General features: G+C 39.9%; 4 protein-coding genes and 1 long non-coding RNA gene across 9 annotated transcripts in view; 2 read left to right on the top strand and 3 right to left on the bottom strand.

Annotated features, from left to right (window-relative positions):
* The first annotated feature begins 25,689 nt into the window (after nt 1-25,689).
* On the top strand, nt 25,690-35,884 carry LOC134645248 (protein delta homolog 1). 2 transcript variants are annotated; one of them, XM_063498621.1, is made up of 7 exons: nt 25,690-25,864; nt 25,996-26,010; nt 26,327-26,406; nt 26,639-26,702; nt 27,142-27,272; nt 28,119-28,260; nt 33,672-35,884. In XM_063498621.1, exons 3-7 carry the CDS (start codon nt 26,355-26,357, stop codon nt 34,456-34,458), a joined length of 1,176 nt encoding a protein of 391 aa, XP_063354691.1. In that variant the 5' UTR covers nt 25,690-25,864; nt 25,996-26,010; nt 26,327-26,354; the 3' UTR covers nt 34,459-35,884. The 2 variants fall into 2 exon arrangements, with proteins under 2 accessions (XP_063354691.1, XP_063354693.1); XM_063498623.1 differs by having other exon boundaries at nt 25,993-26,010.
* Nucleotides 35,885-40,847: 4,963 nt separating this feature from the next.
* dio3a (iodothyronine deiodinase 3a) lies at nt 40,848-42,225 on the bottom strand. Its single transcript, XM_063500068.1, has one exon. It carries the CDS (start codon nt 42,177-42,179, stop codon nt 41,394-41,396), a length of 786 nt encoding a protein of 261 aa, XP_063356138.1. The 5' UTR covers nt 42,180-42,225; the 3' UTR covers nt 40,848-41,393.
* A 4,121-nt stretch (nt 42,226-46,346) lies between these two features.
* LOC135932117 (uncharacterized) lies at nt 46,347-71,422 on the top strand. The gene is made up of 3 exons (XR_010573284.1): nt 46,347-46,397; nt 49,072-49,142; nt 70,831-71,422. It is a non-coding gene; the product is annotated as an uncharacterized LOC135932117 (long non-coding RNA).
* Nucleotides 71,423-77,306: 5,884 nt separating this feature from the next.
* ppp2r5ca (protein phosphatase 2, regulatory subunit B', gamma a) lies at nt 77,307-103,438 on the bottom strand. Of its 4 annotated transcripts, XM_063500064.1 has the most exons (16): nt 103,118-103,438; nt 102,951-103,016; nt 101,874-102,024; nt 90,449-90,648; nt 87,708-87,818; nt 87,494-87,586; nt 87,215-87,345; nt 87,071-87,130; nt 86,723-86,831; nt 86,452-86,505; nt 86,099-86,269; nt 85,872-85,999; nt 85,376-85,477; nt 85,137-85,209; nt 83,494-83,610; nt 77,307-79,836 (listed from the first exon to the last, which is right to left on the bottom strand). In XM_063500064.1, the coding sequence occupies exons 1-16, from the start codon at nt 103,271-103,273 to the stop codon at nt 79,702-79,704; spliced, it is 1,857 nt and encodes a 618-aa protein (XP_063356134.1). In that variant the 5' UTR covers nt 103,274-103,438; the 3' UTR covers nt 77,307-79,701. The 4 variants fall into 4 exon arrangements, with proteins under 4 accessions (XP_063356134.1, XP_063356135.1, XP_063356136.1 ...); XM_063500065.1 differs by lacking the exon at nt 83,494-83,610; XM_063500066.2 differs by lacking the exons at nt 101,874-102,024; nt 102,951-103,016; nt 103,118-103,438 and adding an exon at nt 95,903-96,677.
* A 23,157-nt stretch (nt 103,439-126,595) lies between these two features.
* Nucleotides 126,596-141,443, bottom strand: part of htr1d (5-hydroxytryptamine (serotonin) receptor 1D, G protein-coupled) — a 23,633-nt gene continuing 8,785 nt past the window's right edge. The window contains exon 2 of the mRNA XM_063498082.1: nt 126,596-129,631. Coding sequence (XP_063354152.1) covers nt 127,577-128,734 — 1,158 coding nt within the window. The 5' untranslated portion in view covers nt 128,735-129,631 and the 3' untranslated portion in view covers nt 126,596-127,576. The remainder of the gene's footprint in view (nt 129,632-141,443) is intronic.

Below are 141,443 nucleotides of genomic sequence, written 5' to 3'. Positions count from 1 at the left end.
TTAGCATAATGGCTAGCACTTAAGCTATACGTGTATATAGCCAAACCACAGTTTTGAACCAGTCCTGATTCTATGATGAGCTCCTGGCCAATGAAGATCCAATACAGAGTCTATTTTAATTTGCAATGACACATAAAATGGTCCATCTTGCCAAGTATTTATTGAAAGTGACTGCCAATTCTAAGCTAGGATAGCCTGCTCACTGATTGTTATTTCTAGTGAACAGAAACTGGCTGCAATTCACTTAGAACATGATAGTTGGCAATGAACTCAAGGAAATTGAATTTAAAAATTATTGATACTTATAGACAAACTAACAATACCACAAACCACATTTCTTAATAGCACCTTTTTTTTTCCTTTTTTTTTTTTTAACCTTTTTGGATATTTACAGCAGATTTTTTAGGATGTAGCCAAAACAAACAAAAAAAAAAAACTTTCAATATGTGTATAAGAAGCAGCTAGTTGTAAGATAGTTGCTGCTACAAATGATCTGCTGCTTCTTAATAAGAAAAATCAAAATGGGGAAATGCTGTAAAGTTAGTTCTGGTGCTGTAATGAACCTGAGAGTTACTACAAATCTAAAAATATAACAAAGAACTATCATTTCTACTTAAACCTAATCAATGTAATGAAATACTCCTTAGATAAACAAATAAATAAATATTACCACAAATCTTACACTTTTCGGGCCATGTCTTCACAGAGATTTATTTATTAAAAGAATAACAGTGTAAAAGTGGAAGTTCAGAAGGTCTCAAAGCTTTTTCTTCTTTACAAAGATACAAGAATCTTCTTGCATCATATCTGATGAAATGTTGATATTAAAAGTTCCTCGGGGTGCAGCTTCTCTTTTGTTTGTTTGTTTGTTGTTATTTTGCTCTTTGCTGCTTTTTTTTTGGTGGTTTTTAATGGTTTTTTGATCTGGTTTAAGTTACCCTGTGGTACATGGTGATGAAAAGCAATTTTCTGAAGTGAAAGATTATGAGATATAAGTGAAAAATTTAAGGATGGAATCCTGAAGACACATAAAGGGGTCTAAAAATATATATAATATTATAGTATGGGATGGTTTGGTAACAACTGGTCAATAATGTTATGCTTTGGACTACCTTGTATAGGTATATCAATACATTTTAGAAGGAAATGTATGTTAGGTCAACTACATTTATTTAGTTGATCTCAAAATAAGGGTTTAAAATATGTATTGTAATAGATTTAACAGCTTTGATTAAAAACAGAAACAGTATGTTAGACTGATGTGAAACATAAACTAAAATATTGTTTTATTTTCATTGTTATTATTTGCACATCTTTATCACCGTTAAGAAGTACATTGGTATTCTGACTCCATATTTTCTTAAAAATATGGCGTGCAGTACCTTCAGACACATCGTACTGAGGTCAAATGGACTTTGCAGAGAATTTCTCCTCAGCAGTGACCTTCAGCTCAGTCTGAGCAGTTCCATTCAAATAACTAATAACAAATTATTAGCCTTAAGTCTACATGTTGAAATTGTGTCTGGAAGCTTGGAAGCCATCTTTATTCACGCGTGAATCTGTTACTATGTACAGGAGTAAGTTTCACAGATGGAAGAGAAGAAAGCAGATGGACTTAATGAGCAGGCAAGCTTTGAAGGGAGCAGGTGGGTGGGTGTTGGGGGGTGGGGGGCAGGCAGACAGAGGGAGATGGAGGAATCTGATGGCTTTATGGTTTTTCTGATGTAGTGTATGTTTTCGCAACTACAATTTGGGGTATCAATGCATCTCTCAGTTACCATGACTACAGCAGAGCCTCTCTGTTCATATAAAGGATGGCGACTGATGTGCAGCCACGCAGGGACCAATTATCTCTGTCTGAATTAGCGAACCCTGAACGCTCTCCTATGCGCGTACGGGGGGATACACCTAAATTGAAGTTCCTAAGTTGTAATTGTCCAGATTAGGAGAACATTTCTGGAATGATAATGCCAGGAATAATACATGGAGGATAATAATTTGAGAAAGAAGGTTTGAGTCACTCTCCCTCATTACAGTTTGAATAGTATGTTAATTGTTCCTGTTATTATTAAAGTTTGTCTGATGAGGTTAAATATGTGAGGAACTCATTATCGGTCAAGTTGTTCTGGATTTTCATTTACATAACTTCTTGGAAAATTGTTTATAACATGAAATCTTAACCCATACATACTGTTGACATTTCATGCCCTCACAATATGGTCCAGCCCAAGAAAGCCAAACTATGAAATACAGAACTACTTAGAATTTATAATTAGCAAAGCTGACATGAATAAATGGATTATTAAACCATAGTTTATTAATAGTTTAAATTAGGACAACACTGCTTTATCATAAAAATGTTCATAACTACCAATCAATGGAATCTGTGCACTCATAGCAATGATTGGAAATGTTGCAAGTGTCATGTACTTGCATTTATGTAAAGCTTTTCTTATCTTACTGACCACTGTGAGTACTTTTAACTAGCCACATTTTAAGCATGCATCCATGCCTTATCATTACTTCACTCTTTGGAGATTCCCCCATGGTCCTTTAAAGACCAGCAGGTGTCTGTCGTCTAGAGCACAGGTGTCGAACTCCAGGCCTCGATGGCCGGTGTCCTGCAGGTTTTAGATGTGTCCTTGATCCAACACAGCTGATACAAATTGCTAAATTACCTCCTCAACATGTCTTGAAGTTCTCCAGAGGCCTGGTAATGAACTAATGATGTGATTCAGGTGTGTTAAACCAGGGTGAGATCTAAAACCTGCAGGACACCGGCCCTCGAGGCCAAGAGTTCGACACCCCTGCTCTAGAGTAACCTGGGTAAACGTGATCGGACCACAGACAGTTCACGTTACATTGTCTAGATCACCCTTGAACTAGACAATGTAACGTGAAATTTCCCAGTACTTTCCCAACTACCCCCCACCCTTGAAATTGTAGCACTTGTACAACAATATAGTATTTTTTAAAAACTCAGATCTCTTTTTTTGATTTTTGTTTTGTATTTTGTGTCACTTTTTGTCAAGTTATCAAATAACAGCCAAAAAGAATTTAGCATATTTTTATTTTATTGCCATTGAATGTCAAAATAGGTCAAATTTGACACAAAATGGTATTAAAGGGTTAAAGTCTTATACTCATTTCATTATCAATGTTTCAATTTATGCTAAACCACACACATTATGCTAATTGTTATGTACTGGACTATACCATACCAGTTGTGCAATCATTTTGTAAGGTAGGTCAAAAAAACATTAAAGAGACCCCCCCCCCCAAAATAAACACTGATTTTTGTACATTTTAACTTCAAAGAGGTGTCAAATATTTTCTGTTCCTAATAAATGTAGGGTTTTTTTTACCCCCTTTGAAAAAAAGGAAAAAATGGTTTTACTATAGTAAGATTGTGTTATCTGTTCATATCACTGCTCTTTACAACACAGGACAAAGTTCCTACTGAGAAAATCAACCTTCATCAATGCTTTTTAAACACTGGGTGGTGCAACATAATGCAGAACAAACTGAAGGAGTCATAGGGATGTCTGTGTAATTATCTCGATGGGCATTTTATTGAAATTACATGTCTTGTTGAGGCAGCTGGGCTATAAAAAGCAGCTGGAACCATGAGGCTAATTTAGAAGAGCGGTTTCAGTGTCTCTTTCAGGAAAATTTCCACAGATCTTGGACATTTGCCTGCATGTTTGTACCTCTTAGGACAAGAAAAGAACTGCTAGAATATCTGAAAACGAAAAAAGCATGCAGCTTTAGTTTAGTTGCTCTTCTTTTCCGTTGCTCAGTGTATGATGCTGAGAAACTTGGTTCCTTTATTAACAATTAAACTGCTGTAGAAATAATAAAAGCAAATCTTTACTCAAATTCAATTAAAATGAGCTCCAAGAGAATTGTGACTGTATAACTGTATGCATAGTTTTTTTTAATCGACTGTATGCATTAGCAAAGCCAGAAATCTTTGCAGTTTTCAGTCTGAGCAGTAAATATGCATTGCAAGGATCATCCTCAGAGGACAGCTGTACTTTGAGCTGAATGCTAATGTAACACGCAAAGACTGCATAAGAGAAGCGAAGGTGAAGGTCTGAAAATAGAATCCAGTGTAAAATTGCCTCAAACTTGCATCCTTTATTATGGCTAGTAGTGCCAGCTTGACTGGCTCCAAAAAGAAACTATATTGTACTGTACAGACGTCTGTGCTAGGGGAAGAAAATTACCCTGTTTCTTACTTGATTTATTGCCTCGGTAAACATTTTTTCTCTTGAGTTCATGAGCCAAATTGCTTTTTCAAGTCTTCTTCAAAACGACATGATGTTCATTTTATAAATTAAAATAGTCCAATCGTTCTTCTATAAAATCATTAATAAGTGATATTATTGTCTTAAGGGTTAGCGTGCACCCACCATGCTGTGTGGCCAAGGCACAAATTAAATTTAAAAAAATTATTCTCATATATGAACAAAAATAGAAAAAAAAAATCAGACGTGGAAAAACTTCCCAGGATGGTTAAATCCATCACTATTTCTTGAAGGTTGCATCTTGAAGGACATTCAAAGCATTTCTTTGGCTCTTGGCTGCTTTTTATTGCCTTCTCTGTCAAGACGATCCCCATTGATTTCATAATGTTGATTTTCGAGCTCTGGGGAGGCCAGTCCACGAGTAGTAGTGTGCCACTGTGTGTTTTTCTATCTTGATAGGCTTTTACTGCATTGGCGGTGTGCTGGGGATCATCGTCATGCTGAACAATGAAGTTGTTTCCCAATCAAAGCTTTCGTAGATCAAAATCTGATGATACTTTTCTGTGTTCATATTTCCATCAACTTTAACACCACTGGTGGAATTGCAGCTCCAAACCATGAGAGAGCCTCCACTGAGTTTTACAGACAGCTGTAGACGCTCACTGTTGTACCACAATTGCAAAACAACTCGAAACAAATATTTCAACTTTAGATTCATGACTACATAAGACATGTTGCCACAGATTTTCAGTCCAGTTAGAGTCCAGCCCTTTCGCCCTGTTTCCCTTAAAAATTACTTCTTTGATTAAGACCATTTGTTCAAGAAGCTTTGGCAGATAGTAGATGGATTAACTGAAGGGCCAGACACATCTCTCAGGTCCTATGTCAGGTCTTTGCTAGATTTTCCCTGTTTCTTAAGGACATGACTTTCAGATACTGCTGTACATATGTGGTAGATAGCTATTATTTAAACTGTCCTCTAAAATGAGTACAAGGACTAGACTAAAAATAAGTGGAAAAAGCAGCAGATGTGAATAGAAGAACTTTCTCTGTCTTCTTTGGACATTGAAAAGTCTAAAAAACTATTGCCCAAGACCACTTTTATAAAATCACAGGAAAGTCTGGCTCTTCAGAACAAGAATATAAAGAAAGATTTCTGCACAGTACTGTATATGTGTGAAAGTATCTCACCTGTCTCCCCACTCTACACCAAAAAATATTAAACCAAAAATCACACACATCCAGTGGGCATAAAGGAAAGGGGATACATTTATTTTAAGCTTCATTTTAAAATCAGACCCGCAGACAAAAACTCCATCCTTCTGCTTTCTCACATTTCGAGGGTGATGGATCAGCCGCACACATTAAATTTAAAGAGTGAAAACGTGTGAGCTTCATCCTGTGTGCACCCTCACACCCACGCACGTCTGTATTGCATGTGTCAATTATTTTCAGAAATGTTAACATGAAGAAGGCAGGGTGATTTTTGGCAGTGTTAGTATTAATCTAATAATAGTTTTGATGCAATAATAGAAAACAGGGCAAAAACAGCCTATTGACCATCACTTTGACCTTTGTTGATCTTAGCACCCAGGCTGATGGCAATTTCCTCAGTTTATGTGCTTGCATAAGCCAGAGTGCAGAATAAATGAAATCTGTGACCTGAAGGAGACATGAACACATATCAAACAACTGCTTCTATAGTTCTTGAGACACTTTAGAAAAAGATAAAAATGTCAAAGTCATGGTGGTTGTGAAAAAAAAAAGGACTCGGGAGATCATAGAAGTTCAAAGTAAAAATCTACCTCAGGAGAATAAATGAATATGTGTAAAAGATTTCAAACTGGATCATATAACAGCCATGAAATACACTAAAATAAAAGCTAAACAGCGTCTAAATGTTAACCAACATCTAAATCATTTAATTTCACTTCGCCCCATTAAGTTTAGTCCGTCTTGCTTTTGGCATTTACATTTTAAATGGAAGGTGAAGCAATTTCATTTCATGGTAAATCTTCAATGTTTCCACACTTTCCACATTTGTGTGTTCAGGCTTGGTTTGTAATGGCTGATAACTGCGCATCCTGCTGTGAAACTGACAGCCTAGATGTATGATGTGGAACAGGTCAACATCAGAGGATTAAAAGGTGGGAAACACTGCATATGAGCTCATCAGACCACAGCCCCCAGCTGAGCTTTGATGGTTGAGCTTAAAGATGCGTTGATAGAGAGGGTGCAGCCTCACTTGGCTGAGCTGCTGTCAAACCTTCCTGAAAGCCAGGGGAAGAAGCTGCCATGATTTCCCTCTACAGCCCCCACCGTTCCCTGCCTTCTTTTTGACAGCAGCAATGGGAGTGATGAGAGTCTGTTACGAGTCAATGGAGAAACTCAGGAAACCCTTTCTTGCTGTTATATTACAGGGCATGTGCAGGGCTAGATGTGCCAGATAAATACAAGCACCATAGCCCTGACACAGCTCATGGCAGTTGGGTTAACCCCCTGCAGATTCTCCCCTGCATTTGATATTAACAGAAACACAGAGAACAGAGTTGATGTACTGGAGTGGAGTGTTTCTTGCTCAAAGACTAGTTTGTGGAACCAGGAATTAACCGCATTTGAAGGCCTTTCCCTTAACTTTGATGAAATGGAGAACTCTAACCTTTGTTTGAAAAGGTACTAAGACACCCTACCATCACACAAACTGAGGCTTTAAAGAGTAAAGAAAGGAAGAACATTTGTAAGGCCCCTTTTACAGGTAGGAAATCCTGCACAGAGAGGCAGGAGGTGGGAGCCATTTGCCAATAGCCACAGAAACTGGTAACAATGATACTACCTCAAAAAAGAAAGGTTGAATAGCAGCAGCCATTCTGCTACAACAACAAAAAGGCTGTCAGCTTAGTGGACAGGTGGCAAAATGTCAAGTGTACAGTGACCAAGAAGTTTTCTACCAATTTTTCTCCCATCCCTTTGTAGAAATATCTGCTACAATCTAAGATCGCCTTTAATAATGGAGTGGTGTGTTAAGCACAGCCTTTATAAGTATGCAACCCTCCCTTCTGCATGGATAAAGCTAAGCTGCTTCACTAAAGCTTGAACTCTTTGGAGAAGAGCTTTCATGAGCTATCTTATAGCTATATTCTAGATCAAAGCACTGAAATGGGAGGAACATCAGTGAAGATTGAAGACATATATTTCTCCGCACTCCCTGTGGATTACAGTTCGCATGAGGTGCTACAGCTGCAAAGCAATCACATCGTCTCAGTGACAATCACACAAAATAAAACACCAGCAGTGAGGTGCTGCATGTGGAAATAATTGGAAGCCGTGTTTCAGCTGCAGCAATTTTCCTCAGGGAGTAGGAATCTTTGGAAGGAGTCAGTATATTTCCACTGAATTCCAGAGAACCCTTTTTATCCCCTGCAACGTACCTGTTTTTGCGGATGGGGGGTAGTTCAAAATGGGAAGGAGTTGGGAAAGTAGTGGGAAATTTTTGTGGTTGGATCAGTACTCACAGCATTTCTGTCAGGTCATCTCAGGATTTCACCATGTCTGCAAACCTGGCCCGATTCAGCAAGCGAGCAAAGAAGAGAGCAAGAGAAGAAAAAGTAGTTTTTTGCTACTCGAAAGCTAAAGGCTTTTTTTCATGACTGTTTTTCCAAAGATACAACACTGAAGAAAGCTAATGCATTGTTGGATCTTCTGTGAAAAGCACAGAATTGCATGCTTCATCCTTTTCACTGTGGCTTCTCTGCTCTGTGTGTGTTTGTGTGTCTGTACTGTAGCTCAGCCCAGCTTGTCAAACAGAGACACAGTCCTTCATCTCAGAAGAGAAGAAAGATGTAGTCAGTTGATCGTGCTGTGTAAGGACAGCCCTGGCTTTCCCCAGGTTAGTGGACTAATTTGTCTCATCTTCACAGGTCTTTACTACAGAGGAAAGGCAGACACACAGTGGATGGAGGGAAGCTTTATGTTCCTTGAGGTAAGCTCTCGGGACTAAAAGTTCTGAACACTTTGGCTGAAAATGCAGCTTTAGCAAAAGTTACCTATGAATACATTTAGACTGTGACTGTAGATATTTGCAATGCATTGCTTTCAGGAGTGCTTTCAAGTCCTTGAATATGGTATCTAAGAGAGGTATTCACTGATGGCAAAATAAGTAATTTTAACAATTTCTAGACTTTCCAGGGCAAGTTAACACTCAGAATTAAATCACATGTGTCTGCTCTAACAAATCACTCTTTTTTTGGATGATCAAAGACTGGGCATGAGATGATTCACGAGGCTTCTACTTACAGGGATGTGAATTTATAAAACTTTAGCAAATTTCAAAGACATTAAATCCATGTAAATTAATTGTATGCTGTGTGGTCAAATTTTTTTTTTTAGGTATTTTTAGGTATTTCATATTTTTTTTTATTGTGATCAGTGTTGGGGCATTACTCCAAAAAAGTAATGTATTACATATATTGCATAGGACACTTAAAAGTAATGCAGTACAGTACTTAATTACAGTTTCTCTGTACAATGACCTAAAATGCATTGTCTGATAATTACCATTTAACATTACAAACCTATTGGCTACAGTCCCACACACCAACACAAGTCCCTATCCTAATGAGAACACATATATAAGCTTTCTATTAGTATTTAGGTACAAAAACAGCTGACAACACAAAGCAAAGGTGAAAACCGGCACAAAGACACTTCAAAGCAACCACCACAATGATTTTACTTTAGAGACATTAACAAGTAGAAACCAGGGCTGCAACCTGACTGCTCATCAGTTTGTTGCCTGTTAAAGTTCAGGGTCTGGCTGCTGAGCTGGGGTCAGCACTCACTCAGCTTTAACATCACTCTGTGTTGTTGGCTAGCTTAGCGTTAGCATGCTATCTGTGCAGATGCTTGCAAAGAGCTGAAGTTGTGTTAGCAGCATTATGTGGTTGTTTCTGTCTGGATTTAGTTTGCTCTTCCTTCCTTTTGTGCAATTAAAAAAAGTAATGTCGATATCCATGCTTTAGACTGCCCCACTTCCTCCTACAACACATGAACTGAAATCAGCTGATTGTAGTGCAAGCTAACCGACAAGCACAATAATCAGACTAACAATTTCAAGGAATTGACCTATTGGGAACCAAACCATCCCTACTTCTACTTTATTGCTTCTTCCAGTAGTTTCCACACAATCACCAGCTTATTGTACAAACACAGAGGCTTTTAAGGGATGGAGCAAGGGCATACAGAATGGCGTTTTTGCCCTGAGGAGATAGGGCTTGTGTGTGGGCAAGTTATAATGAGCAAATTCTTTCATGAACAAGAAAACTTCACATCCCTTGTCATCACACTGTATCACACTGGACAGATGTATAACTGCTTAGTAAACATTTTGTAGGTTAACCTCCAAGAATATTTATGATTTCACTAATCTATGATTGGGTTTTGACTGTCACTATTTAGTTAGAAAGATATCACACAACAATGTATATGTAAACCTAATTTTGGTCCCCAAAGTTTTAACACCTTTTCCCTTTACACAGGCTTAATTATCTTTGGTTCTCTATACAGTTGTTGGGGCTGACAAGGAGTTCTTGGCACATAAAGATGGCTGTTTCTAAGCAACAGAGTGAAACGGTTTAAACTTTACAGGGATTATAATTAGATACCCTGTCAATCAAACCATCTTTTCAGTCTAGTCACAACACAACCAGTCAAGATGACAAAGGAAATGACATGCTCAGTGGAGATCATTATCATTTTCTACTTTGGCACTAAACTCTCCGTCTTTCATCTCTGATTGTGATGCATAAAAAGACAATCACATCACATGTAGTATAGTATATAATTATGCCATAATTGTAGGATTTCAGTTTAAAGTAGCATGGGGCTTCAGGCAGGAAGTTACCTGTTTTACTACTGTTTTTCCTGCTTTTATTTTATAGTAATAAACACAAGTCTTAAACCATCTCTTATTTCTTTATATTTTTCCTTCCAAGGAAACAGATTTTCTTGTAATTTTTAAATTAGTCTCGAGCAATAGTCCTCAAGGCATTCTAAGTTTATCTTTGGATGTTGGCTGCTTTGTGTCTCATTTTCAGTTGTTTGTAAAGCCACTTAGCACTGCAGAGTCTAAACAGGAATCCACTTAACACTGAATCAAGCATAAAAAGGCACCTAACCTAAGAGATGAACCGGTGTTGTGTCTACACAACCTTGCCTTACACATAAGGCAACGCAATAAAAAATAGAATAAAATCATATCCAGGCATTTTGTGCAAAAACACACAATTTGTTCAGTTTCTTTAGCTGAATCTATGGTACAACAGTAAAGTGTCTACAACTGTCTATTATGATTTGGGGCTTTATTTCAGCCAGTGGTGTTGAGGATCTTCTCAAAATTAATGAAATTATGAATGGAGAAAAAAATGAAAGAAGAAAAAAAGTCAGATTTTGATCCACCATTCAAAGCATCTGATTGGCAACGCCTTTATTTTTTAGCATGGTGGGATCCCAAACACACTGACATTGAACTAAACGTATACCTGGACAGAAAAACAGCAGAGAGCAGAATATAAGGCAGCCAACATCCAAAGAAGAGCTCTGAAATATACCTGGAAAACTGTTCCTGAAGACTGATTAAAGAAATTATAAGAAGAATAATTAAATATTGACTTTCAGTCTCATTAGAGCTGTACAAATGTTGTTGCCTTATGTACTGTATTTCTATGTATATCCCATTTTTCTTGCAAAATATGAAGAAATTGAATAAAGACTTTCCCACGGTAGAATAAGATTGATTTAAGTCATCGGCCTTGGTTGCCTTGGTTGTCAAACTGTTTAGGTCATGCTATTTAGCAGCAGCACAAAATTACACAATGATTTGTTCTCAGATGTTTTTTTCTATCTATCAAAGCAGACTTCTCATTACTGGCAAATACATCTGGTCTCAAAGAATGCAACAACAACTTCACTAATGATTAAAAAAACTTGTAAACCAGTTCAAAAAGAATCATTATAAATATAACCCCCCAACCTCTGAGTGGAAACATAACTAACACTAGTTAAAAATGTGCATTTTGTGGCCCTAAATGACTTTGCACATGAAAATCTTGAGAACTCCTGCTGTAAAGGATTAAGAAATGCTTTAAAATCAAAACTATCACTGTTACAAGAGTTTTGTTCCCTTTAGTTGCAAACAAGGCAAACTGCAAACAACGTAATGTGCTTTTCATCCCACGTTTGATATGATACAGATATATTAAAAATATGACAGTGTGTGATTCTCTTGCTTTATAATACCAGTACTGAGGAAACGTTCAAAGGCCGCTCAGCGGGATGTACTGCCATAGATATGCACCGCTTGCTGTGAGGAAAACACGATTTCAGAGTAAAAAACAAAGATCAGCAAGCTCATTGTTCACCTGTTGCATTTTTTTTCTTTTTGTGCATTTGTGTGAATCACAAATCAGCTCCTTCTGTACCGATGAGACCGTGCTGGAGTGGCTGCTGTAATGATCAGAAAATGAAGAGAACATTTGGGTTTATAAAAGTGCCTTTTTTGCTTTCCAAAATAAGACATTTGGAAAAGAGGGCTTCTTCATTGCAAGATCACTGCCGACATGAACATAAAACCTAGCTGAAGCAACTGCCCACATTATCAATCAATCAATCTTAGTTTTTTTTGCCTGTAGAGCACAGAAGCCATGAAAACTGAAGTGGACATATGACATAATGGGCAACAAAAATATAAGAATTAACAACTGCAAAGTCTTTTGTTAAACACGATGATATAAAGTGTGATTAGTGACACATGTAGGTGTCCCAAAGAAACCTGCCAGATTGCTGGCAGTCGCTGTGAAGTCGATTTCTAGAGCCCCAATCACACAAGGCCTAGACACTGGTCAGTGACCCCTTGGTCACCACAGTCACTAGGGGAAAGTGTTTATTCTGAAACTGGTTGGGGAGTGGTTGCTGAAGGTTGCTGGCGGTTGCTGTCGCTAATGTCAAACTGGTTGCAAACCCCTCTGAATTGCACTGTTTGCCAACAGATTGCCGTGGTCACCCCTAGTTTGCATGGAAGACATTAATTTTTCTGCAGACAATTGCACACTTGTCAAGCAGTAGAGAAACAATGACAAGTGTGTCACAAACTCAAAACTGAGAATGTTCACCTTCAAAGCAAACGTTGGAGCCTTACACAGTATAAAAAATGGATGTAGCAACTGCGACGTCATCCATGGGTTTCTGAAGTCCTGTCTTGAAGCCTGGAGATCAGCATTCAGTAGGGACAGCAAAGAGGGGTGGGTCTGAATGTCAAACCACTTAGTCTTTGGGTAATGACTTATTGATAGCTTTTGAGCATGCTAAAGATAATACTCAAGTATAAAACATGGTATGATCGAGATTTACTAAATTGACTTTTTATGCAATATGACCCAAAATGGATGACTGAGCCCGTAAACTCAGCAGAAAAATATCTGCCGAGGTCAAGAAAGCTGTTTGTTTACAGACTTCTACAGGATCAGAAATCTTGGCTTATTTTTTCTAGCTTTGGACATGTTTTATACTGTGTATGGCTGCATCAGTAAGGCACAACAACAAGTATGGGCAACTGCAGCAATCAGCTAATGATTAAAGCAATCTTAAGGAGGGTTTTGGTTTCATCTAGGGACAGCCAGAAACCTCCCACAACCACTCACTGTGCGCAAAGTTGCTGATCGAACTCTAGGTCTGTGACTTAGGCCTAGCTAGATATTAATTATGAGCTATTTTTTAATTTTCAAAGTCTGGTCTAAATGGGCATTAATTTAAATGAGGAAGGAACTCAACATATCTTTAAATCGTTTCATTTTAGATCTTCAAACTGACTATCAAAATATTTTAAAAAATAATCAAAAATAATCAGAAAAGTAATCAGCAACTACTCTGATAATTGTTCATTTGTTATTTTCTAACTGTCTGTCCTTGGAACTTGACATGTCAGGAAAGGATTGAGGAAATTTGGCAAACTTGGGCTCAAAGATGAATTGTTTACATTTTGTTGGTCACTGCGACCAAATGTTGTTCTTAGTAGTATGAAGGCAGTGTGCTAGGAGGGAATTTCATTACATCTGGCACAAACAACAACTCCGTCCTCACAAAACACATTTTTGGACATTACTTATTCATGTGGTAATTATGTAAAAAAGAAAGCCTGATAGGATAAAATGCTGAAGTGATTATATTTCAGATGCAAGGCCAAAGGTCATCTTCCATGTGGCATCAAAATGGTCAACAAAAAATATCTTTCTGGTGATTATTCAGCACCATACCTCAGGAACAGAAGGGGAGATTGTGGCCATATTTCCCATTTAGTTGGATACTAAATTCCTGGCACTGACCTCAGGTGCCCACCTTGAATCTGCAATGATTTTATACATCTCTCCCTGCTTACAGCAATCATGAATCAGCCAGATAAGATACAGTGTTACTCGTGAAACATAAATACACATAATACTTTTCATTACATGACTTTGGAGACATGGTGAATATATTTGATGATGGATGTTGAAGCTGCTGTCAGCAGCAAAAAAGAAAAACCACAGATAATGTAGTGAAGGAGGACATCAAGGGGTTTATATTACAGAAGAGGATGCAAAGAATAGGGTGGGATGGAGGCAGATGATTTGGGGTGGCGACCCCTAATGAGAGCAGCAAAAAGAAGACTTTAAAGTCATCATAACATCCGTTATACAAGTCTAGACAGCCACAGAGGTAACCTGAGACTTGACTGATCCAACAATAAGTTGTGCAATTCATGTCTCATAAGAACTTCAAGATTTTTGAGGCTTAGTCTTCTTTTTATTAATAAAATAACTGTCAGAATGCATGAACGAAAAATGACTCATGCTGCAGCCCTACTGTGGATTTAGAAATGTCATATATTGTCATAAGAGGAGTAGCATTATAAGAATAAATAATTAATACAATATATATTTATAATTTTACATGCAATGTTCAGGAAAATTACAGGGAGAGGTGTACTTGTTTATTCTGTTCACACCTTGTTTTCCCTGTCACACAGTATTGCCACACTGAAAGTTAGTTTTCCTTCTCTGCACTGTTGCCCCCGATTGTGGAGTTTTAGCCAGGGGATTTGTCACATCAGTTCATAGGGTCTGACCAAACAGCACTAAACAAGCTTTATGCTTTAACTGCAACCGCTCTGTTTCCTCGCCGCTGCCTGTCCCAATTCATGCCTTTCTTTTCATCACCCTCATCTCTCCATCAACATCACTTCCCTTTGCAGTGTTTTTGGAACATCCGCGTCCTCGTCTAGCTAATTCTCACCTCCCTTTCAGTTTCCGTCTTTTCATCAGGTCCATTTTTGGCCTTCTATCGCTCCTTTTATTCTGAGCAGAAGTGGAAAAAATGTTGAGTGAAAGAAAACCAGAGAGAGAGACAGCCAGTAACAAAAACAGAACAAGCTGAGCAAGGTCAGACTGTACCGTTGCTGTTAAGAATCTCTTCTTCTTTATCTGTTCTTTTCAGTTCAGTCTTGTTTTTACATTGAGTTTGAAATTGAGTAACACTGGGTTTGAAATGTATGTATAAGCCTGAGATTCACTCTGCTTTTTACCCCTCTTGTGTAAACCTGCACAAACCCTTCTTAATTACAGCATTCTCGCTCCTGTGTGTTATGTGCTATTTTCTGCACAGTGATTAATGGCGTTGAAGCTGCATGCAATCCTGCATTTTTGCACTTTAAAAGATAACACCTCCTTTGTCTTACACAGATATTTTCCTGCTGCATCATAGGAGATCAACCAGTAAATTTAGGCTCATCATGTTGGTCACAGCTGGAAGAGCACTGACATGTGCATTGTCTTGGTCCAGCCTGTGTATGGAAGAAAATGATGGGATAATTTCAGGAAGGTCACGACAGCGATCTTTAGACGTCAGTGAACCGGAGCCTTTTTGGTGTAAAACTGCCTGAACAGGAAATTATCTCATTCATATGTCTGCCGTGGCTTTGGCAGAGTAAGCGCCTAAAACATGAACTACAACCAATAAAAGCCAAAATGCTTGAGGCAAAAGTCCTTTTCTGAAAAAAATGTTTTATATATGGTGGCTTGATCTGGGAGGTTGAGTTTCTCCCCTTGCCCTGGCCTCTTTTTCAGCAGTGACTGTGCCTGTGAATAATTCATAGTGAGGGACTCTAGTGAGTGAGAGCGTGCAGAGAGGCAATATCAACACTGTCTTAACCTTGGGCTGGCAGCCACAGGTTTCTGTTGAGGTGAGATTCAATTAGACGAGGAGAGTAGTGTCTTATCCTTCACTTTATTTCCTCCTCACTGCAGCTCGCTGGAGCACAGAAAGCTAAAGAGGTTCATAGAACTGGCAAATGCTTGATAATATATAATGAGGAAGTTTAGAAAATCATTACATTATTAAAAGCGACATGTAAATGTGGACTCGTGTAGATAATTTACAGTATGATTGATTTAACCGCAGGCTTTGCTATAATATTAAAGACAGTGTTAATTATCATTCTGACCAGAGTGAAATATGTGAATTCTTCCATACAATGATTAGCGCAGAAGAAAAATGAAAGAAAAAAAAAAGTACTTAGCCTCAGGCAAAAATTATTACTGTTTCAAAATTACATTTTGGTCAAATTAGGATTTAAAACTTCTTATAATTTTTTAAAAGCGGTCTTGAGCACTACTTTTTTTTTTTTGCTTTCTGAAGGTCTTTCAGAGTTTTTCTTTGGAGACTGGTTGCTTTTCCACTCATTTTCAGTCCAGTCTGTTTACCTTACTATTTTCAGAGGAATTCATTTATTTTTGAATTTATAAATCATTCAAGCATAAAAAGGCACCAAATTCAAGGGATGAACCAGTGATGTGTCTACACATAACAGACAACTTAGCAAAGAACCAATTTTAAATTATCTTTAGGCACTGTTGCAAAAACACATAATTTCCCATTTCTTCAGTTTATCTAGGGAAAATGCCCCCCCAGCATTTGCACCAACAAGGTGGTTCCCAAAGAGCTATTAGCCAACACCTGGGCATATGTCAACATGATGTGCAGTGTGCCATTAAGAAATCTGAGGAAACTTGACAAATGGAGAATGAAAGATGAAGTGGCTGGTTTACACAAACTATTTACACAGATGAACAGTGACAGTCTGAAAGTCATGTTCTAGAGAAATAGGAAAGAACCCAGAAAGACCTGATACAGGAGCTGAGAGATGCATCTGGATCTTTGTTTGATCCACCTACTATTCAGTAAACCATCATCAGAAATGTTCTCAGTGAAAGACTGGCTGTCAAGAAGCCATTTTTAAGAAAGGGAAAAAGAGAGAAAAGTCAGAGATATACCAGATCACACAAGAACTGGACTGAATATTAGTAGCAACAGGTCTAATGAATCCAAATTATATGATGAATTCAAGTGCGATAGCTTTGGTTGAAACTGTCATTAATATGTACGGGGGAGGTCAGAAGAGAGGTACAACAGTAGAGGTAGAGGCTGAACAGCGAGTGTGTGCAGCCAACTGTAAAACATGGTGGAGGCTCGGTTATGTTTGGGACTGCATTTCTTCTTGGGAATGTAAAAAAATAAGATTTTGATTCAATATTCAGTACCATCTGGAAACGGTCTAATCTGCAACATCTTCATTTTTCAGCATGACAGTGATCCCATACACTGTCAATGCAGTATGATTGGTTAGAAAAACACACAATAGAACACCATCAGTCATGGATTGGCCTCCCCAAAGCCTGGACCTCAACATTATTGAAACAATGTGGGATCATCTTGGCAGAGAACAATAAAAGGCTAAAGGTGGTCGAACTAAATATTGACTTTCAAGCTTATTCAAATTGAAGAAACAGTCTTTTTCTTATATAATGTTTTTAATGTATGTTATCAATTACCTGGCTTAAGACTTTTGCACAGCACTTTAAAAATTGTAATGTTTCAAAAGGCAGAATGAATTTAACAGTCCGATAAATAATAAGGATTTTGACAACCTCGGGACATTTTTCATCTCTTTTATTCAGTTCTTGTTCATATTCTTTAATTTGTTCTTATAATTTTGGGAGATGTGGTTATATGCCATCTTACTAAAAGTAATATACCCCATTCACCTTAAGAATTAGAAACTGAGCATTTCTTTTCAGAGGTTAAAATATAAAACTACAGACTGAAAAGTAATTAGAAGTTTTTCCCCAGTAAAACCACAGTGTGAGACTTAGTCTGAAGAAAGCTTCAGCTCTCAGGAGAGACTTGGGAAACAGAGAAGTGACAGGCATTGATGAGAAACCCTTTTGGACTCCTGCTGATCATTATGATCAATTTGTGCCAAGAGCAACTAAAACGTGGTACCTTACTGATTACTGATTGCACTTTAAGGCACCCATAATTAGACTTCAAACTGAAGGGACATAAAAGACTGGGTTGTTTTGTGTCCTCTGTTGTGTATGCATTGTGGTAGAAAGGTTTGGGTCCTATTTGCTCAGATTAGATGGCAGTCTTTCAGATTTTCTTTTTTCAGTTGTTTCAGGCCTAATGAGACAAATAAGAAGGATCTTGAAATTTGTCTCAATGGTTGAACTTAGTTTTTGGCAACAGCTTGTGATTTTAGAGTCATGAAAAGCTCTGAATGCCTTCATTTTATGTTATGGTTTTTCTTCAGCATCCCTCCTGGTGACTTTATTGAGGCTGTTACCCAGGAGGGATCAGGATGAGTGGCAGCTGCTTGGCCTTGAACTTGATCAGGTAACAGTGAGCAGTGCAGTAAACACATTGCTGTACATGTCTTTTTGCAAGGCAAAATAAGAACTACAATAAATCATTGTGCCTTTAAATATACATAGCTTCATATGCCCAAGGCTTCTTCTGCCAGCATTATGGATTTTGTCAGGAAGAAAATCTTTATTTAATAGTCTGTGTTAGAAAATGTGTCAGATTATTTGAGATGAGTCACACAGGGGAGAGGCTGAAGAGATTCAATAGGTGCTGCTCTTTAGGTATCATAGGAAACTATTGTTGTGTTAGCTCAGATCTTTTCCTCTGTCTGCCTGCTTTCCTCCCACTCCACTCTCTATGTGTGCCGAAGAAAAGGATGCTGGTTACTAATGGATAGAAGCAGAAGACGAGATCTCTGTGTGTGTGTGTGTGTGTGTGTGGGTGTGTGTGTGTGTACTATAACAACCACATTAATCTCTATATGTGGCACGTGAATAGACTTCACTTTTCTAAACCAAAAGCACAACTAGGGGCTTTCCAGCTAGAAGGAGTTGAGTTATTGCATCCAGAGGCATAAAAAGCTTTAATATATTCACCAATAAAGAAAGCGATGTTGACCTGCTGCCATGCATGAATAGTAAAATGGAGGATGAGTCAATATTTGCAGTGAAGAGTTGATGGTTTCAGTCAGTGAGCATTGTGGGCTATTTAACTGTTCTGTCTGTCAGTTCTGGTATTTGTTTACCCTGGTGCCTGCGGCTATCAACTCTCATCAGCACCTGCACAATTTTGCTTTCTGTCACGTGTCACAGATTGGTCTTCCAAAACATTCAAACAGGCAATGTTTAACCTTCAATCACCTTGTGACGAGCACCTCAATATGGAGTGAGTTTTATGCTTTTAGAAACACAGGCTTAAGAAATAAATGAGCAAATGTGAGCTGTCTAAAAAAAATGTCAGAATAGCTTTTTAACCCTGGAGAACCCATGGGGTCAAATTTGACCCCATGGTTTCCCTAGAAAACCAATGGGGTCGGCTCTGACCCCATGGGTTCTCCAGGGTTAAACACATCATGTAGCAAACTCATTGCAAAGTTACTGAGGATTTAAACCAGACGGACCAATTAGCAGCAAAGCTGAAAGTGATGAAAGAACTGACTCTCTGTGCTCGAGCATGCTCAGGGAATCAGTTTGTTAACTTGGAGCCAGTGAAGCATTAAATCACTGCTAACACAACATCGGTTTGTGTTGTGGCTCAGTGCGTTCACTTTTTACTTCAGAGCTCAAGCGGAGCAGTACAACAGCAGCTTTCTTCATTAAAGATTTGCACTTTAATAACCCCTCTGTGTCTGGGCCATTTTTGGTTGTCGCACATTACTTTTCTTTCAGGCTAGAAAGGTGTTATACTTGTTATATCTTGATGATGCAAGGCCACGGCAAGGTGCGACACGCCTCGAAAGATAGCATCATTCTCTCGTTACCATGGTGACAAGACAGCAATAACTAGTACCAGGAGCAGGTGGCAACAAGTCATTCCTCTCCAATTGCTGTTTTCCCCTCATTCTCTTGCTCCTCTCTGGTGCCTCAATCTTCGTCCTCTGCTGCTCTCTCTTCTTGTAAACTCATCCTTCTGGTCCATCAGGATCTTCCACAGCCTTAATGTTTGATAATGAGAGGCTTCTGTTGCTATGGAGATAATGGTAACACTAATTAATTTAGTTAACATCTCTACACACTGGCTCACTTCTGAGCAGATGGCAAATTCCAAAAATATCCTTGCTAAGTTTCGGCCTCCTGCAGACCACAGTTGGTGTTTATGGGTTTATAATATGTCAGATAACTGCTGTTTATGTAGCCACAACAATTTGTTGCATCGATGCATCAATACAGGGATGCTGTTACGTAATTCTAGCATGCAAGAAATATGTAGACCAGTGTTTAAAGGTTCTCGTTCTGGCTTATGTGGCTGGAAGTTAAATAATGCAGCATGCTACTTTGTTGCATCTCATGCACTGAAATCGCTTGATGGACTGAATTTAGTGAACATGGTATATCTGAAATGTATGAGGGTTCTTTAAGAAAAAGACTGGAGACTAAGGGAAATATTGCAAAAAATTCAAGATAGTTGGCTTTCCAGTTGGGGTTGAATGAACAGTGTGATGAGAGAGGCTGAAAAGAGAAATGAGAAAAGCTTTCACTTTATATATATATATGTACAAAAAAAAGTCTAATCACACTCCTTTCTGCAGAGAGGAAAGTTGATGTAACACTGGTGCAAGACAGTTGTATGAAGAATGCACATTATGTGCCTCAGGAATAGTGGACGATTGAGTAAGATGGAGGCAGCCTAACCATTAAGATGACGATTAATGAGTCTAGCTTAAAGGGGAGTCAGGAAGAAGGAAGGAATATCTTTTAAGCCATCCTGTAGGATCCTTGCAACTAATATATAACAGGTAAATGACCCCCTGCCTTTAAACAACCATTGATTTGTCAGAGAACAGTTTTTGGATGGTTTTCAATATCATCAACTCTATCAGTTTGCTATCGCTTGACTCTTTAATATCTGATTTATGAAACTCCTATTAAAGCTAGATGGTTTCTGTAACCTTTTTCCTATTTGAAATTCTGGGGTAGGTTTTGCACATGCTTAAAAGCAAAAACTGAAAGTGTTTGAAGTTCTGCCAACACTCCCAAGGGCGAGGCTATAGAGCAGTTAGCCCGTGTAGTGCCAGGAAAATGCACGGTGTGCTGCCAGTCAGCGGGAGACAGATCGTCTCTACATCACCTTTCATGTAATTGGTACATTTGAAAAAGAGAAATGCACTCTCCATTTCCACCAGCTACCTCAGATTCCTGCAGGGGCACTCTGCAAAAAGTATATTTTTTCCTCCTTGGTTCGCTGAGAAAAAATAAAGCAATGAAGTACACCTGGACCATGGTGTGTTAAAATGTACAGTGTTGCAGGTTGTGAGGCTTATGCAAGTTTTGACAATATATAGGCACAAAGGGGTAATCTATGCATTGCTCTATATATCAAAGCTTTTTATTTCTCCACACTAATTGCACAGGTTGCCGGGACATTTTCAGATACTGTTGTTCCTAAAACTACAAGACTCCTTAAATTAATTTGATATTTATCTGACAAAATAAACATCAGATCTCATACTGCTGAAGCCACACCTGCACAGGTAGTTGGCAGCATTTAACTTCTTTAAAGTGCACTAAAGCAACAGTGACTTGGAGTCTTATTTGGGTTGCTGAAAATGATATATGATGTCTGAAAACATGCAATAAAATAAAAAGGACACACTGAATGTCATTTGGTGGTACAAGCAGTTTTATGGAGCTGTGGTGTTTTGAACCCATGAGTACCGCAGCACTTGCTGAGCTACCTAAGGGCTTCATTGAGGGAGATACAAGATTCCCAAGTTTATCTAGCGGCACCCATGCAGAAAAGAGAAGAAAAGAAATGAGGTGCCAAGCCACTGAGGTGAGCGTCTGATTTTTATCTTTCACCTTTTGCCTTGCCAATCCAATTAAATAAGCCACTCATCCCCAGAGGCAGATGCAGGTCGCTCCTTTGTGAGTCATTACTGTGGTATATGGGGAAGTTTGGAAGGCAGAGAAGAGAATTAGCCAAGTTATCACACACATATCTAATCACTCCCCCGCCAGCCTGCCATACAGTGACAAGTTGGCTGAAACTGTCATAATGACAGAGTCCAGCAAACATGGAGCATTAAAAAAACACAAAAAACATAACAGAAACCTGAAAACTAGAAACCGACTTGAAATGAAAACACATTATGTATCAAATACTTGCACTCTAATTTCCTGATGTGACAAGGTGCTGCATAATCTGCAGTTCAATTGGTTCATCGTGTACACAGAGTTATTTTAGTGTCAATACAGACGTTATGATATTATGGAAAATTTAATTATAACGTCTCTAATATTAGTAAAATTGTCATTTTGTAGCAATATCCAAACAAGAATAGCACCTGTTCATTATACCTTTAGGCATTTGGTTTAATCAATACAAAGAAACTAAATGGAAACATTTAATTTTGCATTTTTGAGCCTTGATTTAGAATTATTAAATATAAAACAGCACAGATATTTCCGATTAGCTAACGCTCCTGCTCTAAACACAGAATACTGCATTTTTATACTCAAACAAATGACATGTTTTAGCATATAAGCTGTGATTAATTTCAGCATTATACTATGGTAATAGTGTGTTAATATGCAACAACAACTAAACTTACATTACCTTATTATTGCGATGTTACTAACACATCAGTGTGACTAGGTTAGAAATGTTTATTTCCAAATATCACACAGAAACGACCATTTAATTGCTCAAGGGTTACCATATACTACTAAGTGGTTTGTAAATTTTAGTCTAATAGCACCAACCTAAAAACCAAGGTTGGCTATTACTTGGTTATTGGTTTGTTAATAATATAGTAATTCATTTTTATTACATAGTCATTGCCTCATTATTTTTTATCTCACTATTACCAAGCATATAGCACCATTATGGTGTCATTTATTTGTAGTTTCTAAGTAAAAATGTACATCCCTCGCATTTCCTCCACTCAGTTTTCATTATTACTTGTTGTATGTTTACACCATCACTTACAGGCTGTAATCCAACAGGGGACCAGATGTTATATTAAGAAGTAATATTACATCATTTACATGTTAAGAACAACTATGTATGTGTATGCACTATATACTATATGTAAAAGATCAATATATAGTATATAGAATGGCAGGTCTACTGTAGTGCAATAGGTTTGTAATTGAGCTCACTTGACTCCCACCTGGTTGGTTCTTCAGCCTAATGATCCATTATGTCAAAAGAGCCACCTGAAAGACATCAGACAAGAAAGAAGTGGGCATCCACAGCATGTGTTATTACCCAGGCAACTGTGTTTAGAGTTTATAATTCAACATTCATTTCTTTCAAAGTGTGCCATCTGAGAGTTTGAATGAAAAGATCTGTATCAAAACCTGAACGAGGACTTCTTTAATCAGATTTTAGACTCTGTTGATGGACTTTTCTTCATTTTGTGTCTGCGTGCTGAGAATTCAGATTAAATCATTTCGGCCTTGAGTGGATTTTAAATTAAATGATCTACACTCGCTCTAAACTGTGCTGCTCTGACATGTAATAATTCCTCATCTATGTGGTGTGGAGACGGGAAAGCTCTCAGTGTGGGACTAAACTTCACGGAGATTAGAAATAAGACCCTCATATTACGTGGCTCATGAAAAATACTCTTTTCCCTGTAGATACATAATTATTAGAATTAAGACTTGACTGCAGTGAAATTCAAACTTTCCCTGTCCAAACACAGACTAGGACTACACTTCGGATATCAAGATGAATTATTAAAGACGGGAGCTATAAAAAGCCACAGAAACCAGAAAATATTAAGCTTTTTAAAATACCTTTGACATATTTTTGTACGAGCATGTTAGCATGCTAATGTTAGCATATAACAGAAAACACCATCCTGCAAACGTCTAAATCACAGAGCACACATTCGGATCCTCAGATCCATAATGTCTAATCTTAACTTAGAGCACCCAGGAGCAGATCAGATACCAGATGAGATCAGGGTTGGGGAAAAAAAAAACCTCGAAATCAATGGAAAACTCCTTCACTTTAATAAAGCACGTACAAGCCCGAGACATTTCATTAGAAGTGGTAACTGATGTGAATCTGGTTGGCAGATGTTTTGAAGGAAATCGCACCTCCGCTGTAATGTTAACCTGGCCTCGTTGGAGGTTTGAAAATAAACACAGCATCTGAACTGAAGCGTGGGATATGAGACTGGAGACCTCTCACAGATTCTATCAGATGTGAGGAGAGTTATCAATTTCTTCATCACACTTACCTGTGTCAGAGTGCTGTTTGCAGTATGATTATGTCCTTGTTTCAGGATTGATTGGGTGTAAGAAGAAAAGACAGATTACCATCATCCAATTATGAAACATAGACGTCTTGCTTATTTGCATTCATGTATGTATCTCTTGTGCTTTCATTGTCTAGACACAAACCCACACATATTTGAAACCAGAAACATCTGCTCAAGATTATATTTTTATTAAAAAAAAAGAAAAAAAGATGGCTTTCCCCTTGTTGTTAGTCATTTTTGGTTTCTTTTTCTTCATTTTATCCTGAACAGGATACTGGTTGCATCTCATAGCCTACTTGTGCATGTAGAGAGATAAACACTGAAGATAATTAGAAAGACAGAGTTGTAGAATACCCCTGATGCTTCCTTGGCCACCATTTTCAAGACCTTTATTACTTATCTAATAATCTCTGAGAGAGGTGAAACTCATAATTAGGCCCTCAGACTAAGTCATATACTGCACGGGAAGGAAAATACCATTCACTGCCCTTGGGAAGGATAAGGGAAGATTATGGACAGCAATAAGTGGACTAAGAATAGAACGGCACATTATTATGTATGACAGGTAGGCGCTGTGTATGGAAAGTCAATCAATATAATTTGAAAATGGGGAAAGGGTTCCTCCCTTAGGCAGCATAAAAGGAGGAGAATAACTAAGCACATTTTCTCAATACTGCACTTAACTACAAATTTGAAGTACTTTGGTGAATATTTCTCTTTTATCATGCTTTACCGCATATCCCAAGTTCTTATAGGGATAATGATTGACACACACACACACACACACACACACCTATCTATCTATCTAGATTTTTTCCATATTATTTCCATATTTCTTTAAGATACGTGAAAATTTATGACATTGAACTTCTGTTCTTCCTACAGTGCAATTTTTTTGAAGTTTGGATAAACTGTAGTGCAATATTCTTCCATCAGTGTCCTCTGGCTTGCTTTCAAAATACGTTGTGACTGAATGTTTGCTTTTTATCTCGTTTGCATTGTGTGTTTTTCTTTGTATGTGAGGTTGATATTCAGACCTGGTGAAATGAAAATAACAACATTTATTCTTGTTCTTACATTTTTTTTCCTTCTGTGCAGTAGAAATTTCACAATGTGTTGTTCCTTCATATTATTTGGCTAAAAGTAATGTTCAGCCCAAATGTCATAAGGAGTTCCGTATAAAAGCTCTTGCAATAAATGCTTTATTATATTTAGCAAAATAAATCTGTGGTTAACACGAGTATTAATATTAAATCAGTCGACTATAATAAAAATAATAATTAACACCAAAATTGGACATTTCAGATATACCCTTACTTTTAATATTTCAAATACACGATCTAGTTATGTACCTAAGCCTTAACTGTTATCATTTTCTCCTTGTCTGTGGGGCTCGTGCGTAATGGATACCTTTGAGAGAAGACGTATATACTTCAGGTGTGTCCAATTTCCAAAAATAAAGATGAAGAATCATGTGTACAAGAATCATGTGTCTCCATCACCATTGAATAATTTATTATTGCGTGAAAAAAAACCCCAAACAAGAAATCCGTAGACATCGGTTCGTTTGTTTTCTTTCTTGTTTTCTTCCTTTGTTTTAAATGAATCGCAGAGACCTCATTCATCGCTTGACATAAAGTTATGCATTTGCAAACTAAAGTCAGCCAGCTAATGTGACTACTGTACAACTATTGCACTTCTCTCCCACGGGGTCAGATTGGTGCACGCATTCTCCCTCAGAAGGTGGGAGGAGCGTGCAGCACTGGGACGCTGCACGATGCAGCAGTCCCGTCAAAACCTTCAGGTCCACCTTCGGCAGCCAGACCACGAGTACACCTGTGGTATCACTTTCATTAGCAGGTTGCTTGGATTAAAGGAAAGAAAGCAGAAAAAAGCAAACCAGTGAAATATGGTCGAAGTCACTTGGGAGCAGAACGACTGGGCGACATAGGTAAGGCAGTTCATTTAAGTCAGAGGTTGTTTTTTTTTTTTATTTAAAAAAAAAAGATGAAGATTGTGTTTAAATGAATGTCTTTTCTCATTTTCTGCGTGCTCGTGCGTAATGGATACCTTTGGGAGAAGACGCATACGGTTCAGGTGCGTCAGTTTCCAAAAATAAACAGGAAAACAGTAAATCACCCCCAAATATATATATGCATATGCATTTATATTTATATTTAAAGTCAAGCTCAGTGTATTTAAAAAAAAATCTCGTACAGATATATTTTTAAAACTAAAAATCTAAAGCGCTATGTAGATCTTTTTGTGTAGGATCCTCTTAATTGTGAACGAATCTTAATGTGGTTTTCTTTTTTCAAAAATCAACTTTTAACTAGTGTCCTTTTTCTAGATGGAAGATGTCGCTTCTCCACGAAGCGAGAGCTCTTTATATCAGCTGCTTTGTATTTTGCAGGACAAAAGGGGTCTTCCTCGAAATTACGATGCATCTCACAGTGGTGGTCTTAATTCTCTCCGTGACAAGCATCGTCAAAGGTAATCTTAGATTTCGATCAGTCGGCCGAGACAGCTGACAGCGACACAAAGAGATTTGAGTCAGTTCATGAAAAAAGAAAAAAGAAACAACCCCAACTCTTTTTCTCCGTGCGTGGAAATAGAAGTACCAGGGATTAATATTTGATTGTTGTGAATCTCTCGTGTGTGTTTTTTTATTTTTTTTTATTTTGTGATGCCAACATGCTGATGTCCCTTTCTTCCTTTCTCAAAGGTTGGGAATGCAGCGCAGGGTGCAGCACAGAAAATGGGTTTTGTGAGAAGCCAGGGAAGTGCAGGTACTGAACAGACCTCAGATTTCTGTGTAGATTCTATTTTACCTCAGGAGAAGCAAATGGCTTTTGGAGAAATACAATAACAATCCAGCCAAGTGAATCTCTTTTTTGGCGCTTGTATTATGTGTAAGTCAGCTGCCAAGTCTGTTCTTTGTTTAAACAGTAAAAAGCATTGTTATCCTGACAGATAATTTAAAAGGTTTCCTCATGTTTTTGTTTCTGGCAAAACCTTCTGAATCTACTCTTTAGCCAAAATGATTGTACCCTGTTGCTGTGGGTATTTAGAAAGATTAACCAAATACATCAATCGTAAATCACAGCATTTGATGTCACTTTAATTGTAAAAACATGCAGATAATATCAGACCAAGAGCAGGACTGCGAAGCTCATTGGGTGGTGTATTAATAGTTCAGATTTAATGCCTTCATTTAACCTCATTCAGGTGCAAACCAGGGTGGCAAGGAGACAACTGTGACCACTGTGTGCCCTTCCCTGGCTGTCTGCACGGCACATGTGAGAAGGCATGGCAGTGTATCTGCGAGGAGGGCTGGGTGGGCAGCCTGTGTGACCAAGGTAAGTGTCATTAGGCTCCCCAGGCACTCCTATCTCAATCTGCCCCCAATACTGATATACCAGAGGTCAGGGTGAGTCACAGAGCTCTAGGGATACATGGGTCCACAGAGATCAGACTGGTCTCTATAATATAGTTAACTGTATTTTTCCCAAGAGCATAGTCAGAGCATAAATAATCTGACTATGGAAATCTGCCAACAAGGAAAGCTGAAACCCCTAATAAAACTGCCAACATCCTCATGATAAACTACCTTCCCCTCCACTTGTGCCATTGAATAACGCATGCATTATTAATTTATGAAAATACCCCGATGAAAATGTTATTGTTAAAGTCACATTAACATTTAATTAGATGCCCTATTTTATTTTAAGGATTTTGATTATAATCATAGTATCTATAGTGGCCATTATTACACAAAAGGACTTGGAGACCCTGGAGCAAAGGAAGAAACAAAGGAAGAAACAAAGGAAGAAACAAAGGAAGAAACAAAGGAAGAAGAAGAAGAAGAAGAAGAAGAAGAAGAAGAAGAAGAAGAAGAAGAAGAAGAAGAAGAAGAAGAAGAATTTTTTTCTGGCTTCCAGCTCAGTGTGACCTCTTTATCAGCACGCATAGTGCATCTTTTATTCCATTGGAGCATATGAGCCACTTGCCTGTATAACGCAGTTGGTTATGTTCTCAGTTTTGTTCTTGGTGACAAGATGCTGTGGTGGGGAGTGTAGTGTGAGAGTGGAAACAAAGACGAGAGGAAAAATCAGCCACAGAGACACAGGGAGAGAGAGAGAACCCACAAGATCTAAAAACAGCATGCTTATTAGTATTTTTTTTCCTTTCTCTTTTTACCACAGATATTCGCTTGTGTTCATCCAGGCCTTGTGCTATTAATGCCACTTGCATAGAGACCGGAGAGGGACGATACCTGTGTGTCTGCCCCCCTGGCTTCTCTGGAGAAAACTGCCACCTGAGGAGAGGACTTTGTCTTACAAATGGGTACAAAAATCTTTTATTTGAGTTCATAAGCAGGGGAATACTTATTTTCAGTCTTATCCCCTATGGTCCCTCAGATATTTTATGGTTATTTTTTCCTAATTGCTCTATTGCTATTTAGTATACGTGCAGGTAGGTATATCAGCCCTCAGACTATACTATACAATGTACAATATTATACAATAGAGCAACAAATCGTAAACATAACATAACAGTCACACCTTTTTACCTCCTCAGCTGTAAAAGGGTGATGGGATATTAATATCACAACACTGGCTGGGTAGGTGAACATGTCAACTCTAGAACGAGGCGACGTAGGATTTTCAAATTCATACCACAGGTGCATCTAGTAGGAGCCTGAGGGGTAGCACCGGCGGCTGCCAGTATTTTTATATCTGTCAGAAGTGTCATGGGAACGGGTGTGTAGTGAACAGAGTGTGGCTCTAGATGCAGGACTCAGCAGATTGTCGTAACTCAAAATCACAGCTTCGTTTTAACGCTGACAAAAGGGCAAAAGAAACAAAAAACACAAACTGAGCTAAGCAGGAATAAACTGACTTGAGGCTACACAGGCAGACAACGAGTCACACACCATGAGGGAGGCAGTGACAACGAATAGAGGGAGATGCAGACAATATATGCAGAATAAGGAATTAAGGCAGAGTGGAAACACCTGGGGGAACACAGCTGAATAGAATCTAACTGACGAGATGGGAGATGCAAAACATGACGCGGATGAGATGAAGGACTGTCAAGATAAAACAGGAAGTGATAAACAGAGAGACCGGGACTAACTTGACAGAACAAACAGGGAAACCAGACAACAATGGAGACAAAACACTGAGGGACCAGAGAGACACGGGGACATGACTGGGAAAACAGAAAGGAAAAATAGAGAAACCTAAAAATCCCCAAACTTAAAAGCCCTAATCCAAAACTCAGGAACCGTGACAAAAAGTGGCTTATTTGCAAACACTGGCTGTATATAATAGATCATCATAACCTTTTTGAAGCCTTGCCTTGAGCTTTTGGTTATTGCCAGCTTGTTTTTTTGAAACCAAGCAAGAGGTGGAACAAACTGCACACTCATACATTAAATGACTTGTCAATCAAAAGAGAGCCACAGACTAAAGCTTGCACTGATTTATCATCAGTTCCACTTTAAATGGGAACATAATGTACAACTTAAAGTTTATGCTGGACTAAATAACACTTGAAAATATTGATTAACACTATGAATCCATAAGAAAAGTATTTACTCAGGGCCATGAATAAAGTCAGTCCTTGACTTATATGCTATCAGAGCACTTCTTCCAATCAGAGCAACTGGCCCTTTTGAAGATTAGAGATAATGCATATTGTGTTGGCTTAAGTTTAAGCTCTAGATGCTATGCCCATCTTTATTATCAAATCTCCTTGTCCACTAACTTTAAACTGTGTTGGTCGCTAACACGGTCAGCCATGAAGTAAACTGCAGCCAAAGACCCCAGTGTCACATTCATACCATGCTTTGTACTCATCTGATCTTTGTTGTTTTATTGCATGATGGAATCACACTTTACTTTCATCCAGCAATTGTAAAACACTGCAATGTGTAATATGATGAGGCTCACTTAGCCAAAACAAACACAAAATATGGCTTTGGGCAAACAATTTCCCTTCATGTCAAATCCAAGACAGCTCGGATGTATAAAGAAAGAATTTCAGTAAATTTGTAGCCCTGCAGCTATGTTTATTGTGCTCCTCCCTATAGTAGCTGACTGTGTGTACCAGGGCAGCATCATAAGCTGCATCCCACTTCAGAGGCTTCATCCTTTAAAGTCAAACTTTCAAGATCAAATACACCATAATCGCTTGTCACATTTCAGATACTCCATCACTCAGAATGTGACCAGTAATCCGCTCGTCCTTTGGCAGCTGGAGAACACAACTGATGCGCACTTAACATCCGTCTGTATCAAAGATGAATTTCAAGGCCTTTGGCAGATCGTTCATAAATATCATATTACCATAGCACAAGGGTCATCACTCGTTGATATGATTGTTCCAAAAGCCTAAATATTTGGACAGTTACATTTTGATCCTTTGTTGTGCGCTCTTCAGCACCATAAATTTAAAATAAAACAACTGATCTGATTCATTAATCTCTTAAGTCTGAGCTTTCATTTCGATTTATTTCACTGTCTGTGAGTGTGTGTTGTCTCACTGTTAGTCCAGGCACAACAGAGCTCACGCGTGGCTCCCAGCTGATTGCGAGTTGACTTTTAGATTTAGGTGGAGTTGAATGTCAATATACAAAGCGAAGAGGCGGGGGTCAAAAAGATAACAGCAGCAAAGCAGGCATCTACCATAGAGATATCAGTGGTTCTCCAAAATCAGTTGGACAACAGGTGTGCACGAAAATGCACAGGCTGGAAATCATTTGCATAATGATGAAATCCGTGACTGCTTTCATGACAGCTGGCTGTACCGAAGCCCTGGGAGAGCATCGCCAGGAAAATTTTAGAGCATCTACTCATGTCTGTCGGGGGCCTCATTACCTGAAAAAATAGTATATTAAATAACTGTTGTAAACCGACTCTCAAAGTCAATCAGAGTTTTGTCATTTTTAATGTAATATCCAATATTATTGATATATAAGATTCATACTAGTCTACCCAGCAACTTCTGATTGGAAAATAGGCTGCAAAGAGCCCTGCCATGTTAACACAAAACTTAAATTTGAACTTAGAGATAAGTTTCTCAGGTTAATCACATCTATTTGCTTTTACCACTACTTAAGCCGTTAGAGTCACATTCCTAAAAATGTTCCACTTTTCCTGGCTTATGAGCAACATTTGAGTATTAATTTGGTCAGCCGTTCAATGGTAGGTGATGCTTTTAAACACAAACCCTGCCTGGACATTTGAGATAATGTCTACAACAAAAAAGAGCCTTGCATCCCGTGCGTGCACACAGATGGATTACAGACAGAATTGGTCCCTGAAGGAATCTTCCTCCTGCCTGTCAAATGAATATAAAAGACTCTCTGGGGATTCAGCTGTCTGACACAGCCCTCCACACTCTGAACCACAGCATGTATTTTCCTCTGTCAGACAGCCTTGTTGTTGACTTGAAATACACCTAAAATTCAATAGCCTACATAACATCGATAGAGAATTGTCAACTCTCCTCTTATTTTCAAAAATAATTACCCATCCATTCATTTTCTTAATCGCTTATCCAATCCAGCCTTGGATAAGCTCCTCGCAGGTTGGGAGGCATCACTGTGCTGCCCTCAGCAGCAAATCCATCTCCACATCTTATGTCATACAGCTAAGTGCATTGCTTGGACTTCTCTCAGTGGTTAATAATGCTGTGTTAATTGATGCTATTTATATCTGTCTGCACATTAAAACACATAAATTCAATCCAGTATATAACACCATTTCACAATAACATTGACTGCAGGCATTTTTGTTGTTAGGTTCTAATACCCTCCAGTATTAGAAACACCCACAGTAAGGCAGTTCCCTATGAGCAAGCACTTGGTGACAGAGGGAAGGAAGAACTCGCTTTTTACTGCAAGAGACCTTCAAAATCAGGCTGAGGGAGCGACAGCCATCTGCAGTGACTGGTTTGAGGGATGAGGAGCAAGATAAAATAAAGACACAGAGGGCACAGGGAGATACAGACAAAACACAAGATTGCAGGGATATAGATGGAAATTGCATGTTCGATCCTTAACACTCATTCATCTCCTGTCACCCTCATATCCAGGATTATTTTTTTGGCTTTGTTTCTGGTTAAAAAATAATCATTTAATCCCAGTTCCAACAGTGAGACAACTGAACCTTGACTTGTATTCTGGGGGAATTAATCTCAATTAGAAACCCTGCACGAGGTTTCATTAATCAGCTCCTCTGCGAGGCACCAGAGGCTTCTAAAAAAGTATGGCGCTATTATTCTTTTGACTCACTGAGGCACAGTGTTAGAGACTTGTGTAATTACATGAAATACTCCTACAGATATTGATTACTTTTTATCCCAGGTTCTCATCATGCACTTTGTGAAGCATGGTTACATCGATCAGATCTGCTGCTTATACGGCTGCGAGAAGATTAGCAGATGCAGCGCTGAGGCGTCATCATGCTACTCGTACAGATTTTTAATTTGCACAAAATAAGCCATTAGTGCTGAGAGAAATGACCGAAATCAATATCACAGTATTAATAAGCATTACGTGCAGTAGCAATTACAAGTTTTGACTTTGATTCATTCAGTAATTTTGCAGTTGTTTCTCAGTTTCAGCCTTTCGTTTGTGAAGGTCTGGTGCTTTTTTGTCTAAATTGTCTAATAAACTATGTGTTTTTGTAAAAAGACAGGAGCTTGGTCAAAATAAGCAGTTTCATAAGGTGTATTGGGTATTTATCAATACAGCCTCATCTTTGCCCTTTTATTTTCCTGAAGAACAAGAAAATAATCATGAGTATAATCCCCAGATTAATAAATAAATAATTGCTAGTAGCTGTTCATATTCATCACAGTGTTAGAGTCATTACTCAAAAAAAGTAATGTATTATACATTTCTCATTTCTTCAAAAACAAGTTATAAAACTTTCCTACTCTCTAGAAAGTAATTAGCTTGACTACTAGTTACATTACCTCTGTATTTATCTGCCATATTTGTCTTAAATCCACAGAAATGTGCATATCTGGAAATGCTGTGATCAACTCTATCATTTTCATCCTGCACAAACTGAGGTCAGGCAATTGTTGTGCAATTGTGCACGACAGAGCAGGACGGAAGCAAGGAAATGTTTGATAAGGAACTGTATTGTTATTTAGAAATGTAGTTAACACATAAAGCGCAACACAGCAGACAACAGCAGTTTTCTTACTTTGAATTTCATGTTTGTCGGAAGGAGCTGTTGCGTTTAACACTAATTTTGCTCATTGTTAATTATACTTTACTTGAACTAAACTCAAATGCCCAGCTTTGCAATGTTAACAGGCTAGTACAAAAACTACCTTCATATTATTGTCTTACAGCCTGATGCCCAGTAAAGTAACACTAATAATCAACTAAAGTTGCCTATTTTTTTCCTTAAATGAAAGGACAACCATGTGTGTACAACAAATGTTTATTCCAGCTTTATGATAACTCATATTTCTGCTAATTCAGTGAGATTTTTTTGTAGCTTTAAGATTAGAGGAATTTTCTCCCCTGTTGAGGAATATTGATTCCTTTATTATTCCTGTAAATTTGCCATTAACATCTCTACCTTGAAATCAACACGTATGATTAAACCAATTTCCCCCTGCTTATTGCTGTTTTATAACCACAGGCTAAAGCATGCACTGTACTGCTCTAAATTTATGTAAATCACAGGACACTCTGTTTTCCTTTATGTCCCTTATGTCCTGTCCTCCAGCTCTCCTTGCCAGAACGGAGGCACATGTATGGATGCCGAGGGCTCAGCAGCCTTTTCTTCCTGCTTATGTCCCCCTGGATTTTCCGGAGACTTCTGTGAGATCGGCATTGACAGCTGCCAGCCTAACCCTTGCCTCAGCGGTGGCAACTGTACAAACCATGGCCTGACTTTCACATGTGTCTGTCCACACGGCTTCACTGGTTTCACTTGTAATGACACCACCAGCCTCTCTCCCTGCGCCGGGCGGCCCTGTGCCAACGAGGGCACCTGTGTCGGTCAACCTGATGGAACCTTCCGGTGCATTTGCCAGAAATGGTTTACAGGTCCCACATGCTCCCTGCAGCACAGACCAAGAAACAGATCCAAGCCGGTTGCTGCCAAGCCTGTGGACAGAGTGTTTGCTCTGACTCCACAGCACTACTCCCTCCCCGCTCATGCCTTCCACAAATTGCTTAGACCACCTGAGAGAGATCTGCTCAAGATCACCCTGAAGGAGACGGTTCACTCGTCCGGTGTCCTTGTTACGCATGGTCAGCTTGTCTGCTTCAGCTTGCTAGCACTGCTCACCTGCCTGGTCATCTTGGGCACTACAGGCATTGTGTTTTTTGGCCGCTGTGAGACGTGGCTGGCGAATGCCAAGTACAGCCAGCTTGTCCGGCAGCAAAGGGAGCACCTGCTGAGAGAAGCTGGCAGCACGAGCCAGGAAGAGGCGGAACACTCGGTAAACATCATCCTGCCGGAGAAGATTAGACTCACCAGCTTTGGGAGGCACTACACCTCCATCTGATAAAATCATCTCGTCCTCACCCACACTCCCCCTGGAAGAAGTCGAATGTGAATGTGTAAAAATAGCAGCGATTAAAAAGCTATGACTGTCGTGCAGTTGTGTTTAAAGTGTGTATAAGCGAGAGCTGGTGGGCTATCCCGGTACATGTTTGAATGTAAAGTCTGCTGGACCAAATGGATATACATGACGCTGGTTTGTAAATGTATTTTTAATCCAAAATTACCATTAAAATGTATAATTATGTGAAACATGTTCTCTCACATAGCATGTTGTTAAAAATATGTCATTGCGTGGCCTCTTTTTATTTTACTTATTTTTCATGAGTTGATCTAATTAGGAAGTGGGGTTAATTAAGAAAATGAAAAATATATTTGAATTCACAATAGTCAGTACAAAGTGACTGAGCTACTGACTTTTAGTTTGTACTTTAATGAGCACCATCAGAGCTGCAATCTCTCATTTCAAAGATAAGCAAATAAGACGTCATCGTTTATTGTAGCCCAAACCTTCTTCATACAGCATGTTGTGAATTTCCAGTTTCTTTATAAATGCAAAAATACATATTGTGAGTGTTTTCAGCGCAAATAACACGTGGCTATAGATCGTGTTACATGCCACCCAAACAGCTGTGCAAATCCTGCAGGGATGAACTCTACAGAAAAGGTTGTTTTTAATGTAATAAATGTATTTCAGATGTCTAAAAGGGTAATTTACTTTTTCATATACCACACAGCTGCTACCCACTGTATCATATCAGACGTTGATTTGAAAGGTAAGTATAGATGTCGAGTCTGATATAATGACATTATTTGTTTTGCTAACTCGTTTTCACCTATTTATATCAATGATTAATCCCTGATTGTTCTAAAACTCGTGTTCCATTGAGCTTTTATAAGATTTTCCACTAGTGCTTCTTACTGTCGGTGTTAATATGCATCAGTGAGCCCTGAAATTGATACTGCAACACCTGTTTAAGTGTTATTAGTTTGCTTCATGCATGAGGTGGCCACCCACTCTGAATGGAGGAAGCGTGATTGCCATGAAAACCTAATATGTGTCAAAATATGGAAAATACATGTCTGTTACACAGGAAATATGCAGACAGATTTGAATAGTATTGTGTGTAAAGCATTAAATCCATTAACTCCTGATATGAGGATTGCTGGGATTTCAAGGTTGGAGATTCTGTCTCTTTCTCAGTAAGTCCCCTTCAGCCTCCTTATTCTTTATCATAACTCTCTAATTGGCTGGTTATCTACATTTCATTTTCTGACATGCATAAGTAAAATATAATGATGTACAAGTGGTTTATCTAGCGGGAGGTTGCAATTACAGTCATTTAGGACTTGTATTATTCTGAGATAATTCACTGTTGTACTTTGAAAACGTTTGGTTGTCTATCGCTTTTAATAAAATATGTCACAATGTGTCCACCTAACTAAAATGCTTGCAGTGTCACATGGTTGTACACAAAGGTGACTTTAGTCTTGTATTTGATTTGATCTCCACCTTAGTCGGTCATTGGTCCTGATTTTATTGCTTTTAGCTGCTGTTTTCTTCACACAACAGACACAATTGGAGACAAGATCAGATCCTCCCCAAGGCTCATACAGTGCATCAGCTGTTTAACAGTGCAAAGTCCAACCGATACACATGCTGTGAGTGCACCACCACCACCACCACCTGTTCTAAAAATCATGCAAACATCTGCTCTCCTGCTCTGATTTCCTTCGTAAATTTCTCCCCAAGGCCGTCTTGATGGTTCTCAGCAGAGTGATAATAAAGGCTGTGTCCACACTCCTCCACTGGCTGTAAAGGTTTCAGATAACAGTCTGTGTCTCCATCTTCTGGTACAGTTATACATTACTCCTCTACAGCACCATTCCAGACAGCCATGTCAAATCTGGCAGGTCAACCCCTCGTAAAAGCCTAAAATGTTCTACAAATAGTAATAAAGATGTTTTTATAAGTTCTTTTTTATGATACATTGTTTCTCTGTTAGATCTTTGGATTCAATCATGTGTTTGCTATTTTTTATACTATCAACCATGGCTGGAAAAGATAGCAAGTGCAGTGTATGTTGGAGACTGTAGCGAAGGACAGTAAACAGGACAAAGACTGTTTCAAATTGTTTCAGTCAAATTGTGTGTTTATGTGCCCGGTTAGGTTAAGGTGAAATGACAGTTTCTTCAAACTGTGTGCCAATGAGAATGATAAAACACTACTGTTCTCAATAGTTAGTAGTAGAGTAGTAGATCCTGCCACTCTTGTTTCATGTCGAGTTCATTTTGACTTAATTTTGATATAATAGTGTAACTCTCAATTTGCATTTATTACCATTTTAAAGAATAGAAGCAGAACAGATGGCAGGAAAGTGCCAGGCTGAAGTGATTGTAGTGACTAGAAGCTTGTTATGTTCACAACCCTTTCCAAGTTACAACCTCTCAAACTTGCTGTTTGATCCACCGTGTGTACATTTCAGACTGTAAACTATAAACAGTGTATATAAAACTATAAACAGCGTATAACCAGATGTAGTTTTCCTAATCTAATGTCTGCAATTCAATCCAGTTTTATTCATATAACATACATTTACAACAAGACTCATCAAGGAGATTTATATTATAAAATAAAGACCCTATAATATTAGAATAATCAAGAATCAGACTACTCCTTAGAGCAAGCACTTTGTGGCAGTGGGAAGAAAAAACTGATTTTTAACAGGAAGAAACCTCCAGCAGAACCAGCTACTGACTAAGGGTGGGGGGAGATTGAACAATAGTGATGTATAAATACAAGAAGAGTGAAAAAAGAAAGGCTTTGCATGATGGGAAGGCACAGAAACCTAAGCTTACTGCAGCATAACTAAGTATAACATGCTAACAATGAGGTCATTAAGATATGACGAGGCCCGACTACTCATGATTTTGTAGGTGAGGAGAAATTGTGAATTTGACAGGTGCAACAAAACCAAGAGCAGGGAGTGTGCAGATGTTTATCGAGCACTTCTACATTCCTAAATTGTCCCCAGAAAAGGCCAAAATAGGTGCGTAAGTGAAAACACTTGTATAGTGGAGAATAATTGTGCACACGCTTTAACATCTAAATATTTAAAACAGTTTCCTCTACCTGCCGTCGTGGGCCCGAGACATGGCAAATTTCCTTTGCACATTAAAAGCTCATCACATAGAACTTTATTATAACATCTAAAGAATCCAGCACTAAACATTCAATTAAAGCGTTGTTCATTGCAATATCAGAATAATAAACACATCGTCAGTTCTTCAAGTAGGACTGACGTTTCTTTAACAATATAGTCGGAGGCTTTCTGTTTTCTTGAATCGAAAGTGTGTGTTTTCCATTAAGGCTCTCCGACATCAAAATAAGAGTTCAGCTGTGTTCCACTCACTGTGCTTCAGTCTGATGCAGCTCTAAAAAAAAGCTATGCAGTCACCAAGTATGGCCACAGGGTGTCATCCATCTAAAAGAAGAAAGAGGAAAGGCTATAGCCACAAGCTGGACACCGATTGCAGCATTTCAATGCACTGAGAACGCTGCATTTTGCTTTCATCGGTTAATTATAAGTTATACACAGTTTTTATACATCTGGAAACAAGACAGCTGCCACTATATCATTTAAATCTATACAAAACCATTATTTTTTAAATGTTTTGCTTGATTAGTATTTTAATATTTCCTATATATAATATATATTTGTAATGTATGGAAACTGCATACATGGTAAGATTGTAAAAATATGCAGGTGATGTTTTCCAGCTTCCATTCTGCTGCTCTTCTTCTGCACAATAATGCAAGCCATCACAAGACTCGGGGGTGAGTGCTGCCTGTCCCACATAACAGATCATTTTCCACTTTGCTGCCAGGCCATTTCAGTTCACCATTGGGGTGACAATCAGTGTTTTTTCCCAGTTACATCCAGCCATTTTTCACTGCTGACTGAGCTTCATTGGAAAATGTTTCAGGGACTCCTGCTGTGTTCCTGCATATCCCTGATCTGACACACACACACACACACACACACACGCGCACACAAACACACACACACACACACACACACACACACACACACACACACACACACACACACACACACACACAAAACCTATCCTTAAACAGCAAATCAAAATATCTTTTAGCATCTGTACTGCAAAAACACAAAACGAGTTCATATGTTAATAATGCAACACTTCTTATTTCCAAATAGTGCCTCTATTTGTGTGTTTCACTTCAGAATTTGGATTTCTTTTTTACCGTTATAAACTAGATGGTTTAAAAGATGGTTAAGTAGTAACACGCTAGTTTCCCTGAAACCTTTTTGTGTGTGCTGAGGCCCCCCTGGCTCCCCACCACCAGACATTCATTTGTGGAGTTATGACCCTGGGGAGAGAGGGGCCCTCACCTTCAAAGCTGACCAGGGAAGCAGAAAAAACACCTCAGCAGACCCATTCTGCTCCCTTCAAGTCATAAAACAAAACAGAGCAGCAAAAGTTAAATCTCACCCTTCAGCCTGAGACCCTTAACCCTTTGTTCCCGTCTGCCTCTCCGCAGAGAGATGAGACTCAACATCCATGGAAAATCACACATGGAAAGAATCCAAATCTAAAGCATTCCAGTTGGGGTCTCTTTTCAGGGGTGCACACTGGATACACTGAAAGTTATATTTCACTCAGGCAGGTACCCCTCTGTCAGCTGTCAGCTCCGCATAAATACTGTGTGTTTGTGTGTTAAATGTGTTCCAGATGAGCCGTAAAGTCGGGTCACTGGTAAGCCCCTGTAGTCAGACCAGCAACATGTTCTTTAACGGTGCTGGACTTAATTCTCCTCTCTGTTACTCTGGCGCCAAATGTTTTGGGCTTGTGAGTTCCTAAAACAAAATGATGTCTGCTATAAACTATTGCCAGGTCAACCAAGGTGGGTTCCGTTTTATCTGTGCAATATTTATGCTCTTCTGATGTTCAACAACATTTTTTTTAGTACATTTCATTATTATGGGGGACTAATGTGGGGTGAGTGCGTCAATTGGCTGCAGAAGCTGAGTGTCTAATCCTGGGACCACAGACACTGAAAAAGGCCTGGTGGCCAGATACTTTAAACTGCAAGGGCATTATCTGTTTTACTGTCGTGTGTTGGATATAAGAGAAATCAGAGCGATGTAGTTTTCCTGAACCATAACAAAAGCCTCCTTTCGTTTCCATCAACTCCACCCACTTATCTCACAGACCAAGTGATATTTAGAGCAAAGTCTGATTCATTTCAAAGCCGTGATTCGTAAGAACCGTTTCCTGACAAAGGAAAAAAAAATACCCACTTTGACAACAAAGAGCATCCTTGTGTCGTCAATACATTTAAATTTCTAAAAGCTTGTTGTGTTGTGTTTACAGTGATTTATGCCCTGGTTGTGACTTTGCCTCCTTGCTGGAGGTAAGGACTCTATATCCCACAGCTGACTATGAATAATAGCCACACAGGGAACCAAATCATCTGACAAGATGTTGCTCCATATAAGGGCTGTGTCAGAGTTATTATCTGGTTTCCTGAGTCATCCGTGTCCAAGCCATTGCCCACTGTTGTGTCTTCACTGCGTCGTGACCTGTGTCTGAAGCATTGGAAGTGCTCTTTCTTCAATTTTATACTTTTTACGCTGCACGGCTGAATTAAATTACATTAGATCATTACAAATCATTATGCATGTTTTTAGACCGGGTGATGGCACGGCATTGATATTCAGTATTAGCTGCAGACGTCTGACGTTTTGAAGGACTCTGCATTCACTGTGTTCTGCTGTGGGATTGGTTTGCTAACCCTGAAAACATTAGTGTGTTTAGACCCTTGCAGGTGGAAGTATCACTTAGCATAACAGGATAAACTCTGATGATCCTCATTTAATTGTAAGAGGTCAAAGGTTTAGGAAGGTGGGGGTGTGGAGAACAATGGATTTTTTTTCTCTCTCTCTTCTTTTCCTAGAGCCATCCCACCATAACCAACTATATAGTTTAAGTGGTTGACCACTAATTACAGATGCAATATTTCACCCTTTTTGCAAAGACAAAACTTGTTTGCAGCAGATGGCTGATTTTAGAGAAAAAAATATTTAAATTGATTCAATTAAAACAAAATTACCGTTATGCTCTTGAGAAAGCTTTAAACTAAAACATCTTTCATATAAGCAATCGTCTTTCACTTCCACGAGACCGAATGGCAGTTAAATCTGTACACGCATGCTTCATTGTAAAAACAAAATATAAAGCCACACACACACGCGTGCGCGCGCATGCCATAACCCTGGCTTGCATGCAGGCACCAATAATTTAACTTGTCCACTTTAAGTATTGTGCTTACAACAAATAAATAAACAAAAAGGCCCGACAGAAGGAGTAAACCAAAGAATTTATTGGATACAATAAAATACCATCCATAAAACGGAACATTTACAAAGTCTTTTTGCGCCACGCAAGGCAGAGAGAACCATCTTCACTCTGCTCACTAGTATGGAAAACATCAATATCGGTTCTCTGGATTTATCCCATTTAAAAACCGAACTTCATAACAATACTGGTGAGCAAAGTGATGCGCACATCTCTAAGTCCCGAGTGGGGGGAAAAAAAATCATAGAGGCGCATTTCCACGCGGAGAAAAGAGAACGTATACAGACATATACAAAGTGCATGTGTTCGGCACCAAAGTCCAAACAAACTAACCTTTTGTAGGTGGGTCCTAAGAGGATGTATAGATGTCCAGTATTAAAGGAAGGAGGACACCCTATACAGCACCTTTCTTTAATTCAGTCCCTTATGAAAAAATAAATACACTTAAACCATTAATGAAAATCTATCTAAGGGTAGTTACAATACTGAAAAAATGCAGCATATGTTGTTTTATTTTTAAGTAGCAGCTCTAAAAGTGTGAAAATTAATCTACACGTGTATAACTTGGTTATTGGATCTTTCCAGCCCGTCTCTATATCGATTCAGCCAGTCTCTGAGCTCTGAGATCCGATACCCCTCAGGTCCTCTGCCACCCTGGTAAACTATCTTTCCCTCCTGCAGGATATAAAGTCTGTCAAAATAGGCTCCGTATGCCGCGTTGGAGGAGTTTTCCATGCTGTCAACCACGACCAGGCAGCCGGGCACTTCCAGGTGCATCAGCTGCGCAGCGTTCAGCCTGTCCTCCAGACACCGGTGTTTGGGGATCTGATATGGCGCGTCGGTGCTCATCCAGCCGTCGGAGGGGTGTGCTTCCTCGATGTATACAACTAAAGAGTCTGCTATGTCTGCATTCTCCCTCACAACCTCCTGGAAAGCCTTCAGACGTGCCATGAACGGTGGTCAGGTGCAGCTGCCAAAGTTGAGGATAAGCGGTCTCTTGTCCTGTGCGTAGTCGAGGATTCGGCTGCGCCGCTGATCCTCCAGCTGGACAACTTCGGTGTTGGGCGCTACCTGTCCAAGACGCGCTGCTTTCAGGAAGTCCAGCTTGTGTCCGTGCCAGACTGCCTTAAGGGACTCAAGGCTGAAGAGCCGATTGGAGTCCGATATGCACAGAGGAGGATCAATGGCATCGCCCTCCTGCTCCTTCATCCTGAAGAACACTCTTTTTCTTATGCATAAAAAGTCAAGCAGCCAAAACATGACAGCTGCCACCAAAAAACGAGGCAACAGGACTAAACAAACTATTGCATTTTTAATAGTTTTAAAAGTATTCATTATCACCTCTAATAACAACCCGATTTGTCTAGCGTTATGCCACGATCTTGTGGGTTGAAGTTGGGTTACTTGCAACTTCCCCTCTTTTTATAGCACTGGCAGATTTGAATGAATCACACCCCGCCTCCAAACCGGGGTCGAGGCCTCACATGGCGGGGATTACCTTCTGTCAATTCCGCAGCTTGTAGTCACAGCCAAAAGCCAACAGTGCTGGATAGGGTGCACCAAAGCGCTGCGTTATGGGCAGTCTCTCATATATAATTTGTTTCTGTTTTTAATCATCAGAATGTCAAAAGAGATGTTAAAAGCAAGTCTGGCTGCATAAAGTTAGGTACAACTGTGGGAGAAATATAAGGATATGGAAAATCATTAATGTGACATTGGGGGGGAAAAAGCAGTTACATTTGAGGACATTTTTATCATAAGAAATCTGAGCTTAAAAGTCTGACCTCTGGAAAAAACAAAAACAAATGTTTTTTTTAAAAAACAAACACATTTAAAAAAAAAAAAAAAAAGCTTTTAATTCCCACAATTCTTAACTTAAAGTCAGAAGAAAAACAAAGTCAAACTAGTAACACATTCCTGCTGTGAATTGTGAGGTCTTACATTTCAAATCACTCTCAGCAAAAAAAATTTTTTCATGCGTCCCAAATCCTTTTCTTCTGTCCTCCATCACAACACAAGTGGACACATCTGTTTGTTGAGTAAAAGGGTCCCAGTGCTCCTCACCTCACTCAGACGTCTCCAAAAATCTGAACGTGGAACACCTTTGGTTTGTTTTGATTTCTTTTTGTTGGTTTTTGTTTTGATTTTTTTCTTTCCTGGTGTAAGGACTGAGGTCTCCACTGTTTTTGTGCCAGTTGTCTGATACAAAAAACAAAAATATCTACCACATGTAAAAAGACTGTTCGGCATTGTCGGGCGGACTGTACCGAACACAAAACAAGATTAGGCAGGCCATGTGCACACTGTCTGTTAAACGCAGACAGCCAATAATGGCCTAGTTCAATGTAGACTTCAGACTGTCTAAACTACATCACAATTTTTAATACTCATAATCAGATAACAACATTTTAGAAAAAAAGTCATTTAGTTAAAAAGATAACATACACTGACATCATTTCTGAAAAAGAAAATACACTTTTTTTGAGCCTGAGATAATCAGATGGGCATGGCTGACTGAACTCAAAAAATGAAATGCCATCGATACAGAAAATAAAACTCACTGATTCACTGCTTTGCCTGCAACACCCTCTTACATCACACCATGCATGCTTTATACCAATCACCTCCAAATTTCATTGATATTCCATTTATCCTGTTGTATTGTCAGACCACATGGTTGAGCAAAGCTGGTAGGCAATCATCAAGAGGGGAAAACCACTGAGCGCAACACAGAGGATAGGATGGTTTAAGCTTCATTTGTACTCTATTGAATCTTTACACAGCTTAGATTGTGGCCTCTACAACCAGCTGATGTCGTTTTAGGGCTAGGCTGTGTTTAGTTTCTTCATGTGCTTCCAACAATGGCATGTTAAGATAGGGGGACCATGCTGGAGTTATCTATTGAATCTATGCACAGACTGAAAGATAAAATGCCGTAGGTCTACACTGGTCATTCGTGTAGCATTGTGAACAGGCAAGATACAGTTACAGCCTATTACGTCTTATATTTTGTTTCAGAGGTTTTATTCTAATCAGTGTACTGATTTTGCAATGCCTGTTCCCAAGAAGAACAATCACAGATGTTGTTTTACTGAAGAGGTGCTCATCAGACTTTGGTTTAGGGTTTCTGTCCCGCCTAGAGCTTAGCTAGGCGCCAGTTAGCTATTTTTTGGTCTATACAGACTCAATTCATATGACAATAAAGGTTCAAATAATGAATAGTTATGGTGTTGGAATTCGCACCTCATCTTGTCTGATTATCAAATCATCACACTAAACAGCTTAAGTCTGCCACACATGCACAAAACAAATTTAAAAAACAGCTGCAGGTAGAAACTGAGGCTACAAAGCTACAAGCTCACCTGCTGATCACTGTGTTTGTTACCTGCTGAAAATCAACCTTTGGCTGCTTGAATGAACTCAGCATGCACTCAGCTTCAGGTTCTTTGCTGCTAGCTTAGTGTTAGCACATTGTCTTTGCAGATGCTTGGAAAAAGTTGATGTCATGTTAGCAGCAATGCAGACTTGTCTCTGGCCTTTGTGTAATTTGCATGTTGCCATCATGTTTTTGTCCTTTTCTTTAATATAACTGAAAGTCATGTTCATATTTTTACTAGTGAAATTCTGCAGATGCTCTCTCCCGCCACGGGAATTAAGTTCACTGACAGGAGCACAACGATGCAGGGAAAGGGCACCTCTTTTTGTTATCCACACATCATACAAGTAGTTGAAAGACTAATGGAAATTAAATAAGTAATTTCAGTAACTGTAATGTGATTACTGAATTTCAGCACAGAAAAATGTAATGTGACTACTTCTCTACATCATCTACTAACCTGCAACCTATCCTGTTTCTAACACTGCAGTGGAGACAGTTTCCTACCCTCGAGTGTTTTGACTCCTTGATTTCATCACCCTGTTGTTGCTGTCATCTGTCTGCCAGATATCGCGATCTCATCAACCTTACAACGTGTTGCACAGACCCACTGTCTGTGTCTCTAAGCTGTATACCGGAATATCAATAAACACCCCATTAAAGCAAACACTGGAACAAGACTTTGGGTGATTTCTTCAACAATACATCCAAAATCCTTCCAAACCTTCTCACCACAGCTGTTAGAGACTTTCACAAAAATAAACCTTTAGAAGAAGCCTTAGAAATTGAGAGACAAATTATAAAGAATACAATTTAAAGAAGGTATCAGAAACTTTTAAAAGACTTTTAATAAAGTGGCATTCTCACCGGGGAAGGACAATAAAACACCAGTGAGATTTCACCCATCGAAATAAACAGCCACACGAGCAACACGTATATAAAAAAAGACACCAACTCGTTTCCAGAGGGAAGGATGATACTACGACTAAAGGCAGGTTCTCGGAGTAATGTTGCATGTTATGGATTTTTTTAAAAACCCAAACAGCCTGTGGATTAGGCTAAAGCAGAGCTGACACATCGGACAGTTAACTTAAGACACTAGATGTATAGCTTCTGTCAAAACCACAAGCAAACAGTTAATGGTTATGAAAATACAAGTTGGTTAGAATGTTTTAGAAGTGTCATATTTTCCTTTAGATCCTGTCTAGTTTGATTATCAGGAAACACTGCAGCATAAGATTGTCAAATGATATAATCAGTTCATAAGTTTGTACAAACTTCTTTCACATTCTGGCAATAAAAAACAGAATTTTCTTTACAGTAGTTACTATATGTTTTGTACCATGTATGTGTTGAATGTGTTTTCAAATTCTTATTTAAAATTTCTAAAGGTATGAGTAGGAACAGAATCACCACGAGAAGTCTTGTGCATGTTTTATTTCCTTCGCAATTTGAAGCATCCCAGGTGAAGATGTAGTAATATTTTGCATGTGTTATGTGACAACTGGGAATAAAATAAAAATATCTTCTCACGGGAAGTAATGCTTCATTTGTTGCATCAACGCTAAAGCAAATGTGCAAATTAAGCAACTCCGGAAAGAAAGCAGTAACTTTCATTTCTTCTAGTATGTATGCTGCTAATGACATGGGAATTTTTATGGAATGACAAAGAAAAATGATTTGAACCCAACTTACACCTTAATAAAAGCAACAGAATTACATCATTTTAAGCCAGAGATTCTCACCCCCTCTGATGCAGAGCAGATATTATTACACATGAGATGATTAGACATAGGAAGCACATATATCCTCATCAGATCCATGTCCATTAATCCGTGGGATCAATGTTAATGACTCAGTAACCGACCGTGCTTTTCGAAGGGTGTTCTGTTTAAAATCTTTTTGTGCTCCACAGGGATTTAACATCTGGTCATACATATTAGCCATTGTAGACTAAAATTTACCGGCCATTTACCGGTCTGGTGTGCTTATTTAACAAAAGCATTCCTGGTCTAGAGATCACATGGTATATCGGTTAAGCCCTAATCTCCTGTTACGGTAAATCCGTGTCATATATGACTGCAAGACGTCTGTAAACCACACAAGTAAAGATGTCATTTGTCTGTGGGTCACAGTCATTCTGATGAGTCAGACAGCAGATGGAGGGAAGAGAAACTGTAAGTTGATATCGCTGTCCAATTTTTGTGTGTGTGTGTGTGCGGTTCATCAGCTTAACAAAAGGATTTTTCTCAAGATCATATATCAGTTATTATGTAATCCGACAGAGACACGTATGCGTTTTTCAGAAATCCTCAAACCATTTTGCTAAGATTGTGTATCTGTGTTTTGACTCCACAGTCAGTCATCACTTTATCATGACAATTACAATGTTTAGCTTTGTTCAAACTGTTTCAGGCAGGTGTTGATGGTGAGGTTTCATGATGCTATTTACACCAATCAGCCACAAAATTAAAACCACCGACAGCAGAAGTAAATAACATTGATCATCACGTTGCATCTCATAAATGCAATACTCAGCTGGGAATATTTGGATCCTGGGATCCGTGTGGACGTTATTTACTGGTACCACCCACCTAAATATTGTTGCGAATCAAATGCGCACCCCCAAGGCAATGGCAGCCCCTGACAGCAGGGACCACCAGCAGCAGAGCAACATGTCCCACCGCAATACTAAAACTTCCCAACAGTGGTTTGAGGTACTCAACAAACAAGCAAGAAGCATGACCTGACCCCACATCAGGTCACAAAATTTTATTATTATTATTATTATTATCGATTGAGCACCTGCAGGATGCACTAGAAGAGCCTAAACCCCAGAGAAGCCTTTCGACAGTCCGCAGGATTCAAAAGCTTCACTGCCAATGTCTCAGTGCCAAATGCCACAAGAGTCCCTGCAGAGGATTCATTCTGATGCGTAAATGGGTCCGAGTTGTTTCTGAGACATGTGTGGGAACCACACAATATTAGACAGGCTGTTTTAATGTTGAAGATACAATAAATACCATCTTAATATATTTTAACATCAAACATTTTAACCTTTATGAATACAGGATTTATTGTCAGGCTGTAGTATTAGACTAATTTTATTTCATTTGGTATGTTGTCTTATTTTGGCCTCCTTTTTCCTTTTTCTATCTGACTTTGTTTCTTTGGAAAATTTAAACTCACTAAATACTAGTATGTGTTACTGTATCTACATATTTTCTGCATCATGCTTTTTCCTTAAATATTAAACACCACTTGATCTAACACCTAAAACTAAATTTTTCTTAAGCTTAAGTATAACCAGCTTAATTTTTGGCATCTTAATTTGTTTGATTATAGGCTGAGCAAAAACAACCAATTCAATGACCTGAACAAAGGCAGACATTTCAAAAAATTAATAACAGCAAACATCAGCGTTGTTAATGTAATCGTAACATTATCGATAGCGTGTTGTACCTACAAATCAAATCCTGTTAGATGTGTTTATAAGTATTCAAATATGCGTGGAGAGCGGCATCTGATCAGACTTCATATTGCGCAGACCTGATGTTTGACTTAAAGAGAATAAATGGGATGTTTGCTTATAATGTGCCTGGTATGTTTCACTGTTACAAGAGATGCATGTGATGACAGGCTGTTTCTTTATTGGGCGTCTCATTTAGACTGGGAAGCAGAAACATGACTGTAATGAATTCAGCAGCTGACTCACCATTCCTCAATCTGCCGTTCTCTTTTTTGGGAGACATTTTAACATATCTGCCGTCCTTTAATCCTCCAGCTCTTTCACTTCGGAGCCGTTTTTTCCCTCCGCCAACCTTCCTACTCCTTCCCCCTTTGCTTCCTCCCCACGCTGAAACTGTATTAACACTCTATTATCTAAACCTTCTTTACTTTCTCACAGCGCGAAAACAGAAGTGTGCTGGTGGAAAAAAGGCTCACCTACTGTGCCTAAATTTGCTTTGAGGAATTACTCTTTTGTTCTTGCTGCTGAAAACCAGAGATGTATTCTAACCTACTTACTTTTACCTCCTATAAACTTTGCTGGATTCTTGGCAGTGGTTCCAGGTTCATCTGAGGACAATGCAGATCTGGGAAAACAGCCCTTTTTCTGCTGCTTACTTGTTGAGATGGCGAAACTCCAGAAACCACAACTGATGGAATATCATAAAGACTAACCCACAAAACAGATTTATGATAAGTTTCAATGCTTGCTCCTTCTCTTTCAAGTCACTGATATCTCTCTCTCATTGCACTGAATTGAATAGAGGATAAAAAATCTACCTCTTCCCCATCCTCTGCTTCACCTTCCCTGACCCCGTCTAAATCAAAGAGAACTAGTGTTCACGCTCAACTTGAATGAACTGCTGTTGCTTGTCCCATGGGCTGTTTGTATCTCAGCAACTGGCGAGCCAATGAGGAGTGAACCAACGTGTTATAATAATCCGTTTCATCTTGCTGGTCACATCGCTCACGAGACGATTCAAGTAGTCCTTCAGTTTAAGCACGCCAGAAAAAGAAGTCTTTGAAGAAACAGCGTTTTAACAATTTACCTTCTTTCTTTCTTTCTTTCTTTTTTCTAAACCTACTTTTACCTTTTCTGAAAGAATAAGAAATGCTTGATGTTTTTGAAATCCTCGTCTTCTGTGAGACTGTCAAGGTGTCACCGATACTGTCACTCTATACAGTCTTTAACTTTGATGGCATTGTGATGTCTCTACAGTATACCTTTAGGGTCTGTGCTAGTGTTTCAAAAATACAACCTGTTGAAGTTTAGATGGTTTAGCTGATATTAGTTTCTGTCTCTCTTTGTCTGGCGTTAAACAAAACAACGCATTTCCACGCCAGATCTCAAGAGAAGTGCTGACACCTGAGCTGCTGTGGGCATTGTCTGTGGATAGAGGACAACATTTCATCAGGTAAACGATTTGATAACTCCATTAGAAAGCAGCTAGTTTGAGCAAATGAAATTACACTTGTGGATTTAAACTGCGAGGAGGAAAAAAAGACAAAAAATATATAAGAAGCGGCACAAAAGAAGGAGCCGTTAGGGCTGCTGTGTTGACGTCGTAAATTTAAATGCAGTGGAAAGTCAATGAAAAGGTGAGAACTTACTGATGCATATTTGCACAGAGTGGTGCGAGCTGAGGCTAAGACAAGATTTGGAACTATTTTTCAGCTTTTTGCTCACTGGGGGGCAGTTAAAGCTCCACAGATGAAAGAATAAAGAAGCAAAACAGCAGAAAGAACAGCAGTGTCGGAGCCTGTGCTGAACACACTCTAGACATACAGTCATTTACATTTCGTACATTTACTGCTCAGGGCAAATATGGCCAGACTGCATGGCGCGTTCGGCATGCAAATCTTCTCGACTGAAACAAGGTGAAAACGTGCTCCGTGCTTGTCTGAACACACCGTAACGCGCACTGCCTGCAGGTGGCACAAGTGCCAGAAGTGCAGGAACTTTCGCTTTCTCCACCAATAGATGGTGCACGTCTGAATGGTGCAGTCCTGCAATTTTAAAGCCAATTTCATTTTCTTTTCATGTGCAGCTCGAGTAGTTCTGCAGTTGCGGCTGCAGTTGAATGAGTCTATACTTGGCCTAGATTTGGCCAGTTTACGTCACTACCTCTGCCCGTCTGTGTTGCAGCATCACAAGTCTACACTTATTTTCATATCCTCATAACAGTCCACTTTCAGCACAACATTTAAAAAGTAAGCCTAAATGTATGTTTATCTTCTGTAATATTTCTTGGGGGGAGTGGTGAAAAAAGTGCTTCTGATTGACCTACTTAACAAAGGTTTTATTACAATTTACTTTTCATTTGTAGCAAAATCCTTTTACTGTGTGTTAATATAGTTTCAAAGCTATTTACAAAAAACCTTGAGAGCAACTTTGCTTGTTTCTCACAGATATTTTATCTGTAGTCTGAGGGGTTTCTGGCAGGTCTCCACACAGGCTAGAGTCTTTAGTGTTCTCTGGCCTTATTTGCACTCTCCGAGTAATGATGATGGTGTGCATGTCGCACGATGTCCTCATGTGGCTTCTTTCACTGCTGTTTGAGCTTATTAGTGAGTTCCCGTCTGTGCACTATAACACTGATGCCAGTCCTCAGGACAGATGGTGGCAAGACAGGGTGAGTGAGAAAACCTCTGACATACACTCCCGCTCTCTCTCTGTCTCTCTTTCTCTGTCTCGATGTCTCTCGCCCCCTGAGGCGCACTCACAGCTGCTGTAAACAATTTTCTTTATGTTCTCTTGTGTGATGTCAGTCCATTTATGAATTGTTATTTTTGATGAAATGGGATCAGATGTTTCTTTTTTGAAAATCAGCCTTGTACGACATTTTGGTGCAGTACAAAGCATTTAGTGTGTTTTCACAGTTTGGGAAAGAACGGTGAATCCTGGTTTTCAGTGATCCATCCACAAACAAGGTGTCCTTTCAGTTTTAAATAAGCCAGAATTAGCTGCGTTTGAAGAGTGGAAAAGGTTAATGCGAGGTTTATGTGTTTACCAAAAACCAAATCCCTGGAGAATCAAAGCACTGCTGTCCTCATAAGGTCATTGTGCACTCAACAGTGTTTAATAGGATGTGTTTTCTGCCCTGAGTTGTCTCTGCGGGATACCGCTAAAGCAGTGGGACAAACATCAACTGGCAGCATTTGTGATGCTGGACAGGAAGGTGAAGCAAAACACTGATGGCTGAGATTTTCAGGCAAGCTGAGGGCAGAGTAGGTTAACGAACTGAGGCGCAGACATTAACTGGGATGACCTGTGAAACGTGATTGTGCATGGAGGTTTTACCTATTTACTTAATTATTCCCCCCCCCAGGTAATTTAAACAGTTTAAAATCGTTTACTCAACATTATCCTGTTTTGTGAAAAACAGTCAAATTGCTTTTCTTACATTATTTTTAGTAGTTAAAATTCTGTCATTTAATGATCCAGTTAAATCTGAAATATAAGTCTTTCATTTTCTCACTCATCTCCATCACATCAGGATCAGTTTTCTGTAGACTTTAGGAGACGTTCACCTTTTGATTTTATAGCTCAAGCCACAAACTTACGAATCTCTTCGTATGCATGAAATCACTGAACCAACAATTCCTCCCTCTTTTAAAGGTAGTCATGTTTAAATCACTATTATAACTATTATTTCACAGATTTCTCCCCCAGTGTGAAACAAGTTAATTTTAGTTAAATGCAGTGTTGGGCAAAAGTAATTAATTACTTGAAAAGTAACTACTGCGTTACTTTAAAAAAATGTTTAATCCTCTGGGCTCCAGGGTATAATTGGCCATTTTTAGCTACTTTTGATTTTCCCTCTACATTTCACCTTTAAAAACTATTTACTTTGCCTTGTTTGGTATCATTGTTTTCAGCACAACCTCACGTGTCTGAAATTACAGTTATGTTTTCATTTTGACATACTGTATTAACAGAATTGATCTAAAATCAGACAAAAAACATAAAATCCGAGTAGAAAAAGCTATATTTTTTACTGTAACAACCACAAACATGTTCATTCACAACTTTAAATGCAAATATAAATTGTCAATTTTAACATCATATGCACAAGTTTTGCAAACAAAGTTATTTGCAGCCATTTACCTTTTACCCTTTTTTAAATAACCATTTCAAACTATTTACATAACAATCAGCTGTTCTGCATTCAATAAGATGCCACACAAATTATTTGTGCCACTCCAAATAATTTCTGTCCACTATAAAGGAGAACATCACAGCCTGATACCTGCAGGTCTGACAGCAGCAGGTGTATCACTCCTGTTTTTTACCTGGAGACAGCAGTCACCTTATTGTTCTGACACACAACACAAAACTATCCACAACACTACACACTAACTGCACAAGACAACACATTAACTACACACTCCAAACACGCTAAACGTCACAAATCTCTCACATCTCAAAACTCGCTCTCTCTTTTTCTGCTCTTTCTTTCTCTCTCTCTCCTCCTAAAACTTCCCCTTCTTCCTAAACAACCAAATGTCATGTTACTATATAACTTTTTGATTGGTCGACATGGTGCATTTTTCCACCAACACGAAAGGGCTGTTTTTTGGGGGGTTTTGGTCACAGGCAGAGAGTGCTTGCTAGCGCTGTCCTTAGACAGTAAACGTGACGAAACTATTGAGGAAAAAACACAGGTATATCTTGTTTATCGTGACTCTGGTTTTACGTGGCCTATCAACACAATTTAAAAACTGGTATATATCACCTTGTTGCTTTGTCATCTTGAAGTGGCCATGTGATTGGCTTACCACGACTACTTTATTCTTCCTCGGTCAAACAGCCGCACTCATGCGATTGTTTTGCCCCCTAGCTACAGGTGTTGTGCCAAAAAGTGATCGTCTGCCAGGAAGTGATTGCCGTCCGCGGGAGCGTGCGCAGCTGCTTAAAGCTGTAGCGCCCAGATTACTTACCTGCGGTAAGCTGAACACAGCTTCAACCGTCTGTTTGTTGAAAAATAGTAACGCGACCGCATTTTCCTGTTAGTAACGTCGTTGTAACGATAGAAATAGTAATTAGTCAGATTACTCGTTACTGAAAAAAGTAACACCGTTACTTGTAATGCCGTTATTCCCATCACTGGTCAAATGTAACTAGGAAAGCTACATAAAACCACAAAGGGCTCTGTTTGTCTCTTTTGTGCACGTCCAGACACATACCGCTATTTTATGTCCCAGAGGCATGGCGTTTTTGCACTCTGGAGGACCTGCTGTGAGGACTTTATTGAAGATTTTGAGTTTTTTAGTTATTTTTTTCAAATGTTTCTGAATTTATTAAGTAAGCACTTCATTGTCATGTATTCTTTTGCTCCTAATGGGCCTCTTTGAAACCAAAAACAGTGCTTTCAGCACTGAGCTAAACTTTTTTCCCTAACTTGATGTTGTCCTTGCATTCAGTGGAACTGGGCATCTTTTTTTTATTAGACTTTGACTTGTTAGTTTGTGGGCACGACACAAGTCAGCAGACTTCAGTTAATGATGAAATGCTGTGTAGCTTCACATTTACTGCTGTCTCAGCTTGTAGGCTGGCCATTTTTGACTGGCTGTGAATATTATATGCTGTAAATTAAGCAGAAAAACTCAATTTGTGAAACTATTTTAACTACGTAGGCTTTTTGTCAAAGAGATCTGTGGCAACGTCGGGGAGAGATTGTGTGGCTGTATATGTAGAAATTAAACAACTGAATTGATCCAGTTGTACAATACAAATTGTTTGAATTAAACATAATTTAAGAACAATAAATGTGAGTTATATGAGAAAATTTGAAAATAAGTGAGCTAAAAGATTACTGTCATTATTTAGATGAATTTCTTTCATTCACAGTAGAATAATATGTTCTGCTGCTTTACATTCTCCAACTGTACTAAGAAAAGAAATCGAGTCATAAAAAATCTGTGATTTTCACAGCTGACTTTTTTTTTACGGTGTGAAAATACACTGCTAAAAAATTTAAACAGAGGCTAAAGCTGTAGTCTGTATGACTAATACGATGTCAAAAGCACATCTTAGTTCAAGCGTAAGCAAAATACAATTGAGTAAATAAATAAAACATGCGAGTTTACTTTCTGAACATCTTCTCTGCAAAACATTTTTTAGTGAAATATGCCCCTGATTGTTTTTGTGCTCTGCGTGAATTGTCGGCGGCCGTTCCAAAAATAATATTTCATCAGAAATGCAGAGTACTATAACATGACTGTGTGTCATCGGGGGGAGGTGTGCTTCAAATGTTTGACAGGCGATTAAAGTCTTACAAATATTTGTAATTCTCTGTCAGACTCTGTTCTCTGTTTTTCTTCTGAAGCTGATCAAAATAAGTGTGTTCAACAACAAAATGGGATAATTTACTGAGTCCAGCTGTGTTTGAATTGTCAGATCGCAGGTGTTTCATTCATATGTATTTATGCGCGGTGTGGACCGAGAGAAACTGTTTCCCCCACTTATTTCAAAAGATTTCATGCTCTTTTTAAAGGCTATAAAATAAAGCCAGTCTTTTAAAGGATTTTCACATTACAGACTGTTGTTGCACATTCCTTCATTCGCCGTCATCCGCAGCTCTGAACTGCTTTTTTTCCCCTTCCTCTTTTTTCACACCATCTCCCTTCCATCTGTCTCGTTTTCCTTATTTTCCCTTCTCTCTCACCAATCTGCAACTACACCTCCTCCCTTCCCCGTAACCCTCCTCTCCTCTTTATTATTGCCTTGGCTTTGTAAGACCCCCTGGTGGATCCTGGCATCACACTCCCATTTCAAAGGAATGAAAATGCAGCACTGGTCTGTGCCATCGGTTTGCTCTGCTCCCCCTTTCATCTGCCTGGACATATTAAGACAAGAAGTGCGAAGCTCTGCAGCAGCTCCCACATGAATCAGTCTGAACCCCCCAGTGGGAACGTGTGCTGGTCATTTCAGGTCCCGTTTCAGACCGCAGAAAGAGACCGAGCGATTAAGTTAGAGCGAGTATGAGAGACAAGGTGACTGAGAAACCGCAAGTGACGCCAGTGATTTTTTTGAGGGCACTGTGTTTGCAGTGCATTTGTTGCTTTAGTGGCCTTGTTTTCTCAGGACACTCTGTGCCATAATCAGGTGTATGTGACTCACCACTTGAGAAAAGAAGAGGCAAGGGACATCCAAGCATTCATGCATAACATACAGGAAAAGTAACACAGAGGGAGTAGAAAGTTCAGGCCTGTTTGACACAGTTTTCTAGGATTTCTATCCTGAGCTCTGCCTGTGTTTGGTTTTAGGGAACGATGCACTTTTACTTAAGCTCAGGAAAAGATTGTACTTGTAGGTAAATGCTGATTGCGTCACTGCATATTTTTTTTTGTATTACACCAAGACAATAAACTTTTCTCTAACTCAATGAAAGAGTGGATACGAATAAGGGTGCCCTCAGCTAATCTTAGGTAGCTCCCTAAATATTTAAAAGGGCAGAATGAATAAGAACCAGCGCCTGTATCAGCCAAAATACAAAATGCAAAATAAATAGAGCAATGCAGTTTAAGACTCTGGGCAACATGGGAGATCATTTTGTTTCGCATTATGTATTGTAATCATGCAAAGGGCGAGGTGTTTTGGATAAGGGCTTTGGAGCAATAAAGTGGAGGTTAAAGAGATTTGAAAGGAGAGATAACTGGGAAAGAAACAAGCAAAGAGTGCACAAAAAGATGCCTGTATAGGCTGAAGGGAAGGTAGCCAACAGTGCTTAAAAAGCCCAGAGAAAATTAGCATGGCGAAGAAAGTGTCATTATACACAGTTAATTAAGACTGTGCCTGTATGCTGTTCAGTCGCATACAATGAAGAGTCAAAGATAGACACGCTACTTAGGTGCATTTTAAATACCATCATGCATCAGATTAAAGAGGCTCTGAAAAACCTTTACCATTAAAAGCAACCATAATAGAATAAATAAAAACTTGCCACAGTCTGATTCTTTGAGATTGTTTTTCTCCTGAGCACGAACTGTCATTGTTGAAATAACCAGCCCTTACAAAAATGTAGATTTAGGTCATTCTAAAAGGGATTTCTAAGAAATTTCACATGCCCGTAGCTGATGTGCACCAGGTGTCCATCAATCAGCTACGGCACATCGGTACATCAGTAAGCTACAGTGCATAAGTCTGGGTTACTCTCTCTCTCTCTCTCTCACACACACACAGACACACACACACACACACACACACACACACACACACACACAGAGCTTGGCATTCTTGTGCTTTTTCCAAGTTTTCAGTGCTGGTAGAGACTGTTTACAGTGAAGATGCGCAAGTTGAAGTAAGGCTAAGTTGTCTTCTCCGTTTCAGTAACATAAATCTGTGTGCTTTCTCCTTGCCATGATTGCCACTCTCTCAAACAGTGAATTTAATCTTTTAAGCAGAAGGATTTGATTTCACTGTAAGCAAGCAGCCTTACTTCCCCAATATATCTCATGCTGCTACAATATACTGTACAGTGTATACAGTAGGTAGATTCTCCCTAACCCTTGTCCAGCCCATGTTTTTAAAGATACACCCAAAGGGAAATGACAAAAAATTCAGTATTTTATCAACTGTATATAAATTCATAACAATTATTTCTTCAGCAAGACTTCACAAGAGAAAAAAAATACTTTTGCAAACATGAGTTTCTGTCTGGAAAAAGCTGTTGTTAATGTCCTTTTCCTCCCACACGGGGCTGAGAAACTTTTTGTTCAAATCACCATACCCATCATACGGTGGCATTACATAAGAAGCCCGCAAAGAGTCCACTTTCAATTTATGGTTCCATATTTAATGTGTTTGTGGGGGAAGTGAGAGGTTTTTCAAGGAGTAAACACCTACCTACGTAGCACCCAATGTGTTAGAGCCGTCTGGAAGGAGGGAAAAGGCCATAAGGAAACATGCAAACTCAGACGTTTTAAACAAACGAAACTACTGAACAATTTAGACTCCGCAAATTCATCTCTATTTACAATCAAACAGAGTTTTTATCATTTAAACCGCTTAGGTCAGATTCCAGCGTCACATTTACTTACACTGACCTGCAGTGTGAACTTATAGCTCAGTTATTTAAAAATAATGTGTAAGCTTAAATCAGGTCTGGCCCTCCACAACATGTGGCCCCTTGGGAAAATTGATTGCACATCCATGTCTGAGACATTCCCACTCGTGGTATATTTCTACAGTAGACCGTGAGTTGCTGTTGTGTTCCGGCGTCTCAATCTCACTATCCCATTTCAGCACATCTGCTCTACAAGTATTTTGCCCCAAGCACACCGACTATATGTGTAAAACAAAACAGCTATACTTTTCAAATGAGGTTTTAAAGAATAACAGAGTGGGTAATATAAGGTCATTAACCCAAAATGTGCCCTGGCAAACTTCTGATGAGAACAAGATAATAGAAAAACCAGATTTGACCACATTCACGCCTGGTATTAAAGAACTATTTGAGTCTACATCTAAGAGTGATCGGTAAGTAGTTAGGCCAGCCAGACCTCCAGAGGTGGTTTGGCTCACAGTGTGATCAGATCTGTCTGCCAGGTGTAATTTAATGCAATGCAATTCAGTGTGTTTCTTACATTTTTAACCGAGTAAGTAAGTAGATCGGTCATAACTCATTCTCATGTGTGTTTGTGTGTTTTAAAAAAAATCCCCACATACCATAATTTTTTTTCCCATAGTGATGGTGACACAGCTGTGGCAACAAATTACTTTTCATTGTTTCTGTTTTTTTCTTCTGCAAAAGAGTCATAAAACCTGAGATCTAATGCCCCAAACTGAAAGAAAATACAGGCTATACAATGTCAACTGTAGTGACTAGCGCGGCCTACATTTACCCCCTCTGCTCTGGGCATTGTCACTGACACATTTTACAAGGTTTGGGGGTTTTTGTGGCATCTATTCATTAAGAGATTGTTTTTTGGAATATGTAGGAATTTCTGTGACAACTTGCGCGGTGAACAGTAAATGGCAGGTTAAAGACATTTCTGGCACTTCAAACTGAACGCTGACACAAATGAGACGATTCTTTGAGAATCAGTTTGCTTGTAACAAACCACAAACAAATGAAAAGCAGCAGCTGCGTTTTAAGATCTTTATACACAAAGTACAAATGTAGAAAACAACAACACTTGCCTCTTAATCCAGTCTTAGTTCAGTTTAGTATGCTATCTCAGCACCATTTTCTTGATTTGCTGGATGTGAAACACTCATGCTGCACTTTGTGGTGAAAACTGAGACGCGTAATGAGAGCGCTATTAATTGCTGTTTATTCCACTATCTAATGTGTTTGTTGTAAGCAACACTTGGCTTACAAGATAACTGATGAGCACTCAAAACGCTGTTTTTCATAAGATACTCTTCTGTGTTTTTGTCACTGGCGAATGTAGCACTCGTCCTAACTTGATAAAGATGTGTCGCAGTAAAATGATAGCTCAATTAGCAAAGCTGTCAACCTCAAAGTGATTTCGAGCACTGTACTAGGAGTGAAGTTTATCACTCTGAGTCTTGGCTAAGTAACTCTGTGTGTTTTCCCACACGCACTGGAACCCTGACCTTTCCTAGACAGGCCTGGCAAGCCTGGCACATGGCCGATGCGGTCGGCCATTGATTGATCTTTAATCCGCTAGCTTTCCTAGAGCAAAGTTTTTGGGATGTCCGATTACACCAGTGTGAAAACAGCGCAGGATGCACTTCATGGTTGATGAACTAACAGGGTCCTGCTTCATGTATGCTCAAAGTGAGAAAGAAGCGTCACTGAAAGAAGCATTTATGAGCTAGTTTTGAGTTTATTTTGCTTAAAAAAGTTGGAATGAAACAACGCTTGTTTTAAGACATTTCTCACTCATCTAAAGTCTAGATTTCTTTTCTTATTTTAAGAAATTTTACCCTGTGTTATCATCTTACTACGCTGGCAGATTATTTCACTTGATTATAGTCTGGATCTTCGCAAATTTTTCTTCTTATATTTAGACTGCAGATTTTTTCCAGTCATCAAGACCAAATGCAATAGTGTGAATACTTTGAAAGCAGGCTACTTCCCATTGTGTAACTTTAGGCACTCTGCTGACATTGTCTGGAAAATGGCTTTAAATATTTGCTTTAATTGTCCAATTTTTCTTAAGTGAACAATGTAGCACACCATGCTAATCTTGCTATGATACATCAACAGTTAAAACCTTCATTAAATAACAATAGCAAAAGCTGGGTCATTGCTTTTTGTGGTTCTGATGGCTGTGGTGATGAAGACAGCTGTCCACCAAGTTGCAGGGGTTGCAGACTCCAATATGTCACTTATGGCAGGTGATTGCTAATTGTAAAAGGAGCTACAGGCAGTAAAGGCAGACCATTTGCAATTTTATTTCAACAAAACACATGATTTCCTTCTTAGGGCACAATCGCACTAACATCATTAAGAGTGGTCAGACCAGACCATAAAATGAACACAATACAAATTCCAGCATATATAAACAGACATAGTGACAAATGGAACAATGCACTAAATTGGAGTATGCAAAAAACAAAACAAAAAAGGAGCAATGAGACAGCTGGGGTAACAGATCACTTTATACCATAAAGTCACTAAAGGACGATGGTAATTATTACTGGTACTGAGACATAGACATATTTATTCATAGGGCAAAAGCAGTCTATATAACATTACCATTTAGATTCTTACACAGTACAGCCGAGCCTTTTGTTGATAGATCCAAGAACTTCTCTGATCAAAGTCTTTAAGTTTATGGACAGATGGTGGAGAAACACTCTCCTTGCCATCCCATGCTGTTCATAAAGAACATCTGGACCACATTCAGGTCACTCCTAAATATTTACACAGCCAGGCTACAAACCACCGATGAGAAATATACACATCCTCTGTGTAACTATAGGTGCAAAGGATTATTTTGATTTTGCTGGTAGGTTAAAAAGCCATGGGGTAAAAGAAAAAATCCTGTTATTGTACTGTTATTCTTGTGGTGGACTTTATTCAGCAGGAGTGTGAAGATATAATAAAGCTAGAGCTATGCAAGAACCAGTCACTCAGATTTTACACTGCGACGCAATGCAGTATTTTTTGTTTTTCCGTCTTTCAGTTTCCCTGGTTGCCACAGAAATAAAGCTCCTTTTTTTTCTACACCCTTGTCATTGCTGCACTTTTCATTAGGAATTAGATAACTGGATAGCTTTGAATGTCATTTATGCATGGGCATGCATACGTATTTATTTGTCTGTGTGTGCATCTGCATCTGCATATGTGTGCTTATCTCCTGATTAACGCTTTTAGTATCTCTTCCTTTGAATTCCAAATAGCATTCTTCTTATATATATTTAGACTTGACATGAGTCCAACTTGACACAGTCACATCTCAGATCTAACTTGTTGACATGCTGAGAGCAGGCGGGTGGCAATGGAGCAAAGCAAAGCTAATGCTGAGCAGAAAGAGAGAAAGAAAGGAAGAGAGAGTGAGAGAGAGGCTACGCAGCAGCAGGACTCAGCTGTGTGTTTGCCGTTTTATCCACCCCAAAGTTCAGACGAGGACAGACTCGTACACTCGCTGCCTTGAGATTAGCCAGGTTTTTTTTTTTTTTTTTTGCGGGGGGGAGGCAGCAGACATGAGAAAGGACTGAACTTCAACCATATAAAATGAATCCTATCTCTAAAAATAGGCATTTTTTACCCTTTTTATGTGACGATGCACAAGCAAACTATTTAATCTGGGTCATGTTTTTTTTCGACCATCTCAGCCCTCAATGTATTAACAGTTTATAGTGAATATAGCATAGGGGGACATTTAAGGCTAATCGAGGATCAGGGGAGGATCACATGTTGAGTTACACATCAGACCGGGCTGAAGAAGAAGTAGACATTCATCTGAGACAGAGATGCTTCTCCGTGGTAATTCAGTTGACACATAAATGGCTATAAGGCTATAGGCCTAGGGAAAGGATGGCCCAAACATAATGAGAAGCATGTAAGTGAGCTTAATGAGAAGCAGAGCGTATGTGGAGGGTACGTGCTCGGCATGTGTGAGAGCCAGCATATTTGTTAACTTGCTTATGTTAGACCTTGCTCTCTTCCCACAGATTAGCCTCTCAGTTTTCTTTGTGTTTATCAGATGATGCTCAAAGAGCACTTAATTTTCTCATTAATGTTGTCTTAAATGTTGGAGTTTGATGCAAATTGACAGAGAAAATTGCACATTCTGTGTCCTGGCCTATGCACTCTGTTGTTTTTCTTGCATTTACTGTGAACTATTCCCTGAGGTTTCCATAAACTATGCAGTGAGGCCCTCTTTCTATAGCCTACAATATGAAGCTTTCCAAGAATCTGGGGGGCTGTTAACCTAAAACAGCTTTCCCTTGCCAGAAAAAAAGAACTTTTGAATGTCAGCCCAACAGCTTGCCCTTGAAGAGATGGAGTGAATGAGAGACCATGGTTGATTTTCACATTAGCCAAAATGTTCAGGTTTGCATTTGTGAGGTGAGTTTAAAAAACAACAAGACAGCCAGTGTGCACAGCTACAGTTACTTGCACAAATTCAAAGCTTTCTTGTACAACTTAATTGCTGTAAAAGACAGGAAGAGCAAGTAAATACCTCTAGATACTTAGTCACAGGGATCATTTTTGGTACAAAAAGCTGGATGGACCTTTTTCTTTCACTTTTAGTGTTTACTTGTGCAACATAAGGCTCTTTCATCAGGATTTACGGGAAAATTTCTTTTAAATGTCTGGCTCGTGACTAATTGTTCTCAATGTCTGGGATAAGGTTTTCGTGAAAACAGGCATGCTTTTGTGATGTGCTGTTGCATCAGAGTTGTCTCAACTTACACTGTGGAAGAAGTCATGCATTTCCAGTAGAGACGTGAGACAAAGATACTGTTACTGGAAGAATCGGCAAGTGGTTAACAAATGCAGTGACTCAGTTCAGCTATAACAACACTGGTTCCGGTATAACACTATGGTTGCTTAAGAGTCAACCTGGTATTAGTTTTCTTTGACTCCAAGTTACTGAATTTGCATAAATTCTTCCAAAATTGATTTAAGTTATTTTGGCAGCTGCAAGTGAAAAAAAAGAGGTTGTGGATTTGTTGATTTTGCAACTACTTTTTATAAGAAAGAAACAAAGATCATAACAATCAAGTGTTTACCTGACTATGAGACTCAGCCCACACATGTCATATACAAGGTGTGAATAAAAAGTTTACAAGAACAACAAAAAAACTCTAATTTAAATCTGACTATCTCCCCTTCAAGGCCATCTTCTCTGTTATGTCCAGACAGCTTCCAGTTCGGCTACATGGAGCGCTAACTTCTAGAGGGCTTAAACGTGAAACATTAGCTTCTCTTTAAACCAAATCATTTTTGAGTCGATTTCCACCTGCAACCTGTCAATTTTCATCACATAAGGAGAAACTGACCAGGAACATTTTTTCGATATTCACCATGTGCACCATAAACACAACAGTAAAACTGTCAATGTGGACTTTTCCTGTAATGTCCTGATCCATCTGAGGGACAATATTTAGCAAGATGCTAACGTGTATATTGCTAACGTGTGCAGGCACAGAGCGTACTGCATATGCCATCTTTGGTTTGCAATCTTTGGTTGCCACCTGCTCTATTTGGCCCAAATTGCCTGTCGAAAACAAAAATCAAGCTTAAAGTTTTCTGTGGTGACAGAGTGGAGAAGATCCAGCATTACAAGTATGAGGGGACATAACAGGACTTCTAAAAATAGCAGACAATGCAGTCACACTGTATATGGGATGGTAGGAGATCAGCAAAATTTAAATCTGACCAGGTTTTTTCATTGTAAGAGGCGCACCCCAGAATTGTTTGATCACACTTTATGTGAAGGTTAATGAAAGTCAAGGGTCGTGGTTGTATCATATGCAGAAGTGCACCATAGACAAAAATTTGACTTCCTGAACATCTATTCATAATCACCTGGGGCATGCCATATGGGCTGACAAGTCAGCCAGGCCTGCTTAACGAAATTAATGAAAGCATCCACCTTGATGACAAATCTAAATAATGTATAAAATGCACATCAACCTCTAGGATTGAAGAAAGAAATGCCTTTTTCTAACTAAACATAATCATGTAATCTTGTCAACATCCCAAAAAGCAAAACAAAAAAAACCCCAAAAGATGTTAACATAATAGAACTCTAGGTTTCAAAGCCTACAGTGTGTAACTAAAATGGAACAAAAAGATGTGTGTGTCTACAGGGCTGTTATTATATTTTACAATTAATTTGCTGTCATGTAACTTGTTAAAGGCTCCACCACTACATCTGCCAGTTGTCCGTGTATGAAAACTGCATGCAGTTCACAAAACGAGCTCTGGATCATTTCAGAAGTGAGAAAAAGAGAAAAAAGAATCACTTCCAGCACCTGTTGCACAGGCTCCACTTTGTTTCAGCCCCAGCTAAAAGAGGTGAGATCAGGAAATTTATGGGATGACTTCATGATGCTGAGCTTCTCTGTTTAGATTGTGTGTAAAAGGGAGAAATACGGTTATAAACAAAATGACAGACCATCAGACAACTTGAGTAAGCCACTGATGCACACTTGCATTTTAATATCACTTTTTCAGTGATCAGGGGCCGGCAGTAAACATAAAAAATTACCATCATCAAAACCTCAAAGAAACAAAACTCTGTGTGGTCCATCTCTCCACCAATTTATTGCAGTCTAGCACAGCAACATCAGCGGCACACATCAAAATAGAAAACTCATAGTTAACCTACCAAGTTATGCTAAGAGCTAACAATCTAGCATAAATGTTCCTGTCCATGTGCTTACTGAAGCCTGGGTTCAAAGCAAGGGCTTAATGTAATTCTCTAGCACAACAGGATTTGTATTAGTTCGAAAAGGGTCAGTGGGGTTAAGAGCTGCTAAGTAGTAGTGTTTAAATCCTTCCTAAGCTCAGCCACCACAATGCAGGGCCCCCCACACTCTTCTGGACTTGTTTCACCTCAGGGTGTGGTTTAGACAACTGGAGAGGCAAAGGGGACAGTTATGGAAAAACAGATATGCAAGTCAGTTATTTCCTCCCGGATTTGTAGACAGACATTTCCCACATGTCCCAAAACCAGTAAGTGTGGTTGGTTTGGTTTTGGTGCACTGGTTTTGACTTAATTGTTTAGTCAAGCTTGTTTACTAGAGCTCCAGTTTGGAAGGGTCATCTCGGGTTATACGCACACTCTTGGGGCTTAAATGCTTGGCTCATGTGACTTATCTATGCACTGATTGTCACTGATAACTGGTAGGACTCTCATCACCACCCTTCTGGATCTTCTTTTCCCTTACAACGGTTGAGATTTGCGTGGTTTTTATTATCATAATAGAAGTATGCACACATTCAAATGAACAACCCTCATACAAGTATCAACACTGAATCATCAGACGTTTGTTGGGTCTGCCCTTAAAAACTGATACCTTGTGCCACATTGCAAAGCTCACGTTTGCCGTAATTAAGGACAGATTAACGTGAGATGCAGATTTTATTAGACTGCGACACTAGGCATTACAGGCCAAATCACCAGGGTCAGGAGGATTGTGACCTGCTTACAGATCAGGTCAGTGGACTAGGCATCCAGGGAATCGCTTAACAACATGACATAGTGCCCCATTATTACCTTCACAACAGCAGGAGATGAAACAGAAACATTCAGTGGTATGGTTGATAAATAACTCCTAAAAAAATGGAACTTTTAACTTGAACGTTACATTAATGTTGAAATCATCTGAGATTGGGCAAGGATGGGATTATCAACCAGTTGTGCTTTTTGATCAAACAACTTTGTCCAGAGAGAATTACCACGAAAGGGATTGCTGTGAAGTTTTGTGATGATATGTTAACCACAATATCGCGATGCTTGTGAGGCTAAGGACTCATAAACTCAAGGCAGTTAGACAGGTATGCGTAGAATGAGTCAAATCTGAAATGTCCTCTCATCTGGCGCCATCCTAAGGTCACACTTTACAATGTGTTACCCTACTAATGGAAGGTTCAGTGTGTCATCAATTTACTAATAATGACAGGGTACATCTCCAGTTCTGCGTGTTGCTGTCAGGCGGGGTAATGAAGGCATGAGAATTACAGGTTGCGAAGCTACCGCTAAGATGCCATGTAAAGATGTCGACCTTTACTTGTCAGTGACATTTATACAACCAGCTGTAATTAAATGTTAGAAACATGTTTGAGGGGTCCATCTGCAGACAGAACACCTGTTGGTTCAAAAGACGTTTTCAGAATCCTGGTCTAAACTGCATCCACTGTGGTGGTGATTGTTCATCCGGTGCAGATTTACCTCGGATGAACCAGCATTTGGCTGCAGATAGACGTGGGCGAGAGGGAGAGAGAGAAAGAGAGACAGAGTGTAGGAGAGAGACTGAGAGGAAAAAAAGAGTGAGTGTCAGAGAGGAAGAGAGCGAGAACAGTGTGAGCAATCTGAGGAGACTAAGCAGGAGGTTGATTTATAATTAGAGTGAATGTCGGCTCGATACCCCTGCTGTTTGGGTGATGGCGCGGCTGCGTAGAGAGGCAGCTTGGCTCCTGTGAACTTGATTTAAATTCTGAAGCACCAAACATCACCCAGCATTTACGGACAGTCTTGCATGTCTAAGGCTTTAACTTTTGGGTGTCCTATCTTGGTTATGCCAGTCATGGGATCAATAAAAACAGACACTAAGATATAACCTCAGATTGGTGTTACATATGCTCAAATAAGTCAAAGTTTTAGAAATGATAAGGATACAGTAAAAGGACACCATATGGTTGGGTATAATGAAAATAAGAGGAAAAAGTATTTAAGTGGTCGTTGAAAAGATGTGCAAGTTACTCAAAATACTTAAAAGTGGGGCAGTTAAAACAAAGTTTGTGAGGCAACTCTTATCTATGACTAGTGTCAAAATTTAAAACCATAATTTGTTTTTAAAGTCAGAACAAAATGTCTAGAAAATAGTCATTAGAATCACTCACACATTCTTCTTGTCTAATGTTGAATCAACAGATCTTTAAGTGAATTCAGAATTCAATCATATTCATGACGACTTATCAATAGAGTTAAACAGCAAGTGCTTAGCATTAAGTTAAGTGGAGCCATTGAACCCCCACACATGAAGATGAGCACGGAAATACATAACCTGGCCACAAAATTCAAACTCAATGTGAACTTCTGACTCAGTGTGCCACCTCTGTTTGATAATGAGAGACGCTACAATGGAAAAGCCACTGGACACACCATCATAAAAATTCAGCTAACAAGGATGTTGTTTTGCACAGTTGTCCTTTCTCACATATAGCACACAGCAGGAAGTAGTCTGTTTTAGACACTACTGGGAATACTTTGTGTGGGTTAGGTGTGGGAGCTGCCTGGAGCGTGCAGGAGGCAGCAAACAGGAAGCCTGCTAGTTAATGGTCAGTGCACAGAAAATCAGATGATCTGTTCTTACACGGCACAATCCACCATCACAGAGACTTTATACTAGTGAGTAGCAGGTTAACTTACTGGCTAATGTCTGGTCTGACTATGTTGGTGTGTGGCATGTGTGACAAGAGTTTATATAAAATAGACGGACCAAGAGAGTTAATTCAAAATCAACTATAACACATGAAAACCTACAATTTCTTCACATTTTCTTCTTCTAAACTGCTGCATAGACAGCAAGACTGCTAAGATAATGAACCAATGCTGATGTTGTTATCAGCTTCATGCAGTTTATACATAAGGTATCAATGTTTGCACCAGATGATGGCGTGGATATTAAATGAGCACACCAGGATACGCTTTATAAGTATGCAGGTATTGGCTTGCACCGTCATCTTCAACATCTGTCTAAGAAGAGAAAGCCGAATTTTATTGGGACTTTACTGGCAGTTGTGCTCATTAATTTGACATAAACATACGAAACACAAATGACTACATGTTATGTTTTAGCAGGTTTTCTGTCATGTGTTCTCAGAGTCTGTATACCACCCAAGAGGCTTGTTTGTCTGTTAAATGTTGCTTTTTTTCTTTTCTAAAGAACTTCCAGTGATAGTTAAGTGGTCATAATAGGTTTCTGTATGTTGATGTTTGCGTTGCTGCAGGATTTCAACTTTTAAAACACTGGAAATATACGTTCTCTGTCATTATGGATATGGGAGATTATTGCCAACTTTCTAGCAATTACAGAAACGAATGATCTGTGCTGTTTTCCCTTTAAACCCCTGCCTCTTCAAAGAGGAATATAGACATCTAATAACTATACACAAGACTAAAAAAGATAGTTAAAGATGACTAAAGTTTTCATCCTTCCCATCACCAGGTGCCTTGAATCTGACTCAAATCTCCAAGATATTTGGCTCATAAAAGAAAATGGTACCCTTTCTCACCTAATAAAAGACATAAATGAACCCACATCCTCAGGTTATGGAAGGGCATCTAAATAACTGAATGACTCCGACGTTCACTTCAGCTTCCCCAGCCAAACCTAAATGTAGGATGTGGATGTATATAATTCTACAAACATGGTCATTACAGAAGTGTCAGTATGAACTGCTTACCTTTTCATCAACGTGATAATTATAGCTCAGCCCATTAACCTCCCGTAATCAAGACATATACATGAAGCAGTATGCATTTACATTGTATGTCTTCAGATGTTCGCCACAGATGCCTTGTAAAATTTGCGAGCTTTCATATGATTACAGATTGAAGCAGGCTTGATCAGTAGCTTTCAAATATGTTGTCCATTACCATTCTGTTTCATCTCTGACTGGAAAGTGATGGAGGAGATGTGTGAGACATGGGATGAGAACACAACATGTGCAGCAAGTCCAACATGTTAACCATATGGACGAATCAGCGGGAGACGTAAATGCAGAAGAAGAAAAAAATGTCAGAAAGGCAGCTTACGTACAGGAGGAGTGTGTTATAAACAGACACTGTTTTTTTTCCTCCATCACTGCTGCATTCAGCTTTTATATTTGAAAGAAAAAAATCTGTTGTGATACAACATTATTGTAATTATTTAACTCAGAATTAGTTGCATGGGAATGAAATCCGAGTCGCTGACAATATAGAAGTCATTTGAAGGTAACACGAGGCTACAGCAGAGCAAAATTTCCCAGGGATTCAGCGACCTGTGATTTTAGAATGACTGTAACTTTATAATGGAAATGATTTGATTTTAACAGTGTTTCAACTGCCATCATTATGTATTTTTTACGTTTTTTTGTCTTTATGAAAATTTCTGCATGATGCACCTTAGGTGTGAATGAATGTGAATATCTGCTGCATAACGAGCTAAGGTGGTTGCTGCTGAGGAATTCATTCATCTTTCTCTCATTTCAGCAGGCCACACCTGCCACACCTGCGGTTCTTTGCTTGTCAGTCTGAAGGAGTGTGGCGGGGCGAGCTGCCATTTATTTTGAGTTGTTTTTCACCTGTTCGTGTTAGATAGAGAGCTAAGCTGTCGTATTTTCGTTTGTTTCTTTGGGTTATGTTGTTAGGCTATAGTTGTCATTCGTTTTAACAAGTTGTTCTGTGGCTGCTTGAGACTTCGGGACTTTCATGTTCTGTCTCCTTAAATGAGTCAACAGAACAGTCATTAGGAAATTGTATGTAATGTAAATAGATAAGATCACTACTTTGGCTTTAACATGCCTGTACTGGATTCTGGATTACTGAATCTGTTCTTTCAGTTTATGTTATGCTACATGATCCCAGGATCATACAAGGACATAATACATTGTCACTATTATAACAGATTATTCAGTAAAGCCACTGTTGGACGTAATCACTTTGTTAAACACACTATAATAGCGAATCTCAGTTTTCCGTCAGAACTCACTAATTTGGATGGAGTTAACTCAAGGTCAAAAAATCAGTGAAACATAATAGTTTGGTAAGATGATAAATTATCCTGGTGAAAGCACCTGTTATACTAAAACCATAAAGGAATGGTCATTGTTAACTACTATGCTCACGCTCTGGTATTTGGACAATATACAAGTGCCACTAAAGATCTCACAGTGTGTCACAAAAGCATTGCACTCTATTACAACACCAGCAGCTGCCGGTTAAGCCAAGGTTTCATGTTGTTTGCACCAAATTCTGACCCTATCATCTGAGTTCCACAGCATAAATTAGACCAAGTAAAATTTGTAATGTTACATTTTTACTTTGTCAAATTTTGTGTGATTTTGTCCCCACTTACCAGAAGGGTGTGGTCTTCTGTTGCTCAACCCCGCCTGCTTTAAAGTTTTTGACATCCTCTGCATTTAGAGATGTTATCTTAAAAATGACAATCTTTTATTTATAAAGAATATATAGAATTACAGAATCAAATCTGCCATGTTCAAAGTCTTTGAACATAAACTTAGCTAACTTTTAACTATGTTCAGTTGAACAGGTTTAAGGACAAACACTAATGTAACTGTTGAGCCATTTAAAATACACACTTGTGGATCTACCTGCCTTGACAGTAGATTCTCCAGTGCAACAAATCAAATATCATATAGCTCATAAATAAAAAGGAGATGTGTAAGCTAAATAAAATCTAGTTAGCGTTGGCCAAACAATGCTTAATCTACACCACTGTGAATGTAGTATGAGTGTTGTGGCTCTCCTGGGATTTTACCCCTGCAGTTTCTCCCCCAAAAATGTTGTAAACAACAATCAATCAACCCAATACGGCTTTGAGATGTGTTTATCAGAGAAAATTGTTTGTCAGTGCACAACAATATACAAGATTGTATAAATTTTAAATGCGGATTCTTTTAATCGGTGACTGTTTGTTTGCATAACTGTTAACTGAAATGTTTTCTTTTTATGTGCTTTGCTATAAAATGAGGAAAGTATAACGCGCTTATTCAGTTAGATCTGAAAACAAAGCAATTATATAAATTGGCTTCTGAAGAATTTTCTGTTCATTTCTCAAGAAAATCCAATGATAATTCAGCTCTGGTGATATATCACAATTAAACACTAATCACAGTTTTTTTTAAAATTTCTTTTAATGTTTTAATGTTTGGTTTTTATATAAGAAAAAGTATTAAACAAGGACAAGGTTGAATGCATAAAAAACTCCAAATGTATACGTTAACAAGGATCCAGTCTACATTTTGTCAAGAACACATAATAAACACAGTATTATACTTCTGTAATATTGTTTGCAATGCTAAAATAATAGCAGAAAATTTTAACTGTTAACAATTACAACTAGTTTTCTTAATCTTGATTATCTGGATAATCTTTTAACAGCTGCAGAAAAAAAGGATGTAAGAAGATGTCAGTCACATAAATTCAGTGCACATCTCAGCAGCAATTTGGCAGCTGCCAAATTCTGCAACTAGAACTGAAATGTGGTTCTTAGAAATGTATGAAGAGGTCTGCTTTGGTGTTATACTCTTTAACTGCTTTTAGATGACCAGTAAAGTGGTATATTGCTGGGAAGTAACTATGACAGCTTTAACAGCCGCACTCTTCAGTAGCCCATATAGCATTTCTGGTGTAAAATAGTAGATAATGTCTTTATCCTGTGGGTCAGTCTTTCCCACTGGGTTTGTTCTGTCTACACAGTGTGGAGAAAGTGTTGAATCCTTTGTGGTAAATGCTGTCTCTTAAAGACTTTTTTAGATACTCTGATATATTATTTGGTAGAAGCTTGTATATGAGCCATTCTCCAACTCCAAATCATTACCATGTACACTAAAACACACAGTATTGTCCTGACTCGCTATCAGCATTAAATTAAATTACCTTAATTCTGTGATTTTCGTGCCAGTAAATATCGTGAAACCTGTCTAGATTTCCGGACTTCCTGCAGGGGATACCCAGGCATGTTTATCTCTTGTTTTCATACCTTTACATAAGTATTTGAAGATAATGAAATGGAAAAGATCACTTAAAAAATGAAGAATAAGCTCATCTTATTTCCCAGAAAGTGTGTGAGAGATGGGGATAAGAGAGTCTCGGAAACACCTGATTAGATTACCCTTCCAGACTGTGTTGAGGCTTCAGGCTGTGACTTCCATCCCGCCATTCACCTCAGCTGCACTCTCCTCCCTCTCTCGTCTTTCTCTTCCTCCCTTCATCCAGGTGCTCCAGTACCTGCAGAGTAACAACTCCCCCTGTAGGATTAAGCCAGGAAAATCTTTGAGCTATCTGCAATTACTGGCTGCAGTTCATCGAGGCTTCACTGAGGCTTTTGAGGTAAGTAAAATGCTGCCGTGCATGTTTTCCGTGGATTAGTATTCAATTTTCTTTCATTTGTCACGAATTAAGTCATCATGACGGTATTTTAAGGGTTATTCATTAATAAACATTCCAATATTACAGCTTATTTGTGACATGACATTCAAATAATTTCAAGGTTTTCCTATCCACTTGAAATCCTGCATTTCTAATCAAGTCAAAATTCGACATGAGCATAATTTTTCTTCTCTCTGCTTCATTCATACGTTTTATTTTTTCTTTGTTTTTGTTTGTTTGTTTTTATTTATGCAAGCTGTCTGATACTTATGTGGGTCATCAAATGTGAAAGATCTATGTCAACTCAAAACATAATGACATGTAGATGAGATGTTATTGATCCCACGCTGGGGAAATGTACTGGTTACATCAGCTCAAAGCAAGAAAAATCGAAAAAGAATAAAAAAAAAACTGGTATCATGTGTGTCTGTGTGTGTACAGTATTGTATTGCTTTGCATTACACATGTTCAGAGAAATGTAGAGCACCAGATTATGGTACAGTGCATTATTGTAAGCCCCAGCGATAGCCTGGCAACATGTACAGGGTGTCCCCTGTTTCTCACCCTATGGTAGCTGGGATAGGCTCCAGCTCTCCCTGCAATCCTGATAAGGATAAGCAGAAGAGAATAAATGGATGGACTGATGGCATTATTTTAATATTTGTTTATTCACCCCCACAGCACTGTACCTTGTTTTTGAACCTTTTCTCGCTCCTGTAAAACATTTCAGCTTCACTGATATTTGGAGATTTTAGGACGAATCCCGATACGCAGCCTCACACATGCAAACATGTCATCTGCATAATAGCTTTTATGTCTTCCTTTCACCTTTGAAACAAGCAAACATAAAAGAGTGCATATGAATTGTTATAGCTTGAATATGCTAATTTAAGTAAAAAGAAAAAAGTGTCTCATCCCCAAGAGACAAGCAGAAGAAGATCCGTGGATATGACACTCTGTGGGTGGCTCCTATACAGTAGATATTCTATATTAGAAAAAAAAAGTGTTGTTTACGCCAAAAAAGCATGCATAATAGCTTAAACTGTAAGCCTGGAGTTCCTGGCAAACAAGAAAGGGACTGAAAAAGAAAATTATACATACTAACGAGGCACAAAATATGCGCATGGCAACTTGTGGCTTGAGAAAGAAATCATAACCAGCACTTCAGATCCCCTACAGTGTGTTTCCTGTCATAAGGTATTAGAAATATGTGCTTGTTTAAATGTACGGTATTCCCTTTAAGCTTTGCATTTTTTCCCTATGTGCCTTTTTTCCCTATGTGCCTTTTTTCCCTATGTGTAAATGCCACATATATGTAGTAAATGCTACATATATGTGGCATTTACTTAACACTTTATCTTACATCAAATGGATTTTAATATCACTTCTTCCGTGTGGATAAAATAATAAAGAAATAGCTTTACTTTAAAAAGACGCATACCGGTCCACACACAATAGTAAGTAAATGTAACTTTTGTCTGTGAGCTGGCTTCGGTTGTTTCTGGCAGGCTGTGATATTCCAGATGGTGGCGAGTTTCCCTTCCAGCAGTCTGTCAGGCTTGGCTCCGAGCCACCTGTGAGTAAGGTAGGGGCAGGTGAGGACAGCTTGGCAGGAAAACACACTGCGATACACAATCCCAGGAGATGCTGTGGGATTTGACAGAGGAGCCTGGTTTATGACCAGGATCAGTAAGAATTAATTTCAGCATTGGCTTTATTCCTACAATACATTTTACAAACAAGACTATCAGTTAGTGCAATGTTAAATTCCTTGAAAATATAAAGCAGTATTCCAGCATTTTCCAGGCTCCTTTTGTGAAGGTGTTCTGCTGCTTTTTGACTTCAATTTGGTTTTCAGTTTTCTCGATTTTCATACTCTACTCTGTACTCATTTTCTACATTTATAGTCTGTACAAGGACTGGACCTAGAGGATTATAATCCCTATGGGCGAGTCTATGGAATGTTGGTCAAGTTAGAAATATAAACAGAGAAACCAAATGTGATGACATATAAAAAGTATTGTGTTTCTAGCATATAATGTTGGGGACCGTCAGTAAAACATCTTTGTCTTTAAGAAATTGATCAGTGATTGCACTTAAGGGGACTTGGGGACTCTTACAAGGAGGGTAAAATGTACAAATCCCCTCATAATCCTGACATCTGTTTCTAAATGCTTACTACTTTTGTATTCCTACATGCCATTTAACCTTTTTGCATTCTAAAACCTTTCAACCTAAAACACTTCAGAGGTAAGTGATGTTTTTTTGGTACATGGTCCCTTTCTGTTACCATTCCTACAAAATTATCTTTTTCGTCATGGTCCCCAGACCCCACTTTGAGAGCTGGTGATATAAGCAAACCCTCGATGATCCCGCTCAATAAGCCCCGAGAAAAGAAGCAGGCTGACACCCAGACTGCAGGTTTTCATCAGGTCACAGTTAATATGCAGAATCATTCGCAGAAATTGCGCCGATAATCCTTCATTATAACTGCAGTCACAGTACATTAAGGCGTTCTGCTTAGAAGTGTTTGGCAGCTGCACTACAACAACTGATTCTCCGGGCCAAATAAGGGCATCAGAGAAACACTAAAGCTCTCATATTTATTTCGCTTTTTTACAGTTTGATGTTGACATGTGACAATTTAGATCTTCGCATTTCGGCTCGTGACCGCGTATCATCTGGATGTAATTGTAATCTTGCTGTTTTGGCTTAAATCTTCAATTTCCTGCAGTCTCCATCGGACGTAAAATAGGATTACAAGCAGCCGTGGGATGCTTTTATGTTTCAGCGTGTATTTTTATGTACAAAACCTGAACATATAAGAAATATATTACATCTGTAATCTAACCTACCCTCATGTTTGTTTTAGCATTATCTGCTTTTGTATCTTTTATATTATACTGTATAATATATTATACTGTCTACAGCTTTTACTGCTGCCTACTTGGTCACAAGTCCCTTGGAAATATGCTTAGCTGGTCTCATCTCATCAAATCTGGGCTAAACTGATTGGATAAAATGGAATACTGGTGGTTACCTTTAATAATAAAATGCAATACAATAATGCAGACATATGTATTGCAATGTGATGTTTATGTTTTACATTTGTCATACTTTTATTGTTGGACATGGGAAGCATTTATATCGCAGAGCTTGTAAAAGTGTGCCTGTGGGTCTTTGCAACCACGACAGAATTACGTTAAACATACTATGAGAAGATGTAAACTGTCCAAGTCGATTGTTTTGATAAGTTTTAATGTAATAAAAATCCAATTTTACCCTATTATCCAATTATTCTTGAGGTGCTGCAGTAATATAAACTGTGCATGACTGTGATCACGACCCATCAGATTGTAATCATATAAATACATCAGTCACACAGAGATGACACACATAGGATCATGATTATGTACCGATGGTTTTAGTGCTGCATCCTCAACAAGTAAAATGCTGAAGTACAATCAGCGCCCTGTTCGCTCTCTACCTAACTTACCTTCTTTTAATGAAGTTAGTCTGAGTTTACAACATTGGACCCTCAGGCCAACTTTGTACTTCAGGGTTATTTTCATCAGTGGTGTCAGCTCAGGACAAGGCAGCAGATCTTTCCAGAAATGTCTCTGGGGAACAACCAATGTCTATTTTCCCTGAAATCATCCTCTTCCGAAAAACAAACAGACTTGTTTACACTTGGCCTTCCGCTCACCAATCCTTTGTGACTTCATCTTCACCTTTAGTAAGATCAAGATTTAATACTCTTTCTGCAAAGGGAGATAAGCTACTACAGCCAACTGTTACAGGAAGACAATGACATCAAAAACAAAACACTCATTACTAACAGGAAGTTTTCCAGAAAGCACGTGCAGTAATAAAAAAAAGAGTGAGTCTCTATTTTCTCTCTCTATCTCTCCAAGTGAAGAGAATTTGCAGACACACACACACACATACATACACACCACTTTCTCAAATCCAATCTGTTCAGTGCGGAAGCATGAAGTCACTACACTGAATAACTGCATAACTAAAACTGGCAGATGAAATAAGATATAAATAATGAAATAAATCACATGTTGACTGTTTCTGCAAAATTTGCTTGATTTTTAGTTACAGAATTTCCAGTTAAATTTCGAGTATTAACCTACTTTTACACAATACATTGTTTTTTATTTTAATATTGTTTTGATCCTCCATGCTACACTTCATGAACCATGACTGTATATTAAGGCCAGTGGGATTTTAATGCCTGCAATGATGATTATACACTGTAGTATATATTTATATTCTAGTACACTGTAAACTTTCCTTACTAATAATATAGACAAATTTCTCTTATATTCTTAAGTGTACATAACTTATACATTCTATATCCTAGAAGTGATTATTCTATTCTATTCTCTTCTATTCTGTTCTGTTCTATTAACAAAGATATTCATTTATTACTGTTTGATGTGATGCCACATATATTTAAGTAAAACACAAGTATGATATCTACTTAATATAAATAGAAAACATTTAAAACTTGCCACCTAAATATGATAAATTCTCACAATCTTGGGTATTCATTTAGAGTGCTGTAAAAACTCACCCCTCATTTCTTTATGATATCATATTTTACCTGGGAAATGCAGTGATTTATTGGAATATGTGTAAACAAATATGGAAATATAGCAGATAAGATACAATACCAGATGGTATCAACGGTGGATCAAAATCCGATACGTTTCTTTTTATGACCCCATCAAATTTGGGAATAACACCAACACCACTGGCTGAAAGGGAGCCACAGATCATGACAGTCTCCACAGTGTTTTACAGATGGCTGTAGACACTCATTGCTTTACCTCTCTCCTGACCTCCACCATGATTTGAACTGTTGTCACTGGTTTTTCAGTCCAGTTCTGGTATAAACTGGCCTTTGTATAATTCAGCCTTTTCTCCCTGCTTCGCTTCTTGATAGCTATCCTTTCACTGATGATTTTTGATGAGGCTTTAGTTAACATTACTAGTACTAGTCTATATACTGTAGTTTTTTTTTAGGCCTGCCACTTCTTGTTTTGTCCTCAATATGTCCAGTTTCCTTCATTTTTTAATGACATACTGCACATCGTGCTGAAATATCCAAAGTTTTCAGCTAATAGCTTTTTGGAAATCACGTTATTGGTGGAAAAAAATAAAATTCACGCCTGTCAGACTTTTATCGTTGGCATTTTTGTTTTTTGTTTCAGCTAAAGAAATTGGAAATTGGAACAAAATATGTGCGTTTGCAACACAGCCAACTGGCAAGGAAAAACAAACAATCTCCACATAATCAAGTCAGATAATATATTGGCTCTATATTGGTTTTTATATTGGAAAATAACAAAAACATCAATAATAATAATAATGATAATAATGACAAACACTGATTGCAAACATGTTTCACAAAAAGCACTGATAAATTCGTCGTATCGCGGTGCTGCTGGTGCTTGAAGCAAGACCGACATTTTCTTTGCAATGTGTGTGTGAGGGATTGATTATGAAAATTTTCCATTTGGTTGAGATGTGAATGATATTGGCTTTTATTTACTGCGAATGCATCCAGACAGTCTGGATGGCCTGCACATCTGCATCAGTGCTGAGATGCTTATAGTTTTAAGTGGTACTGCAGATGTTTCTGTGCATCTTCTAAGACTACAGCAAGCGATTTTCAGAGATCTGCCTCCCCCTTGTGGCCAAAACAACGCACTGCCAGAGGTTTTACTTGCCTGTTGACGTTAAAATTTAATCAAGATGTTTTAAGTTGAAGCTGGCTGTAATTTCTCTGTTTCTCACGGATTTGTATCATTTATTTGTACGTGATTATTTGTCCCTTTTTGCTTTTAAATAGAACATGCAGGAAAATTAAAGCCAGCTATATGCCATTTGACACAAACCTATGCATGTAAAATATGTATTTTTATGCCAAAAAAGTATTCAATATATATTATTATGTTATATAAAACAGTTATCCAAATTGTGCCTTTAGTTATATTTTGTATTACCTCAGATTTATCCTCATTTCAGTTTATAGTAACAGATATTTAAGCTGATGAATCTGGTGTTTGGAAGTGTATCCCTGTGTGGCACACTATTATAATCTGTATAGATTTACATGCATGATTGTAAATTTGTAAAAAAGAACAAATAACCCATGACCCTGATTAATCAATGATAAGTTTTTTGTGAGCCGATACTCTCTATCGCTGCTGTGGTAAATGTGCATATCACGTGTACTTCATTCAAGACGTCTGGATAGTAAAGTCAGAATGGATGCATGGTTGAAAATATATATTCAAATAATCTCTTTATTCATTTGAATTTTTACACCACTAAAGACAGGGATAGGTTCACACAATGGGCATGGATATTTTTCAGTTATTTGATGGAGGAGGAAACTTTTAATAATAAAAATAAGAGCCATTTCCTAAATTCTCATGATGCTGAAAGTACAGCCAAAAAGAGGAGCAATAAGACGGTATGTGCCAGATTGACTTCTTTCACTTGCTATTGATGTTTTATTCTGTACAGAGGGACAATTTGTACAAAATTAATCTAGATATATATAACACTACATGAAACAAGGTAAATTATATATACAATATTAAATGAAGCATATAGTACAGGTCACATACAAAAAGGACACTTTAAGTTATGTTTTGGAAATAATATGTTAAAATTAAAAGATCTGAGAAGATCCTGCAGAAAGAGAACAAGCCACCGAATCGTTTTTAAATCATCTCTTCTCGTCACGGTCGACTTGTTTTTCAGCACTAAAAGGAAACCTCCGACCTCTGACTCAAACTCATTAAAATTCATTAAAACATCTCTCCCAGCAAGCAGGACTGTTTCATAAACAGAAATCAGTTTGGTGAATGGCATTCCTCCAGGGTAAAAGGTACATGTTTAACATGGTAGTTTTAATTTACATCTTTTTGCATTCAAGCAAATACAGTATTAATACAGTTAACAAGCCAAGTCACAATGTCAGTTTATTTTCAGCATCTGGTATTTTTGCGGCCGTTTCACGCCGGCGTGTTTCAGCGCGGAGCAATCCGAACGGCCGGAAAAAAGAAAGAAAAAAAAAAAATCCAAAACCTGACACACTATTAACCTCCAGAGACAATACAAAGAAATACAACACATCAAATATGAAGACCTCTAGCAGACCTTGGTTTAAACAATGGTACTGACTGGAAAATATTTCCTAAACTTTAAAAATCTTCCTCGCTGAGAAGGACACAATTTATAAAACCTACAAACTAGAAAAGTGAAAGTAGGACTGGTAGCAAAAAAAACATGCTACGTCTTTACATTTGGTAACTCTCGTGGTAGGGCTTTAAAAATCAAAACAAACAAACAAAAAAATCGGAATAACTTCTGTTCGATAATAAACCAATTCCATATTTAATTCTTGGAGGATATTAAACCAACTTATTCAATAAACATAATGAGCAAATGTTCTGAGTAATGCTAAAAACCAACAAGTTGAGTTTGCAGGTGTAAATTCTCTATTCAACGCAGGAAAAACTCACCCTCTATTGCATTCCCCTTTACATTTTCCCCATTTATTTTATATAAATATATTCATACCCTATCTTACATCATCACGTGAATGCACCATGCTCTGCATTTTGTAGTCAGCAGGCACCTGTTACATGTGACTAAGAGCTTACAACACCTTGCTACAACCAATTCCAACAACATAGGCAGCAAATACACAATTTTCATGCAGTACCATTGTTTGAACTGTAGGCTTTACCATGGTCTGTTTTTTTGTTTTGCTTTTGTTTTGTTTTTTAAATATTGCCAATGAATGTCAGGTAGCAAGCATACAAAAGAACGGCATATGGCACAAAACAATAAATGAAAAGTGTCAAGATGTCCACAGGACAACTAAGTCTTTACTATCCATCTTTTCGGGAGATTGCAAGGCTAAGGACAGGCCTCAGTTTGGTCTTAAGTGGAAAAAGAAACCAAAACAACAACAACAACTAAAAAAAACCAAACAAACAAACCCCAAAACACCAGTGACTGGAAACAACGTCAGGTGTCCCTGTTAAAGTCACAGATACAAACATGAATCGAACAGAACACAACAGTCTTGGCACTGACAAGATGCGTGTTACAGCAAAAATAAAGAAAACATACAACAGGTAACAGAAAGTTGCGTCTTCTATCTGAACCAATCGGGTCTGTTTTTGTTCCCTTTGAAAGAAAACAAAGAAAAGACCAAGAGACGATCCTTAGACGTTTAGTCAGGCAGTTCCTAATTTTCCATATCCATCCATTGTGAACACATTTGTAAGAAGGAATGAAGAACCTGTTGTGCTGTCTGTACTCTCAGGTTCCACATTTACAGTGAGCGCACCGTGACGTGAGAGGAGAATGGAAGGTGAACAAATGAGGAAAATGACGAGAAAATACGGGTCTAAAAGTCACACACATATACTACTACTCCTCTTCAAATAAAGGAAAAAAAACCTGAGAAAGCAGAAATTGGAGGGAGGTGGATACAGGTTTTCTGTGCTGGAGCAGCAGGAATAAGGAAAACTAAATATTCTGGGGGAGGGGACTGACGGGAGGGGATGGAAAGCCCAGCTTGGATCGCCAGTGTAACTCTGGCACCCGGGCATAAAAGATGTCCATGGCTGTAGAGTGTAGGAGGGTTAGTTGAACCAAGAGCCAGCAGATGGTGGGACCCTAGAGTCCATCGTGGGTGGTCAACATGTCTTCAGCTCTGCGGTGGGACTCCAAGGCTTTTGTGGTGTAGATATCCTGAGGCAACTCCGATTTGCGTCGCATCATGGGTCGCTCTTTCCGCTGCTCATGCTGCAACTGTTCGAATAACAGAAAAGAACAAGAGGCGAAAAGTTGGGCTCATTTTTATTTTCAGGGTTATTAATTAATCTTCAGAATGGCGACAGATATCATGATCCAACAAGTTACAAACTACACAATAGCTGAGTTAAGGTTTAATGCAATATACTTTATACAGTTCTTAGTCATTTGCATAATACTGAACTCTAAACTACCATCACAACACACAAAAAGAAGCATGGACACACGCACACACACAAAAAGTGGTTTTCCAGTAGTCCATTGTAGCTAATAATAACAATAATACCCCAATTCCAAAATGTTGGGATGCTGGGGAAAATGTAAATAAAAACAATGTAATGTTGCTAATCTCACATTTCACTCACAGTAGAGTATAGAAAACATATCAAATGGAAAAAAAGTATAATGCTAAGAAAAAAATGTGACTTGTTTGTTTTTAATTTGATGGCAGCAGCACATCTCAAAAAGTTGGGAGGGCAACAAAAGGCTAGAAACTTGGTGGTACTTCAGAAGAAACAGCTGGAGGAACATTTAGCAGCTAATTGGGTTAATTGGCAACAGATCAGTAACATGACTGGGCATTAAAAAAAAGCATCTAACAGAAAGGGTTGTTTTTTGGGTTTTTTTTTTTAGAAATAAAGATGGGCACATCTGCAAAAAACTGCATCTACAAATTGTGAACAATCTCAGGATAATTCTCCTCGTTGTAAAATTGTGAAGACTTTGGAGATCTCATCATTTATAGTGTATACCAGGGGTCGGCAACCCTGGGCACGCGTGCCACAGTTGGCACGCGAAGGGTTAACTGATGGCACGACCATAGCTGGACTGGCCATCGGCCATACGCAAAGGCCCGGTGATTTTTCGTTTTTATGGGCCGATGATTTTTTTTTTTTAGTAACGGTATAAACAATGAAAGATGGTGGTTTGGCCAGATGCTGGCAGATGTGTAAAAATAACTCAGTTGTTCGGTGGTGGCTTTGGCGGAGCTGCCACAAGAGGCCAGGTGGATGAGGGAAAGGAGAGACAGGAGGAGCAGAGACCCGAGGCGGCCGCCGGTCCGAGTGTCAGGTGAACTGAACTTCAGGTAAGAAGTTATGACCTGCAGTCTATCTGGGTCAGATATAAACCAAGTTTAGGTGGAGTTTATTTTCATTGTGCTGACTTTTTACAGTCCGTTACAATAACTCGTACTGCATACTAGCTAGCATGACGGAGTTTCTATACAGCTGGGTGGGTGCTATGATGTTACTGATAGTGAACTTTATTTTATTCATAAGGTTAGTTAGTAGAGTTGCCAACCGTCCCGTAAAAAATGGAATTGTCCTGCATTCAGAGAAAATATCACGCGTTTCGTGTTGAGCTGAAAAGGAACACAGTTTGTCCCGGACTTCAGCTAGGATGAAAAAAGACACAAAGCTGGAGTTATTCTGCATCTTTACACTGTCAGCTGCCTCTTCTTCTCTCATTCAATCATGAAACTGATGAATGATCAGCTGATCGGTATTTCTGACGCAAGTCCAGTCTCTCGTTTGTTTATCGCCCACTTTGTGCCAGAAAGAGGAAACCAGCGGAGGTCGCGCTAAACAACAGCAGCGCGTTTAAGCTTGATCAGCTGTTGTTAGAATGTATTTAATATTAATTTCTAGTATCAGCTGATGTTTGCTGGAGCCACAGCTGTAAAGCTGCTGGCCATGGTGTCGGTTTGGATATCTGGGGAGAGTAAACATGAAGATGAAACCAGGAGATGTCCTTAAAGAATCATCAGAGCTGAACAGGTGATGGAGAAACAGGTTTACCTTTTAGGTGACATGAATGAGTTGAAGGGAAGTTATGAACTGTTTCTGAGAGACAAATAACACCAGGATCCTTTTCTAAGTAGCTGACAGCTGGTAACTGTGCAGGGGCGGGTCTAGCAAAGTTTTGCCAGGGGGCCAGGTAGGGCATTAACAGGGAAAGGGGGGCACAAAGAAATACTTTTCTTTCTTATTCTCATTTAAAATGTCTAGCTTTTAACAAATACACTCCAAATCTTACAACCAAAGTTTTTATCTGACGTAAAATGTTTAGAAATCATACATATACCAACAAGACAGTGTACATCACTGTCACAACAGCGTCTGTTTTCATTCAAAGGCTTTATGGATTTTCCTGTAATACCTGGTGGGCCGGTCTCTAGTCAAAATGCCCGGGCCAATTTTTTGTCCCAGTCCAGCCCTGGGCACGACACGCAGTGAATTAATCTGAGAGGGTGCATTAAAAAAAATAAATGGCCGGGCCAGCGGTGCACATCGCAAATCAGCTCACATAGACACATTAGTTGCACCGCTTCTTAATGGCGGTATCTTAGCTAACAACCCCAACTACCAGATTCAACTTGTACTTGGCTAAAAATCACTTAGCCTACTGGTGAGAGGGACGTTGCTAGCTGTCAGTTTTTTCAAGCGATGTTGAAATTTCCACGTTCTTACACTTCAAATGCTTCAGTAATATAGAGCGTTATTAAATTTATTGCTAATGCAATTATATGGCACATTGACTTCTGAGGAAATTTTAGGTGGCACTCGTCATCAAAAAGGTTGCCTACCCCTGGTGTATACCATCAAAAGATTCACAGAATCTGAAGAAATCTCTGTGTGCGAGGGACATGTCTGAAGATCAACACTGGATGCCTGGGATCTTATGACCCCTCAAGCAGCACTTCGTTAAAAACAAACATGACCCTGCCATGAAAATCAGTGCATGAGCTCAGGGACACTTCTACAATTCACCGTCTGTGAACACAGTTCTCCGTGCCAGCCGCAAATGTAGATTAAAGCTTTATCATGCGAAGAAGCCATATGTGAACATGGTCAAGAAAAACTATGGTCTTCTCTGGGCCAAAGCAGAAAACTGCTCTATGGTCAGACGGATCGAAATGTGACATTCTTTTTAGAGAACAGCTTGCACATCTGAAAAGGCAACCTCAATGTTAAAGGAGCAACAAGCGGTCAGATTCAGAATGTGTCTTTCAGTAAAGGCCTTGCATATTTCAGCAAGACAATGTTAAACCACATACTGCATTCGAATACAACCGCAGCTCATAGTAGAAGCTGAACTGGCCTGCCTGCAGTCCAAACGTTTCACCAACTGAAAACATTTGGTGCACCATGAAACAAAAAGACAAACACAAAAAAAAGGAAAAGACAAAAAAGACCCAGGACAGTAGCTGGAATCCTATAAGACACAAGAATGGGACAACATTCCTCTCCTGAAAGTCCATTAACGGGGTCGCCTCAGTTCCCGAACATTTACAGACAGCTTTTAGAAAAAAAAAAGAAAAAAAGAGGGGCTACAGAGTGGTAAACATGGCCCTCTCCCAACTGTCTGAGATGAATGATGTCTACCATCAAATTCAAAACAAGTTCTTTTTTTCTTAACATTATATATTTCTTGAGTGTAAATACTTAATATTTTCTGTGCTCTACCGCAAATAAAATATGGGTTTATCTGCATTTTAAAGTTTCCCAACTTTTATGGAATTGGGGTTGCAATAATAATAATAATAATAATAATAATAATAATAATGAATAAAACTGCTATCTGTAGCTAGTTGTTTTTAAAGTATTGGGTAATTTTAAGGGAAAAAAGAGACAGAGAGAAAGTCAGGTTTACCTGAGTTGCGCCCTCCTCAACTGTCTTTTTTAACCTCTGAACATCTTCTATCAAAGGGACATCCGTCTCCATTGCTACAGGACTATTGAGGTCAGAGGAATGAACATAGATAGAGAACTATGATGAAAAAAAGAAACAAAAAGAATGGAGAAAAGACTTTCAGTTGCATGCAAAAAAGAATTAATCCAAAAGTCAGTGAATGATTTAAAAAAGGAACAAGAGTGTGTCGGAATCAAAATGATTGAAAACATTAAGTAATGATTTTAGAAATTTGAGTTTTTACTAAGGAAATATAAAAAATATTGTATCAGATTTAAAAATTAAAAAAAATATATATATTTGATTGTGCCTCCACAATGAAGCCAAGTTGAGCTCTTTGGGGTGGAAATGTTACGTTTTTGCTTTTGCTGAGTGTATCTGGGAAATATACTCATTCATATTAATACCAGCTCTCATGGCTATGTTGTAAATAAGCTACAACTAGCAGGTGCTTGTAGCAACTAGCTTAGCATGAAACCGCTAGCCAGTCTTGTGCTAAGCTAATGTAATCAGATGCGAGTTTTAGTTCCCAGCTTAGTCTAAAGGTATAAAAGTGATATCAATTTTTACACTTGAATGCTGAAATATTCCTTTAATGACGCCTAGCAACGAAACACCATCGTATTTCATGCTGATTTTAGTTTTAAAGAAATTATTTTGGATTCCTAACACCAAATTTTTAGCCCAATTAAAATGACTCCCCTTCTCTCGTAGAAGGATAGAAATTCCCAATTCAACCATTCACCACAACTACACACACTGTTCCTCAAAGATCTTTCCACTGTTACTAGTGGTATTACTAGGGAGGGAAAAATGAATCTCTAAGCTAGGGTTTAAACAAATACCACTAAACAAAACCTCAACAGGAAAGAACAGAAAGGAAACTACAATTCAGCAACACAATTTTACACACAGGACATGCAGAAAACACACCTGGACCCAAGTATTTGGACAGTTTTACACATTTTCAGTTTTTCCTTTAGGCTCTGTGTTTCGGTAATGACATCACAGACGGTAAAATAAATTCCAATGAATTGGCTTAATTGGAGTGTGTATGCACTAGTACAGAAAGAACTTTGTGTTTGACTGTTTTAAAACAGTCCATTCACTCAATCAAAACCATTATTTTTACAAAAATGATGAATCCATCCTCTATCAGACTGATGCCATTTAACTGACTCATCAGACTGCAATCATCTTTAGCTGTTTGCTTCTGTATATCCTGCAAAATAAGGAAAATTCGACTATCACACACATACATACATCTGCATTCACCATGCAGCATTCACTACACATATCCAAGCTGTGTCAGAATCACCACCACATTTGGTGCTAGGGGTTTAAAAGGACAACCTGGCCTTAGTTCTTTATGAGGAAAACATATGTAGCATTTGTTTTTAAGCCATATTATGCATTTTGACTTCAGTTGCATATTATGAGACTGAATCTGGTACTTTAATGCAGTATTTATCAGTCACTTCAGCACAGAGACTATCTGTCCAAACAGTTAGAGTCAGGAGCGCATATCATATAGTTTGACACACAAACAGACTCACAAACAGTTAAGAAGGGATTGTGCTTAAATAACTTCACATACTGCTCACCTGTGGATTTGATTTGGCGAGGTTCTCAATCTTGAGCCAAGCCTCTTCGCGTTCTTTTGACTTTGCCTTTTCCCTGTTTAACAAAGCACCAACCCTCCTGTCACTAATCGGTTCCAATCCTCTGATTAATGTGAAATCCAACACAACAACGCATCTGCAGCATTAAGGCTTACTGTAATTATGCCCCACTTCAGCATCGCTTTAAAAGACTGAAAGGAAGATGAGACTTTGATGCTTACTTGTTTTTCTCAGCCCTGTACTGCTGTGTGCAATCATCAAAGAGCTTTTGATTCATCTCCATGAAAAGCTTCAGAGCGTTGTAGATGAGGCCGTGGATGGTCCTATGAACACAAGGAAAAGGTATTGAGAGTCAAATAAGAGCAGCAGCATTTGTGTAAAGGTCACTTTTGCCCTGGGGGATCAAACCTAAAATTATTACCACAGACTGACTTAAAATTTAAAACATACATTTTAAACAGGTGGCATTAAATGAAGCATATTGACAGAATGAGTGCAAACATGTATAGGGATTACGCCCCCTTTAAGCCAGTTTTAATTTGAGTCTAGAGTGATGTCAATAGAGTTGAGATATGAAAGTTCAGCAGATGAAAAGTAACTGAGAGAAATATGTGAACTACTGTGCCAGGCATCGTGTCAGATTGATGTTATGTGTAATCAAAAGTACACACAGAACCATCTCCACACCAGATGTGCTGGTGTGGAGATGCAGCTTACTTGTTCCAGTGGGTTTTTGAGTTGCGGTACAAAGCGGGGAACATAATTGGCAGAATCTTTGCTGCGTTGTCGCTGATCAGGCTCATGATGTACTCGTTGTTCCAGTAGTACAGAGCTCTCTCGGCCACCTAAAGAGAACATATACAGTGTTTATTTAGGAGTCACAGCCACTACAACTTAAGCACTTCTTTGCAGGGTTGTGAAAATTGTGATTATCCATCCGGTACCTGGAAGTGGGGGCTTGAAACACATTTGGCCAGCTGTCTGAAGAGAGGCTCTTGCACCTTAACAAACTCAGAGGGCTCAATAACATCCAAGATCTCCTCCAGCTCATTGAGGAACATCACTTCCTTGGGGCTGTGAGTCTTTGGCCAGTACTTTAGTAGAGCCATTACCACCTAAATAACCAATCAGGAAGAATAAACAGACAGCAGCTTTGAGCTTAAAAATAAGGAAAATACACTGAATGAAAAACAAGGCGTCACAGTGTAAAAATCAAACAGGCGCATAAATTACAAAGTTTCGACAAACAGCATAAAGCTAAATGAGAACTACCCTAGCATGTTTTTATTAGACATACCGGCTCAGTTAGAGTGCTGTCCTTCTCCAAAAACTGCACCACGCAGTAGGCCAGCTGCAATTCACAAACAAATACATTCATTGGACAGTCAAAGTATCTGAACCTATGCACAAGCAAATTAAAAGGAAAGGGGACACGAGACGACTGGCTGAGACATGTAGTGACTGAATGACCTGCTGCTCTCATGAAAAGAGGAGTCTCTACACAAATCGTGTAAGGACAAGAAAATATGTATACATAAATATTTTTAAAAAAAGCTTGTATGGCTTACCTGTGGATGGTAGACACTGAGTGATTTGACTTTGTGCAGAGGCAATAAAACCTTCAACAGGAAAATCTTGTGCTCTTCTTTTAGTGGTAAGGCAAATCCATTGATTATGCTGTCAAAGAGAAAAGAAAAGAAGAAAAACCCATTAAAGAATCATTAGAACATCTAAAACACTGTCTGGCATGATGCAACAGCTTGTGAAGAACTTACAGCCTTCATATTCAGAAAGCTTTTACATTTAGTTTAATGTGTTTTGTACTAAAATAAAAAACAACAACTCAGATTTCATAATAAGCACAAGGACACTTTGTGCTTATTATGAAAGCCAAAGCTCGCACACCAGCGCCATACCTTCCAAGTATTTCCAGTAGTTCAGCTATACCGTTATGGTGCTCTGTCTCATAGATAAACCTGTAAGAACAAGTTCAGACTTGTTCAGTAGCAATAAACAAACTCTTGATAAAGGAGCATTTAGCTTATCCAAAATGAACTCACCTATAAAAAATGTTATTGATCTGTTTTCTGATGTATGCTCTCAGCCCCAGGAACTTTCCATAGATCCTGTGGAGGGTGGTCTTGAGAAAGTCTCTCTCTCTGGGATCCTCACTGTCGAATAGTTCTAGGAGCTTTGACAGATGGAAAGTGAAATGTTAATATTATTATTATTTATTTTGCTTTTCAAACTTTTTAGTTACTACCATTTTCTTGATTTATTTTTAACCACATAATAGATTTTCAGAGTTCCGTGAAAAAAATATTAGGCCCTCTTCTTACCTGCATAACAAACTTCTGGTCGATGTATTTCTTCGCTATGTTTGGCTGGAAGTCAGGCGATTCTAAAAACCTAAGGAAAAATTCATAGACGAGCTGCAACAGACAAAAGCAGAATATATGCAAGCACATTATAATCAATCTCCGAGTGTCTTCTAGGTTAGAAATAAACGTTTTTCGACTTGTGTGCAGAAAACTGAATGAATAAAAGGTCAACCTGGAGGTGAGGCCATGCAGCTTCAAGTGTTGGCTCATCCTCTTCAGGATCAAACTCTGCTCCAGTTGGGTTGGATGATGGAGGCAACGTTCGAAACATATTCACAGCAAACTGAAACAAGTAAAAAAGAAAACGATAGCTTACTGTAAGTGTTTATGTTTACTGTAAATGACTGCATGTAATTTAAGCAGACTTCCATTCGTTGTTTTGTTTGGGAACGATATGAACTACAACTTTAAGATATTAAAGAGATATATTTGACATAAAATATTGCCTACCGTTAAACTAAACATAGTTATAAAAGATATTTCAAATAAATAAAAAAGAAAAAAAGACTGATTGACCATAAAATATGTTTTCTTTCTAGGGTAATTGTAGCTTTGTCCTTGTAATTGGGCTCCAAGGGTTTAGCCCACAATAATCCAAGTATCTTGTGTTTCTGGTCTCTCACAGTGTCAACTGACTCCCCTGTGGGCTTCTTCCCCACAAGGCAGATCATGGGACAGTGCAGGTGGCCTACTAAAACACTGAGTGCCTTGTTTGAAAAGACAGGCTACAAGGTAGATAGACTGTCTGCGCTGTGCTGTGCTGCACTTCAACCAATAACCAAGGGCATTTTCTTCATTTTAGAATGAAAAAGAGAAAAAAAGAAGAAAAGAACGAAAGCCACAAATAAAAAGAGGACACTGCATTTTATGTAATAATTGTACAGTCTGCATTTTGTTCAACCTCTATATGCATTTCTGAACATTACAGGTAATCTTTTCAAAATGGGCAAATAGCTATAAAAAGATGCAATTTAAAGGTCACATTGTGTGCTGGTTAATAATATAGAAATGCAAACACAACTGCTGCACAACTATGAAAAAAAAACGTATCAGTTGTCCTCTCTCGTAAAGACTGATAGTTTCAGGTAACTCATGAAACAACTGAGCTTTATTCTCTCAAACATCAAGCGAGTGTAAAACTCAAATATTCTCTGTTTTGTTTTTATGCTCCATTTAACCGAGTTAAATGCTTTATTGTTGACGTGAACAGATGAATGCAACTGGATACAATAATTCACAATTATACTGTTTCCATCATAAACAATTTAATTTAAATTCATATTTATCATAAAACACTGACAATTTAAAAGGGCCTTCATTCAGACAAATGAGCTAGCTGGCAGTGGTGTTTCCATGTTGTGTTCAGCTCTTTCATGTACATCAAAGAATGAGGACTTAATGAGCAGTGTTATGGCCCGTCTAGGGGTGGCCAGACCACAACATAAGAGTGATCCATCCTCGTCAGACCACAAGCAGCCACATCACACAATTGGTAAAGTTCGATAATGATTTATTTACAATATGTTGATTCGTTATTAAACCAAATGATAGCAACTTGCCTCCCCAACTAAGAAAAACATGAGAAAACTATAATCAAACAAAAAGGCAGTCCACCCCTACACACACCTGTGTAAGGCGAACAGCACTGGGCAAGTGACAAAAGGTCTGCTGGTTGGGATGAGCCTAGGATGAAACCACTTAATGTTGTGGTCTGGCCACCCCTAGACGGGCCATAACATAATTGGGGGCTCGTCCGGGAGTTGAACCCGGGACCTCTCACATTGTACACTATGAACTAATAAACGGTTAATTTAACCGATATTGGATGCAAGTCAAATAGACATTAGACCACCAACCCGCCTGTGGAAATAAGGAAAAGGTTACAAATGATGGCCGATTACTGGTGAATACATTAACCCTGTAATGTAACCACGTACAATGCAGATCTTTACATGTTACATTTTGCTTTCAGGAGGAAGTGGATTGCGTAAACGAACACGTAGGTTGCGTGTTTGGTGTAATGCTATCAAGCAACAGTTGTTGTCTGCGGTGGCGTGATGTGCAATAACATTTCTGGGCAGGCGAATCTCAGGATGTGGTGGATTAGCATGGAATCGAATACGTGTGGTGCTCACTTACTTATTGATGAATTAGTGCTCCTGTCATAACAATCTTGTTTTACTTTATTTCTTTTTTTAAAGGTTAAGCTGCTGCCGCAAAAAATGAGAAGGCCATTCTTTCATTACTTCCCAAACAAACCGCTGTAGCTCCTGAAAATATAAAATGCATCCCTCTGTGTGCCAAGAGAAAGTCCTCTGCTGGAAAAGACCCCTTTTAATGTAAGAGCTTTCATGTGCCTTTTCTCTCTCATTCCCAGTGGCTTTAACCTACTTCATTCTTTTAGAAAAAAAGTCATACAAGTGACGAGAAGAGATTTTCTTGTTTAGAAAAGGCTTACACATCAGTAATGCAAAGTTAATACTAGAAGAAAGCAAAAACTCAAATTTACGCCTTCAACTTAGGATGCTTTCTTTATATATATTTTATAGTGTTAAAAAGCCTCACATTGCTCGTTTTTCCTTAGTCATCAGTAAAAAAACAAAACAAAAGAAAAAAACCTTTCAGTTTCCTGTCTGGAAAAATAAATACTGAAAGAAGCCTCAGTAAAAAACATTTGAAACCTGGATGAAAAAAAAAAAAAAAAAAAAAAAAAAAGGCCAACCATGATGTACTACACAAACGCTCCACTGAAATCTTATTGGAAACATTAGCAGAGACACTGCTGGGCAATCCATGCTCAGCTCTCTCAAATCGCCTCTGTTGTGCAACAACAACGTATCAATATTTTTAGCCCACGTTTCTGCCTCATCTTTAGCATTAAGGACAAACCTAACTCCCTTCAGCTCTACTGACCATGTGAACCACCTCCGGGTAGATGGGCTCTGTGATGACGTTCCTGTTGTGGGTAATGTACTCCACCATTTCGCTTAGAGCCGCCCGCTTCACTTCCTTCCATTTCAGGTCACTCAGTGGGTCAGACAGGAAGTCAAAAAGAACGCAGCACTGTCGCAGCTTCTGGATGAAGAGCTTCTCCTGTTCCGCAGGGGCCACATCTAAAGAAACATGGAGAGGGGAGGAAAAAATTAGGTGGGTGAAGAAAAGGCGGAGGGAGAAGAGTCTTGGGACAACTGAACGAGTGTTGAAGGCTGAACAGTGGTGATGAAATAAAGTGGTTGAGAATATAGAAGAAAGGAGACGTATGAGGGTGAGTGAGGGGGTCACAAGAGAAAGGAAGGGAGGCGGTTTATCTGTCAAGGATGACAGCTAAAACTGCAACATGTAAAATGGCAACAAAGTGAAGAGTAGCAAATGAGTCACGAAGACTGAGGGCGCTGAGAGAAAGACTAAGATGGTTAGGCTAACAGAGCAGAGCAGAAAAGACAGGATGGAGGATAGAGGGAGAAGGATTTGGGAACTAGGTGAACGGTCACACTCTAACCATTTCACACACACTGAGAGATGTCTAAAGGAACCTTAGCTAGTCATTACATTTGTCCATGGTGGTTTGAGGACTCTCTGTTTTGCTTTGATTCCAGCTGAGCTCAAGAGCACAGGCTTACAAACAAACAACCTTTGCCAAAGTGCACACTTCACACATGAAAACCCAAGGAGGAAATAACCATTTTCAGTGCTACCTGCTCATGGGGTGCAGTAATAACACATAGTGACACCATAATTATGTAGTTACTTGACACAACTTTGATGTAGCCTGTTTCTCTTCCTCTTTTATGATGTTTAATGTTACCTTTGAAAGTCAGAACTGAAGAAAAGTCTTCACAAAACCCCAATGCCAACAGAAACCAGCTGCTTATCCAAAAACCATAAATGCAGACCAAAATTCTGAAAACAGAACTGTAATTTTTTAAATATTGTAGGCATCTACAGTAGCAATAAATAAATAAATAGATAAAATAAACATACCTAGTTACTAAAACTTACAGTGGTATTAGATATTCATTTGCAACCTTACTGATGCCAATAGTGGCATCTTTGCTTCCTCCAGCTGACATACAGCAATGCTGCAGTCAGGGAGGCACAAAGCTCCACCCCCACTAGCAGCTGAACACTGAATATTAGCACAACTGGGTGAAGCATCTTAAAGACCGACAGCCTAGGCTCTAAAAGCTTCCATTTCAACAACACTTAAGTACTAAACATTATCGGGGTGGTGGATACATTAAAATTAGCCATTTAACTATTAGCTATTACTCACATGAGCTGCCTCTATCATTAAGGACGCGACTAGTGGCTATGGCTAATAATAAAGTGATCTTTTATTACTGTTGAAGCTAGGCAGCAAACATTATCGGTGCTGCCCATGTGCAACACTAATAAATAAATGTTAAATAACAGCAAAAAATAATTATTTGTCTAAAATGTGGTTTGTCTCCCATAAGTCCTTTTTAAAAAAATTTGGCCTCTTAATTTAGTCTTTTTTTGTAACCCCATGTGGCATCACAAATAGTATTTTTTGAGTATGAAGTTTAATGCAGTCTAATTTAATATACACGATGAGCAACTTGCAGTAACACAGTCCTCTGTTCAAACCCAAGATCCCTGATCTGTCTTTTCTATGTGGCGTTTTCGTATTCCTTCCCTGCTTGTGTGGTTGTTTCTGGAGCTCTTTTTTCCTGATCATCAGAAACATGATAGGTTAAATGTTGTTGTTGAAGTGAACTTGAACAAGAAGTCGGGGATTCATAAATGTGACTTAACATTATTTAAGTGTGCAAATTTTTCAACAAACAAATAAATGCACCTTAAAATACCCCCATGCCCCCAAAATACACCATATATGCTGACAATCCTAAAAAAACAATAACAATCACTCCAGTGCAGCAAAACTGCCCCTGTGCCACATAGTTACTAATCAGTAAAGGTGAAGCCTTGACTGAGGGCTGGCACTTAGACTTGGATGCGGCCTGCACTGGAGGAGGCTGATGATGCTATGGGTGACTAGAGGTACATCATATATATGCACAGCAAAAACTAAAGGGGTTGGTGTGTGTGTGTGTGTGTGTGGGGGGGGGGGGGGGGGGGGGTGGGTGTTCCCATTTGTCTTCCATGAGTGTACTGCAACTTGTGGGCTTAGAGCTTACTATTACTAAGATAAGCAAATTAGGTTGTGAGGCAAATTATGATTTATGAATTTAGCAGAGGACTAAAATGAGAAGGTGTGCATATGCACCAACCAGCTACCAGCTGATAACACTAAACTGAGCACTGCAAACTGGTTACTTGAAATCAACATATAATCATATTATTCTGAGATTAATTAATTCCATCTGGTCTCATTATGTTTTTCCATCTTGTTTTAATTACAATTCAATTAATTAGCAAATAAACAAACAAGCAGGCAATCATTGCGACTCGATAGACACTTATGAGGAAACAGCTAAACATATTCAGCCTTGCCCTACTTTTACTGAACCTACACAAAGAGCGACAAAGTCAACAGCACACTATAGAGGATGGTGCACATGCACGCGCGCACACAAAGCCTGTGTGTGTCACATTCTTGCAAACAGGCAGATTCTAGGTAAGAAGAGAGATCTCCTATTCAGACATAATGGAGACTTGGCTCGGACACACACAAATACACACACACACATCTGCAGTGTCAGTTTCAAGTTGGCCAATTTATCTTGATGACAGTAACAGATTGGGAATTCCAGAGGAGAGGGCAAGTGTGTGCACAGCCATTATCAGCCACTTCCATAAAGATTTGACAGTCGATGGGGTTGTCGATGGAAAACACAAGGAGTGAGACAGAGCTTCATCCAAGATATACATCTTTTTTCATTATCCCGTCAAAAGCAGGTGAGAACCATTTCCCAAAGTTGACACAGCGTTTTTTTAGAAAAAGGCCTGTAGACTAAACTCCCAATCTGAGATAAGTGGAACTGTAAGAAGGCTTAAATTAACATTTATTATCTTTTTAAGCACCAAAGTCCTTAAGTAAACCATTTCTATCTATAGCCTATAAGAACTGTGTTGTAACATATTTGGTAATTGGACCTGCAGGACACAAAGCTGTCCTGGGATGAGTTGCCATGCATTGCATCCTTGACCATACCAGGCTTGTGGCACTCCTATTACATAAGCCTGTCTGTCTGTCTATGCTGTAAAGTTTCTGTGCACTCCTAATGTACAATCCACGTTGTTGTGTAACACATAAAAAGGCCCAGTGTTGTGGTCTCAAAAATGATGTTAACCATAGTGTGACTTCTATTAATATAACTCATAGAAGCCTTAGGTGGGAAGAAGCATGTGCATGAACACACAAGCCCAAGCATCATGTCTTGTGGAGAACAGAGAAAGATTTATCTTAATACCCCTCTATTCAATCCAAGATAATAAATAAGTGGGAGTCACATTGGAACCATAGTCAATACGGTTTCCTCTGTAAATGGGTCAAATGAACAGCTGCTAGTCTGAAGCCGGGACGGGTTTGGCAATCTGCCTTATTGACGGTACGATATGATCAATGTAAACACTGACCAATTACTATTTACAGCACCACAGAAAGAAACTGTGTCATAGGTTTGACAGTGTAGGAGGAGCCAGTTTGGCCACTTTCTACCATTTCAACAAATTTGAATGGGTTGTAGGCAACACCTAAAAATACATCCATGATATAGATGCTGTCAAGTGCAGCACCCGGATGAAGGTCCCTTTTATTGTTTGGTAACAGTTAAAAGATATGCATCATTGACACCCTTGAGACACATTTATAGCTGGAGCTTCCACTGTGACTAATAATGGCGAGGAGTGCGTCTCAGTGCTTGCTGTTTAAATAATGTCTGACGAAACAGACAAGGAGGCAAATAAAGTTTCACATATAAACTTAGCTTTGAATCGAGCACCATGTTCATGTTTTCAGAATATTTGGGAGACAAAATGTATCACCACACATTTCATTTGTTTACTTTGGGCTTATTTTTCACAAACTAAGCACATAAACCCACATTTCTGTCAAAGTACTGGTGGAGTGCGTAATTTACCACTGTACAGCTAACTGTGTCAAACAAGTATAGTGTGAATGCATTTCCTCTGCTAACAATACTTGTAGTGTAGTGCGTGGAAGGCTCAGTTAATCTCCTAAGACTAAGCAAACATAGATGCAAGTCTTCAAGTCTATCCCCGAGATGAGTCACCATATTCCGGTATGCATTTACACACCTATACAAGTGTACATACGTTTTTTGTTTAGTAACAGAATAAGTATCTCACAAAAAATGCAAGAGGAAGAACTGCAATTAGCCTGATTCATTCATATGCCAAGCATGAATGGCAATCAGTTTCAGCTGGATCGGGATTAAATTTGCAAAGGCTGGGATAAGAGATGTTTGATCTGAACACGGCTGGAACGATGGACTCACAAAGAGAGGAAACAGAATGAGAAAGAGAGCCCGATTGTACCACAACACTGTTGTCATTCAAGGCATTTGCCTCTGTGGCTCAATAGAGAGTAATCAATAATTGCCTAAGGCTTCATCTAACGCTGGGCTGCACCCGGAGTACAGTGGTAACAGGCTGGCCCTTTCAGACATGACTGAGTACATTGTACAGGCATTAAGAGGCAGAGTCCGATGTTGTAATCCTAAAATATTGCTGCTATGCTCTGACAAAAATGGCTGGGTCACAGTGTTTTGCTTACAAGACGTGCACCCGTGAGATTCCTTCTGCTTTGAATTTCTTGTTTTGAGCAAAAGGTTGCCTTTAAGCATGCCACTGGCAAGCCGGTAACAAGGGAAAAGGGTGGGGGAGCTGGAGAAAGGGGTTGCAGCCTGCTGCAGAGCAGTGACTGCCTATAGCCCACTCACTATAAGATGACAAAATACACTAGGCCAGTTAAGAGTCACCGAGAAGGTGAAGCCATCATACAATAGCTGACTTCCACTTATCTCTTCCTTACGGACAGCGATTACCAGCTACACAACAAACCCAGAAATACACAATTACATCCAAACACAAGAAAAACTAAAGAAGAGACCCTTCCCTAGGCTATGACCTCACTTCCTTTGACATCACTAGCTTGGCGGGGGGATGGGCAGCTAGCTACTAAAACCAGATTTTTTTATGTAGCTCCCGGATCTCACGGCTAACCACCGAAACATTAAAAAGCAACGACTGCTTCTCCGAGAAAACCGCTCGCTTTCTAAAACTAAGACGCAATAAGCGTACACTAAACGGCTGACTAGCCAAGCCAGTGAAGGGGAACAGGAGCGCAGCAACACACATCTCTCTCTCGCTATTCTTAATTTCCATAGGATAATACAGGAAGAATAATTTGTCCTTACATACCTCTGAAGTGCACAAGAGCCACCGGCTGAAACGGCCCATTGGAATTGGGTGCATCCACAACCATCCTGTCTCCAGATTTATTGCATGTCAACATCTAAACCTCAACCAGGAAGGCGATTCCACTCAGGGCGAGAGGCCAGCCTCCATTTTAGCACAAAAGCAGATCAGAAAATGAAGCTCTGTGCCGCTGGAGGGAACTGGCTAGTTAGTGACGTAAACAGCGAAGGAGCCAGCTGATTGGCTGAGCCCATGTTGCTCTGGATCAATCGAGACGAGGACTGCTTCGAGAGAAGGGAGATGATTGGATGAGAGCTTGCATAGGCGGTGGGTCATACGTCGGATTGTTTTTTTTGTTTTTTTTGTTTTGGTTTAGCTCCTCCTTTCCACTCACTGGTCTCCTGTGACGCTCTGCAAGGCAGGCCCTGCTACAGATCTTAGATCAGATTGACTTGAATCTTTTCTACAGTTCAGCCATTAGCAGGGGGTTCGGCATAATCTGACTTAGGATAAGCAGCTGGAAATAACTTACTCTGAGAGAGAGAGAGAGGCCCTGGCTCAATCTTCAAAGTCTTTCATTGTTTCCTCCTGTCATTTCTCCTTGGTTCTTTATCAAAGGGAGCTGGAGAAGAGGGTCAGATGGGGGCTAAAGTCTCTGGATTCAATGAGCAACACAGACAAGCGGAAACCACATGAGAACTGAGACCTGGACGGCTCAGGGTTGAAACAACAGTGGTCTCCAGCAAGAAGAGCCACAGAGTGGAGGCATTGCACACGAGATGAAAGACCCATTAATAGCATGCAAAACAATGTGAAATTAAATAAATATAAATAAAATGAAGCTACAATAAAATTTAGTTGGTACCTGACATACTTTGTGAAAGTGCCTTATGAATCGCACACTGTTCTGAGCAATGGCAGGACATACTGCATTATGTTGTGAGTGATGCCGGTGTTCTTAGTACAATCAGCTGTAAGCAGGAAATGAAAGCGAGAACACAGAAAATTAAATGCATAGAGACACAGAATAGAAACTCCAAACAGCAGTGGTTTCCTGTCTCACAATTTACCTGATCAGACAAATGTTAAAGTTAATTAGAAATATGAGATAAATACTACATATCTGAGTATGCCATGTCCTACATTAATCTGTAAAATGTAGTAGTCGGCTATGCTTATTTCTTCAGTTACTGTTAATAACGTGACAAATGTTTTTGCTTGTGAATAATTACTTTGGGAATGTTTACTCCAGCACAAGTAACTCTTGAAGACACTGAATGATTAATCTGCATTTCATCTTTACATAATGAAGAGGCTGTCCTGCTTTTCATGTGATTTATCAGAGGACACAGTGAAACCACATTCACACCACAAGACAGACCAGGCTTTTCATAACAGAAAGGGCTTCACAAAGCCATTTTCACAGTCATTTAAAAACAAAGGGACCGTGCTGTGTTGCAACAATGGACACAGTCAGACAATTAATTGGAATTTAATGAAGAGTCCAACAAAAAGGCCAAGATGTACAGTATGTTCCAGCTATCCTGAATCTCTTATTAGTCAGTGTTCGTCCCATCCTGATGCCACTTAAAGAATGTTGGACACGTTCAAATAATTTACAAATCACAATTAAGCAAACATAGAAGAAAATGCATTTGCTCTAAAGAAATTTGATGCACAAAAAATGTTTTATTTAAAATACATGTATATTTTGCTTCCAAGGAGAGAGACTTTGTTATTTTTACAATGGTCTTGAAAAATAGTTCTTCAGGCATTTTGAAGGTCTTTCAAAGTTTTTTCAAAGGACCATTTTCAAAGGACTGGTCATGTTTTTTCACTAAGCCACTTAGCACTGACGTATGAATCATTCAAGCATAAAAAAGACCCTAACGCAAGGGATGAAAAAGAGTTGTGCCTACACATAACAGACAACTTAGCAAAACACCCTGCTTTGGCATATCTCGCAAGGCTGTGCAATGTGTCCTTAAAAAAATTGAGGAAACTGAATAAATGGATCACAGAAGCAAAATAACAGGCTTAAAAACTGTCTACAGTAGATGAAGCAAAGGCCAGACACAAGATGCTATAAATGCATCTGGTTCTTTAGTTGATCCATTTACTGTTCTCTAAAGCTTGATCAGAAATGGTCTTAGTGGAAGAGTGGCTGTCAATAAACCATTCTTAAGGAAAAGAACGAGGAGAAAAGGCCAAGGTACACCAAATTACACAAGAACTGGACTCAAAATTAGTGGCAACAGGTCTGATGCAGTGATGAAATTTGACATTTTTGGTTCAAATTATTGTTAGTATGCATTCAGGCTTTGTCATGGTTTGGGGCTGCATGTCAGCCAGTGATGTTGGAAGCGTCTGAGTGGCAACAGTCTAATTTCTTAATCTGACAAACACACTCAGTGCAGTAAAAGCACACCTGGATAGAAAAACACACGATGGTACATCATCAGTCATGAACTGTCCTCCTCAGAGCCTGAACCTTAACATTAATGAAGCAGTGTGGGATCATCTTGGCAGAGAACAGAACAAAAGGCAGCCAACATTCAAAGAAGAGCTTTGAACGTCCTTCAAGAAGCCTGCAGAACAATTCCTGAAGACTACTTTAAGAAATGACAAGAAAGCTGCCTAAGAGAGTTCAGGCTGTGTTGAAGAATAAAGGTGGTCACACCAAATATTCACTTTCAAGCTTATTAGAATTGTACAAACTAAGTTTTTGCCTTATGTACTGAAATTCCATGTATGTTTGCATATATTTCAATCTATCGCGACACCTTTTTCTCATTTTTCTAGCAAAATATATCCCTCAAGACCTTTGCACGACACTGTATATTGCTTCACTTATAACTGAAAAATAAATGTCTTCATTATTTTAATTAGAACATATTTCTCTTGGCAAGTACTTTCTGCATTAGCAGGTACAACAGTAAATTTACTTTGGGTTCTCTGCACCTCATTAAAGTGTGAATTAAAACTCATTGAAAAGAAGCACCCAGTGACACAGAGGAACATATTAAGCAATTAAAGCAAAGGCAGAGGAGAGGCAGGCCAAGTGTATTGCAGTTCTTATTCTTGTTGTTCTCTCTCAGGGGCCAAAGCCTCTCCAAGAGGTGCCATTACATTCCACAGCCATGACAACGGGAACCAGTATTTACTGAAAGCTGCCACTTACTTCTTACAAATTGGACATACTCAAAAGCTTCAAATACCACTGTTACTCTATGAGAAATACTTCTGGTTTCTGACATCTAGTGTATTAGTTCACTGTTAAAAACTCCCACTCAAAATCCACAGCACAATTTATCCTATTAACATGTCTGAGTGGTCAATTATACATTATGCCTCCCCGCTAAGGCCTCCACTGTTGTACAAAAGTGTTAAAAACACAACAGTAAGCCATATTGTTGCACTTGGTGCCATACATACAAAAATTGTCTTTTACTCAACAGATATACTATTTATACCTATTTAGAGTCACAAGTCCAGTGAAGTCATACAAAAAGTAATTAATTTGTTGAAAAATAAATCTATTTGAATAATGCTACTTGTCTTATTCTCAATATACAGTCAGCCATAGGGCAGTAAGGCTTGAGATTATGCAAGAATTCAATGACAAATCTCAACATTACAGCTCCCAAAATAACAGCTCTTCCATTTTCAGTCAAAAGGTGGCAGCACAGACTGGACCATCTGTGCAAGAGGCTTCTGAAACACAAAGCTACTACTAAATGTTTTACTAACACCTGGAGCAACTTGCTGTTTACTCGTCTTCATTAAACATGCAACGTTGTCCTACTGACAAGATTTTGTCCATCGCACCAAATGAGACCATGTGAACCCACGGTCGCGCTCCATGTAAGAAAGAAACAGATAAAAACTTTCATATATGCAGCAGATCTAACACATGCACGACCTTTGTAGACTTGTAACATGTTTTACTTTTCATTACTCTCAACAGCATACACACATGAACAAATACATAGAGGACAAAAGTAGTTTTGTCTGTAGTTTGTAGCTGTCTATTTTTATGTATTTAAATCCTGTGTGATTTTATTGGGATTCAGTGTAATCTTGGGGCATATCTCATACTACATTAATATAGAAGAAAACATTTAAATACTTTCCAATAAGAGTGAAGAATATTAACCTAACCTCGGCTAAGCTCCTGCATGTTGTCCTAATGAAAGACCTTCACAGTGAGCTCCTGCTCAGAGTAAGTAAGTAACTAATACAGTGTGTGGGTGGTACTCACTTATCTTTTTCATTCATTGATTAATAACTTGGTTTAAAAAATCTGCAATGAAAATGTGAACAATAAAATTCACAATCAAGTTCATGTAAGTCAGGGTGTAACATGTACATATATGTTTTAGCATTTCCATTAATATTCACGTTAACATTTAAAGCTCTTCATAGTCTCTGCCATGTATATGTCACTGATCTGGTTTTCATGAGCAGGTTTATTTGCAAGAACTCTCATTAAATCTCAGAAACGTGGGTGTTCGGCCATTTCTTTGAGCTACATAGAACTCTCTACCTCCTCACATTCATGCGCTGGACTCATTGATATAATTTAAGACTGCTCTTCAAACTTTTTAAACAAGTTTATTCACTTTGATTGAAGCCATAGCCATATTTGCCTTAGCCATATTCTCTTTGTTTTATTTAATTTATTTATGATACAACTTTAAATACTACTTTTAACTAACTGCTAAGCTATGCTCTGTCACGGTATATTTCAGGTTTGCTGTTTTAATTGTATAATCCCATTAAATGTATTCTTCTATTATTATTATTATTATTATTATTATTATTATCATCATTATTAAAAAAAAACTCCCAATACATGTCCAACATGTATCCAGTGCTATTAATATGACTTATGTAATTTTCACAGTCATCAGACAGCTTTATTGATTTGCAGCCATCAGATCACCTCACTGCAGGGGTCAAGAGAACATTCAGTAACAGAAACACCAAGCTAATTATTACTTTTCAAATTATCATTAGACAAACAGCCACACTCTGCCAACCATGTGCGTGTCTCACTCCACCTCACAAGCTGTCTGTGCTGCACGCCTCTATTGTTCCTTTGTAGTGTCACCCACCTCATCCAGGTATGAGAACAAAGCATAGCTGGGTATAGTTTACAGGAAACCACTTAGGCCAAATCCTGTCTGTAATGTGGGGTGTAAAGAAAGAAGCCATGAAAGATTGATGCAAATGTTCAAACCTCAACCTAATTCAGAGTCAGCATCCGTGCAGTATGTACCAACTGAATCAGTCAATACTGTAAATTGACAAACTGACAGTGGAACATAGTTGCTTTAATTACAGGTGTCTGTTTGAAGGTTTGTTTAATATTAATACTAAACTGACACTGAAACAAGTATAAATCTCCCATCGCAGTTATCCACATGGCTTGGCCAGGCTGTGTTATAACATTAGCTTATGCAACATTGTTTATCTGACATGATTAACATTACGGGCCATGCTCAAGCTTACGTTAAATGTTTGATTTGGAGTTTTCTTTTTTTTATTGTTATCCAGTGGCCCAGATTCAAAGATTCTTTCAGTCCATTCGTTCAGTGTTATCTTACATGAGCCCTCCACGGTGGGTAATATCTGTTTCTTCCAGGTACGACTGCAGATACAGCTGATTGCACATCATTTGCATTACAGATAAAGCTGATGGGCAGTCTGCTTAGATATAAATTATGTAGTGAGACCTCAAGGTTAAAAAGATGGTTATGAGGATCCACCAAGGCTATGAATTGTTAATATGATTCCCTTCATCCATAATGGCCAAACGTGCAATCTAAGATAAAGGTCAGCTTGTGTTTTCCAGAAGAAGTGTAGCTTATCTCTGCATATAAGCGAATTGTAGTTGAGCTGCATTTGTAGAAGACAGGAAGAAAAGAAAGACAGCTCCTTTTTGGGATACTGTATACTGAAGGAGGCATACCGGCTAGCTCGGGTAGCTTCTGTAGTTCTCTGTTAGCACTGAGGGGGAAAGAAGAAGTGCTGAACCTCTTCTCCCTCCTGACGGCCGATTGTGACCCTGGCTGCTTTACTCTCATCAGCTGAGTTGCAGGAGGCACTTTCTTATTGGAGCCCTGCAGAAACAAGAGTCATAGAGGAAGGGCTCTTGTTACTAGAGCAAGGTAGGGCAAGGTAGTTCCTGCCCCGAAGGAAATGGCACAGGAATTATTTTTCTCAAGTGTCACTGCAGAGTCCAAGGGAGGGGGAGGGGGAGTAGAAGGGGAGAGGGTGTTGCAGTTAAGGCTCAAGTTCCTTTCTGAATCAGATCGGGCGATTCTCAATTAAGCAACCTGATCACAGCCGATGGTGTGCTGTACTGCATCTGCTGACAGAGATTGTGATGGACCTCAGTGGATAGAATAATTGAACATAGATGGAAAGGATACAGCTGTCAATGGGAACACACAGCAGGTCCAGGAGTCAATCAATCAGATCTTTTCCGAACTCCACTCAACATCACCGATGTACAAATGACAAGGACAAAAATAGCCACGACAATGGCTGGTATTACATGCAGAAGTCAAACAGGGCACAGTGGGGGTAAAAATAGGGATTGAATGCAAGCATTTTCCAAAGAAAATAAAGTCATAAGATCATGCCACAGGTCACATGAGTAGGTTTGCCTGAATTTCACGAGGACAAAAAGCCATTATACTTGAAGAACAAAAATGCAACGCTCACAGAAAGCAGTAAAAGCAGTTGTAGTCAAGGTAGCATTATAATATGTGCTCATGATGCATATGATATGCATGACGTCTGAAAACTCATAAATCAACAGAAAACCTCCTCTCTTTCACCTGTTAATGCTGGTAAAGCATTTGAACACAATTAATACAAAGAACTGCATAAATAAACAATAAGTAAAAGTATCAGAGAAAATAAAAGTTTTGGCCTACAGACATTAGATCCATGTAGTAACAAATGCTCAGTAACCTTAACTTTAGTACTTATAGTTCAATGCAGATCCTCGCTGGACAGTGAGAAGTTTAAAAATACTTACGTCCTGGTCACCTGCAGGCCCATTTTTACTCCCAGATTTCTTGGATCTTCCAGATTTGGAGGAGTCCTAAAGAGTGAGCAAGGGAATTAATAAAAAAAAAGAAGAAGAAATAAATAAGCAGATACATGAATACAAATATTCAGCATTCCTATCCAAGTCCACTTTACCTTTTCTTTTTTGCTCTTGTGAGGCATACTGACATGGGAATCCCCAGTGTCAGCAGTGAAAGTGTGGCCACACACTGTCAGCAGGCTCCTGGTTAAAACACGTCTGCTCGTATACACTAATAATGAGGCTTCCACGACTGACCATTCAAACACCATGTGACTAAGTCGGAGCCGCAAGCAGTCATCCTATTTCTACGGCGGCTGCACAGCACTACTCACCCTTTGTAGAGATGTAGTTAACAACTGAAACAAATACGGTTTATGTCCGCTGTCAACACCCAACTTACTCTGGTCATAGCTGCACTTTCCAGCCCTAAACGAGTGATGTGTCTCCGGTGTCGCTTGTAAAAGTGGACCACCGCCACAAGAGGGCAGGGCTGTACATGGAAAACCGGAGGTAGCTCTGTGTGTGTGTGTGTGTGTGTGTGTGTGTGTGTGTGTGTGTGTGTGTGTGTGTGTGTGTGTGTGTGTGTGTGTGTGTGTGTGTGTGTGTGACGAGTTCAACCATCTCCTAAACGGGGGCAGTCATGCTCTGTCAGTGTCCCGGGACGGCCTGCAAGGCACCCACTTAGCTGAAGCTTTGACAACTTTTAAAAGTTATGTAACAACAGATATTTTGCAAATATGACCGCCAGAGGGGGACTGGACTCCTAACTTTTCCCCTCAGATTGGAGAAGAATTGGCTCAACAGTCTTTAGTATCTGCTTATCGACTTAATTTCCTCCTGCAGGCTCATATTCTGTGCTTTTTTTAGTAGACATAATAATGAAGATTATTGGCTATAAACTATAAATATTGGCCGACAAGCTCTTTAAGTCAGCTGGCTAAAGTTGCTGTAGGATCCAGTCAGTACAATCGCTTGCTTTGGAAAACAGCATATAACAAATAAAAAAAATTAAGCGCACTTGTTTCTTCAATTTATGCCCACAATGCAACATCATTCCTGCAAATCCTCAGGACTTAAGGTGTGACACCTTTAAATGAAAGAAAATACTAATTGGATTTGGCTAACTAGTACTTTAGTTTTTTTTTTTTTAATCTTGTATTTTTCCATTTTTTTACACTTAAATCATGAATGCAAAGTTTGAACACTATGTTTTATTGTAACTGAGCTTCTGAATCAATAAGCCAACTGAGTAATAACAAAATGTAAAAAATAAATAAACTTTTACAATTATTATTAAAATTTCACAGCCTCGTTGCAAATTTCAAGTATTTTTAAACTTTAGCTTAAATGGGGTCTCAAAGACAAATCGTCACATCTATAAATATATAAAAACACCAATTTAAGTTTTTCAGCCAACAGAAAACTGTGTCTATTTAATCATGTTTGATACAACTTTCCCTCCTCCTTACCTGAGCTATCTTCAGTAATTGTATGAATGGAATTAACTAATTCTTTTTGCATATAACTGTTTAATTAACTAGCTGTCCTTGGTTGATTATCCCCTTGTTTTTATCCCCATTTAACTTGCTACGTTGTTGTAATAGGCGTTTTTGTCCATAGGGTGGCAGTGGTGCATCCTTTTGAACTTTGTGTAACGTTCATTCCTGGTAAAATGTATTTGCCCCAAAGCAGGTGTTAATAAGAAGATCAATATAAAATTTGAACCGAGGACAAACTCTTTCATCCGTGAGTGTTCTGTTGTGTGTAGAAAATTCAGCAATATTTATGTAACCCTGACAACCCAAACACCAATTACTAAGTGTAAACTTGTAGTAAAAATTAATTAAGCCAACCTCTGGGAGATTAGGCTTCTTGTTTTATTATTTTCATTCCCCGTCTCTGTAAACCTTATAAACTCCTACTTAAACCAGAGCGAGGATACAGTTCACCTCTCTTGACACCTGCCTTTTTTTTGGCAAATACAGTGAGCACAGCGTTTTATCCTGACTGATTGGCGAAGAGAGTGCAGATTGACATGAGTAATAAATGCATGTGTGGGCTACAAACAGAGTAGGATTGTTTTCTATTCTGGTTGTTGATGCGGCACACTGGCGTGTATTGATTAGGTTGTGAGAGTGTTCTGTTCTCTGAATCATTGTGTTTCCATCTCCCTCCCTCTCTGTCCATGGTCAGAGTTTCTTCATCATCGCAGTGTTATTACACGATGATACGGCTCCCTTCATTTCCTGTCTCACCAACAGCAATGCAACAACATAAGGGGAAAAAGGGTCTGCTTTTTTTGCCTGGGTGCTTGGGTGGATGAATGTGCATGAGAAAGCACAATCTGTCCTCTCCTCCCAAAGAAAGATAATACGTGGAGTAGTTTTTTATAGGCAGTGCTTGTAATGACGAATTATCGGGAGTTTAAGGGGTGATTTTTTTCTCCATTTTAAACTTCCCAGTAATCTCTTCCTGTTTATCGACTTAAAACTTAGCCTCACTCTTCTCTGCTCTCTTTTCCATACTCTTCATTAGACAGCTCTTTGTGAGATCCCCCTGATGTAAATTATTTAATTATTTGCTACAGCCACTGAACCTATTATACGGAGAGCTATGTAGCACAGTCAGTGAAGTGAGAGTTACCATAACACCAGGTTTTTTGTAAGAAAACTGTCCTGGAAAAAGAGGCTAATTAGGGGGCTGATCAACAAAAAGCTTGTTTATTTTTCCAGGAGAGGGAACAGAATGACAGGAGAGAGAAATGGGCCGCTTGTTATAATAGAAGAAGATTGCTTGAAAGGACAAAAGCGAATCGGTAGGTAGAAATGGCTTGGTTGACTGTAATCATTGTGCTTTATCACAGGTGCACGATCTCCATTGATAACACACAAATGTGTATTGATTATGCCACACAAGCTGGGACTCATATGCTGGTCTGTTTACTTGCTTTCACCATGAAAGGGAACTGTGATTGTTCAGCAGGTTGATTAAGTGGGTAATTTATTTCATTTGGAATGAATCAGAATTAGTTTTGTGATCCTGTAAGTGCAACCAACAGCTCACAATTTCCCCTTTCACAGCAGGTTGAGTGCCTCAAACCAAAACCTGAATTCTCTTCTTAATGTTGTAAAAAAGTGTCCAGTTAACTCATATAATAGACAGAGTTTAATAACTAATGATTAAATGCAAAATGGTTACAACTTCATGGTTCACTTTTATACCCTCATCCAGCCCTAACTATAAGTTCCATCAAAAAGGAAAGTTTTATGTATAATCTTAAAATTAGTGAGTCTGTCTCCTAAATCCAAACTGGGAGCTGGTTCCACTGGAAGAGGGGCCTGAAACGTCCCATTCTACTTTTGTAAACTCTAAGAACCATAAGCAAACCTGCAGTCAGAGAGGTGTTGGGATAATAAGCTGTCTTTAATATATGGTGTGCCCTAATTATTTGAGATTTAGCATGAGAGGAGAAGGGTTTCAAATTGAATTCTTAATTTAACTGGAAGTCAGTCAAGAAAAACTAATATGGGTGAAACATGCTCTCTCTTTCTAATCCCTGTTAGTATTTGTACTGCGGCATTTTGGATCAACTGAAGGTTTTACTAGAAAGTCTTTAGTTGATCCTTTACTAAAAAGCTTAAAAGGAAAGACAGTAGTTATGGCAAAACGATAATGTGTAAACCAGAGTATTGCATCGGGGCATACTTATGCTTAGTATGATGCAGCACTCTCACACCATGAATAGTGGTAGCACCCTGCTGCCTTCAGTTTGCTTCAGCAGATGACTGGCTTGATGATTTTGAAAAAACAACATGTACCACCTGCTTCTGCAGCATCCTCCTCCGGGATTCAACTTTCTGGTTTCTTCAAGGTGACCTTTAACTCTTTTCACCTGTAGCTATTCTCCGCAGTCACTTTGTTGTTTCGTGCCATCTCCACTTGGTCTCAACTCATATTCTGCAGGCTATGGCTCATGCTGCGCCAGCGTCGACCTTTTTTCCTTTCCCGTGGGTTTTGGAGAGCTCTCCAGATAGCTTTTCCCTGGACTTTACCCTTTGCGTTTGTGTTTCTGCCTGATATCTGTCTTTTACAGAGATTTTATACTCTACAGTTTTTATCAGCCAGCCTGAAAAGTTCACATAACATATTTTGGTTGATTTTATATCTAAAAAAATGTAGCTTTAACAAACAAACAACGTGATAATAATAATACTGATGCTCACATTGATACAAAAATCAAAAGTCATGACCTTTCATGTGATGATAGTAGAAGCCATAGTAGCTATGGACGTACACTATCAGTCTATTAAATGTGTAAAGGTTAATACACTGGCTAGTGTATATATAGTGTAGAAATATTGGGTTTATTTAGCCATAGTCTATGCTACACAGCAGCAGTAGTTGTATGTGTCAAATATATTCCAGCTACGTTACCTCTCGATGGGAGGACTGCACGACCATATTCATATTTTTGATACTATTAATGCAAGGGAAGAATGCAGCTGATTCCATCCATCCATTCTCTTACTACATTATACTGTATGTAATTTAAAAAAGAAGAAGAAAGATTAAATTCCATTTTATTTACATAGCACCAAGTCACCAAAAAAGTCACCTCAAGGCACATTATATTGCAAGACCCTACAATAATAGAAATCCCAATACTCCCATGACCCCCTTGACTGTGAATTCGGTGACAGCGGGAACGAAAAACTCGTTTTAACAGGAAGAAACCTCAGAAAGAAGTAGACTCAGGTAGGGAGCAGCCATCTGCTGTAACCAGCTAGGGTTGAGGGGAGGCAGACAGAGTTTAAAAATAACTAATGATTAAATGCAAAGTGGTTATTGCAGCAAAATACTATCACACAAGACCAGAGGCACTTTTCTTTCTTTCTTTCTTTCTTTCTTTCTTTCTTTCTTTCTTTCTTTCTTTTTGCTTTTTTTTTTGCTTGTTGCACTGTCCATGTGGTGCACAGTGCAACAAGGTTTCCTACTTTATTGCAGAATCTCCTTGTCAGTTTAATGGAAAGACGAGTACCTACATTTCCAAAAGCATCACCATTTGAATTGCTAAGTAAATCACATACAGTAATACTGTTATACTACCCAAGCATTGTACCTTCTTTCATGTGTTTGTGACTTGCTATCGCTTCTAAAAGGGGCGGTCAGTTTGTAGCCACAGCTGTCATCTCAATGTTACGTTCACACAGACACTGACACTGTCAATCTTTGTTTGCAAGAGATACGAGATAGTTTTGTTCAACAGTTTACGTTCCTGCTGTCCCGAGTCATTTCTCCCACTGCTTCAGCGAAAGAAGAGAGCGCTGCTCTCCACTGGGATGAAAACTGCCAGTTCTTCAACCCCACGGTGGACATCAAGAATAAAGTTGAATTCCCTTTCGTTATGCAGATCAGTCCTTTCTTTTATTTTTTTTTTTTGCCTCTGGCTCCCTTTATCTGTTAAAACAAAAAAAATTGGAAAAGAAAGACTCATCAAAAAGGCTGTAACAGCTGCAGCTGTCAGTGCCATAAAATGAGAAATAGAAAGAAAGAGCAAAAAGGCGATGGCTCAGAGCAAAGACAGGAAGAACATTTTAATCAAATTCAACTGCTAAGACTTAACATAAAAGCTTTTCTATCTTCTTCTCATGACAGTCAATTGATTGTTTGGCACTCTTGAAACAGTTCAGTGTTTTCTTACGTGTATGTGACATTACTTGTTTACTTACATGGAGGAAAGTACTGGGTCACATACACATTACACATACAGGAGCAGCTTGGCCGTGGAAACATGCCATGAAGCTTTTAGCAGCTGATGTTAATGCCAGAGGAGATCTGGACCAATACAGACTTTCACACACTATGTGTCATGATGACTAGGGTGGACTCAAGCGCAGGACTCAGAACTGTGCAGACAGAACAGGGTTTATTTACAGCACCAGGTGGAATATTTACATACGTACAGTGAGAGGGAGAAAAGGGGTCCAGGGATTCCGGGGGTAGCTCATTAAATAAATGTTTGCATCGTCATGACATATGTTCACGTCTCCATAATTTACTATGCATAAACACCATTCACTGTCACAATATATCATGTTAGTACCTGAAAAAAAATAATCTGCCGCTCTGAACTAGGTAGCTAGCATTAGCTAAGTTTCTCCCTCCTGCTGGCTAAATTTATGATCCCTTCCTTTCACGCTGATTTCGGGTTGTGGAGCCACAATTGGCTTTATGAAATGTCCCCACTTTTGCTATCATACACTGATGTTTCTATTTTAAATATGAATTTAGTTTAATTTGGGTGAAGCACAGTGTTCTAAACTTCCTTAAAAACATTCATATTGCTCTTCTCCAGGGACTATTAGTCATATCTCTTTAAATTCCATCATCAGAAATGTAAACAATGACAAGATTTGAAGTTTCGGGCATTGTTCCACTTTCCTTCAAGTGTTTAATTTGAAATAAAACGATGCTTTCATGGTTTCAGTACACACTAGTACCGAGAGCAACGCACGAGCGTGCAAATTAAAAGAGACAGCTAACATTTAGCCTAACCCTGATTCTTTGAAAAATGCACACAGCAGACTTTAAGAGAACAGCAGCAAATCAAATATGCTCCAGTCAAGTAGTGCAAGTCTGCTTTGAGTAATTTCCTTAGAGAGAGCTTGTGATGGTTTATCTGTGGCTGCTGTGTTGGTGGGAAATGTGGACTTGTTGAAGGTTGTGTTACCATAGAAACAAAACAGGATAAAGGACAAGACAGGATGCCTTGCATATTTCCCCTTGAATGTTGCCTTTGAATGTTTTGTGATCCTAAACACCTTGTAAAATATTATTCCAGCTTGGATCGACTTTAGCATTTATAATTGTCTCATTTCGTTACTTGACTTTTAGATTTAATGGTACCTTGACAAATGAGTGGGGAAACGTGTGGTTCATGATAGTGGCTTTTAAGAAAGCCTCAATTCTCTGGAGTTTCTATCTTGCTTTCATACCCCATATTTCATTAGAGATAAAGCTCGAGTGAAAAGCATGCTTCTGAAATGAAATACCACTGTCTCATTCAGTGAGTCAGTGGCTCCTCTGACTCCTCTCTTCTGCACCGCTGACTCTCTCAGAGCGACTTTGCTTTCCCGTTTTCCTCTATCCTATTCACATTTCTTCATCCTATCTCCTCCTCACACTATCCTCTGCATTCTCTCTCAGCCTCTGCCCCGTCCTCTCTGCTTGGGAGTTACTCAGGTCAGAAAATGAGCCAGCTGCCCAGGCTATAATCTGGGGAATACAGGCAGCTGAAGACCAAGACAGAGGTTGACAGAAAGGCCAGCTTTTCCTGGTTGATAAAAGGCTGTGCTCATGCCTCAAGTCAGATACCATCCAACCTGACCTATAAATGTGCTTGACCGTTAGAAAGAGAAATGCATCTTCATATCTAGAGAGGCTCTATCGCCCAGAATGTGAAGTTCAGAATCACTTTGTAGAAGTAGAAATTTAAATTTGACTTTAAGACTCCGACCGACAGAAGAGATAATGCTGTATATTGGTTATTTTGAGGTTAACAAAATTCACCAATAACAGGAGAATAATAGGAAGCCTTTTTACATCAATCATCTGTCTGCAAATAAACAGCTCTTTGAATGGGTAATTGCATAATTGTACATTACTTTATGTGTGGGTGTTGTGGATCGCTAATGAGGGTTTTGTTAATTCATGCTTAAAACCTTTTATCACTGCAGTGAAATTTTTTTGTGGGAGTTTTCCACCTAGGCCGTGAGCACAGATTCGGGAATGTAAAATGTGATTCTTGCAAGGTATGGATTCACTTAATTAGCCTTTAATGGAGTATTTCAAAATATGCAGAGAAAAAAAAATAGTTTTCTTTTGTCATTCTGCACTAATTAGTCCCTCAGTTACTTTGCAGGCAATACAGCAAGTATGGAAATTACTTACCATTTTATCTCGCTCCATGGTTGCATGGCAGCACTGTACAAAGACTGGAAATTAGGATGATTTTTTTTTCTGTCAAAGTTAGGCAGAGAGGCAGTTCTTGGAGGATTTGTGTGCCCTTTAGGTAGCGCAATGATCTGATAAGTGTGTGTGTTTTGTGTGTGTGCGTGCGCGTGCGTGTGTGTGCAATTTGGCTGCAAAAATGGTCAGGACTGTTCAGAATATTTCTTCCTGAGATGTCTTGTGTGCATGCTTTAAAGTTGGAAGAAAAGAAGATTTTCTGGAATAATAACGTCCAATAAATTCATTATTTCTACCTCAGTTATTTGAATTACTCATTTTTACTAGTAGCAGGTGTTTATAGGAATGGAAATTTTGGCCTGTCAGTATGCTACATTTATGTAGCATGCTTCAAATATATCTGCATGACATGGTAAGTAGCAAATAAAAGAATGTAAATATGATATCTTCTAGGATATCTTCTTCTGAAAACAAAGCCTAAGGGAATAATGAATTTCCATTGATAACTGCTGCTGCCTGAGGTCTGAAAAAGAGGACATTTTTATTCCAGGATGAGTTTTCCGGAGGAGCAGCACCAGCGATGAAGTATTTATTGGAGCTGTCACTGGCCAGCGTAGGAGGATCACTGCGGTTGGGTTGTCCACTCAGCACTGCAGTTGCAGGCATTATGTCCTATTATAATTAAATGAGAGCTGAAACTATAGCAGCTATTAGCAAAGACAGACATAATAGAGGCTATTTATCTATAATAATGCCAAAAGCCATATATTTTTGGAGTGATCATTAATATCAGTATTTATTAATATGAATTTCTATAGGTGAAGCTTTTTTCATATGAATATCAGAGATTCAACCGCTCTGTACAGACATCATCTAATATTGGCTCTGAATAATACATGCTATTATGAGGATTATTGCTTTTGGTTGTCGCAAAATCTTTCTTTGTATGTATAAGGAGACCCAGTCTAAGACTGACAACACCAGATTAGTGAAGCTATTTGTTAAGTGTGTATGTATACAGTTTCATCTATGAGCAGAAAAGAAATCACTTTCTCAATCTTTGTTCAGACAAAAGTTTAAAAATGAGCATGTTTGCAGACTTATAAATAAATTTGATTTCCATGCTTCATGCTGTTTAGGTTCACCCGTGGTTCATCTGCTCTAAACTAGGTAGATAATCTTGAACAGACAACCCTTGTGTTGTGTGTGTGTCTGTATATATGTGTGTCATTCCCGACTTCCCTTCACCCTTCCACTTTCTCTCTCTACTCCTCTCACCTTAAAACCCAGCATTTTCTCTGCCAGGAACTCCTCATTGTGATTAACATTGTTGGGAGTAGAAGCCTACACACTGTCACTGGAGAATTTTTTGTATTTCCTTAAGTGCATCAATCCTTCACTGTGTGTTTGTATCTGTGACCTGTATTCAGTATTAGTTTCCTTTGCTGTTGTTATGGTAGCTGACATTACTGTCTGGCATTGCCGTCACTGCGTAAACAGGTGGGTAGATTTAAAAAGGGGGTTTATAAGGTTAATGTGTACTTCCTTGGTGACTGTCCAATTCCTTCATGAAAGGCTTTACCTGCCATGTGTTTGTTAATTGCTAAAACCTCAGTGACCAAAATGTTACAGTGACCTTTAGTCACCTTTAATATCATGACCTTTTCCTGTCCTGCATCTCAGAATCATCCAGTGGAGAGAATATCAAAGGTTAATTGTGGAATGACAATGTAAACCTGCAAGGTCCACATTAGCCTATCCACTACAACTTAAAGGTAGGTAGATTTTGGATATCTCCATTCTGAAAATCACAAAGGGAATTTTTTTTTATCATTGAGATAGCAACAGAAATAATTTTTCTTAAAGTCTGTGAATTGCCAATACTTAAAATGCCATTACACAACTGCATGTGTAATTGCTGACATTAGGGACAATATTTCACTGGAGCTCATTTTTTCTGTAAGGTGTATGTCACGCTCCTGGGTCATTTGACCCAGCATTTTAAGTTTTAATATATTTTGATGTTTATGGTTTATGTTTAAGTTCATTAGCTTATCTAAGTTCATTTCTATTTTGCCTATGTTGCACTGTTATAGTTCATTGTTTATTAGATTCACCTTGTGTCTTCATGCCTGTGTTTAAGTCTCCCTTCATGTGTGTCATGTCTGCATCTCATTATGTTTCCTGTTTTATTTTGAAGAGGTCTGGTGTCCCATGTTCATTGTGTTTAGTTTCACTTCCCTTGTGGCATCATTATGTTCATTCTAATCATCTGTTTCCCCATGTGTTTCCACTTCCCCTCATCATCTCCTGTGTGCATTTAGGCTGTATCCCAATTCAGGGTCTGCAGCCTTAAAGTACACAGCCTTAACGGTCCACAAGGGCCGCGTACTCAAAGACCGCTAAGGCCGGAAGTGCGAGGCTTGTGAAATGGGACAGTCTAGCCTCCGTTGTGCTGCCCAGGTTGCCTAGCAACCATGATACTAACAGCTGGAAACGTTTCATACAGCTTTGTTTGACAGAAATGAAGGAGAAAATCTTTTGTTCATTTGGTTGTTTGTTTCTACATGAGCTTTGATGTGATAAGTATCTGAGGCTGAGACCACGGGACTGTAAAATCATGATTATTGGGCTTCATTTCTGTACTGAACAGTCATTTTAAGATTAGCTAGTAAATAACAACTACCTAATGTTGTTCATGAGACTAAAGTCATCTTACTTTGGTAATGTAAATATAATACGGCCAATATTAAAGTTATTATTTCAATCATTATTAGTTATTACAGCAGTGAATGAACTCTGTTTCAAATACTGAGCTTCAGTAAAGATTCAAGCTGCATTTATTTATATTTCCTGTCACCTTAAATCTTCACTCAAAGACAGGTTCCTTTGACACTGTATATATAAATGTATTATATATAATAGACAAATATTATTCTTTCATTATGTTGGGATTACTAAATTTCTCTCAGTGCTTACTTTAAATATCCATGAAATCATCACATTCTCTTTAAGATTAAGGTTGACTATTGAACGGCGTATATTTTAAAGTAAAGGCTTTAAAACCAAGTTAGTACAAACGTCACTAATGTCACATAACTTTTTCGACATGTGGCCAACAGTAATATTTTAATGTTCTTTGTTATTAAACATTTGCACAAAAATAAGTGACATAATATTCAGTACTTACTTTTAAAAGTTTACTCTTCGGGTGCCCCTCTTCTGCTGTTTTTTTTTCGGCAAAATTATCCACACCACCGCCGCGCTATGCATTCTGGGATATGTTGGGCCACGAAGTCTACACCGCCACATCCTTAAAATTCAGGGAAATGAAGGACGCATTTGAGGGCCGCATTTCGAGCAGCCTTTGAATTGGGACAGCCTTCGTCGCTTCGCTGTGACGTAATCGGCCTTAAAATGCAGCCTTTAAGGCTGCAGACCCTGAATTGGGATACAGCCTTAGTCTGTGTATTTTCATTCCTTCCTGGTCAGGTTGTCTGTTGAGTTCTCATCATGTTTCTATGCCTCCAGTTTTTTCCAGGTTTTTCCATGTTCAAGGTTTTGTTCTTTGTCTATTGTGTTTAGCATTTAGTTTTTCCCAGTGTGCATCTGCCTTTTGTTTTGTACCTTTTCCTAGCCACAAATAAATGGCTTGTCTTTTGTTAAATTATAGTTTTGTTCCAAGTGTCTGCGTTTGGGTCCTCTTCCTCCTTCCACACAGTCTGCCAGTGCAAACCGTGACAGTGTAGACACAACACTGGCTCATTCCTGGAGTTTAGTTAGTGCTTTTTTTAAGCTTGAAAGATTTGTAGGTTGGTGTTAAGCAGCTTAACAGACAACAAATATTTTTCTGAAAATGGTTAGGTGCGGAGACTGAACTGAAAATGAGTAAAAAAGCAGCCAAAGTCCAAAGAAAAAGCCTGGAGAACTACTCAACACAACTTAAATGACAAAAATGCCTGGCTTTTTTGAAGCTTAAGACGTTTGCACAGTTTTTTCACTGTTACACCCCAGTTCTTTATACGCTAATCCTGCTTTAAAGAATTATCATCATCATGAGACTTTTTGTAACTCTGAAAACCCTTCAGGACCGGAGAATGAATTGCTGTATCACAGATCTTTGGAAAGCAGTACAAAGAAGTAACAGATCTTCAAAAAGCTCTATGAAGGTGTGCTTACTGAAAATTTACTCAAAGATTTGTAGCGTTTGTAGAATCCACATCAAAGGATAAGTGGTCTCAACTGATTGCAAATCCTGGCTTTCTGGGCGTAGAAAATATCAGGTAGTATCACAAATGGAATTTGATAGATGAAGCCTCTTAGCTGAATACACACACAGAAACACTCAGAATATTGCCGTTGTGTAACAGCACCCCGAGGATGCTATGTGTATATGTTTTATAAGTGGTGTTAATAGCATCGTTTGTTGTTAATTTCAAAAGAAGTTAGGCACTTATTACAATTGTTCTTTTTATCCAGCACTCACGAGAGATTTAAGAGCGTTTGTGGCATTCAGTAATTTTCTCATTTTAAGGCTGGTCATGCTTTTGTGCAGTGTGCCTGTCTCCACAGGGAGAAAAACAATTGAAGCGCACAACTAAGACAAGCTTAATGCAAGATTAATAGTTTATCCTTATGGTGGTTTGCACTATGCTAAGTATCAGTCTGTGTTTTGCTTATACTCTATTTATGTACCAGCTTTCAGTGAGACGGGATGCTGGGACATAAAGACAACGACTGGCTTTAGAAGGCAATCCAATTAAATAAAAAAAACAACAAACAAACTAAGAAAACCATTTTAACGAAAGTCAAATTCTATACATGGTTGAGTTTTGGATGTCATACCATAACCATGGCATTTTGTTGTATCCAGAACACCAACAGTATCTTATTGTAAAAAACTGATCTTGTACAATTGTACAGCTCAAAGATAAGAGAGGGAGAGGGTTTTTGTTCACTTTTTGTACTGATTTTCCCATTTTTGAATTTAGCCCCTTCAGCTATTTATCATGTTTTTGGCCCATCTGCCGTACACCGGTGTTTCCTCTGTGCCCATTTTCGTGCTTGGTTAACCTTCAGTCTGTGCAGTTTCTTGTGGATTCAGCAAATCGTGATTTCCCCCTACTCCCTGATTTTAACTCTTTGTGTACTCTTTATATGAATTTGAAAGTCTCATTTGGTGTTGTATGGTAAACTGGGTGGCTGGCATAACTGCCACCAGATAACGTACAGTGCTGATGCCAATACCTGACAATGCAATCATGTCTCATCACTTGAAAAAACTCCAAGAATAACTTACCTGTGCCATATGGCAGAGTTCTGCAGAAATGTGTCTGAAGCTCATACATGTTTTAAAGAAATATTTTTATACACGCCTGCTGTTCTGTCTTCATACATTAAACATGAATTCTCAGCTCGGGTAAAAAAATAAAATAAAAAAATCTGTAGGTATGTCTCTGTGCACGTACAAGAGAGAAGGAATAGAACAAGATAATCTCTGAAACAATCCATTCACATTACTTATTCATTTGTAGTTTGAATATTTCTACACGAAAAGCACGAGTATACACAAGTGACTCTAATCTCAGTCGACTTAGTTTATCACTTTTTATAAAGCTATGATTCAAGGTTCACAGATTCCTGGTGGTTGGGGAATGCATTCAATCTACAGACTGATTGCTTCAGTTTATGATGTGATTGCAGTGCTTTGATTCTTGAACAATTCATGTTAAATCGTTCAGTGACTTAAATGTTTGTTTTGGTCTAAAAGAAGATTGCTTCTTTTATTCTAGTATAGCTGTTGTATCACCATAATTAATTTAATGTCAGCTTGCTTGTTGTGGTATTACTACTCCATTGTGTGATTGTGTGTGTGTGTGTGTGTGTGTGTGTGTGTGTGTGTGTGTGTGTGTGTGTGTGTGTATGTATGTATGTATGTATGTATGTATGTGTGTGTGTGTGTGTGTGTGTAAAGACCTGCAAAGACTTTTTGTCATGGACCGGCTGTGTGGCAGGCAGGGAGTGGACCCAAACGCAAGCTCGCGGAGACAGGAATGAACTCAAAACGCAGCTTTATTGCTGGACAGGAAGACCATACAAACTAAACTGGAAACTAAACATATTGCACGGGGAAACACACGGCCATGTATGAGGGAGAACGCGACACAGAACTGAGGGAGACGCAGACCTAAATACACAGAGGGTTAACGAGGGGAGTGGGAGCACACGAGGAACACAGGTGACACTGATAATCATAACAAGACGAGGCAGGAGTAAACGCAACACTGACGGGAGACTGTCAAAGTAAAACAGGAAGTACAGAGGTTCAGACAGGAGGAGAGAGAGCACGGGGAGAGCACAGACATAACGGGCTGGGGAAAACATGGAATAAAACACAAGGAGAGACGAGGGCTCACAGATACACAGAGGGGCACACAGGGGGTAAGAGTAACCAGGGGGAAAACACATGACAACGTAACAGAGCAGGAACCATGGCCTAAATACAGAACATACTAAAAATACAAGAACCAAAAATGCTGGGCCAACACGGCCCAGGATCATGACATCACCCCCCCCTCAAGGGCTGGCCCCTGACAGCCGAAACCCAAGAAAAAAAACAAAACAACCCACCCAGGGTGGGAGGCGGGGGACCAGGACGGAGGGAACGAAAACCAAACAAAACACAAGGAGCAGGGGACCAAAACTGAGTCCACAAATACACAAAACGGGTCAAAACAGGGAAGCAAAGTCCAAAAAGGGCAGAAGGTCAACTCGGGGGCGACAGCACAAAAGTTCAGTTCAGCTGTTCCGGGGGACGGCCATGTGAAACGCGGCAGTGGCAGCAGAACGGGTCCGGAGGCCAGCCGCGTGGAAGACGGCGGCGATAGCAGAGCGGGTCCGGAGGCCGGCCGCGTGGAAGACGGCGGCGGCAGCAGAGCGGGTCCGGAGGCCGGCCGCGTGGAAGACGGCGGCGACGTGGACACAGTTCCGGGGGCCGACCGTGTGGACGGCAACGTTGCGGGACACAGTTCCGGGGGCCGACCGTGTGGACGGCAACGTTGCGGGAACAGTTCAGGGGGCCGGCCTCGACGGCGGTGACATCTGGCTGGTGGCCCGGAAAGGGACCGGCGATTCCCAGGTGCAGAGGCCGGACCAGGCGTAGCAGAAGCTGGAGCAGAAGCCGAGGCCGGACCAGGCGTAGCAGAAGCTGGAGCCGAAGCAGAGGCCGGACCAGGCGTAGCAGAAGCTGGAGCCGAAGCAGAGGCCGGACCAGGCGCGGGCGAAGCTGGAGCCGATGCAGAGGCCGGACCAGGCGCGGGCGAAGCTGGAGCCGATGCAGAGGCCGGACCAGGCGCGGGCGAAGCTGGAGCCGATGCAGAGGCCGGACCAGGCGCGGGCGAAGCTGGAGCCGATGCAGAGGCCGGACCAGGCGCGGGCGAAGCTGGAGCCGATGCAGAGGCCGGACCAGGCGCGGGCGAAGCTGGAGCCGATGCAGAGGCCGGACCAGGCGCGGGCGAAGCTGGAGCCGATGCAGAGGCCGGACCAGGCGCGGGCGAAGCTGGAGCCGATGCAGAGGCCGGACCAGGCGCGGGCGAAGCTGGAGCCGATGCAGAGGCCGGACCAGGCGCGGGCGAAGCTGGAGCCGATGCAGAGGCCGGACCAGGCGCGGGCGAAGCTGGAGCCGATGCAGAGGCCGGACCAGGCGCGGGCGAAGCTGGAGCCGATGCAGAGGCCGGACCAGGCGCGGGCGAAGCTGGAGCCGATGCAGAGGCCGGACCAGGCGCGGGCGAAGCTGGAGCCGATGCAGAGGCCGGACCAGGCGCGGGCGAAGCTGGAGCCGATGCAGAGGCCGGACCAGGCGCGGGCGAAGCTGGAGCCGATGCAGAGGCCGGACCAGGCGCGGGCGAAGCTGGAGCCGATGCAGAGGCCGGACCAGGCGCGGGCGAAGCTGGAGCCGATGCAGAGGCCGGACCAGGCGCGGGCGAAGCTGGAGCCGATGCAGAGGCCGGACCAGGCGCGGGCGAAGCTGGAGCCGATGCAGAGGCCGGACCAGGCGCGGGCGAAGCTGGAGCCGATGCAGAGGCCGGACCAGGCGCGGGCGAAGCTGGAGCCGATGCAGAGGCCGGACCAGGCGCGGGCGAAGCTGGAGCCGATGCAGAGGCCGGACCAGGCGCGGGCGAAGCTGGAGCCGATGCAGAGGCCGGACCAGGCGCGGGCGAAGCTGGAGCCGATGCAGAGGCCGGACCAGGCGCGGGCGAAGCTGGAGCCGATGCAGAGGCCGGACCAGGCGCGGGCGAAGCTGGAGCCGATGCAGAGGCCGGACCAGGCGCGGGCGAAGCTGGAGCCGATGCAGGGGCCGGACCAGGCGCGGGCGAAGCTGGAGCCGATGCAGAGGCCGGACCAGGCGCGGGCGAAGCTGGAGCCGATGCAGGGGCCGGACCAGGCGCGGGCGAAGCTGGAGCCGATGCAGGGGCCGGGCCAGGCGCGGGCGAAGCTGGAGCCGATGCAGGGGCCGGGCCAGGCGCGGGCGAAGCTGGAGCCGATGCAGGGGCCGGGCCAGGCGCGGGCGAAGCTGGAGCCGATGCAGGGGCCGGGCCAGGCGCGGGTGAAGCAGATGTGGAGGCCAGGCCAGGCGGAGCAGAAGCTGACTTGGACCCTCCAGCGGAGACGAGGAGGTGCTGGCCGGGCTGACCAGAGCCGCCAGCGGAGACGAGGAGGTGCTGGCCGGGCTGACCTGAGCCGCCAGCGGAGACGAGGAGGTGCTGGCCGGGCTGACCTGAGCCGCCAGCGGAGACGAGGAAGTGCTGGCCGGGCTGACCTGAGCCGCCAGCGGAGACGAGGAGCGGCTGGAAAGGTTCTCCTGAACCCCCAGCGGAGACGAGGAGGTGCTGGCCGGGCTGACCAGAGCCGCCAGCGGAGACGAGGAGCGGCTGGAAAGGTTCTCCTGAACCCCCAGCGGAGACGAGGAGGTGCTGGCCGGGCTGACCAGAGCCGCCAGCGGAGACGAGGAGCGGCTGGAGAGGTTCTCCTGAACCCCCAGCGGAGACGAGGAGGTGCTGGCCGGGCTGACCAGAGCCGCCAGCGGAGACGAGGAGCGGCTGGAGAGGTTCTCCTGAACCCCCAGCGGAGACGAGGAAGTGCTGGCCGGGCTGACCTGAGCCGCCAGCGGAGACGAGGAGCGGCTGGAGAGGTTCTCCTGAACCCCCAGCGGAGACGAGGAGCTGCTGGCCAGGCTGACCAGAGCCGCCAGCGGAGACGAGGAAGTGCTGGAGGGGTCCTCCTGAACCCCCAGCGAGAACAGAAACAGAGCCAGCAGGTACGCAGACTTCTGCCTGAGGGGACGCTAACTGTAGCTGCACAGGGCACGCAGTCGGCTTGGGATGCAACGACTGGGGCTGTGCAGTGCAAACAGTCTGTCCAAACTTTGTCAGCATTTCGCTGTCCTCAACTGACTGAGTGAGCACACAAGAGCTTCCAGCCGAGGATGGCAGTGACTGAACAGGTTGCTGAGCTACAAACTGGGCTGGTAATGACTGAGCTGATAACTGAACAGGCAGTGGAGCAAGAAACTGAGGTGGTAACAAAACGGATGACTGAGCAGGCAATGGAGCTGATAACTGTGCTGGTGACAAAACAGGAAACTGTACTAATAACTGAGCTAATGACTGCGCTATGGACAAAAGTGCAAGTTGTAGTGGTGGTGGAACAGCAGGCAGTTGAACTTGTGACTGAGCAGGTGTCTGACTCTTGGCTGCTCTCATCCGGGGAACAGGAACGGGTACTAGGCCTGGCCGAACACCAGTCATCCCCACCCGAGGAACAGAGACGGGTGCAGGGACGAGCTGGGCTCTGGCTGCCTTTACCCTGGGGGCCGGTGTAGGTGCAGGAGACAGCTGGACCTCTGCTGCTCCCACCCGAGGAACTGAGACGGGTGCAGGAGTCGGCAGGGTCACAGCTGACCTCACCCGGGGAACCGGAACAGGTGCAGGCAACGGCTGGGTGTCCATCAACCCCACCCGAGAAGCAGGTACGGGTGCCGGGATGAACGGCGCCTCTGCCAGGCTGGGGACAGAAGCAGAGACCAGCTGGACCTCAGCCACCCTCACCCGAGGAACTGATACGGGTGCAAGGGAAAGCTGGGCCCGCGCTGCCCTGGGTACAGGAACTGGAGGTGGAGAGCGAAGCACAGGAACAGTTACAGTCACTGGGTAAACGAGGTTACTGGTGCTGAACACAGTACTAGCACTCAGCGACTTATGGTGGGCTGGCTCTAGCAACTCTGCTGTACATAAATTGTCCATGTCATAATTAGCAGCCATTAAAACAGTCATTATGGGGACGGATTCAGGCTTAGCAAACTCTGGGTCAGTAACGCTCAGCTCAGAATGGGTGATTACAGAAACAGGTGTGTTTTCACAGACCAACTCAAAATGAACTGGCTGGTGGGCTGCACAGTCCAGGGGTGTAACAATGTCAACCACAGTCTTTTGAGGTGTAAACTCAGTGTTAACAGGGACTGGCACACAGGCATGGTGAGTTGGTTTACATATGAATGACTGCGGAACACAAAACTCAACCTGATTCAGTAGGTCTGAAGCACACAGTCCAAACCTCTTAGCTAGTTTAACTATGGCAGCTGGCACTCTGTCGCCATTTACATTCACCAGCTGAGGCGCAGCACAGTCCCAGGTTTGAATGGCAGTCCCATAGGAAAAAACACAAACAGTCGTTTCTTGAAGAGCTTCCTGAACATTCTTTGCAGAGACTGAGCTAGATGCCTGGTGCACAAAGTTCAAACGGTCAGACCGTGGAACACAATAGGTGACAGAGCCCATTTGGTTGCTGTCATAGCTTTCTGGTGACAGAGCAGGTGAACAGGTAAGACAGTCACGATGAGTAGCTGCATGGCTAATTGTCTCTATACTACCAGGTTTAGGCAGAACAGAAGAATGACTTGCTCGCTCATTAACACTGGATTTACTCAGAGGAACAACAGGCACAGAAACAGATGCTACTGAGTTAACTGCCTTAGAACCCTGACACTTTAAGTCTGCTGAGTCACAATCTACGGATTCAGGTTTATCAAAGTCCACGGAGGGAAGCACAGTCTTACTCACTGAGGGTGCAATGTCCGGAAGCCTGGGAGCTGAATGCTCGAGCGGAATGTGAGAAACACGATCACTCTCACCAAAAGAAGAAAGCTGCTCCGCTGCTCGGGAACGCCGGCGGCGTGAACGCCGTTTTCTCCGGGAAGGGGGAGGAGAGGAGCCAGGCCGCAAATCCTCCAGCGGACCGGGCTGAACGTCCTCCGGCTCTTCATACTGGAGCGGCAGCTCCGGGCGAATGAGTATGGTGGAAACAAGGAAGTCCTGGATGTGGGGGTGTAGCGCGCCGAACAGCCATGGGAGTCCGGACACCATCCTCTGTAAACGGATGGCTACGGTCTCCCGATATTCTTCCCCTGGCAGCGCTGCCCACTCCTGACAGTGGTACTCCACTGTGTAAATTAAATCCTCGCGGAGTTCAGCAGAGGGATTGTGAGCTGCTGGGTCCATGTCGTGGTCGCGTTCTTCTGTCATGGACCGGCTGTGTGGCAGGCAGGGAGTGGACCCAAACGCAAGCTCGCGGAGACAGGAATGAACTCAAAACGCAGCTTTATTGCTGGACAGGAAGACCATACAAACTAAACTGGAAACTAAACATATTGCACGGGGAAACACACGGCCATGTATGAGGGAGAACGCGACACAGAACTGAAGGAGACGCAGACCTAAATACACAGAGGGTTAACGAGGGGAGTGGGAGCACACGAGGAACACAGGTGACACTGATAATCATAACAAGACGAGGCAGGAGTAAACGCAACACTGACGGGAGACTGTCAAAGTAAAACAGGAAGTACAGAGGTTCAGACAGGAGGAGAGAGAGCACGGGGAGAGCACAGACATAACGGGCTGGGGAAAACATGGAATAAAACACAAGGAGAGACGAGGGCTCACAGATACACAGAGGGGCACACAGGGGGTAAGAGTAACCAGGGGGAAAACACATGACAACGTAACAGAGCAGGAACCATGGCCTAAATACAGAACATACTAAAAATACAAGAACCAAAAATGCTGGGCCAACACGGCCCAGGATCATGACACTTTTGAACAGCTGTTACTTTCAAGTTCATGTGTTGTGGTCTTCAGGCACATTTGGCTCAGTATTTTTTTTATATTTCAGGACTTTGGTTCATGACTACATTGCCTACAAATAAAAAGCAGTCCTTTGAGACAGTAAATACATCCCATGCTTCAGTAGCTTGTAGAATCACCTTTAGCAGCAATAACTTGAAGTAATCAGTATCCGTTTGACTTTATTAGTCTCTCACATCATTTTGGAGGACTCTTGGCTCGCTCTTCTCTACAGTACAAAGTCCTGCCACAGTATTTCAATAAGGTTGAGGTCTGCACTTTGACTGGGCCATTGCAACACCTGGATTTTTTTTTGTTCACACATTCTGTTGTAGATTTGCTGCTTGTCTTGGGTCATTATCATCATCGCCTCACATTTGACTCTACAGTACTCTGAATACGGAGGAGTTCATATTCGACTCATAGACTGCAAGGTGCCCGGGTTTTATGGCTGAAAAAACCATCACAAATCATCAGACCTCCATCACTATCTGTTGGTGTAAGGCGTTTGTGCTGCAAAATGTGGTGCTGAATGTCATGACCAGACATCTTCACGTTGAGTTTGTCTGTTGCAGAGGTCTCGTGGTTTGTTCAGATGAAACTTTCTGCCATTCTGCAATGTTCTTTTGGAGAGAAGAGGCTTTCTCCTGGCAATCTGTCTAAACAAGCCAGACTCACTCAGTCTGCTTCTAATTGTACTGTCATGAACTTTAACATTTTAACATCCTAAATGAGGCTGGAGAGTCTGCGATGCAGCTCTTAGGCTTCTTGCAATTTCTCTGAGCATTCCACAGTCTGACTTTGGGGTGAATTTGCAGGATGTCCACTCCTGGGAAGATTGTGGCACTGTTTTAACACATAACCGAATGCTCCAGATCAGCAAACAGCAAACTTTAGCTTTTACACTGTGCTGATCTGAACATTTCATGAGGAAGGTGCTGAGAGAATGTGCAAATTTTTTTGTCATGACATTATGAAAACATCCAATTTGAGTTTATGTACATAAGTTTGCCATTTAAACAAATCTACAGGACATTTTTATAGAAAATCTGCCAAAATACTTCTAACTTGATTTTTTTCTAAGTAATATAATGTGTATGTTATATACCAAGTAGTACTTTATTACACTTTGGCCTGACTTGGTTAACAGTTCAACAGTCTGTTGGACACTTTCATTTTGTGAGCTTGTAGGACTGTCACTTGCTTTAAATTCACTTACCCTCTTGCAGCTGTTTTCCTCTGTGCTCCCTTTCAGCCTTGCTCAGGTCGGGAAGTGGCAGTTCCCATCTCATAAGGTTAAGTGCATCCTGACATTTTGGTTTCACTGCTTAAGACAGCCTTTCATTATCTGAAGCCATCTCCTGTCCAAGCTCATCCAGAGTGACAGGACTGCTTTTGGCTTTCTCATTTTCTTCATCCATATAAATGTTTGGAGATTATTTTAGAGAACTCAGTTAAAAGAGGCACGTGCAGCCTGATTTGAACCCAAGATTATGTGGTATTTGTCTGAGCAGCTCAGCTGTCTAAACACTTCTTTTGCATCTTAACTTATATCTTTGTACAGAAATTCCATTTTCTGTGATTTCTTTTGATTTCTGCTCAACATTTATCTATGACCTCAGAAATCCCAAAGGCCATAGCCATCTTACTAATTGTGGCATGTTTAATTCTGTATCCTGAATTACATGATCCACAGACAAATTCAGGCAAATGTGACCTCTTTTCACAGATCTTTGTATATTCACTGTCTAATTAATTTGACACTGTGAAGGCCATTAGCTTTCAAAACGATTACTTATTTAAAGTCTAGCTAGAATGTTAAAGGGAAAATCTGACTTCTGCCCTTATTAGCCGTCAGTGTGCATTGAAGCAGCAATTCTGACCTAAAACCTTTTCTGCTTTGATGACTGGGGCAAAATTAAAATAAAATAAATAACTACTAAAATGACTAAAATGATAACATTTTTACACTAGATCGCGTTTCTGCATTTATGCAGTAATAAAGCTACATACAATTACCACCAGGCTTTGGAGTTATTGTCAGTTTTACAGAACATTATAAAGTTATGAGCTTGATTAATTTATTGTTCGGCCCTGCTTTTATTATTTCAGTTCAGGCTCAATGCTCCCATAGCAGTATGCATCTATTTTTCATGTCTAACAAATCTCATCTGTACTAACTGCCCAGCATTAAATGGTAGATGATTGATGCTATCTGATGAACATATTGAAACATGTGGGGCATGTAAAACTACAAACAAGCAGCTAATATGTATTTATTTATATATGCTAATATTTATTTACTTGATTTGCAAAGAATCAGCTGTTTGTTTCAGGTGTTCACAACTTCAGTCTGATACTGAAGCTTTTCAAATAACAATCATCATATTTGCCCCCAGTGACATAAGGCTAAAGACCGACCGACTGATATTCTGATTGGCTGCTCTTCGTCTGACATCTTTAAAGAGAAACTAGAGCTTATAAGCCTTGCCTACTCTAACTGAACCTGTAATTACCACGTATGGAAATCCATGCCAAAATGCCAAACAGCAAAAAGTAAAAGAAACATTTTGACAACCAAACATTGTTAATAGTTTTTAAATCAGATTTTTTTCTCAATTCTGGTTCAAAGCTAATACATATGGTTGCCTTTTTTTGTTTTCATGTTTTTTAACTTCATTCATGTAAAAATATATGAACGTCCAAGCATGTAACAGTATGTAAATGACAGAAAATGAGGAAAATGTACAGCATTATTGAGATGCCTTTGCTGAGCTCAACATAAAAGAAGCATTTCATTAAAAATACATTTTGCAGTAAGAGAGCCTTACTCTGCTGCACAATGAGCTGAAGTATCAAAAAGCACACTCAGGAAATGTAAACAAATAAATTGCACATAAATAATATATTCATTTTAAGGGTCTGAGCTGGTGGTTCAGCATAATATCTTCAAAGACTGTCCATTACACTGAGCGATCCATCCAATCATTGTCAGACTGATCTAGAGACAAAGTGAAGCTACCACAAATATGTACTTGTATAGCCAGCAGTCTGTCCACCTTGTGTTGTTCCTCATGGTAGGGAGCTCAGGGATTCTCTAAAAGTTTGCAAATCAGTCATGAATATCAGGCCTGTATTTGTGTTCATCAATAAATTACAAAATAAACAGAATATAAGACTATAGAGCCACATAATTTCACATATATCAACAAGGAAATCCCTCATTGTTGAATTTTTTACAATCCAAATAAAAAAAAAAAAGATTATTCACTCAGTTAACATGAAGCAATGATGCTGATGCTGCTTATTTGTTAATGAAAACGTTTTTGTTATAAACTGAATGTATACCAATTTAGTAAATTTTATTTAACCAGATTCAATTAAACGTAACGTTTTACATTGTACTCGTAGCAAAATTATATCCAAATTAGTTAAAGGCATTATTTTGGGCAGAATTTCTTTTGAGTGTACATAAAAAGTTGGTTTCTTAAGTCATCTTTTTAATTTTTTTTTTTTTTTTTTACTGTTTCCTTATGATCAAATCACATGTCAGATCTGTTTTTAGTTTGTTTGTTTCTAAAACATGAATGGGGAAATACATGCACGACTACTATAGCTATTATGCCTTGGTGGAAATGAAGCACATGTAATCCATCACAAAAACCTGAATTTCGCCTACAGTCTATTTGTCACAATTAATATTCGGACTTGAAATGCAGTTTCCTTTTCAAAATCCTCACTTCTTCTTCAAACACATCTACCTTTACTCACATGCGCGTGCACAGAGCTCCCACCACCAGCACACACATTTAATGCACATTTGCATACATGGACAAAGCTTTTCTGAGCCTTTAGCAGTTGGAGTCTTTCTAAGTACTTTACTGTTCCACAGAAACTTTACAGTACATAGGAGAAGCAGCGTACAGTATGACACAGAGATGAAGACAACATACATTTCATGGCTTTTCTTCTTTTTTTTTTGGCTCAATTGAATTCAGTCGCTCAGAGTTTGCTCCTTCCAAACAGTCGCACTGGTCCTTATCTGTGTAGAAGCTTTTCCTTGCTCCAAGAAATAACAATAATCTCTCTCTCATATTAAATAGATTTCCCAAACTTCTTTTTTAGTTCGTCTTAGGTGTGGGAATTCTGGCACATTGCAATGTCTGGAAAGGTGGGGAGGGGGGGGTCTTTTGTAGGATGCATGCACAAGTCTTTATAATTGAAATACTGTAGGTATCTAAAGCTCTATGCACAGATATTTAATGTATTTTAAAAAATCACATTTATCATGTGTTTACAAGATGATACATTTTTTGCACAGTAGTTCCACTCTGACTATTAACTATTTTCTTGTTTTTGTTTTGCCTTTTTCACTCCATTTTTTTTCACTGGATATGCCAGTTTTAATCCACGCTTGTCTTTTTTTCAGAAGCACCGTCGGAATTTGATGAGCTTTTGGAAAGCCTGCTTGAATTCGTCGTTGAAGACGGTGTAGATGACAGGGTTGATGAGGGAGTTCAGGTATCCCAGCCATGTAAAGATGTCAAACAGCACTGGATCAAACCAGCACTCTTTGCATATCGCCATGACAAGCGTGCCAACAAAGAAGGGAAGCCAACAGACAATGAACGCGCCCAGGATGATGCCCAGTGTCTTGGTTGCTTTCCTCTCCCGTGCTGCACACAGACGTTTCCTCTCCAGCACGTTGTCTGCCAGCTTCACTTTCACGCTGTTCATGAACAGAGGCGACCCTCCCCCTCCTCCTCCCACACCTCCCGCATTGCCAGAGTGTAGGTGTGCTTCGTGGTGGGAGGAGGAATTAAGAGAACAGAGAGAGGACCCTGCAGAGGTCTGGATGAGCTGCGCTGTGGTGAAACGCTTCCCAGACGACGATGGTGTCTTAAAAATGCGAGAGCGGGCTGCAACGTAAATCCGACCGTAGAGGATGATGAGAAGCACTGTGGGAACGTAGAAGGCGCCGAAGGTGGAGTATAGGGTGTAAGAGATCTGATCTGTATTCACCATACACTCTGTAAGCTCCTCATGGGCTTTGGCCTGCCGCCAGAAAAGTGGAGGCATGGAAATCGATATAGATATCACCCACACCACCCCAACCATGATCCCTGCACGGCGCATGGTGCGGCGCTTTGAGTACTCCAGCGCGTGCGTGATAGCCCAATAGCGATCCAGCGCAATTACACACAGGTGCAAGATGGAGGCGGTGCAGAATGTGATATCAGATGACAGCCAGATGTCACAAACAATCTGCCCCAGCGACCAGGTCTTGCTGACAGTGTACACGATGCTAATTGGCATGACTAAAATGGAAACCAACAGGTCTGTGACGGCGAGGGAGCCAATTAGGAAGTTGGCAGGTGTGTGGAGCTTCCTGGTCAGAAAGATGGTGGCGATGACAAAGGCATTTGAAAGGACAGTAGCCAAGGTGACAATGGCTAACAGAGCAGACAGAGAGACCTGGAGACCGAGGAGTGTGGCCTCGCTCCAGGGTGGTGCTGTAGTGGTGTTAGGAATCTCTGTGAAGTTTCTAATGAAGTAGTCCAGTGAGCTGTTGTCCAGCTCCATCTCGCCTCCACTCTGTTAAACCTGCTTTTAATCCAGTCTCATATCTATAATCTAAAACTGTACACGGATTAGTTCAGGTGTAATACTGAAAAAGGCCATGATGGTGTGGCACTGATGGTTTTGACCAGAAGTCCGTCTTTTAATGTTCTTTTTTCTAACTTTTTTGAAACCGCATTTGTAAATGGATCTCTCCTTAATTCATCATCCCTTTTATTCAAAAAAAATTATTTCATATTAACCGTTAGCAAACAACTCATTCCAGAGTTTTGGTTCAGAACTAATGATACTGATGATTAGTTGGCATGAATCAGAGACTAATTTGACCATTTCTCCACTTCAGTATTGATTCGCTTAACTGGTGTAGCTGCAGGAGGGCAGAATCCTAATTTGTATTCATCTCCCGTCAGAAAGGCACGTCTTGTCTCTCTCGTTTCCCAACGCTCTTATCTCATCTCCAACCAGCAGCCAGCCAGCAACCACACCTTCAGACCAAGCTTTTCCTATCTATCAAATGCTTTAATGGGCTCCTCCTTTTCAATAAAGCAAACCAGGGAACTGTGCGTAGGAAGATGATGACAACAGATACAAAGGTTTGCTTGCTCTCTCTCTCTCCCTTATCTTTTCTGAAGTCCACATGAAAGCTTAAGGATTGAGGTTCTGACTGTGACTTGGCTTTGCTCAGTATTTCTAATGATGTCGGGAAGCCAAAGCACTACAGTTACAGGATCAGGATCAAACCAAGGAAAAACTTATAAATGTAGCTCATAGGTAATTCTTCAACATCCATATCTCTCTTCTCACAGCATCGCCTGTCAGACAGATGTTCACTTGTAGAGTCCGTAAAGATTGCGAGTTTTTGTCAGATTTTCATCCAGCTTCTTCCGAGGCATTTTCTTCCTAGATGAGACAAATGAGAGAAAAATGATTAGCAATGTTGTATTTTGCAGTGCATCATCCTGTGCACCATATTATTTATATGAACAGAGACATACACAGACAAACCACCTACAATCACCGCATGTGAATAAACTGCAAACTCAACTGTGATTTCTGAAAGGAGTATCGTGACTTGATCCATGGATTAACACCCACACTCCTGTTGTGTAGTTGTAAGACTAAATTGTCAACAACTACATAAAAACGATATTCTCTCTCCAATAATTGCAGCACAAATTAATATTTCATGGAAAAAATGAAAAAAGTTTCTTCAAAAGTCAATACTTTGGAAAGTATTTACTTTTTTATTCACATTACTCTGAAGGGAGATGGGAAATTGGAGTGTAGCGGTACAAAGGGACATGTTTCTTCCAGGCAACAGTAACAGAACATTATCACACGATGGAAGCTGACTCAATTTCAAATACAACAAAAGAGATATGAACTGAAATGTGGAAATGTGGCGTTATGTCCCAGAAGGAACGAAAACTTCAAATGACTGCTAATCACGACCCTCCAGCTTTCCATCCATGTATTACGTTTGCTTTCATTTATTATTGAAGAGCAACAGCATGATTTACTTACCACTTATAGCGTATGTGGCAAATTGTCATGTAAATCTTTACTCTTGTCAGTTACTGTGAAAAAGCCACATTGTAAAATCTCAGCTGAGTTTTGTGTGGGAAGTGGGTTTTATTCATTTAAACATGAAAGGATTAGGGAGAGGAGTTACTAGCAGAACAAAGTCTGCAAAGTTGTTAATTATTTTTAGGGATTTTGTTGATTTCATTTTTCACACATCAACCAGCTTTGAAGTGATTTCGAAGCGTTAAGGAATGTGGTGGCTGGAAAACAAACAACTGCGTTTGCCACGGTAATTGCAAATGTTTGCCTTTTCACATTTAACACATCCTTCAGCTAGCACATTATTGCTGTCAAGACCGATTTCCAAGTGTATGTTTGTTCCTGATACAACTCCACTAATCACCTCCATTAAGTGAAGTGTTGATTGGCAGCTGGGCTCTTGAGAGGGATTATTGTGCTTGGGCTGTGACAATAAATTGGCATATTAAGTAGCAAAGGAAACATTCTTGGTGTCTCGGTGCCAGTCTCACCAGTCTTGATGCATTCATTTGCAAACTCTCAAGCGGCCATGACCATTTTTAGAATTCATCCTCAGTACAATTTATAAAGGTTTGTTTTTGCAGTGTTTGCTCTCATATGTGCTGTTTTCTTAAGAACCATCCGGTAAAACAAAAACTGTTCACTCATTAAATTAGATGAACACAAATTTCAGGACAATCAAACCAGTTGTTATTGAGACATTTACCTAAACACAACCATCATCTGAGGACCACGAATGACCAAATTTCTTGGCAGTGCATCTAATATTTATTAAGGTGTTCCAAACAAGACTAGAATGGTGTATCTAACAACAAGCGCTGACTTCCACAGAGCTCCACAGGCAGCATGACTCAAAGTGAATCATATCCAAACACTGAGACAATAAAGGTCAGCTGACTCTAATCTCAAGTTCCTGTGTTGTGTCTTTCTGCCTCTGATGGGAAAATAGGAAAAGACATTACTAATCAATTTCTCTTTCCTGTAATTGATGGTGTCTCTTTAACAACATTTCAACGAATGCCGCAGCACAACAGTAAATGTGTCACAGTTAGCTATGTGGAATGGCGTACTTGCGGATTTACTGCTGTAATAGCTGGTTAGACCCCTATGAAAAAATAAAAAAGTTCAAACAACCTAAAACATCTAAACAACACAAGGAACAATTTCATTTACGTAATGCTAAATCAAGGTGCTGTGTATTGTATGATAAAGACAATATTAGAAAGAAAACCCCAACAATCACACAATCCCCTACAGCAAACACTTGGCAACTGTGGGAAGGAAAAAACTCCCATTAAACAGGAAGAAAACTCTGAAGCAAGCTCAGGGAGGGGGATCCATCTGTAGTGATTGGTTGGGGATGAGGACTACTATTTTGATGGCAAGTAACCATCAGCTGGCAGCCTTGTCTCAGCATCTAATCGTAGTATAGTTTGGTAACAGTTCCAAAATGAAAGTTGAATCGACATCATGGATATTCTCTTAGCGTTGATGCGAGGCAACATTGCCGCGATGGCTTCTTAGCAAGAGTAAGTTTAATAAAAGAATTGTTTTCTACTGTATATTTACTGTACAAAACCATAGATATATTAATGTATTAAAAGTTTTGTTTTAAAAAATAAAAATGATACTAGTCAGAGTACGTGGAAAAGATGTGTGAACATGTTAACAACTGTTAACAACCATGTACTAACCACATTAGTTGTCACTGTTTTTTTTTTTTTAAATTAAAGACAAAGACATCTAATCCCTTTCTTATAGTGACTTAACCTTCTATATTTTTCTGCTGTGACCGCTATTAAATGTGGAGACAGCTTTGATATTCATTGGTCTGTGGTTCATTTTTTGTCATTATAAGTGTCCTATGGACTGCTTAGCAAGTATAAAAGAGTTTTAATTCATCCATTCATTGATCAAACCCTTCAGTCCGTTTCAGGGCCCGGGTAGTCATAAGTCTCCTTGCCTATAGTTACTTCATTCATCTCCTCCTGTGGGATCCCCCTTTCACTCGAAGGCAGCTAGTGTAAACTGAGATAATTTATTTAAAGTTCCCTCACATCATACAATACAAATTCTTCGTGCTTGCTTTGTTTTGCTCCAAGCCTGGACCATGACATTCGAATAGCTGAGAGGTCAGTCGACTACTGGCTTTCCTCCATCAAAGACGTGTACGCTTAAACAGCCAAGAAAAGGGCACAGAGTACTCACTGTACATACAAGCTTATTATTAAAACTGAGTCAGACACACAAGGAATGGTAACTGAGCCCTGCTAATCTTCACTGCAGGTTCATTTACAATAATCCTTATTAAAAGGTACTGTGAAGGTAAGTACTTACTGGTTTTGAACATTTTTGCCTTTCGTTTTTTAACCCCAGGGTGAGCGTTGCTACAAGCATAAGCCAGCTGCTTAATAATTAGAAAACTAAAATAATAATTTTTAAAAAAGCCTTGGCTAAAAATTCCAAGTGGGTTACATCAAATTTTTGTTTTGTTTTTTAGGTCTGATTCATGCATAATCCACAACTAAGCAGCCACTGTTAAAACTGTCATACTGAGTCGTTAGGATGGCTACTTCTGGCTTTACTGCATATGCATTCTACCTATCATCATCACTCAGTGTCCACACAGCAGCGTAAACAGTAACACGGTGAAGAAGAACAACAACAGTGACCATGGTTAATGGAGAGACAGGAGTGGAGATTCATTCCCAGATGTGCATACAAACACAGCGCTGTCATCCTTGTGTATGAGAGTAGCTCAAGATATTGTTATTCATAGTAAACATAAAATATCACCAAAAAAACACGATGTGCACATGTGTCAGAGGTGCTGAGTGAAACATCACACAGCTCACACAGCATGACTACTTTGCAGTCATCCCAGTGCTTCGTTGCATCAGCACAGAAGTGACTGATTCGTGCGGAGAGTGTCTGGTAATGACGCTTACTCCTAGTATTGTAATACTGAATGCACCACAGAGTGAGGCTGCAATAAGACTGTTGTGGACAACGCTGAATTATTCATTCACTTATCCCTGATGCAAGCTGCTATACTCTAATATGTATCTAGTGAATGTCACCCCCACACCTACACACTTACAAACACATGTGCTAGTAGCATGTATGATAGATGATTAAACAGCTTATCTGTTTACACATCAGACAAGTGAAGGACAAAGCTTATCTCCTAAGGGCCTGGTTTACAGCACAATGACTTAATGAGATTCATAATGAATGGATAAGAGGGGAAGATTTTCAATCAAGACCAGACCTTGCCTAAAATTGGCTCTATACTGTTTGTGTGAAAGCGATTATGTCTACATCTGGCTTTGAAATTGAAGATCTAATGCAGTAAGGCCTGATGCTAAGCTGAAATGTGCATTTATCATCCTTTAAAAAACTTAGTGGGAACAACATCTCAAGATTGCAATAATAAAAAGCAAAAAGAAAAACGTTAAAATTACTCATGTGGGTGTGACAAAAAGCAGAACTGAAGCACCCACAATACTGCATCTCTGCCCAGTTGGAGCCATTGCTCCACATGCCATTCGCAAATCAGAAATTAATTTATTTCAGGCTTGGGTTAAGTCCAAGCAGATGCTGCAGCATGTGAGGCAGGCTGGTTGTTGGTCTGGGTGAAAGGGTAATACCCTCCAAATGCAGCAGGCCTGCATACAATGTATGGCCCAGTGTAGATAGGCAAATTGATTTAACCAAGAGGCAGAGCCATTGCTACCTTTGCTGTCAGCTAATGTCTAGTGTTTACTCAAGCATGCACTAAATGGTAGGTGAGCATGGATGTGCTATGTGCCTGAATGTGTGGTGGGCTTATGAGGGTTATGTCTTTCTTAATTTATGCCAACTGAGAAAGACATCTGGGAACCCAGTGATGGTGTAAAATGATGCATTCTGAGACAGCATCTGCAGTATCTGTAGAGGTGCATCGCACATGAACTCTAGACAATGTCCAAATTTGTACTTGTGTCTCTTTTGTCCTGCCTCCCTCTCTTAGCCCAGCAGATGATTGTCCCACCTTTACCCTGAGGTTTCTTCCTGTTAAAAGGAAGTTTTTCCTGCCTACTGTTACCAAGTGATTGCTCATAGAGGGTAGTCAGATTGTTGGGGTTTCTTTCTACTACTTGTCTTTACCTTACAATATAAAACACCTTGAGGTGAGTGTTGTGATTTGGTGCTATATAAATAAAACTGAATTGAAATAAACTGAACTTGTACGAACACATAGCTGGAAATAGTCAACCCAATGTCACCGCAAAGCATGTAACAGACCAGGTCCACCATTTCAATTTCAAGCTTTGCCACTCCAAGTCGTGAAAAGGACAGGCATGCAGACGTTTAAGTACCAGCAGGGGCAGATAATATATTCAAGGCCAAGAAGTCTAGTGACAAAGAAGGGTATGAAGTCCATTCTAGGATCCATCAATGCCAGAATCCATTAAGATAGGTGGCTAATACGTATTTACACGCAAATGTGTTAGTAATGTCTGTTGAAACGCTTTCCCATGATTATTTTCATTTGGCTTGTCTGTTACATGTCTGCTGTGATACTGGGTTGAAAGAGACCGTAATTTGGGTTTAAGGAACGGTGGTGGCTGGGTTGGATCGTGCAGTGGGTAGAAGATTTGCTGTCCACTCTATTGTTGTGAATCCTCTGGACTTGCTCGTACTACATTAGATGAGAGACCAGAGCTTAGAGACCATTTACTATCAGTTCTGGCGTAGGTGGACATTTGGTTTCACAGATGCAGCGGTAAAGTTTATTGCTGCAGCACATGCATGGAAACTGTTTTCTTGTCCAGCAACCACAGTTATTCCCAGACCACTCAGATGAGAGATTGTCTAATTTGATTACAAATGTTGATATAATTACACCAGCTACTATGACCTGAAAACAGTAAGCATGGCTAAGTTACTGCTGCTGGCATGAGTAAAAACAAAAGTAACTTTGATTTTTGCATTACAAAAACACATTAAATCAGTATAACATTTCTTAAATAAGAAACCTTCCCAAGGTTAGAAATCATCTTACAGTGGGATTGCACCAGCCACAAATCCTGTCACAACGTTGATGATCTGACCCATGAGTAGTCGCTGAGTGTTACTACATTACTGTATCAGTACTCGGTACTAATGGATCAGACAACACCATTCTGATCTCAGTTAAATTTTTTAAAGCTTTATTATTCCTTAAAGTTCCTGGCACAATGACACGAACACAAAAACACACAGACCTAGAAGGTGTACACATAACAGCTATGCACTTGTTGTTAAAGATTTCATAACTTAGCATCAGTCAGTGTTTTCTTGTGCGCAATAATGAAAGTCAAAAATGAATAAATGCATGAATTAAGAACTTTCTTGATTAATTTAAATGCAAGAAATATACATTTTATGCTCCTCGATTTCACTTCTCAAACCTACGTGCCTGGCTTCAAACAATAATCATTGTTCATTTGATCTGAGTAGGTGAACTGCCTTTTAACTGTGTTCTAGCCAAGCGTGTGCTGCCAATGCATTTGGATGCTGTTTCCTATCATTGTAGTCAGCACACAGGCAAAAGTTGTTTATGCATATCCAGTGATCTCCTATATGAGCAACCTCTGCAACAGTTGTAAGGAAAAACTGTCTTTTAGCAGCTTAGTGCAGAGCACTAACAGAGTTATAGATCAGTGGAACACGATAGAATAGGAGTCCATATAACAGGTGGATAAATATATATATATATATATATATATATATATATATATATATATATATATATATATATATATATATATATATATATATATATGTATATATATGTATATATATATATATATATATATATATATATATATATATATATATGACCTGCAAACATAAAAAAATACATATATATATATATAAATATATATAATGTTTTGTGTTTGCAGGTTCTTGGGTGCATAAAGAGTAGGTGTTTTTCTCAACCTGTGTGGGCTGCACATGTGGAGAAGCATGCATATGTAGAGGCACAAACTCATGCAACATCTGCATCACCGAGCAACACACAGAAAAATGAAACATATATATACATATATATATATATGGAGAGAGAGATAAAAACATAACCCACACAGTCCTTGGAGTAACTGGCACTAGAGGACACTGAAGGAGCTTCATGTTGATTTATGGTGCCAGAAAATGACTAGAAAGTGTGGAAAGAAGAGGAGGTTAACCCGCGGTATGGTGATAGTTTTCTGTATCTACTTCAGGACATATTACAGTAGCTGAGAAGGAAAGTGACAGATGGTAGAAAATTCATTCCTATAAATTAAAGTCATCCAAATGGTTAGTTTTACCAGGCTGTATAGCAGCTTCATAAAACTGGTTTAAAAGCAAATTCTGACTTTTGTTCTCTCCTCATTTCTGCACAAAATAAATTTTATCAACACACAGACAGTCTTCCCACCAGTAATATAATGTACGTGGCCCTTTGAAAGTGGAACAGGACCGGTGTAAATCTGGGACACCTGAGATGCCCTTCATTGAAAGCTGGCCTAAAAAAAACAACACGGTGCAGAGATTATCAGAATGCAAATGTTATAGGATGCTATAGGAGGAACACTGAGACTGAGAAAACTGTTGCTATATTCGAATTTTGTGAAGTGCACTGGTAGTACCTGTGCCTGGCTATAAAGACAAGCTAATGTCCTGTGAATATAAATAATTTACTATACTTTAATATATACTCCAGCCTTGCTAGTACCAGGGTGGATCCCCTTTTGCTTTCAGAACTAACTGAATTTGTGGCACTGATTAAGAAGGGTGTCAGAAACATTCCTCAGAGAGTGTGGTATATATTTCCATGGTAGTGTCACACACTTGGTTTGTCAGTTGCACATCAATGACATAACACTGATATAAAGCAGGATGGCTAGATGTTTTCATGTTGTTTATACCAAAGTTTGATCCTACCCTGTGAATGATGCAGCAGAGACTGAAACTCACCAGATCAGGCAACACTTTTCCAGTCTTCAATCAATTTCCCAATTTTGGTGAGCCCAAGTAAATTATAGTCTCAGTTTCCTGTTCTTAGCTCACAGACCACACAGTGTAATCTTCTAAATACTTTGTAAAAATTATTATTTGAGCTACTGTTGCCTTTCTATCAGCTCAAAGCAGTCTGGCCACAACAATGAGGCATAATATTGGGACCACCAGCCTAATATTGTGTTGGTCCCCCTTTTGCTGCCAAAACAGGCCTGACTCATGGGCTCCACTCGACCCCTGAAGGTATGCTGTCGTATTCGGCAGAAAGATGTTAGGAACAGATCCTTTAAGTCTTGTAAGTTGGGGGGTGGAGCCTCCATAGTCCACAGACTTGCTTGTTCAGCACATCCCATAGATGCTCAATTGGACTGAGATCTGGGGAATTTTGAGGTCAAGTCAACACCTCAAGTACATTATTGTCCTCCTCAAACCATTCTTGAACCATTTTTGCTTTGTGGTAGGGCTCATTATCCTGCTAAAAGAGGCTATCAGAGAATAATGTTTCCATGAAAGGGTGCACTTGGTCTGCAACAATGCTTAGAAAGGTTGCACGTGTCACAGTAACATCCACATGGATGGCAGGATCCAAGGCTTCCCAGCAGAATATTGCCCAAAGCTTCACAATGCCTCTGCACGCTTGTCTTTTTCCACAGTGCATCCTGGTGCCAAGAGTTCCCCAGGTAAGCTACACACACACATCCACATGTTGTAAAACATGCTTCATCAGATCAGGCCACCTTCTTCCATTGCTCCATGGTCCAGTTCTGATGCTCACATGTCCATTGTTGGTGGTTTTGGTAGTGGACAGATGGGACCCTGACTGGTCTGCAGCAATGCAGCCCTATACACAACAAACTGCAATACTTGGTGCATTCTGACACCGTTCTATCAGAACCAGCAGTACCTTTTTGGGCAATTTGAACTACAAAAGCTTGTATCTTGGATCAGTAAGCCTTGGCCACCCATGACCCTGTCACTGGTTCCTCACCGTTCCTCTTTTGGACCACCTTTGATAAGTACTGACTAATGCAGACCAGGAACACACCACAAGAGCTATAGTTTTGGAGAAGCTCTGACCCAGTCATCCAACCATCACAATTTGGCCCTTGTCAAAAGGATAAAATGTTCACTTGCTCCCTAATGTGTCCCACCCACTAACAGGTGCCAGGATGAAGAGATAATCAGTGTTATTCACTTTACCTGTTACTTTGGGCATTTAAAAAAAATGAAATTTGTCTAGATAATTGTAACAACAGTATAATTTGCAGTGTGTGTGTGTGTGTGTGTGTGTGTGTGTGTGTGTGTGCATTACAGACACACACAGAGAGTGCAAGAGGAAGTACTAAAGCTGGATTTCATATCACCTGACGGTGACAAACAGGAGTGCTTTTATCTTTATCTTTTGTGTTAGACTGTGTATATGAATCATAAAAGTAAAGGGGTAGTGATTCACCAGAGGTTAGGAAACAACGATCCATCCAGGAGACAACAGCGGATGTTTGATACTGAAGAGGACAACATGAAAGCCTATAGTAGGTTTAGTCTTCCTATAGTGACAAAAAAATGGATGAGGCAAAAAAAAGCGTCAAAAAGAGCCAAAGATAGACCATAATGCATTCCCTTTTTTTCTTATTACACTATTGCTTGTCATTTTGTTTGCTTTTCATTGTTTTTTAAGCCTCTCAACACATGCCTATAATGTACATAAAGTTTTTTTTTAAATGGTCAAGTTGTGGTGTGTTTAAAAATAGCAGAAAAATAAACTTTTTGACAGTAAAACAATGGTTTCGGAGTGCGCCTAAAAAGGAGCGGTAACGGTTAGTTGGTGAGTAAACCCAGACAGCTGTAGCTCTCACAGAGATGGCATATCGATTTTATTGTCAATTAAACTGGATGGATCCATAGAGCATTGCAGAACCCCAGAAAATATGTGTGTAAGCCTATTTGTAAGTAAAAGGATCAGTATAGTCTGACATCTTGACTATCTAATTTAGAAGACGTTTTGAGCAAAACTTGAGTAACAGTTCTAACAGAAAGATGGTGTCAATTAACACATTTTCAGCCTTTAAAATTTTAGGGATGAGCTGACAATACTGTGTTCAGGATGCAGTTACACAGCTCAGGTGTGTATCAAATGCCAAATGCAACGTTTGCCTGCAGTCTTACAATATTATCATTAAACTTGAAAAAAATCTGCGAAAACATTTCTTTAAACATCAAAATAGAATAGAATAATCCTTTAATTGTCCCACAAGGGGAAATTTGGTTGTATCAGCAGCAAAAACACACATATACAAACAGAGCAGGACACAGAACAGAAACACAATTTTTACATATTTACATCATGGACAATAGTTACCAGAGCAGAGTACTGTACAGTTGTTTAAATTAGCGTACACATAGTGTGCAAACGGAGCAGGATACTGAAAGATGTTTAAATAGTTAAGAATATTTAGAATAATTAGAAAAGTGCAGATTGTTTATTGTACCTGTGCATTAAAAAGTAGACATGTAACTTCCAATAAGTTAGTGTATATATAAGCTGAGAAAAGTAATGTGCAAGTTATAACAGTAGAAGTTGTTACAGCGCTGATGTTGACATCTGTGTTTGTTGGGAGCAGTTCTGATTGTACAGTCTGACAGCTGCAGGGAGGAAGGACCGGCGGAAACGCTCCTTCATGCATCTAGGATGCAGCAGTCTGTCACTGAAGCAGCTCTGCAGTTCAGCAACATTTACATGCATGGGGTGGGAGACTCTGTCCATCAGAGATGTTATTTTGGCCAGAGTCCTTCTGTCTCCTACCACCTGCACTGGGTCCAGGGTGCATCCCAGAACAGAGCTGGCCTTCCTGATGAGTTTATCCAACCTCTTCCTCTCAGCTGCCGATAAACCGCTGCTCCAACATACCACACTGTAAAAAATGACAGATGCCACCACAGAGTCATAGAAGGTCTTTAAAAGCGCTCCCTGTACTCCAAATGACCTCAGCCGCCTCAGCAGGTAGAGTCTGCTCTGACCCTTCCTGTAAAGAGCATCAGTGTTGTGGCTCCAGTCCAGTTTATTATTCAGGTGAACACCCAGGTACCTATAAGAGTCCACTATCTCAATGTCCACTCCCTGGATGTTCACCGGTGTCAGTGTGGTGGGTCTGCGTCTCCGGAAGTCCACCACCAACTCCTTGGTTTTCCCGGCGTTGATCAGCAGGTGGTTCTGCTGACACCAGTCCACAAAGTCCAGAGTCCACTGTCTGTACTCCGAGTCGTCCTCACCTGTGATGAGGCCGACTATGGCAGAGTCGTCAGAGAACTTCTGTAGGTGGCAGCGTGGGGAGTTGATGGAGAAGTCTGCAGTGTAGAGGGTGAAGAGGAACGGTGACAGCACAGTTCCCTGTGGGGCCCCCGTACTGCAGACCAGCGTGTCAGAGACACAGCCCTGTGACCTCACATACTGTGGATGTTCTGTGAGGTATGACATTAACGCAATTAAATCTTCAGTCTTATTCCAGGTTTATTTCCCCATATCTGTTTCCTTTTAAAGGTCAAATACTACGCTGTAGTCATAAGTGGTGTGCTAACTGTCTTGTATAGGGAAAAAATGCTGTCCCTGTCTCAAAAAATGTCCCTTAGCCCAATACTCTATCATTATTTCCCCTGATTTCTCTGTGGTTTATTCATAATAAGGCTCCAAATGAAAAACTGTCTCAAACATGCAATCTTATGGAGTTGATTTTAGCCTCAGGAGTGCCACCTGTTCATGAGAAGGTGTGTTCGTGTGTTTTCATCATTATATTAATGCCGTATAATATTATCCATTCTGCTTGTGGTGAAATTTCAGTCACGTGTTAGCAAAAAATTAAAAAAAGAGTATGTCTGTGAAGGTTCTCAGACATCTAGGTCATCGTTGTCTAAGGAGCTTGGAAAGAAAAACGTCTGGACTTCTGTCTTTCTTGAAGACGTTTCACCTCTCATCCAAGAAGTTTCTTCAGTTCTAAGCACAACTGGTGGAGACTCCTAGATTTTAAGCCCTATGGAGTGTCCCTATCTACCTAATCACATGAGCCAAGGTGTGAAAACAGGTGTGGGTCACAATCAGCCAAGGTTTTGGGTGAACCCACTGTGA

The sequence above is a fragment of the Pelmatolapia mariae genome, linkage group LG16_19, assembly GCF_036321145.2.
Source record: "Pelmatolapia mariae isolate MD_Pm_ZW linkage group LG16_19, Pm_UMD_F_2, whole genome shotgun sequence".
NCBI classification, from domain to species: Eukaryota; Metazoa; Chordata; class Actinopteri; order Cichliformes; family Cichlidae; genus Pelmatolapia; species Pelmatolapia mariae.
The sequence above is the reverse complement of the archived record's forward strand: the minus strand, read 5'-3'. Positions and strand labels throughout refer to the sequence as shown.

Bases quoted from the DNA above. Each gene is read 5' to 3' on its own strand.
- LOC134645248 (XM_063498621.1), top strand. From the start codon at position 26,355: ATGCATCTCACAGTGGTGGTCTTAATTCTCTCCGTGACAAGCATCGTC. The intron at 26,703-27,141 runs GTACTGAACAGA...AACCTCATTCAG, and splicing joins GAGAAGCCAGGGAAGTGCAG to GTGCAAACCAGGGTGGCAAG. The intron at 27,273-28,118 runs GTAAGTGTCATT...TTTTTACCACAG, and splicing joins GGGCAGCCTGTGTGACCAAG to ATATTCGCTTGTGTTCATCC.
- ppp2r5ca (XM_063500064.1), bottom strand. From the start codon at position 103,273: ATGGTGTTTGAATGGTCAGTCGTGGAAGCCTCATTATTAGTGTATACG. The intron at 90,649-101,873 runs GTATGCCTCCTT...ATGTTTCTTTAG, and splicing joins GAAGCTACCCGAGCTAGCCG to ATGTGGCCCCTGCGGAACAG. The intron at 86,000-86,098 runs GTACCGGATGGA...TGTTCTCTTTAG, and splicing joins TTTCAAGCCCCCACTTCCAG to GTGGCCGAGAGAGCTCTGTA.